Source organism: Vipera ursinii (genome assembly GCF_947247035.1).
Source record: "Vipera ursinii genome assembly, chromosome: 10".
NCBI lineage: Eukaryota > Metazoa > Chordata > Lepidosauria > Squamata > Viperidae > Vipera > Vipera ursinii.
Window position 1 is genome coordinate 2,275,790 of NC_139520.1, and position 125,853 is coordinate 2,401,642.

The 125,853-nt window shown below is 46.4% G+C and overlaps 5 protein-coding genes across 7 annotated transcripts; 1 reads left to right on the forward strand and 4 right to left on the reverse strand.

Moving 5' to 3' along the window:
- Positions 1 to 812: 812 nt before the first annotated feature.
- CIAO2B (cytosolic iron-sulfur assembly component 2B) lies at positions 813 to 3,852 on the reverse strand. The gene is made up of 5 exons (XM_083370361.1): positions 3,601 to 3,852; positions 3,445 to 3,522; positions 3,239 to 3,364; positions 1,735 to 1,780; positions 813 to 1,037 (listed from the first exon to the last, which is right to left on the reverse strand). Exons 1-5 carry the CDS (start codon positions 3,742 to 3,744, stop codon positions 940 to 942), a joined length of 492 nt encoding a protein of 163 aa, XP_083226487.1. The 5' UTR covers positions 3,745 to 3,852; the 3' UTR covers positions 813 to 939.
- Positions 3,853 to 18,438: 14,586 nt separating this feature from the next.
- Positions 18,439 to 70,997, forward strand: CES2 (carboxylesterase 2; the record flags this gene model as incomplete). Its single annotated transcript, XM_083370351.1, has 13 exons — positions 18,439 to 18,502; positions 24,387 to 24,591; positions 27,286 to 27,415; positions 28,081 to 28,214; positions 38,374 to 38,527; positions 42,096 to 42,200; positions 42,811 to 42,918; positions 50,099 to 50,239; positions 62,546 to 62,635; positions 64,515 to 64,662; positions 66,796 to 66,945; positions 70,586 to 70,658; positions 70,743 to 70,997. The coding sequence occupies 13 exons, from the start codon at positions 18,439 to 18,441 to the stop codon at positions 70,927 to 70,929; spliced, it is 1,689 nt and encodes a 562-aa protein (XP_083226477.1). The 3' UTR covers positions 70,930 to 70,997.
- A 12,937-nt stretch (positions 70,998 to 83,934) lies between these two features.
- SLC38A7 (solute carrier family 38 member 7) lies at positions 83,935 to 92,565 on the reverse strand. Of its 2 annotated transcripts, XM_083370621.1 has the most exons (10): positions 91,714 to 92,565; positions 90,981 to 91,179; positions 90,494 to 90,638; positions 88,923 to 89,021; positions 88,745 to 88,802; positions 87,193 to 87,307; positions 86,930 to 87,077; positions 86,660 to 86,859; positions 86,100 to 86,154; positions 83,935 to 86,016 (listed from the first exon to the last, which is right to left on the reverse strand). In XM_083370621.1, exons 1-10 carry the CDS (start codon positions 91,951 to 91,953, stop codon positions 85,914 to 85,916), a joined length of 1,362 nt encoding a protein of 453 aa, XP_083226747.1. In that variant the 5' UTR covers positions 91,954 to 92,565; the 3' UTR covers positions 83,935 to 85,913. The 2 variants fall into 2 exon arrangements, with proteins under 2 accessions (XP_083226747.1, XP_083226748.1); XM_083370622.1 differs by lacking the exon at positions 90,981 to 91,179 and having other exon boundaries at positions 91,714 to 92,276.
- A 340-nt stretch (positions 92,566 to 92,905) lies between these two features.
- GOT2 (glutamic-oxaloacetic transaminase 2) lies at positions 92,906 to 103,072 on the reverse strand. Its single transcript, XM_083370588.1, has 10 exons — positions 102,889 to 103,072; positions 102,223 to 102,379; positions 101,140 to 101,268; positions 100,110 to 100,169; positions 99,852 to 100,013; positions 99,453 to 99,557; positions 97,203 to 97,353; positions 96,234 to 96,399; positions 95,583 to 95,733; positions 92,906 to 94,399 (listed from the first exon to the last, which is right to left on the reverse strand). Exons 1-10 carry the CDS (start codon positions 102,957 to 102,959, stop codon positions 94,277 to 94,279), a joined length of 1,275 nt encoding a protein of 424 aa, XP_083226714.1. The 5' UTR covers positions 102,960 to 103,072; the 3' UTR covers positions 92,906 to 94,276.
- A 7,452-nt stretch (positions 103,073 to 110,524) lies between these two features.
- GPATCH4 (G-patch domain containing 4) lies at positions 110,525 to 116,876 on the reverse strand. 2 transcript variants are annotated; one of them, XM_083370793.1, is made up of 8 exons: positions 116,825 to 116,876; positions 115,980 to 116,174; positions 113,681 to 113,754; positions 113,119 to 113,211; positions 111,747 to 111,851; positions 111,543 to 111,637; positions 111,392 to 111,442; positions 110,525 to 110,985 (listed from the first exon to the last, which is right to left on the reverse strand). In XM_083370793.1, exons 2-8 carry the CDS (start codon positions 116,092 to 116,094, stop codon positions 110,718 to 110,720), a joined length of 801 nt encoding a protein of 266 aa, XP_083226919.1. In that variant the 5' UTR covers positions 116,095 to 116,174; positions 116,825 to 116,876; the 3' UTR covers positions 110,525 to 110,717. The 2 variants fall into 2 exon arrangements, with proteins under 2 accessions (XP_083226919.1, XP_083226920.1); XM_083370794.1 differs by lacking the exon at positions 116,825 to 116,876 and having other exon boundaries at positions 113,681 to 114,082.
- Between the last annotated feature and the right edge of the window lie 8,977 nt (positions 116,877 to 125,853).

A 125,853-nucleotide genomic window follows, 5' to 3' on the forward strand; every position in this document is an offset into this window, starting at 1 on the left:
TTCTGTATGATTGATGGGGGGCCCAGTGGAAGGAGAAGAAAGGAGAGGGTGAGGGGAACCTTACTGGGAAGCAAGTAAGCAGGAGAGAAGATGAAAGGAGGTGATCCCAAGGAAAAAGGAAGCTAAAGCAAGTGCTCAGTGTGCAGATGAACAAGGCTAGAAAGCAGAATAGTTGATCTTTAGCACATTGGGAGATCCAGACTATTGTGTGAAGCTGCACCAGATTTCTTTTGCCAGGGCATGTTATAGTAGCTATGTTTTACAAAGTGTTGTGTGAATTCGGTTACAGGGTGGCTGAATTCTTAACTTTTCCCCCAGTTCTGCTGCTGCTCAAATTCCCTGGGCTGCACATTTCGACAAGCTGTCCTGCAGCCCCAGGATATTTACAGAATCCAGATTGGCCTGCCAGCTCCAAAAGGCTGAAGCCTCCAAGGACACGACAGGCCTTGTGAATAAGAAACATATTCAAGCCACTTTTAACTTGGTAACAGCCTAAATTGCATGATGAATGGTTGAGGGAGATAGGTATGTCTAGCCTATCATACATGATAAGGATTGGGGGCAGATGATAACTGTCTTTTGGTATTGAGGGCCTGTCTCAAGGATGAAATTTACTGACAGTGGGAACAATTAATGGAATAGCTTGTCTCCCAGAGTTGTCGATGCTCCATCACTAGAAGTTTTAAAAAACAGACCTATTTGACTGGAAGGTGTAAGGCTTTTGTTAATTATTACAAGCATCTTCCTCTATTCAAATAGCATATTTTAGAACCACATTTATTACCAACTCAAGTGAAAAAATTCAAATGGCCTTTTTGCTAAGGAACATTTTTTTTACTCCGACGTAGACAGATGACAAGTAAAAGACCTTTTTTCATCAAGAAGTCGGCCTCCACCAGACCTTGAAGATGCTCAGAGAGAGACACACACACAGAGGCACTAAGATCGTCCCGACAAGCACTGGTTCACCACCTGGAGCAAGTGCATGTTCTCTAAGGCAGCCGCTACTCTCTCTTTGTCAGCAAGTTGCTTGTTTACTGTGGAAGAGCAGTCCAAGGATGGTTTTAGTTAGATTGTTGCCATGTTTAGTAGAAGAGGTGGGTCATTTCTCCCACCCTGCCAAGCTAAGGACAACTAGCAAACAAGCAGTTTATGAGATCCCCATTTCCCCCCAAAAGCAGCAAAATGTTTACCGACTTATATTTTAACACTTGAACAATACAAATGTGTGCATTTTGCCTCAGACAGGCTCAAATATATGACTCTTATTTTTGCAAAACAAAGATACAATGTGAAGGTAGAACATGAATGAAAACAGATTCATATTAAAAGGTTTAAAGTAACTAAATGGGCATTTCTAAAGAACCAAGAATCCCAAGAACAAAGCAAAACCGCTTGGAAATGAATCTGCCCCGACAGCAGAGGATGGCAAGACGGTTCCTGTCTGGCAGCTCTTCGGCAACAAGACAAGTTGGGATGTGCAGCTTTTGGACCCGAAGAGCAAAAGCCCTTTCAGAGGAAACCTAGTGCTCCTGCCGCCCATTTTTCCTGCTCTCACACAGAGGGCGGGGGGGGGGGGGGAGACCAGAAAAAGGCACTTTTTACAATGGGCAATAAGTGCATCTGAATTCTCTCTGAAGTACCTTTTCTGTTTTGCATCTGAGCAGCTGAATATCCTCAACTCAACCTTGTCAAGAGGTGTACTGAACAGGAAACATAAAAATAAAACATTACCTGCATGCTCAGAAGCATGCGTCCCAGGTGTTATGTGGACATCCACCTGAAAAGGAGACAGGCAGTTCAAGTTACCCAGAGCACTGATAGTGTTACCTAGTTTGGGTCATGAAACATCTGCAAGAAAACAAGCAAGCCCAGAGAGCACCAAAGGACCTCTCACCAAATTTGTGCATCCTCCTGAAAGGGATGTAACAACCCTTTCATTGCAATAATTCCCTTAGTTTTAATTTTCAGAAAAAAAACATTTCTGATTTTTCAGGTGAAGTATTACCCATGGCTCAGCTTCATTCAGTTCTCCTTGGATGGGAGGGAGAGGCAAGGAAATAGGATAGGGACCTATCTTGACCTTCAATGGCTTTCAATATCATTAGCCATGGTTTCCTTCTGACCTGGCCCCAGTGGTGAGGAGTGGGCTGTACTGTCTTGTGCTGGTTCTTCCTTCCTCCTGGACTGGTTCCAGTTGGTGTGGATAAGAAAGCTTCTGCTCTCAGCCTCTGTTCTGCAAGGTGTCACAGCATCCAGTCCTTTCTGCTGTCTTGTTTAACAGCTACATAAAGCTGCTGGGTGGTTATCCAATGGCACGGGGTAAGTTATCACTACGCTGATGACACAGCTAAGCAATGCTTGGATGTTCTGTCTCAGAGCCTGGAGGCGGTCAGGGTTTGGATGGGGAATAACGGGCTCAGCCCAAGAGTGTTGGGCCCCTGGCTCTTGGGACTTTCCATCTCTTGTTCAAATGGGATCTGGGCACAATCTGGGGGTCCCTCTGGACTCATACTTCTGTTCAAAGAACAGGTGGCAGCAGCCATGGCCTTTGGACAACTGCGTGTCGTGCACCAATTCCATTCATTCCTCAACCTGCTCACAGTAGTCATGCTTTATTCACTCTACAATGGGACTACCTCCGAAAAGGATTTGAGAGCTTCAAAATGCTGTTTGGGCAGTTGTGCATGTTCCACAATCTATACCTCTGCTCCACTAGCTGCACTGGTAGCCATTGGCAGAATAGGCTACTACCTATTTTCTTCTTTTGCTGGATGATGATAGAGCATGAGCACTGAGGAGTTTTCAGAGGCCTTTAACTGCCTTAGTCTACCAACAAAAAGCACCGTTGAGAGATCTACGTGAGATCCAAAAGAAAAAAGGACCCGATTTCTTGCTGATGTACTCTAAACTGTTGAATTAGAGTTTGACAGCAAGCATGAGGTAGGAAAAAAGTGGCAGTAAACCTGGCCGTTTTGAATACCAGCAAGCGGCCCACCGCTCTTTCTGAGAGGACCCGCGGGCCAGAAGTTCCCAGGAGGAAGAGCTTGTGGGTGGGAACGGAGAGGCTGGAACAAAGTTCCCAATCCCACCCACCCCCTCCGGGGCCCGGGTGGGGCTCCAACGGCTGCTGTCCTGCAAGGATCTGCGCGCCGGGGCTCCTCTGTCCCCGCGAAGGCGGCAGGCAGGAAAGTCCGGGGGCTGCCCTGGCCCTCCCTCCCTCCCCGCCGTCGCTCACCTTGAACCTCTCCGGGAGGGACCGGATCAGCTTCACTTTAATGGAGAGGCCGATGAGGGTCGCCATGCTGCAGTGCGGGATCGTGGGCGTGAACTCCACCGACACGGCGCTCTCGGCGTCGCTCACCTGCCAGGGGGCACAAGGGGGGCTGAGAGGCGGCGCCGGGCGGGGGGGCCGCGGACCCCTCACGCGCTCGGCCTCCGCACCTGCACGCGGAGCTGCTCCACCACGTTCAGCTCCTCCAGGGTCAGCGGGTGCTCGGGGTCGTGGATGCCGCGGATGAGATGTGCTCAGTCAAGGAAGGGTGGCGGGCCGGGCGCGCCAGGGACCCCGAGCCCCCCCCCCCGCCTTCGCCAAAGGATATCGAAGATCTCGCGGTCGTCGATGGCGTCGGGCAGCCCCTCATCCTGCTCGCGCGCCGTGGTGGGCCGCTCGCCCTGGCGCCGGTAGACCAGGGGGTTGGCGTTCTCCAAGCCGCCGCCGCCGCCGCCGGGCGGGCCCACCATGAGGACTGCAGGCCGGGCGCCCAGCTGCCGTGAGGACTACTTCCGGCGTAGGAGAGCTCGTGCCGACGCATCGCTTCCGGGAGAGGCCCGAGGGCGCAAAAGCCGGCTCATCTTCCGACGCCTGCGCAGTACTTCTTCCGTGGGCCATCGGCCGCCCGTCCGGAAGTGACGGATTTCTTAGGTAGCGGAAGCAGAAAACTCCGTGCGTTTGGCTCGGCTGGGAGGAAACCGAGCCCCCGTGCTTGGGTTCCGGGTTGCTTCCCGGTAAAGCTCCCAGTCGGGTAGTCCTCCCGCCCGGCGAGGCCGTCTCGGCCGCTTTCCTCGCGCCGAGGGCAAAGGCCGGTCTCAGCCGTGAAAGGCTTTTCCTGCGTCCACGTCTAATTCGTTTATTTCCCCTGCTCGGTAACGCTGAAGCTGGGTCTGAGGTTCTTTCTGGAGGGATTCCGTCCCGAGGAAGCGGCCGCTCTCTTCGCCGCAGAGCAGCGTTCCTCGCGGGACAGCTTTACCCTGCGACTTGGGTCCTCTTGGACGGCCGCTCCTTTCCTCCGGTCGGGAAAGGGCCGCAGGGCCGGGTTTTCTCCTTCCCATCAGGCGGCCTGCAGAAAGAACCGGAGGCCGGCGCCTTCTAAAGCCGCCTGGCCCTTGAACCAGCCTCTTCCTTTGTTGTTGTTGTTGTTGTTAGTTGCGAAGTCGTGTCCGACCCATCGCGACCCTATGGACAATGTTCCTCCAGGCCTTCCTGTCCTCTACCATCTTCTGGAGTCCATTTAAGCTCACGCCTACTGCTTCAGTGACTCCATCCAGCCACCTCATTCTCTGTCGTCCCCTTCTTCTATTGCCCTCAATCTTTCCCAGCATTAGGCTCTTCCCCAGTGAGTCCTTCCTTCTCATCAGGTGGCCAAAGTCTTTGAGTTTTAGCTTCAGGATCTGGCCTTCTAAAGAGCAGTCAGGGTTGATCTCCTCTAGGACTGACCGGTTTGATCGCCTTGCAGTCCAAGGGACTCACAGGAGTCTTCTCCAGCACCATAGTTCAAAGGCTTCAATTCTTTGGCGCTCAGCCTTTTTTATGGTCCAGCTTTCACTGCCATACATTGCAACTGGGAAGACCACAGCCTTGACTATATGCACTTTTGTTGGCAGGGTGATGTCTCTGCTTTTTAGTGTGCTGTCTAGATTTGCCATGGCTTTCCTCCCGAGGAGCAAGCGTCTTTTAATTTCTTGGCTACAGTCCCCGTCTGCAGTGATCTTGGAGCCCAGGAAAATGAAATCTGTCACTACCTCCATTTCTTCCCCATCTATTTGCCAGGAATTGAGAGGGCCGGATGCCATGATCTTGGTTTTCTTAATGTTTAGTTTCAACCCAAGTTTTGCACTCTCCTTCTTCACTCGCAACAAGAGGCTCTTTAGTTCCTCTTCACTTTCTGCCATTAGAGTGGTATCATCTGCATATCTTAGGTTGTTGATGTTTCTTCCGGCAATCCTAATTCCAACTTTTGATTCATCTAGCCCTGCCTTTCTCATGATGTGCTCTGCATATAAGTTAAATAGGCAAGGCGACAGTATACAGCCTTGCCGGACTCCTTTCCCAATTTTGAACCAATCAGTGGTTCCGTGTCCAGTTCTCACTGTTGCTTCTTGGCCCGCATATAGGTTTGTCAAGAGACAAATAAGATGGTCTGGTACTCCCATCTCTTTAAGAACTTGCCACAGTTTGTTATGATCCACACAATCAAAGGCTTTAGCATAGTCAATGAAGCAGAAGTAGATGTTTTTCTGGAACTCTTTAGCTTTCTCCATGATCCAGCGTATGTTGGCAATTTGATCTCTAGTTCCTCTGCCTCTTCGAAATCCTGCCTGTACTTCTGGTAGTTCTCGATCCACATACTGCTGGAGTCTAGTTTGTAGAATTTTAAGCATAACTTTACTAGCATGAGAAATGAGTGCAATGGTGCGATAGTTTGAACATTCTTTGGCACTGCCTTTCTTTGGAATTGGAATGTAAACTGATCTTTTCCAATCCTGTGGCCACTGTTGAGTTTTCCAAATTTGCTGGCAAATTGAGTGTAGCACTTTTACTGCATCGTCTTTTAAGATTTTGAATAGGTCAGCTGGAATACTGTCACCTCCACTAGCTTTGTTGTTGCTCAGCTTTTCTAAGGCCCACTTCACTTCACATTCTAGGATGTCTGGCTCGAGGTCAGTGACCACCTCATTGTGATTATCAGGGACGTTAAGCTCATTCTCATTCTGGAGGAGCCTTGGTGGAGCAGTGGGCTAATGCCTCCTTAAGTAACACCAGCTGCCTGCAATTAGTGCAGGTTCGCATCCCACCAGGCTCAAGGTTGACTCAGCCTTCCATCCTTCCCAGGTAGGTAAAATGAGGACCCAGATTGTTGGGGGCAATTAAGCTGACTTTGTAATAATGCCGCTTGGGGTGTGTGTGAAAGCCCTAATAAGCAGGCATATACATAGAATGAAGGCTACTGCTAAGCTTGTAAGCCGCCCTGAGTCTTCGGAGAAGGGCGGGATATAAATGGAATTAAAATAAAATAAATAAAATAAATAAAATTCTTGTATAGTTCTTCTGTGTAATTTTGCCGCCTCTTCCTTAGAGCCTCCTAAACAAGCCAGGAGTCCCTGCTCTCTCAACCCAAAGCAACCTCTGTACACGTGTGCCTTTCTCTCCGTACGAACCACCCCAAGTACGTCCATTGCATTCCCGGGTGTCTCCGCCACCCCCAGGGTTGGGGAGTTTGGGGGTTCTGCGCAGCTGCTCCTAAGGCTGCCCTTTCGGGAGAGAAGCTGGTAGCTGTTGCTGGGGTCTGTTGAATCCACTCGCTCGGCTTGGGAGCCGCAGCCCCCGGGCCTCCCCTGGGTCCGTTTTGGTCTTGACTTTTTTTTTATCCCATTTATATCCCGCCCTTCTCTGAAGACTCAGGGCGGCTTACAATCTAAGAAGCACAAATCAATGTGCTTAGCAATAGCTTTCATTCTATGTATATGCCTGCTTATTAGGGCTTTCGCCCCCCCCAAGCAGCATTATTACAAATTCAGCTTATTGCCCCCAACAATCTGGGTCCTCATTTTACCTACCTCAGAAGGATGGAAGGCTGAGTCAACCTTGAGCCTGGTGGGGTGCGAACCTGCACTAATTGCAGGCAGCTGGTGTTACTTAAGGAGGCATTAGCCCACTGCTCCACCAAGGCTTTCCACATCCTCCCCAGTTCCTCCTTCAGGTCCTGCTACTTCTCCAGTTTCTTATCCTGCTTCTCCTTGATGTTGCCTCACTTGGCATCACTATGGCCGTTCCATTGCTGACTTCTGGTCCTTGTCTGATGTAGGGTTGACTGGCCGGTAGCTGCCCACTGGTCTGGATCGGGTAGTCCCACAGGATCTTATCTCTCTTTTATTTTCCACAACCTTCAATGGGAACTCCCATTTAAAGCCAGAAGGGTCTAGCCTGTATTCTGTGCAGACGTCTCTATACACAAGGCAGTTACTTGGTTGTCCCTTTCAGTGTCTACTGTTCTTGCCTACATCAAACATGCTGCCTCTATGTGTTGGGCTGTTTCTGAGGCCTCTGCATAGTCTGGCCTTGGGTCCTGCCTTCTCTGGAGGACCTCTGCTTCTCTCGATCTGATGCTTAATACCTGTGTGATAGCAGGTGTGTTACATGTTTCAGATTTTTATGTATATGCAACATATTGCTCTTGAAACATTTTCTTCAACTGCTTTAATTTTGAAGGAAATTTAACCCTGGGGTGCCTTGTTCTCCCATTCTGGATGAGAGAGTTCCCAAAGCTTCTCCTGATCTTCATCCACTCTTCCATAGTGATGTGTTAGACTAGAAGCTTTACAGTTGTTTTTTTTCAGTAGATAGCATAGCTAGGTTTGTCACATCTGGTGTTTCAAGATTACATGACTTTATCTATTTTCTGGGCTGTCAGCCAAGTCTCTTTTAGACAATAACAAGTTGAAGTATCAGGTTTAGCCACAAGATGTTGCCCCTACCATTTGAAGTTTTCCTTTGTTATTTTAATCTTTTCACTTTTGCTTCAATTTTATAAGGAAAAAACCCAGCTCTTCAGTAAAAGTAGAAAATAAAGAATAGAAAATAGAAAATCTTTTAGTCCACAAACTTTAGGACAGGACTTTTCAACCAGTGGTATGGGTACCACCTGTGGTACATTGGCACCTGGCAGGTGGTATGTGACCATCCTAGCAAAGTGGTAGCGGGGGAGGGGAATGAGCTGAACTGGTGGCAGCACTGCACAAGCCAGAATGAGAGACGCTGGAGTTGCAGGGCTGTCAGGGCTCAGCAGAAGCACCAGGATCAGCGCCAGGCTCCAGCTGGAGCTCATCACTGATCCCGGTGCTTCTGCTGAGCCCAGAAGTGCTGATCAGCTGGAATGTTGCAGCATCTCCAGGGTCTTGTGATTTACATTCAGATGCTTGGCAACCTATTCATATTTATGACGGTCACAGTGTCCCAGGGTCATGTGAAGTGACCAAAACCTGCTGCAACCACCCAGCAGACGGGGGGGGGGGATAAAAACCAAACACCCACCCCACCCCCACTGCCAATGCTCAACAGAAATGCTCACAACAATGAAAACCTCGGACAGGAGGAAGAGCGCTGCCGGGCAGGCAGGTGTCTTGCTCAGATATGGCTTGCGGGGCACTTTTTTCAATGCCATTGTAACTTTGAACAGTCACTAAGTGAACTGTTGTAAGTCGAGGACTACCTGTATTTCATCACTTTTTTCTTTTTCTTTTTTTTTTGTGGTCATCACGTTTTTGACACCTTACTAGGCAACTGGTGGTACTCGGATGTTGCCATATCCTAAAAGTGGTACAATGGGTGAAAAGGTTGAAAAGCCCTGCTTTAGGAAATAAAATTCTGATTGAGATACAGTTATTTTTTCAACGTTTTAAAACTCCCCTGGGTAATCATTTGCCGCTCTTTCTAGAGGGAGCGCTAAAATCTCCCTTCCCTCTTCATGGGGAGAAATGCTTTAGCAGCTTATGTAGGTCAAAAAGAATAATTGGGATTTAAGAGAGGTAGATCTCACCCAGTCTCTTCCACGCTGCTTTAAAGTTGCCTGGTGGTAAGTGTGACTTCAGCTGTCCACAGCCTAGTGATGGGCCATCTTGTAATGGCCGGTCTTTCTTCCACCGGTTTGGAAGCTTGTGCCAGCTCTAGCGGGAGAGCTACCGCTCTCCTGCAATCCAGCAGGAGCCCCTCCTTGCCCCTCCCTACAGGGTGACTTTTTACCCTTTTCAGAGTCCCCCAGCAATGCGAAACTAGATGAAGACAGAGCTCGTTTTCCAAGCATCCATGGCGGCTTTGTCGGCCAACCGGAAGTCCCCCAAAGCTTCTCATGCAGAATAACCACCAGTTGTGATTTGTCTACAAAGGTGTTATCTATTGGTAAACATTTTAAAGAGAATATAGCATTAAATAACAGTACAACAACCAACCTTAGAATTGACAGGATATTAAAGTGTTGGATAGTTTCTGCCTTTTAGGATCAATCAACAAAAATAATAAAATTATAAGCAGTGAAGAAATGCACAACAAACTAGCATTAGGTGTATAAGCTATGAAGGAATGGATATTAGATGCCACGATGTATCTATAGCTACAAAAATCAGAATAGGGAAAGCTGTGGTATTCCATGTAACACTATGAAAGGTGGACTTTGCCCTGGATAGCCAAAAAAACCCCAATTGATGGAACAAAGAACAAAACATTTTGGACTTCTCAATTAAGGCACAAATGACCAGGTCAAATTAGCATATTTCAGACATGAGAAAATTCAGCTCTCTAATGATGGCAAAGGTGCAAGGAAAAAGATGGTATGGATGATCAGCAACAATGTAAATGGATTACAGTATAGGAGTCATGAGTGCAGTGAAGATGTGGCAACACGTCCTTCTGGAGCAAATAGATGTCATTGCTAACAGTTGATACCAATTTGATGGCACATAATTGTCAGGCTTGTCCCAATTCAGGTTCTTAGGAAAGAAAGACCCTTGATTCCATTTGGTTGAAGTGATATGTTCTTTTACTAAGGTTAAGTGGTTGCAGTGAAAGAAAGGCTAGATTTGAAGATTCCCATGCAAAAGTTTACTCTTTTCCCCCTTCCCTGCCCTTCGCCCCTTGTGCAGTTCATCACTGTTCAATGGCATGCCATTTAGATGTTTGGGGAACAGATTGGATGTTTGGTGCCACACGATGCAATTTCACATTCCACTCTCAGGCCAGGTATCCCTGAAGACTGGTGTTATCCGGTTCTGGCATCTCTGCTTTCTTTGTCCCCTAGTGATAGCTAGGGTTGCCAGCTGCAAAACCAGAATGACTGGCCTGATGATTTCAGGTTTGGAGCTCTTATATTCTGGCAGCCTGGTAAGAGCATCAATTAAAAAGTTCTTCCCTCCTGTGAGGTACCACAACGCAAAGTTGAATTGGTTAAAATATGGACCCCAGTGGACCTATTAGGGGATAGTTTTCTGGATGTTTTCAGGGCCTCCAGGCTTTGTTTCCCTCTAGGAAGCATCTCTAGATCAAGAGTGCCCAGTGCACTGCATATGCCTCTTTCTTCCACACTGCCCACTGCGTTCTGTCTTAGTGAGATTTTAGAGACGGTGTCAATGCTGCAAACCTTGACATATTTTTGCACTGACAATATAAGAGACAGCCTGTTATGTTAATTGCTTTGCTTTGGGGGGAAATGTCAGCTGGATGTTTTGAGAAGATAAGAACAGCTCGCGTACAGAATGGGAAGTGAAACTTCACATGTAAAACTAATAGGATAATGTGATTTATGACATGTAGATAAGGGTGGGGATGTGTATGTTACAATGGGTTTGGGGGGAGGAGATTTCAGATTTTGGCATCCCTCCATGAGTGCCGATGTTTCATTTCATTATTAAGACTTTCTAGATAAACAATGCCTGCATTTTGTTTGAACTGTCTCATTTATCGGAACCATGACATCATGCCAGAATCTGATTTCTTTCAAACAACCTGCCATTATCTCTGGGCTTGAGAGAAGTTGACAAAGATTCAGGGGACAATTTTTATCATGGGCAAAGAGAATTGGCTTGGAGACAGAGACTTGGCAGCTGCCGACAGTGCAAAGCAAAATTTAACAGCATGCTGTGGGAAGATGAATTTTTGCAGAACTCCCATTTGGGGGCAGAATCCGAGCAGTTAGCAGAGATTAGCTGGTCGTCAGGCTGGAACCACTCCAGTGGAGACTGCACATGCCTTGAGACTGTACTGCCGGAGCCCGGAAAAGCAGAATGGTGGAGAGCTGCCAGACCATCTACCACTGAGAATCTGGGTGAGTGGAAAATCCTATCTGCAGACCAGACTGCCTGCTAGCCCCAGGAGTCCCCTGCCAAGCCCTCCAGACCCATAGAGACAGAGGACCCCAGCCTGGGGCCTCTGCAGCAATGGGAGGTTGGGAAGCCCCCACAAGTGAAAGGCCGACAACCTCTGAGCTTGCCCCAGCTAATAGGAGCCTTGCAACAGCTGGGGGTGGTGCAGAAGCCTGGAGATCAGGAGCTGGTGGGAGGACAACAGCAAGGGTGGCAGCAGCAGGACCCAAACGTGCAACCCCTGAACATACAGCAGGACCAGTGGGGCCAGCAGCAGTGGGGGCTCTGGCAGCCATTAAATCAACAACCAGAGTGGGGCCAGCAGCAACTGGAGACACAACAACAGCAGTGGGGGCCCCAGCAACCATTTAACCAACAGCCAGGGTGGGGCCGCAGCAATGGGGGCCCCAGCAACCAATGATGAGCCCATCCTTCAGAGCAACCTTCGATGGGGACCCAGAGAAACTGATTTTCTTCCTCAACCAAGTATGCTCTCATTTGAATCGCTGGGGTCATCTCTATCTGGACCCAGCTGCTATGGTAAATGTGATTGTGTCCAGCCTAGAGGGAGAAGCATCCGAATGGTTGAACAATTTATATAACAAGTAGACCCCTAAGTTGGAGGACCCCCACCTTTTCCTCCTGGGGCTGAAGGAAAGATTTGAGGACCCTTCCATTGCCCTCAAAGCGGAAGAACAAATCCATAAGATAAAGCAAGCTGGCTGGCCTGCCCTAGAGTACATGCGGGAGTTTTGAAAGATGGCTGGTCAGATAGAGAGATGGCCTGAGCAATCCATAATTCATCTTTTTAGAGAAGGGTTAGATGACTACCTTTCTAAGGCATCTATCTATCGAGCTATGCCTGACCAGCTGCATGAATGATACCAGGCAGTGGTGAAATTAGATGTTCAGCTTGCCTGCTATAAGAAGCCTCTCCTCACTGAAGCCAAACCGAGGTCAGAACAACCTGAATGGCAATCACCCCCACCAAAATCTCCAGCTACTGTGATGGCTGAAAGACCCAGGCCACCTGTAGGCCTGGCATTTAAGTGTTTCTGATGCAGACAGCAGGGTCATCAAGCAGCGAAATGCCCAGTCTCCTTCCCCTGACAGCAGAACAGACCAGGTCCAGTAGTAAGAAAGAAACCTGCACAGCGGCTAATGGGAGAGAAATCCAACTGGATGACGCAGGAACCTGTTGCCCAGGTCACATCCCCCATGCAGGAGGACACCGGAACTCAGGCTGAACCCACCCCTTCTACTCTCTTTTGACAGCAATGACGAAGGAAAGAACGACCCAATGGTGAGCACCCAATGGTGAGCACCTTTCTTGCTACCTGCCAAGCTCATAATCCCTAAGTCAGGTACGCAGGTAGATTTAAAGATGCCAATTGATTCTGGATGCTCCCGATGCATCATTAGCTTGCCATTTGCCATGAAACTGGGCATACGAGCAAAACTGCTCCCCAAACCTGTGAGGTTCGAGCAAGCTGATGCCTCCCTGATGGTAGGGACTTTACTCATGCAATTAATGGAGCCCCTATATCTAGAACTGACCATGGTTTTTAATTTGGTTTTTATTCTGTAAATTGTCCCGTATTTCTTATATTCATTGTTTAATTCTTTTTTAATTTTTATATTTTATGTCTCTTAATTTTTATTGTGAGCTGCCCTGAGTCCTTAGGGAGAAGGGCGGCATATAAATTGAATAAATCCTAATCCTAGAAATAGGTGAGCACTGGGAATTTATTCGCTTCCTGGTGGCTCCAAAAATGACTGAGGCTGTGATTCTAGGATTAGCCTGGTTGGACAAATGGAAACCATTTATCTGGTGGGAGAAAGGATTGTGAGACTACTCATAGGGCCCGATCCCCCCATTGATTCAACAGATGTTACAGGGGATTTTAGCCCACCCAATGAGCAAACACACATGGCTACCTCATGGCCACCAGGCGAGCCACTCATCCCCAGTGAGTACTGGGACCTAGTAGAGGCATTTAGTGAGAAAGAATGCAATACCTTTCCTCCTCACTGGCCCAATGATTGTTCCATTGAACTGTTAGGTAAAGGCAAAGGTTCCCCCGCACATGCGTGCTAGTTGTTTCCGACTCTAGGGGCCGGTGCTCATCTCTGTTTCAAAGCTGAAGAGCCAGCGCTTGTCCGAGGATGTCTTCGTGATCATGTGGCCGGCATATACTGGGGACCAAACTTCCACGACCAAGAATGTACGCTATGTCCCCCCCTTGAAATGGAGGAGATGCAGCGATATGTGGATAAAAACCTAGCGAGGGGATTCACTGAATGGGTCAAGTCTACTGTGGGAGCCCCTGTGTTGTTCAAAGAAAAAAAAGATGGGTCTCTTCGTCTCTGCATAGACTATAAGGGCCTAAATGCTGTGAGTGTGGAAAATAAATGCCCTCTCCCCCTCCTGAAAGAGTTACTAACCCTCCTGGCGAAGGGGAGTATCTTTACCAAGTTAGACCTGAGAGAAGCATATTACTGTGTGAGAATAAAGGAGGGGGATGAGTGGAAAACGGCCTTCAACTGCCCCTTGGGAAGCTACCAATTCAGTCATGCCATTTGGACTGCAGGGGCCCCCAGCCGTATTTATGCAATTGATTAATCAGGTCCTACCTGAACATTTATGCAAAGGGGTTCTGGTGTATCTTGATGACATTCTGATATACAGTACGAATATGACCGACCACATAAAACTGGTCAGAGAAGTGTTAAAGAAACTATTGAATGCCAAACTTTATGTCAAATTGTCGAAATGTGAATTTCACCAAACCTGATTAGATTATCTTGGTTATAGAATTTCCGACGAGGGCATCGAAATAGACCCAGCCAAAGTGAAAGCAATAATTGAATGGCAGCCCCCTAAAACTCACAAACAGCTCCAGAGCTTCCTAGGGTTTGCCAATTTCTACCATCAATTCATTCCATCTTTTGCTGAGATTGCTCTACCCCTTACAGAACTACTCAAAATGGGTAAGGGAGGGGGAAGACCACAACCTGGCCAACCACTAGCATGGACTATGAGTTGTCAGAAAGCTTTTGAGAATTTAAAAAGACTATTTGCAGCTGAACCGGTCCTAAAGCACCCCTGCCCCGGGGAGACCTTTGTAAAATTCAAGCAGATGCCAGCGATGTGGCAGTTGGAGCTGTGTTACTACAAAAGAATAAGAGTGGAGTCCTACAACCTTGTGCCTACACATCTAAGAAATTCACGGAAGGCGAGAGGATATGGACAGTCTGGGAGAAGGAGGCCTTCGCAATTAGGTGGGGGCTACTAAAATGGCGACACTATTTAGAAGGGAGTAAGGTGCCTTTTGAAGTATGGACAGATCACAAAAATTTAGAGGCACTAAAACTCCCCGCAAATTGTCCCCAAAGCAAGTGTGATGTGCTCAGTACTTTAACCATTTTAACTTTAAAGTACATACCAGGAAGGAAAAACTTCCTAGCTGATGCGCTGTCCCAACTGCTACAGTACAAAAGTGAACGTGAAGAGGTCTGTGAGGCAATTATCCCCAGTTCACAACCTGCAACACAACTCACACCTCGCAGAACCCCTAATCCTGATAACCCGGGAGTGAAGAAGATAAAATGAGAGCTCCTTACTGATCAATGGTTCAAAGATAATCAAAACTCCCTAACATGCAGGAATGGTTTGGCATTCAAGGGGGGAAATTGTATCCACCTGAAACCCTCTATCTCAGACATGTCAAACACAAGGCCCGGGGGCCGGATGCGGCCTGCAAAGTGGTTTCATGTGGCCCATGAAGCCATCCTGGAAACAGTGAGGGAACGGCCCCCGCTGCCTTGGCCCTGGCCCAGAGACCCTCCTTCTGCCAGAGACCCTCAGATCTGTCCCACTCCTGCCCAGGCCCCAATAGGCACCCTTGATGCGAACGATGTAGAGTTGGCCATGCCCACCCAGTAGGCCATACGCACTGTAGCCAAGCCCACCCAGTAGGCCATGCCCACCCTGGCCATACCCACCCGGCCCCCTGAGAGCAACTGCAATGCTGATGCGGCCCTCAATGAAATTGAGTTTGACACCCCTGCTCTATCTCAATGCTCTCAGACACAGCCATGATGTAAAACAGGCTGGACACCAGATATTTAAAAACTTTACACCTCATCCGCTGGCAAGTTTGGTAACCGGGACTAAAACGAGATGTGGAAAACTATGTCAAGAGTTGTACAGTATATGCCACCATGAAAAGAATTCCAGGGAAAACCCCTGGGCTACTGCAGTCAGTAGCTGACCCTTCTCAACCATGGGAAGAAATAACTATGGACTTTATTGTAGACCTACCCAACAGTAGAGGAAATACTGTCATCTGGACTGTGATAGATCTGTTTTTGAAGCAGGCTTACTTTATCACCTGTAAAGGACTCCCATATGCACAACAACTGACTAAATTGTTCTTAAAACATATCTACCGACTGCATGGCACCCCTAAGCAAATAATTTCAGATAGAGTAGTGCAGTGCACAGCGAAATTTTGGAGGAATTTCCTTAAATTAATTGGATCATCCCAGGGCTTATCATCTGCTTTTCATCCAGCTACCAATGGGGCTGCAGAATCCACTCACAAATTGGTGGAGCAATACCTTAGATGCTATGTTTCCTACCAACAGACAAACTGGACTGACCTCCTCCCTTTCGCCGAGGTGGCCTACAATAATTCTGTTCACAGCAGCACTGGCTACATGCCTGTCAAGAGTAGCCACAGGAAAAGAGTTCAGCCCGATGCCTGAGTATCCTCAGGTGCCCTCCGCTTCTCAGACACTTGATCAATGGGTGAGGGGGTGGGAAGAGGTTTGGAGAAACACAAAAACGGCATTAAAAAAGACTTCTAAGACTTATTAAAAACAGGCTGATAAAAAGAGGGCTCCCCAGAGAACATTCCAAGTGGGGGAAAAGGTTTATCTGTTAACTAAATATTTACATCTCAAATTATCCAGCAAGAAATTGGGACCGAAATTCTTGGGGCCTTTCCCCATTGTGAAAATCATCAACCCGGTCACAGTAAAATTGAAACTCCCCAGACTTTTGGGAAAAATTCACCTGGTGTTCCATTGTAGCTTACTGAAACCTTTTTGACCCTCCACTTTAAGACCTCCCCCTAAGAAAGCACCTGGACCCCTCATAGTAGCGGGTCAGATCCATTGTGAAGTGAAATGTATTCTTGACTCTAGAATCTTTAAGGGAAAATTGCAGTACCTAGTACAATGGAAACCATTTGGGTGAAATCTACTGATGTGAAATCTGACAGACTTATCAAAAAGTTTTATGAGAAACACCCCAACAAACCAAAAGCCAGCTCCTAACTTGTGTTTGTTTACATTACAGGATCTGTTCTTTTTCTAAGGGGGGCCAGATGTCAATGCTGCAAACATTGACATATTTTTGTACTGACAATATAAGAGACAGCCTGTTACTTTAATTTTATTTTTATTTTTTATTTTAATTCCATTTATATCCCGCCCTTCTCCGAAGACTCAGGGCGGCTTACAAGCTTAGCAGTAGCCTTCATTCTATGTATATGCCTGCTTATTAGGGCTTTCACACACCCCCCCAAGCGGCATTATTACAAAGTCAGCTTAATTGCCCCCAACAATCTGGGTCCTCATTTTACCTACCTCGGAAGGATGGAAGGCTGAGTCAACCTTGAATTGCTTCACTTTGGGGGGAAACATCAGATGTTTTGAGAAGATAAGAAAAGTCTGCATACAGAATGGGAAGTGAAACTTCATATATAAAACTAATTAGATAATGTGATTTATGCCATGTAGATAAGCGCAGGGATTGTGTGTGTTACAATGGGTTTGGGGGAGGAGATTTCAGATTCTGGCATCCCTCCATGAGTGCTGATGTTTCGTTTCATTATTAAGACTTTTTAGATAAACAATGCCTGCATTTTGTTTGAACTGTCTCATTTATTGGAACCATGACCCACGGTTGTAGAACCCTTTGCTTGTTTTTCTGTAACAGTATGACCCCCTTGGCTACATCGCTAGCGTCCACCTGAATAATGAAAGAAGCACTCGGATTGGGGTGTTTTAACACTGCCTTGGCCACAAACAAGCATTTAAGTTTTTCAAATCCCTTGAAGGGGATTACCTGAAAGTGAAAGCATCCCAAAGGGCAGTTAAAGCCAGTTTTCCACTCGTCCCCTTCCTTGAACCCCAGTTGTTGGGGGGTCTCCATGAAACTTCACCCTGAAAGGTGGGGTCTGCCAACTCTTCCCTCTGGTCGGGGGAGCCCCATCTGGGGCAGCAGCTCTGATAGTCCTCTTGGTGCTGCTCCTGTGGCTGTGGTAGTGGCGGCTTTCAGCGATGCTCTCCCATCATCCTCTACCTGGCCCTGCCGGGCCTTCCTGGCAGTGGTTTTGGCAAAGGACTCGTGTTCCTTGATGGTTTGGAGAGCTTCCATCATGAATCTCATGACTTGCTCCATTATCAGGTCACCATGGCTGGGTTCTCCGCCTGCTTTCTCGTCATCCTTGAGCTCTTCCAGCTCCGGTTGTCACTCCTGTCAACAGGCTCCGCAGCTACCACAGGTGAGGGTCACCCCTTTGGCCCTTCCTTCCCAGTCCTTCCTCCCGAAGCCTGTGGACCACCTGGGTCTCAGTGAGTCACAAGCTTCATCCATTCCGAGAGGTCCAGCCTGGGAGAAGCCCTGGATGAGGCTTCCCTCCAGCATTCGGCTTCCTTCTTGAGCCGAGATTGTGTGCACGATGATACCTCAGCCTAGCAGTGGAGGTTGTCTGATTGTGTCTAGGATAGGTATTGAAAATAAAAGTATTCCATTTAAGCACACTTTTAAAGAATACAAGCAAGGAAGGAAGGACTGGCGCAGCAAGGGAGAATAAGCAGTGCTTCCTTTATGACATTTGGACAGCTGGGCTTTCTAGAGTTTAAAGGGCATTTAGGAGGAGCTGTGACTATTGCCATGTTTTATCTTCCATTCCACTGGGTCCAATGGGTGGCATTCTGGGGTTCACATAGCATTCAGGAGCAAATTTGAAATTGTCAGTTCAGCCAGGTGTATCAGTTGGTGTGGCTTCAATATCTTCAGATTAGGTCAGAGCATCAGCATCAATCCAGTTGAATAAAAAATGAGGCTCTGAACTCTTGCTTAGTTGGCAGACCTGGACAGCTTCCTGATGCTTTTTTCACGTTGGGAAAGTGTGGGTCGCAGGTTTTTTCCCCTTTTTAAACACACCCTTTGCTGGCACTTTCTTCAGAGACCTTTGTGCTTTTGAAGAGAGAAGCGAGTGGATTTCAGCAGAGATGAAGTGCTGGCTGTTTGGAATCGTGATTGAAAGTTTGTTGGTTGCTGGAATAACAACTGAGGGTAAATGGAGCTTCTTTTGCTGATTAGGAATAAATTTAGAAAAGTCCCTTTCGGGGAATGTAAAAGAGCGCAAGGAGTTTGGTTTCATGACTTTATTCTTTTTCTCTTTTGAAACTTCTGGCACGACATATCTAATATTTGTTGCTTGTCTGATCACAGCTTTGCACTGAAGAGTCCTTTATTTCCAACTTTCATTTTTTAAGACATGCCTTCTCTAAAAATTGTAGATTTTAATGCAACATTTGCTTCCTGTATAGCCTGAGTCCATCTTGTGAATTTACGCACAGTTGCCAATAATAACCAATCTCATTAAATAAAAGTTGAACAAAATTAATAGGCTCATTCCGCTATTAGTAGATACTTATTCTTGTTGATAACCTTTTGAAGGACAAAATGTATGAAATATTTGCTTATAAAGCAAATTTATAGGCTGTCTGACTCTTAGCAAAATATTTTGGTATATTGTGTTGCAAGTGTAGATTTGTATTTCTAGGATCAACCAAGATAGGGGAAGCCCGTAAGTCACTATTTGTTGTTAGTATTTATTGGTGTGTGTGTGTGTGTGTGTGTGTGTCAGACTTTCTGAACATAGAACCTTGCTGAAGGTTCTGTTTATCCCTTGTTATTATATTGGTAAGCTTTCCCTCTATGAATTTGCTTTAAATTTTTTTTAAAAGTTTGGAAACATCACCTCACAGGTAGACTATCTGAAGCAGGAACAACATTTCTGAGAAAAATGGAAAGGCATATCATCATGTTTACAATATGAATTACTTATTTATGGGGAGGTGGACTTATCTGGCTGAACAAAAAGTGGGTGTTGAAAACAGAATTTTTTCACAATTATAAATTCTATCACAATTTATATTTGTTGCTTCTTTTCATAAGGAATTTTTGATATGCTGAAGGCAGTATCAACCTCCTTACAATCAAAAGTTCAGTCCTGCCTCCCAAATATTCAGAGAAGAACCAGCATCTCTGGAGGAGGAGCTGGGACCACCATCTGCTTGTTGACGTGTGGTTCATTCTGACTAGTTAAAGATGAGGCTTTGCTTGTGGCCAGTTGAGTGCAGCCATTTGCCCAGGGTCTTCTCCTATCCTGCAACCACTTGAATCACGGGTCTTGGCATCCGTGCTTGGCCTGACCCCTCAGCATCCCCCAGTGACCAGAGGAGTGGCTCTCTCACCCCACCACTAAAGGGAGCTTCTGCACCATGACAGCTTCCCATTTGAAGAGGCTGCATACATGGTGGACCTGTCACTAGAAGTGGCTTTGGTGCTTTCGCTATATTTAGTCTGGGCTTCCGGTTCTGGTTTTTGGCACGGGATGAGGGAATGCTCCCCACGTCGTCTGGATTTCTTCATTGAGGTACCCCTGTAAAGGGGTCGAAAGTCGCCCTAGAGGGGTGACGAGTGGGGGAGAGGTCTCTCCAGTTGGCGGTAGAAGGGCGGTGGCCCTCCCATCATCTTGGAGCAACTCTCCAAACTGATGAGAAAGGATCGGCCACTCCCATGGCCCATTGTTTCAGCTGTTTCCTGCCGAAGCCAAAATTACAACAAAGCATTTGAAAGCACTTGAAAACTGCCTTCTTCCTTTCCTAATTGTCTACTTTTTCCTGCCAAAAGCTCCTTGAATTTGCTTCCCCCAGCGAGGAGAGAGGGAAGGGAGCTTTTTTCCCCCCACCCTCCTTAAGGACAGCTTTTGATCACGCCGGGAGAAAAAAGGAAACCTTGAACAGAATAATACTATTTAATTCAACTTACTTCCTTTCTATTTTTGGTGACCCAAAACTCCTATCCTTACAGAAACTGGCTATTTTGTCTATTTGATTAAAAAAAGGGAGAAAAGAGAGAAAAGAACTACTTAAAAGTTACTTAAAAGTACTCAAAACTGATAAATTTACTCTGTCTGAAAAAGATTTTAAGTATGCTGGGGACATCTTGTGGCCTTTTTGGCAAATAAACCTGTTTATTTTGGAACTGCCCTTGACATTATTAGCTAAAGATAAAAACCTGAAACAGCTGGAGGTGAACTCAAGGCTTGTGGAGGTGAACATTTACTGAGTTTTGTTTAAAAATTAGCCTCCACTAAGGACTATTTACCACTACTTCAAAATGGAGACTGATCAGCCACAAACCTCACTTGATTATAAGCTCATATTAGAAATAATCCATAAAGTTTCTGAGATGTTTATCTCTAGGCTGGAAAATTTAGGTGCCAACTCCAATTTACAAGCTGTAACCCAGACTTCAACTAAAGAATTTACAACTCAGAATATAACAAAACTGGAACAAATTACTACTGAAACAGAGAAACACAAGGTACAACAAGATATTGAAAAAAACTAATACAAAAAAATTGACTCTATCCAAAGAATCGACAACTCTAAAAGTACAAGGAAATATCACTATGGCAAATAACCTTAAGGACCAACAACAAACTATGGGAAAACTTAATACTCAACTTTTGATTCCATCAAAAGAGCCTATAACTTTAGAAGTATACTATGTGCAAGATAGTGGTGCTAACATAGAGGATGTGGAAGAAGAACAAAGACAGTTTCCTGAAAGCCTGGATAGCTAAGCACTAATTACAAAACTGGATAAGACTCTCTACTTAAAGCAGATGAACCCAGATGGAAGAGGAATCCAGACCGAACTGAAGATAAAGTTTTTAGAGCAAATACAGAGACTAGAACTAACAGGGCAACAACATAATGATTACAAATGGTTTGGTTTTTGTGGATCACTGATGGCTAGATGGCCTCCTTCGATTCAAATAATATGTATTGGAGCGAAGGGAGACCTATCTGGCAATTCAAAGGCCTTGGTCTGAAAACCTGATTGGCAAAAAAAGAAAGCCAGAGTTAGATTTAAAAGGCTATCCTTTTAGTAATCAGTGATCTATCAGGATCTAAAATAGAAAATGTTTATGAGATAGAACTAGAATGTGTTTATGTATCTATTAGGCTTATCTTAGACATTATAATTTGTGCACTGACATAATAGAAATTTGGTTTACAGATCCCACGTTTGATGTTAAAAGATGTTTGATTATTCTGTTTAAGAATTAAGAATTAGCTAAAATTTAAAACAGAATCTGGTTGTGTATAAATAGTTGTAGATTGATGAACATAGGCTGTGGTCCTGTCAGTAACGTGTGATGTATTAGGATGTGAAACAGACAATATTAGGTAGAACATAGCTACTCAGCCACTGTGTACATGTTAGATGCTATAGTTTTTGCTGTAATGAAATAAAAGAAATTTGGGTTGTGAATATTATTTGGGATGTTAAAGGCTAAATTTAAATATAACTAAAATCAAAATTAGGTAAAATTTAATAACAGGACATAGATATATTTCAGTGAAATTGAATTGACAATTTTTTTTAACTGACCATGCTATTTCTAGAAATTTATTAAGTTTAAACTGGTTGTATGAAATGTTAAGGGAAATTAAGAAGGATGTTTTGATAATGTAACCTGAATTATGTACTGAAAACACTTTACTGAATCTCTGATTACCCAGTCACCATGATGCTTTCTAAATACATAGATTTTAACTGAAAAACCAATAAAACTTGTGTTTTTTTAAAAGAGATTTAGTCTGGTAATACTAAGAGGGAAACACAATCTCCTGTGACATCTGCACAGCCAGACTTTAGTGAGGGCCTCACTATATCAGGCAGCTCAGACAACAAGAATAGCTATCTCACAGCTTGGGGGGAGCAAACAGGCCTTCTGAGTCTGCTTGGAGCCATTTCTCGGCCACCAGCCAAGATGGCTACTAGACCGGATCTCTCCCCCCTTTCTTCCTGTATTGCTTCCTCCTCTGACGGCTGTTCATGCCAAAACCGAGCCAAGCACCCAGCCTGGGACCTCTCTGTGCTTCCCAGATGTAGTGAAAGGGAAAAGGAGGAGATTCTTATCAAAGTGCACAAGGAAAAATAGGAAAGAAAGTGGTACCAGCAGGTCAGGCTGGGACCTAAGTGCCGTGATGGTTTGCCATTAAATGCATCAATGCAGAATGCCCAGATGACCACAAAGTTCTGCGTTACTCAACACAGGGTGCAATGTTGGCCTCCAGATCCTGGCACTTGCCAAGACAAATTTATACAATAAAGGAAATCTAGAATTCTGATAGTATTTATGGCTCCAACCAATAGAGAGCAGCCAGTTGAGCGAGGATTCCAGTCAGCCATCCTATAACGGGAGTGGGTGAGGCTACATTCCACATTTGATCCAGGTTGGTGAGAAGATGAGTAGAAGGTCATCTAGTGAAGCTCCTGCTCAGGGCAGAATCTAATGCAGCATTTCCAACCCCAAAGATTGGGAATTGGCAATAGGAATCCCAATACAGGAACACTTAAAAGTGAACCGTTTTGAATTTTCACTATTTCTCCATAAAAATGACCTAAAATGGGATCTATTCTCCACACAAGTTCAAAAACTAAAGGAACCCAATTAAACAAATGAGTAAAAAAAAACCATTAGACTTGTTCATTTAGTTATTGAAGAAAATGATACTAAGTTACTTAATTTTGTGTGGCAAAAGTTGTGGCCCAAAATTTATTCAAGGCTAAAACCCTTGTCCAAATTTTATACAGAGCACAAGCAAGACTTATAAATAAAGAAAAATGCTCTGTGTCTATGCAAACAATAGGTTTACGATCCATACCTATAGCCCCAAGGGACTATTCCAAAATTAGGTTTAAGACAAGAATGCCTGAAATAGACATGGTGGTTGGGCATGACATATTGGTTGAAGATGACCTTCTTCCCTAATGGCCTGTTCTGCTAATTCTGAAGGACAGTCTCCTTCCCCATGGATATTTACGGTAAATTGAAGATTCAGGGCTCTAGGCTCATCATAGCCTGGCTTCTGGCTTCTGGTTTTACCAGACACAAAGAAAGTGTCCTTTGGAATCTGAATCATCTGGAACACCAGATTGAAGTTACTACAGGCTAACAGCAGAACTCTAACAGTGAAAAAACTTAGCAACCTGGATAATCCAAGCTGTGTGCATGGATTACCTTCACCCAGGTTGAAGAAGGATTTATTTTCAGCCAGGCATAATGAACTCTCAACAGCATAATTACAGGGCAGATTCCCCCAAACCCCAAAACATCTCCTCCAGTGGCTCTAGAGAAATAGGAGTTGTCTGTAGATAGTTTTATTGCAGTGTCGGCAATGGGGGACCTAAGCAGAGATTACAGCTGCTGCAGCAATTTATCTCCCAGAAAAATATGCTCATCTTTTCAGCAAATCTCGTTCAGCTTCTGGAGGGCCTAATAGAGGCATCACTCCAGCTGTGGGAACTATAGCTATGTGTGAATAAAGAAATGAAGTACAGTTTGAGGCTGATACACAGGTCCCCAAATGGGCCCTTATACACCTAGAATGATTCACTGATTAATTGTTCTCACTGTTAGGAAATTTCTTCTTAGTTCTTAGTCGGTTCTCTCCTTGATTAGCTTCCATCCGTTGGTTCTTGCCCTCCTTCAGATGTTTCAAAAATTAAGCCATGGAAGAGATGTCACACATTTAAAAACTAAGAAACCCCAACAGCAAAAAGCCATCCTGGAGGAAGTGGTTGTCCCCCTCTGCCTTGCTGGCTTGCATCTACACCTCATCTCCCAGTCTGTCCCCACACGAAGGGCAGCCCCTGGCCACCATCTTTCTCCAATTTTGAGGAAAAGAAGGCTAGAGGAAGATGGCCTTGTTGCAATAGCTGTAGTAAAATGATGCTAAGTGAGGAAGTCACTCTGATCTTGCAGTTCAGCTTATTGCTGAGCAAATTAAAACATAGAAGGAACTAGGAAGGTCATCCATTTATACGTATTTAATGCTTCTTGTCCTTATATCTGGGCTTGAATTTTTAGGTGAAAGACAGGACCACCCGGAGGTAATTACCAAGTATGGACATCTGAGAGGCAAACTGGCTGTCGTGGAGGGCATGGACCAGCTTGTGAAGAGCTTTCTTGGGATCCCATTTGCTAAACCCCCAACTGGATCCCTGAGATTCTCCCCACCACAACCAGCTGAACCCTGGAGCCATGTGAGAGACTCCACATCCCACCCCCCACTGTAAGGTCTTCCTTCAATGGTTGAATGATGAAATTAATCAGAACTGCTCAATCTGTACCTCAGATAGATTGCACTGCATTTTCGTATTTTAACATAACGCTTTAAATTAATTTAAGTTATCAGGAATGTGCTGAGCCCAGTTGGCATATCAGGGGTATCTGATGCACATAATGGTGGCAATCCTGTGGTCCTAGATGTTTCTCTCAGTTTTAAGCAGTGATTCTTAATCTTTCCAACAACAGAATACATTAAGTTATTTACAACTATTTACAATGAGATATGGGAAAGATACAATCTCCGTTACTCTTCATTATTCACTCATAGTTTACTTTTATTTTTTCTTCAAGTTTTTTCCCTTATGTTTAATGAAAAACAAGGGGAAAACTTGTAATTCAGTGTCTCCTCCAAGGATGGAGAGAGGATGCCACTGTTGAAGGATGAAGTCCATCCCTGTATTTGTCCTTCAACTTCCCTGGGCTCTAACCCTAACCCCTGGAGCATCTGGAGTTGAAACAATGGAAAAACAGAACAGCTGTACACATTTCAAAAATATCTGTTTATAAAAATGTTTCAATTGATCACCAGAATAGCAGAATAACAGAGTTGGAAGGGACCTTGGAGGTCTTCTGGTCCAACCCCTCCACAAGCCAGAGACCCTATACCATTCCAAACAAGTGGCTGTCCAATCTCTTCTTAAAATCCTCCAGTGATGGAGCAGCTACAACTTTTGGAGGGAAGCCATTAATTGTTCTCACTGTCAGGAAAATTCTCCTAGGTTGCTTCTCTCCTTGATTAGTTTCCATCCATTGCTTCTTGTCCTGCCTTCTGGTGCTTTGGAGAATAACAGAACGATAGAGTTAGAACGGACCTTAGAGGTCATCTAATCCAATAGGTTGACCCCCTCCTCTTTGTGGCAGCCCCTCAAATACTGGAATACTGCTATCATGTCCCACCCCCACCAGTCCTTTTCTCTAGACTAACCAAACCCAAATCTTGCAACTGTTTTTCATATGTTTTAGTCTCTAGGTCCTTAATCATCTTAGTTGCTCTTCTCTGCTCTCTTTCCAAAGTCTCAATACCATTTTTATATTCTGGTGACCAAAACTGGATGCAGTTTTTTTTCCGTTTAAACTCTGTTTAATAAATAATTTGTATGCATACATCCAATGCAGTTGCATATATTTTATACGTACATTATGTACACCAATGCAGTTCATATTCCCTCTGATAAAATTTAACTTTTGTTAGCAAGGGGGAAAAAAAACTAGGGAGGTGAATTCTGTCACAGGAACATGGCTAAAATTCAAAAGGCTGGACATTCCAGCCCGATTTGGTCTCACAAGGAGGCATCCACAGCTCCACATGGGAAAAACGATGCAGTTTTGATCACCACAGTGTAAAACTCTGAACACAATAAAGCAACTAAGCTGAGATTTTTTCCCAACCACCTTGTTTAAAAATAATCATTGGCTGCAGTAAACTTTCAAAAATAAGGGCCTGGAGGAAGCTTTGTGTACTGGTTCCTTGTCATTGACATGTTCAAGTGCAATCCACCAGCCTTTGATCCAGTAAAACTGCATCAAATTGCATCACACTAAATTGCTGCTTTGGGCAGAAAAATGTGACTTCCTCCCTGGGACCATGAAGGATAACTTTAAACTGCTCCAGGGGTGGGTGGGATGAGATGGACATCATGAGTCTACCCAAGAAGAGAGATGTGCCTGGCTGGATGCCAATGGCGAGAAGTCTTAGGAAACAATCTTATGCACGACCTGATCTTTAATTCACAATGGCAGCAAAAGGCAAGCTCCTCCTGTGCAAGTGGGGAAAGAGGGTGGAATACCAAGTCAGTCTCTTTTGACAATTCTATCAAAGTTAATCCATGCCGGACAAGTGTTAAGGAAATTGGAGGGAGCGGGTGGGGGGAAAAAACATGGTGTATTTCAAATATTGCAAACTGAATGGAAAAATGACTGTGATGACAACATATAAAAAGAAGTGTATAGTAGCTACTCTCGTTCTACTGGTTCCCAAGAAAGCCAGCCAAGTCTTCTAGAGATGTTGTGCCCTTCACAACATACCTTACAAGAGATGTATTGCGGTATCGGTGGATCACCATCCAGGCAGGCAGTGGCCTCTGCTCTTTTGCATATAAATGCATTCCTGTGCATCTCAAAATAGGGCTGGGTGGGGCTGGAATGGTCTCTCTCAATAAAAGCCAAGCCTTGTTTAAATGGATGGAAAGAATGGCTGAGCTATGAAGTTGAGTAATTGCCTGGCTGGGGTAGGGGCTGCCATCCAAAACCAGCTTTTCCAGTTCAGTCACTGGAAGTAGCACCAGAGCCTAGGTCAGGGGTCGGCAACCTTGGCTCTTTTATGACTCGCGGACTTCAACTCCCAGAATTCCCGAGCCAGCATAGCTGGCTCGGGAATTCTGGGAGTTGAAGTCCGCGAGTCATAAAAGAGCCAAGGTTGCCGACCCCTGGCCTAGGTGAATGGTGGGAGAGACAGGGATTGTATTGTCAAGACAACACCCCCCCTGTAGAGATGCCTGCTTCTTGCTAGCAAAGTGGCTGAATATTCTCCCTTCAGAAGTGATGCTGGGGGGAGGGTGGCAATTGCCCAAGTTAACCCTTGAGACCCCAAAGCGCTCCTGATGCCGACAGGCACATTTCTGTATTGTGTATTCTCAAGGTGCCTGCAAGACCTGGGATGGGTGGATGTTTTAAAGAAGATCATGAATGTAACGCTGCCCAACCTGATGGTATCTGAAGATTGCCTCTACCTGAACATTTTCACCCCAGACATGGAGGCTAAATTGCCTGTAGGTAAAATTCAGTTTCCTTTGTCTTTTACTTAGTTTTTCTTGCATGCCACACATTCCCTGAGGCATCTAACCCCGACTAAATAGGAAGATCCAATCTGGGTTGGTCACCAGGACCAGAGGTTTAGTCTTCCAAGCTTTGGATTCGTGCTGGAGCCTATCCTCAGGGAACTTCTTTCTAGCAGTGTGTGTGCTGTTCTGTGTGCACTATTGTACACAGGGCCTGTTGTAAGTGGCTATTTAGATGTTGAGTGGGCTGTGATGATGGAGGCTTTTAAGTCATTAGCTGTCCTTTACTTGTGCTACCCAGCCCTGGCCTTTTAAGTACTTGATAGGCTGGTAGTAAATCAGCCTGTTGACTGATGAGGGGTCTGTTTCCCAGGCTTCAGTCACTTCCCTTCAGTCACTTCCCAGCCATTTTTGTGCCTGCTCGACCAACAATTTTAGTAGCTGCAAAATTGAATGTGTGTCCTTGTTCATTGCAGTTTGAGGCTACCAATGAGTTCGGGTCTCCTGACCACAGTGTGGTGGTTAGCTTCTTCCCAGTGTGTCCTACATAGTCACAGATTAATTAACCAATTAAATGTTGGCACAGAGATGAAACAATTAAAATTTTGCCAAATCAATAGCTTCAGCAATGGTCAATTTTCCAATCTATTTTCTAGGTGATGGTTTGGCTTCCTGGAGGTGGCCTGGTTGTTGGCGGGGCTTCATTGTACGACGGATCAGCCTTGTCTGCTTATGGAAATGTGGTGGTGGTCGTGGTTCAGTATCGGCTGGGGATTCTTGGATTCTTCAGGTAAAATAAGTTGTAAGACCTAAGAAAACATTCCAAACTGCATCCAGTTATCCCCTTTCCTCCACGCAGGCACAGACAGCTGAGCTGACTTTTGTAGTTTGCAAATGCCTGCAGAATAAAGCTTGTAGACGTAGCTCTAAAGCTTTCCATCATTAATCTACTTATAACAAAGACAGTTTTCAGAAAAACTGAAAGATTGGCGCCTGGGAACTTTCTTAAAAATTGCTGAAAGCAGAGTGGTTGTTTAGAGCTTGGAAAATAGCTATTTGGAACTTGGAACATTTGCATACCCCGTTTACCTGTTTTATTTTGATGTATTTTTATACCACTGTGGTTTTCCTATATGAAATTTACTGCATGAATGATTTTGTGGTCTCTAATATTTTAGTCATTTTTATTTAAGTCATCCTGATCATGAAGAGCATAAATCTATGTAAATAAAAAAACTGTGAAAATTAAAAGAACGAACACCAGGAGTGGTTTTCATAGAGGAGCTTTGTGAACAGAAAAGTGTGAGGAGGAAATAGAGAATCTAACAGTCGGGAATCCATGTTCAGAAGGGAAAGCAGAATGATAGAATGAGGACTACATTTAGAAACAAGATAAGAAAAAGGAAAGACAGCTTTGTTCTGAAGGCATTCACTATATTTCTGTAGAAAAGCTTCCCCAACATTCAGAATTTCTGGCAGTGTCTTTTTCAATTAACATATTTTATTGAAAAGCCTGTGCTTTTTTACTGCTCAGAATAGTTCATGCCTTTTAACAAAATATGTTAGAAAAGGTGCTTGTCAGGGGCATCTCTACCCAATTCCTAGGGGAAAAAATAACCTCTTGGCTCCATAGAATTAGAAAAAAGGTACTTTTACTAGGAAAGAAGTGAATACAGTTAAGTTAGCCAAGATATGGCTGTCAGCAGTTTGGCAGTTCAAATCTCACTGGCTCAAGCCTTCCATCCTTCTGAGGTCAGTGAAATGAGGATCCAGATTGTTGGGGGCAAAACGCTGACTCTGTAAACCAATTAGAGAGGGCTGTAAAGCACTATGAAGCGGTATATAAGTCTAAGTGCTATTGCTATTGCTATCCGAAGCAAAAACGTGCGAAGCATCAAATTGAAACTCTCCCTAGAATCCACCCCACTTGTAGCTAGGCAACCAGAGTTCAGTCATTGGCAGATGTTTTGGGGAAGTCTCTGATTCAGGTGCACTGTCTCTCCTTTCTGCATACCGAAGCTAGGAGAATTGGCCTTGAAGATGATAACATCCAGGTGGGCAGTTGCAAAGTTTCATGAAAAATTTCCACTGTCTCCTCCTGCATGCTTCCCTCCCCAAGTACCCATCACACACACGCACACCGCCAAGCAAAGATGCAGGCTGACATTCGGCCCTCCCATAACAGAAGCTTTAGCCATAGAACAAGAAAACAAAAGATACACAGGTAAAACAAAGCTACACATCTCCAAAGAAAAACATTGATTCATTCAGGATTTGTCACAGTATTTTCTGTGAAAGGTCTGAAGGAGTTTAGGTGTCCAGACATGTTTAGGATTGCAAAGGGGGAAAGTGTTTCCACACAATGAGGTATTGGATCGTCCCTCTGTGTTTCCTCAAATCCAGAACTTTATTGATTTCAAAATGCTGCTCTCCTTCAGTTAAAATGGGTATAGGTGGGGTGTCAAATGTAGGGCGAAGAGGTGACACAGTTTCAGGTTTCAATAAACTGCAGTGAAACACAGGGTAAATATGTTTAAGATTCTTAGGCAACTCCATTTGTATAGTGACTGGGTTAATTAACAATGGGAAATAGGCCCACATATTTAGGACCCAGCTTCTTTGACTCTTGGGTGGACTGTAAATATTTTGTGGAGAGGTAACTGTATCACCCACTTTAAAATCTTTGGCTTCGCACATTTTTTGTTGGCTTGTTTCTTATGTGCCTGACATGTATCTTCCAGTGCCTTACGGGCCAAGTGTTTTGGAATTGTGCTATCCATTCCATTAAGGAGGGTATTTGAGGTTTGTCTTGAGGCAGCTGTGGCATAGCTACAAAGTTCTGACCAAGGGGTGAACCCTGTACTACTATGCACAGAATTGTTATATGCAATCTCTGCAAAAGGCAAAAGGTCAGCCAATTGTCCTGTTGGTAATTAATGTAACACCTGAAGTACTGTTCCAAGACCAAATTAGTCCTCTCACATGCCCCATTAGTTTGGGGATGATGGGAGGAACCCAAGCCCTGGGCGGTTCCTAACAGCTTCAAATAATTCCTGCCAAAATTGTGATGTGAACTGCACTCCTCTATCTGAAATAATATTTTCAGGGACACTGTGCAACCTATACATAAGTTGCATGAAAAGTTTAGCTAACATTTCTGGAGAGGGAATTTGGGTTCAAGAAACAAAATGCACCTATTTTGAAAAAAGATCAGTAATAACCCAAATAACAGTGTTCCTCCCACTTTCAGATAGTTCTACAATAAAGTCCATAGATATTTCTTTCCACTATGCCTGGGGGCTGGCCACAGTCTGCAAAAGCCCCATAGGCTTCCCAGGTGGTCTCTTTGCTAGAGCACAGACTGGACAGCTGGCCACATAGCTTTCAATGTCTTTTTTCAAAGAGGGTCACCAAAACTGTCTCTTAACCAAGTAGAGGGTTTTTACAAATCCAAAGTGTCCTGTTGACTTAGAGTCATGAACACCTTTTAAAACAGTGCTTCTCAAGCTTCAGGGTACATACAGTTTGGCTCCATCCCAAGCCACTACATCACACGTGGTGCAGTCACTCTTATGGGCAGCAAGGCATTCATCAAGCTTAATTGCTTCTTTAAGCTTCTCACACAGTTCAGTTGGAATGTCAGGCTCTCTCTTCCTTTGGGCCCTAGTAGTTACTGGGGCTGCTGGCTGCTATGAGAGGATGACTGGCCAAACCACTTCAGCCTTAATACTATTGTATTGAAGCAACAATAAAGTTTTTTCCTCCTAGACTATAGCACAGGCTAAAATTGAACTGATTAAAGTATTGAGCCCAATGAGCTTGTTTAGGTGATAACTTGTATGGAGTTTTCAGGGATTCCAGATTCTTATGGTCAGTCCACATTTTGAACGGGGTTTTTGCCCCTTCTAGGAAGTACCTCCAAGTATGCAGAGCCCACTGCACTGCATTTGCCTCCTTAGAGGTGTATGCGCATGGTTGTAGCAAGCTCTGGCTTCTTTTGCAATAACACAGCCCCCACGGCTATGTCACTCGCGTCTGCCTGAATCACAAATGGAGCAGCTGAGTCAGGGTGCTTCAGCACAGGCTCCGCAGCAAACAGCCATTTGAGTTTTTCTAACGCTGCCGGGCACTCCATGGTCCACTTAAGTGGCTGACTCAGCTTTGGTTTGCTCTCATGTTTAGTTTTTTAAATGCTGGTGATCAGCAATGCGATCCTTGCAAATGAGTGGATGAATTGCTGGTAAAAATTGGCAAAGCCTAGGAAGCTCTGCAACTGCTTCCTAGTGCAGGGAGGGGCCCACTTGAGTACTGCCTTCATCTTTTCTAGGTCCATTTCCACCCCTTCATTTGATATGCAGTATCTTGGTGAAATTCACATTTAGAAAGTTTTGCGTACAGATCGGTGGCTTGGAGCTTTTTAGGACCAATTTCACATGCTCCTCCATAGTTTCAATATATATTATTAATATGTCATCCAAATACACCAACTTTCCTCTGTATAAATAATCATGCAGCACCTCATTGATCAGTTGCATGAACACCATTTGGGCCCCCTGCAGACGAAAAGGGAGCTCCCAGAATTGGAAACATCCCAGAAGGTTTCCCATTGGTCGCCCTCCTTGATTTGAATTCAGTAGTAAGCCTCCTGCAAGTCTAACTTAGTGAAGATTTTGCCTTTGGCTAAATGTGCCAACATATCCTTCAGCAGAGGTAGTGGGAGACATTTTCTGTGCACACCGCATTTAGGCCTCTATAGTCAGTGTACAGACGAAAAGTGCCATCTTTCTTTACTCAGAACAAGGCCTCGCGGCTTCCCCAGTTGAATAAATCCATGTTTTAGGTTTTTGTCTGTGAAAGCATTAAGTTCTAGCTCACGTGGAGTCATCAAATAAAGTTTAGTTTTTTGGAGTTTAGCCCTGGGAAAGATTTCAAACCTACAGTCTGTGGGGCAATGGTGCGGGAGCGTGTCAGAGCCTTTCACACTAAACACATCCTGTAGATCCCAGTACTCTTTCAGCATCCTGGGCTCGCTTTTTGGGTGCTTATGCTCTGCTGCCCCCAACTCTCTTTGACTTTCCTGTCCCTGGGCTTCAGAATCTTTTCCTCTTTTTTGGCCACTTTATGCTGAATCTTTAAAAGCCCTTTCCTCCAATTCATATAAGGGTTCTATTTCTGGAGCCAAGACAGTTTAAATAGGTGGGGTTCTTCCATCTCTGGTGCCATTATGAAACTCAGGGTCTCTTTTTGCCTTCCCATTCTCATCTTCACTGGCTCAGTTATAAATGAGCTACTCTACCACAGCTACGGTCCCATCCAGCTGGCAGTTCTATGGACACCTTCAACGTTAGAGTCTCAGCCCCAGCTTTTCAGGGCTAACCACACACCTAATGCAGCCCAAGTCCAATAAAGCTAGCATTTATTTATTTTTATTTTTATTCCATTTATATCCCACCCTTCTACGAAGACTCAGCATCTTCCCATGGGTCCCTCAGAATGGCACCACTAGTTCCACAGGAATGGTTATGGGGATTGACTTACCCAGGGGTCATTTTCATAGTCGCTTTCACTCTCACCCAAGTTGGTCAGAGCTCCCAGCCCTTCAGAGCCAGGAGGGGCAAATTCTATGACCTCCACATCTTTCAGCAATGTCTTTCAGATCCTCAGAGCTGGCTTCTCTGCCTTCTGCCCTGGAGTTGTTGCGGCTTTGAGGTTAAGCTTGGATCGGCATTTCACAGCTTGGTGCCTCTCCCTTGCTTGAAGTATACTGTGGACCTTGGTCTAGGTCCAAAGTTACTGTTTGATGACCTTGGGGCTTCTTTACATGTAGGAGGGGAGTGTTGGTCCCAGGTAAGCTTGATCTCTCCCTCATCTGCCAACACATACCAGTGTTGTAGAGTGCATGGAGCCCCATCCAAAATACAGGTGTGGTAGATGTCGTTGAGGCCACCTTTGAAGCAGTTGATCAGGATGTCTTCAGGCCATGTGGCTAGCCAGCATGTCAACTCTTGGAACTCCTGGGCATATGTGGCTACCAACCACCACACTAGGGTGATGGTCTTCATCTGAGTGTCAGGATCTCCATTGTCAGCCTAGCGCCTACCTGGGCTCCTGCCATTAAAGGGGAAGCGGGGAGGCATTTGGGGCAATCCATACCTGTGTATCAAATGGTGGGAAATAGGGAGGTGGGTGGGTGGAGAATGGCAATGGAAGAAGACCAGATCACCAGACTGGCTTGTACCAGGATCTTCAAGGCCGTTTGCCCTAAGAATGGAATGTTAGCAGTTTCACACCTCAGTTTCTCAAAACATCATATGGCACCACATTAGCTGATGGGGGGAGGACTGGCCGTAGGGAGAGGGATTGGGAATTGGAAAAAATAGCTTTGTATTTTGCACGGGAACACCAAATTCCGCCTAACTTTATTGCAACCAGTTTCTTTCAGTAAAAGTTCCTTTGCTTCAGTTAAATGAAGTCACGAGTCCTACTTTCCTGAGAAAACAAACTGGGGCAGGTCTGACATTAGAGGATTCCATCTCTACCATGAGGACCATGTATATGATGTTGACTCAAGGGAGCAACCAGGAAGATATTGAAACCTGGGGAGGGGCATATATAAGACCTCCTCCAGGAGGACTGCATCTGTCCGGGTGGCTGGAGGAGGATGACCCACCAAGCCTCCGATGGTCCCTAGGGGTTGGGAGAAAAGAGGAGTAAGAGGCAGCTGCCGACACGGAGAGAGAGCCGAGCTAGAAGGGCTGGAGGAAGAAAGAGATGAGTGTGGAGAGAGCGACCGGGCAGACTGGATGATGAAACAAGCCATAAAATTCATGTGGGGGGCTTTCGAGAACCTCAAAGTGCATGAAACCCTGGCTCAGGTGGGGCAACCTGATGCGCATCCACCCCCTTTTCCATGGCAGGTGGCTGCAAGCTGGCAAGCAAGCGAAGATGCAGGCTGACATTGCTCCTCTTCATTCTTCAACCAGAAACGATAGTAATGATGATGATGGTGTCATCTGATTCATTGACATTGCAATACTGTTTGATACACAAATTGAAGAGAAACAGCTGGAAAAAATAAGAAAATATTGTGATTTGCAAATTGAAATGAGCGATTGTGGAGGAAGAAATCAATGGTTGTGCCAATAGTAATAGGAGCCCTTGGAGCACTACCGAAAGGGCTGCCTAGATCCATGGGAATTTTGAACTTATCAGACCTGAATATCTGGACTTGGGGGGAAAAACAAAACTGCTTTCTCAGAACTGTCTATATACTCAGGCATTATCAGCTTTTAGGCCCTTGGTTAGGACTTCAACTGTTACATTTTTACCAGTCCCAGTGAATCAAATTGAAGATTAAATCAATAAAGATAATAAAGTTGGAAGGGACCTTGGAGGTCATCTAGTTCAACCCCCTGCTCAGGCAGGAAACCCTATACCATTACAGACAAATGGCTGTCCAGTCTCTTCTTAAAAACTTCCAGTGTTGGAGCATTCACAGCTTCTAGAGGCAAGCCGTTCCACTGGTTCTAACGAAAGTTTCTCCTTAGTTCTAGATTGCTTCTCTCCTTGACTAGTTTCCATCTGTTCCTTCTTGTCCTGCTTTCAGGTGCTTTGGAGAACAGTTTGACTCCCTCTTCTTTGGGGCAGCCCCTGAGATATTGGAACGCTGCTATCCTGTCACCCCTCGTCCTTCTCTTCATTAAACTAGAAATACCCAATTCCAGTAACCGTTCCTTATATGTTTTAGCTTCCAGTCCCCTAATCATTTTTGTTGCTCTTCTCTGTACTCTTTCTAGAGTCTCAACATCTTTTTTAAATCGTGGTGACCAAAACCTGACGCAGTATTCCATGTGTTGCCTTACCAAGGCATTGTAAAGTGGAATTAACACTCCATGTGGTCTTGATTCTATCCCTCTGTTAATGCAGCCTAGCTTGTGTTGGCTTTTTTGGCAGCTGCAGCACACTGCTGGCTCATATTTAAGTGATTGTCCACTAGGACTCCAAGATCCCTCTCACAGTTACTACTATTGAGCAACGAACCACCTACTATACCTGTATGTTTGGGGGTTTTTTGCCTAAATGTAGAACCTTACTTTTTTCACCATTGAATTTTATTTTGTTAGATAGTGCCCAATGTTCAAGTCTGTCAAGATCCTCCAGTATCTTAAGCCTGTCTTCTGGAGTGTTGGCTATTCCTGCCAGCTTGGTGTCGTCTGCAAATTTGATGAATTCCCCATATATCCCCTCGTCCAAATCGTTGATGAAGATGTTGAAGAGCACTGGGCCCAGAACAGAGCCCTGGGGCACCCCACCGCTCACTTCCCTCCATGTAGATGCAGTTCCATTGAGGACTACATGCTAAGTACGGCCGGTCAGTCAGCTATGAATCCATCTGGTGGTGATGCTGTCTAACCCACATTTTTCTATCTTATCAAGTAGTAGGTTGTGTGGCTTTCGGTTCCGGATCCCGGTGCAGCCAGACGTATGAGGGAATTGTTCCTCGCGTCGCCTGGATTTCTTCATTGGGGGCCCCCTGTAAAGGGGTCTAAAGTTGCCCTGGATGGGGGAGAGGTCTCTCCAGTTGGCAGTAGAAGGGCGGTGGCCCTCCTGTCGGCTTGGAGCTACTCTCCGAACCGAAGAAGAAAGGATCAGCCACTCCCATGGCCCATCGTTTAGCTGTCTCCTGCCAAAGCCAAAATCACAACAAAGCACTTGAAAGCCCTTGAAAACTGGGTGAGAATTGCCTTCTTCTTTTCCTAATTGTCTACTCTTCCTGTCAAAGCTTTCCAAATTTGTTTCCCCTTGTGAGGAGAGAGGAAAGGGATTTTTTCCCCCACCCTCCTTAATATCAGCCTTTGTCTACATTGGGAGAGAAAAGAAAAAGCCTTGAACTACATGATACTGATTAATTGGACTTACTGCCTTTCTACCTTTGGCCCAAAATTCCTATATTAATAGAAAGGGACTACTCTATCTATCAATCTAAAAAAGGAGACAAAAAGAAAAATCTGTTACAGCAAGTGAATACCATTGGCAAACAAGCTTGCTTACACTTTGGACTGACCTTGGCATTAAGATAAAAACCTGAAACAGCTGGGTATGAATTTGGCTTAGACTTGTGGAGGTGGACACTTACTGATTTTTGTTTGAAAAATAGCCTCCACTAAGGACTATTTATAATTACAACAAAATGGAGAAGGATCAGCCACAAACCTCGCTTGACTATATAATCTTATATTTGAAACAATCTATAGAGTCACTGAGATGTCTATCTCCAGATTAAATAATTTACATGCCAACTTTAATTTACAAACTGAAACCCAGACTGCAACTAAAGAATTTACACTTCAGAATATAACAAACTTGGAAGATACTACTATTGAGATAGAGGAATATAAGCAACAACAACAAAGTACTGAAAAAACTATTATCCAAAACCTGACTTTACTCAAAGAAGCTACAATTATTAAAATACAAGAACTACTACTATGACAGACAATCCTAAAGATCAACAACAAACTAGGGAAAAACTTAATACTCAACTTTTGACCCTTTCTAAAAAGTCTATGACTTCAGAAGTACACTACAGGCAAGATAATGATGCCAACATAGAGGATGCTGAAGATCAACTAAGACAACCTGTGGAATGCCTAGACAATCAACTACTAACTACAATACTGGATAAGATTTTCTCCTTAAAACAGATCAACCTAGATGGAAGAAGAATCCAGACCGAACTGCAGACAGAGATGTCAGAGCAAATACAGAGAATGGAATTAACATGGCAACAATATAATAACTATAAATGGTTCAACCTTTGAATATCGCTGATGGTTGGATGGCCTCTTCTGGTGCAAATAATATGCATGCGAGCAAAGGAAGACCTACTTGGCAATTTAAAGCCCTTGGTCTGGAAACCCGACTGGCAAAGAAAGAAACCTAGAGTTAGATTTAAAAAAATGAATTCCTAGAGAACTATTATAGGTCATTTTGTTAGTAATTAGTGACTTACCATAGTAGGATCTGAAATAGAAAATATTTGTGAAATAGTATTAAAATGTGTTTAAGTACTTATTAGGCTTATTCCAAATATTATAAATTTATATATTGACATAATGGAAAATTGGCTTATGAATCCTATCTTTGATGTTAAAATTTTGGTTATGTAGAAGTAAAAGTAGATTGATAAATATAGGCTCTCTGATTGATAACTTGTGATATATCAGGATATGAAACAAACAATGTTTATTAGGTAGAAGTTAGCTATTTAATTATTGGGTGTATGTTAGATGATACAATCTTTGGTGTGATAAAATAAGGAAATTTTGGGTTCTGAATACTATTTGGGATGTTAAAGGTTAAACTTGGATACTACAATTAACATCAAAATTAGATAAAATCTAATAACACGATATAGATATACTTCATTGAAATTGGACTGACAAAATCTTTTTAATTGACCATGCTATTCTTGTAATCTGTTATTTTAAAATGTTGTATTGAACGTTGAGGGAAATAGAGATGGATGCTATGATAATGTAACCCGAACTATGTATTGAAAACTTTGTTATCCAATTGATGACTACCCAGGTACCATGATGCTTTCTAGATATATAGGTTGTAAATTGAAAAACTAATAAAAATTGTTGTTTTTTTTAAAAAGTAGTAGGTTGTGATCTACTTTATCAAATGCCTTACTGAAGTCCAAGTAAATTATATCCACAGCATTCCTCTGGTCCACTAAGTTTGTCACTTGGTCAAAGAATGCAGTAAGATTTGTCTGGCATAATCTGTTTTTGACAAACCCATGTTGGCTTTTAGTAATGACTTTATTTGCATCTAGGTGTTATAATACTCTTCCTCAGTATTATAACTGGTTGAGAAATACCCAGAACAATCTCAACACCATCCTTTTCTTGATTGGCTTCACTGAGCTGTTCTCCTTTCAGCACTGGCTCCCAAGAAGCTCCTGGAAACTGGGGACTCCTGGACCAAGTAGCAGCCCTCCAATGGGTTCAGGAAAATATCGAGGCTTTCGGAGGAGACCCTTCCTGCGTGACCATATTTGGAGAGTCTGCCGGAGGATTCAGCGTAGGGGCTCAGGTGGGTATGTGGTGTTATGAGCAGCTGAAAGACCTTTGACAGAGTGTGTCCCACCCCATCCCTTGTTTTGGGCCATGGACATTCATAATTAGTTTGAAAGCTAATAATAATAATAATAATAATAATAATAATAATAATAATAATAATAATAATAATAATAATATCATCTAAAGGACAATGATGAAGATGCACTGAAATTAGTATATCAGGAAGGCTTACTGACTACTGGAGAGACCAAACTGGCCTACAGGAAAGACCAAATGAAGAACAGAATAGTGGCATGGGAAGACAAAGCACTACATGGCCAGTACATTAAAAAAATAGCTGGGAAAGCAGATAATAACAAGACCTGGCAATGGCTAAGAGCAGGAAAGTTGAAGAAAGAGACTGAGGGACTAATTCTGGCTGCACAAGACCAAGGCTTAAGGACAAATGCATACAAAGTCAAAATTGAGAAGACAGCAACAGACAGTAAGTGCCACCTATGCAAAGAAGCTGAAGAAACAGTGGACCACCTGGTAAGCTGCTGCAAGAAGATCGCACAGACTGACTTCAAGCAGCAGCATGACAAAGTAGCAGCAATGATGCATTGGAAGATCTGCAAGAAATATCATTTGCCTGTAAGCAAGAACTGGTGGGATCATAAAATAGAGAAAGTCATAGAAAATGATAAAGTTAAACTGCTCTGGGACTTCAGAATTGAAACAGACAAGCACCTGCAACATAACACCCCAGACTTAACAATTGTCGATAAGAAAGACAAAAAAGTCTGGATAGTGGACGTGGCAGTACCTGGAGACAGCAGAATAGACAAGAAAGAACCAGAGAAGATAACAAAATACAAAGACCTACAAATAGAAATAGAAAGACTGTGGCAAAGGCAAGCAAGGGTAGTACCAATAGTAATAGGCGCCTTGGGTGCAATCCCAAAACAACGGGAGCACCACTTGAACACCATTGGCATTGACAAATTCGCCATTAGTCAATTGCAAAAGGCGGCCTTACTAGGAACTGCTTCCATCCTGCAAAAATATCTGTAATACCATCAAACATCCATATCTGCCTATCCCAGGTCCTTGGTAAGGACTCGATAGGTAGATAAAAATGCCAAATCCAGTCTGAACATCTGGCTGACTGTGCAATGATTAATAATAATAATAACAACAATACAACAACAACAACAACAATAAAGTTGGAAGGGACCTTGAAGGTCATCTAGTCCAATCCCCTGCTCAGGCAGGAGACCCTGTACCATTTCAGACAAATGGCTGTCCAGTCTCTTCTTAAAAACTTCCAGTGTTGGAGCATTCACAGCTTCTGGAGGGAGGTTGTTCCACTGATTAATTGTTCTAACTGTCAGGAAGTTTCTCCTTAGTTCTAGGTTGCTTCTCTCCTTGACTAGTTTCCATCTGTTGCTTCTAGTCCTGCCTTCAGGTGCTTTGGAGAATAACTTGACTCCCTCCTCTTTGGGGCAGCCCCTGAGATATTGGAACACCGCTATCCTGTCACACCTCATCCTTCTCTTCATCAAATGCAGGGGGTTACATTTCTAGTAAGAGACTATCCTCCAGACATGCTTATCTAACCAGAAGCTCTCTCTCTAATTTTCTTGTGTCCTTCACAGCTTGGTCTTTACTTCTTCAGCTTCCTTTGCTCCTTCTTTTAAAGCTTTTTGTCTCTCTTGGGTAAGGTCTGCCTCTAATGCTTTCTTTTCAGATTAATAATCTGTATAGATACAGATTATTATTAATAATCAGATTAATAAACTGTACAGGTACAAATTAGCAGTAACTGTGAGAGGGATCTTGCAGTCATAGTGGACAATCACTTAAATATGAGCCAACAGTATGAGGCAGTAACCAAAAAAGTTAATGCAATCCTCGGTTGCACTAACAGAGGGATAGAATAAAGATCACGTGAATTATTAGTACTGTTTTTAAAAAACTTAATAAGACCGCACATGGAATACTGCATCCAGTTTTGGTCACCATATTATAAAAAAGATGTTGAGACTGGAAATTGGGCAGAGAAGAGCAACAAAGACAATTAGGGTTCTGGAGGCTAAAACATATGAAGAACATTTGCAGGAATTGGGTATGTCTAGTCTAGTGAAAAGGAGGACCAGGAGTGACAGGCTAGCAGTCTTCAAAAAATTGAGGGGCTGTGACAAAGACCAGGGAGTCAACCTGTTCTCCAAAGCATGATAAGAAGTAATGGCTGGAAGATCATTAAAGAAAGATCCAGCCTAGAATTAAGGAGAAACTTCTTTGGTGAGAACAATTAACCAGTGGAACCACTTGCCTTCAGAAGTTGTGGGCGCTCCATCACAGGAGGATTTTAAGAAGAGACTGGACAGCCATTTGTCCAGAAGTGGGTTGGACTAAAAGACCTCCAAAGATCCTTCCAACTCAGTTATTCTGTTCTATTAAGTTTATTTTAAGATTTTACCAGTTTTATTTATTTATGCCTCCACCCTATGAGATGGATTCTAGTACATGAATTAATAAACACCAATAAGTGTTCAGGCTTGCTGGGTTTACACAACATAAATGACTTGAGTGCGAAACTATGCAGAACTCTACTTTAACCACAGGCAATAGGCTAAACCACAAAAACCATAAGCAGGGTTAAAACTAAACACAGTTGGGATGCTGAGTATGCAGCTGCTTCTTTGTTGACTAAGCCCATTATGCAAATTGGAGTTACCAGAGAAAACTTTGGCTGTAAAAACCCTGGGGAGGGACTGGAGGGTATGAGGTTTCTTGCTTTCTGCCTGATTTGTGGCACTTTCTGCAGACAACTCTGATCAGCCGGAAGCAACCCAGGCACTGAACTGGTGGTTTGGCAAACTCTAAAGACAAGGAGCCTTGGTGGAGCAGTGGGCTAATGCCTCCTTAAGTGACACCAGCTGCCTGCAATTAGTGCAGGTTCGAGTCCCACCAGGCTCAAGGTTGGCTCAGCCTTCCATCCTTCCGAGGTAGGTAAAATGAGGACCCAGATTGTTGGGGGGCAATAAGCTGACTTTGTAATAATGCCGCTTGTGGGGTGTGTGAAAGCCCCTAATAAGCAGGCATATACATAGAATGAAGGCTACTGCTAAGCTTGTAAGCCGCCCTGAGTCTTCGGAGAAGGGCGGGATATAAATGGAATTAAAATAAAAATAATAAATAAAAAAGCCTTTTCGGAAATCTGAATATTCAGGCAGTTATTGAAATGCTCTTGAATGACAGACTCTTGTGGCATATGAAAGTGTGCCTTGTTTTATCGAAGCAACTCTGCTGTTTAAGCCAAGTCTGGTCAAACCTCAGGATTAAAGTTTAGGAGAATTTCTCTCCCCCCTTTAACTGGCTTTATTCTGGGTAATAACAGAGCATTTTTTAAAAGCACACCACCACACAGACTTCCATGCCCAATTCCATCGGCCCATAGGCACCACGGTTCCAGAGATGATCTGCCTTTTTAATGTTCTCCAAGTTCCTTGTTCAAGAGAAGCTTGATATATTGTTATTAAGGCCCTTTCAAAAGTTGATGGAATATTATTTCCTGTTCTGCCTGTCTGTGCGGGTAGATTTTATCTCCCTTGTCCAAGGGTTTGTTTCACAGAGCGATCTCTGAGAGTGGAAGTGTCCAACTCCCTGGCTTCTTCCTCCAGCATCCAGAAGTCCTTGCGAAAGTAAGTAACCATTGACTGAGAACTGCACTCTGATATCCCAATAATCACCTGGCTTTTTTTACTGAAAATAAAAGCAAGCTATGGAACTGTTAAAACTGGGGAAGAGATACAGATCAGGCATATGTCAAATAGTCATCAAAATGGTTTGGGTTCAAGGAGTAAATGGTCCAAAAATGGACGAATTCAGACCATACTCACATAGCCTGTGTCTATAACCCCCCTGCATTTTGATTGCTGCCCAGCTGCCAGCCGCTGGGGGGGCCTCAACCTCTCCCCCGTGTCCCTAGAAGCAGAGGGACATTTCCTGCTCACATGAGGCCCAGCAGTGATTAGAGGTACCTGGGGCGGCTCTAAGGGTACGTGTGTGTGTAGGGGTGGTGGTGATGTTGCTTTTTCTGAATAGCCTCTTCCCCTGGAATACCCTCCTATATACAATCAAGGAGGTCAGGTCCTGCTTTTGTAGAAGTCCAAGCTCCTGGATGTGGAAGTTCAGAAAAGGCAAAATCAGCACTGTGCCTTGAATTCTGCAAGCAGGGCCACACCCTTGTATCCCTATTTGATAAATGTAGATTGTACCTCATTTAAACTGCATATTTTTTCCATCTTGAAGAAAGTGGCATCTGCTGCCGACTGTGAGACCACCAGTCCTGCCATGCTGCTCTGCTTAAGGAACAAGACAGAAGGAGAACTACTTTTGCTGTTTTCCAGATTACCTCTGGTAAGAAATGGAAGGTATACAATTGTGAATCCTCAATTTTGCTGACAGGGTGTTTATCCACTAAAAGTCAGAAGCTGCAAATTGAAAGCAGCCATTAAGATCATTGAGTGCAGCCTCCAGAATCTGTTAACAAAGTTGCTTGCTTGCTTGACCCTGAACCATTACGTTTGTCTTAACTCTTAACAGCTGCGTGGATACCACTGAACTTCTGGGTGATCTTCCCAATGTGGCCCTTCTGATCCTCCAACGGTTCGCCCCTCACTGCTGTAAATAAATCCAATCTATCATCCTCTTCTCTTTCCTTCCATCACGTCAGCATTATGGACATCTCTGGAAAGCCAGGGTTTTACTTCGTGTCCAGAACATGGTAATCTGAGTGTGCTGCCACCATGTGGTTATTTTGGGGAAATTACAGCATGCAAAATTGGTCATCCAGTCCCTCCCTATTCTGTCCCTATTTTTTGACGTATTTCCTCCGTCTCCTTACCATGTGCCTTTACACCCCTCCCCTTTCTGGGATGGACTTCCTCTTTCTTCTCCCTGGGTGATTCTCTTCCTTCATAACCGGCAGATACACATGAAGACACTGTGGGCCGTTACTGTCTTTTGACCTTGAAAATACCGTCTATGCATCATCTACCTCACCTTCTCTGCTGTAATCTTCTCTGCATGCAAATAAAGGTACTTCTGGATGATAAAGGTACTTTCACGAGTTCTGCTATCTGGCAAGGGCTGTTAACAGTGATAATATCCTCCTATACAGGCCAAGCACAGGGTTCTTAGCAAGGGGATAAATCATTAAATGACAGTCTGATCCAGAATAGTCAAAAGACAGTTTGAATTCCTACTGCCTGCAATCCATATCTGTGTGTGTTATCTGCAAGCAAGCTCAGTGCAATCCACCGTCTTGTAAAAGCACATGGTCGCACAAGCTTAATAGCATTTCCTGTGCAAAGCTGAAAACTGTTTGTACACTGAACCTTGTTATAAACCCTATATAAACTACAGTTCGTCTGCTTAAAGAGACAGTACCTATTTTTTTGCAAAACTTGAAAAATGTCTAGAAAAGACTCATAACGCTCTTTTAGCATTGAATCAACACAGATGCAGTGTGATTCTGACCACACGGACATTCAGGGAGCTGAGTGTGCTGATTCTGATGTAAAATCCAAGCGTACAGTAAGATCAACCCAGAAACTCCGGGAAAACTATGAGGCAACTAGAGATGAATTTTCCAGTAATCTGTCAGACTTATGGGACAAAACTGCGCACTGCATGTCAATTTTGCAGAGCCTTAATGATAATCCTGTTGAATTAAGAGACTCTATAGGTCGTCTATCTGCAGCTTATGAACATTACCAGCTGCTGTCTGCAAAACACACAGCCTTTATGAAAGACTCTAATACAGGTAACTCCTCAGCAGTACTAACCATGATGGATGCAATAAACCAGCAAAGAGATTTCCTAGTGCTAGATGCAAAGGATAAGGCAGAAATCTGTATTGCTGAACTGCAGGAGACCAGATCCCATAGATCCACATCAACTAAAGTCACAGTACGTTCTGCTAGATCCTCTCGCTCCAGGGCTTCAACGATAAGTGACAAGTTGGTAGAGGCCCGTGCACATCTAGAAGCAAAGAAAGTACATGTTTCCTTTGCCAGAAAGGAAGCTGAAATAGAAGCTCAGAGCAAAGCCCGCCAAGCAGAGTCAGAATCCAAAATAAAGATTCTGCTAATGGAAAGGGAGGAGGCAGCTGCCTGAGCAAAGCTGAAGGCCTATGAACAGGCAATGAAGGAAGGCACCGATCCAGATTGTTTCATCCCAACAGAAGTGGAGGATCCGATGGAACGCACCAGTCAATATGTGCTAAAGCATAATGTTTGCAACAATGCAGAGCCATCTTCTGTACTTCCTACGAACAACGCCTTCCTGACTCACCACACAGAGACCCCAGAACTGCAAAAGCCTACACCTCTTCAACACCACAACACAAGTGCGCCAACACTTCAAACTGCATCACCTCTTGCCAATTACAAAGTAACTTCCAGCAATAAACAACGGTTTAATCGACAGCCAGCACAAGCCTTAGGGACTACACCACAGCTAAATGCTGGTCTTTGAAAACAGCCTACTGCAATCTGAATAACCATCCTCCCCCCCCCTCTGAGAGATGGCAGAATCCCCAGAATAAGCACAATATTCTAACCATACATTTATGAAATGTGATATAAATGGATTCTGACAATGCTCTTGCAACATCATTCTATCCTGGTATATCTAACCCTTATTCACCAGAGAACTTTCACACCCAAGGGGTCCCACAAGTTTATTTGGCATCAAGGAGTGAGAGATCAGACCATTCTGACTATGCCAGATACATGATTCGTTGAGAGCTCATCAACACTAGCCTCTCAAAGTTTGATGACTGTCCAGAGAACTACAGATCCTGGAGATCAACCTTCAAAGCTGCTATTGCTGATCTCAACCTTACCACTAAGGAGGAACTTGATCTACTCATAAAGTGGCTGGGGCCAGAATCTGCAGATAGTGTTAAAAGACTGAGATCAGTGCATGTTGACTCTCCAGACGCAGGTCTTGCTGCTGCGTGGGCAAGACTTGAACAAGCCTACAGAAGCCCAGAAGCATTAGAGAATGCTCTATTTAAAAGACTACAAAACTTTCTGAAGATAGGCAACAAAGACAACCACAAACTCCAAGAACTAAGTGATCTCCTCATGGAGATAGAATTGGCGAAAACAGACCCACGTCTACCTGGTCTAAGCTACCTGGACACCTCCCATGGTGTCAATCCAGTGGTGTCAAAACTGCCATACAGCCTGCAGGAGAAATGGACACAGCAAGGCTCAGACTACAAAAGACGCTATGGTGTTTCCTTTCCCCCATTCTTATATTTTTGCAGGTTCATCAGCGACCAAGCCTGGACAAGAAATGATCCCAGCTTCAACTTCGTTGAATCCAGTGTGCCTGCTCCATCATCATCACCAAGGTATGATAACACAGCAGCTAGACACACAGACTCACATGGAGCTGTGTTTACAAAAAAGACAGACATCTCACCTCCTGTACCATCTCCTGCTCAGCGGAGAGGTTCAGGTGGTGGAGATGAAGATCCTAATAGTCAGTGTCCTATTCACAAAAAACCTCACCCTCTTAGGAAATGTTGGGAGCTTAGAGCTAAGACTATACAAGAGCGGAAAGAGGTTCTCCAAAAACTTCACATATGCTACAGGTGTTGTGCTTCATATGACCATTTTGCTAAAGACTGTAAAGCCTTTGTCAAGTGCACAGAACGCAATAGTGACAAGCACGTTACAGCTATGCATCCCGATCCACTTCCAGGCAATCCACAGCAACCACCTGCATCCAACCCTGCTTCAGATCATGGAGGGGAGCAGCAGAGTCATGCTCCAGTCACAAATGTCTCATCTTCATGTACTGAAGTGTGTGGGAGAGATTTCAGTCACAAATGCTGTGCCAAGATATGTCTAGTCAAAATATATCCAGAAGGTCAGCCTGAAAAAGCTACCAAGATGTATGCCATAATAGATGAGCAGAGTAACAAATCCCTGGTCAAACCCAAATTCTTTGATATCTTTGGCATACAGGGACATGCAACACCATATACGCTCAACACCTGTTCTGGTCGTGTAGAGACCTCTGGCAGAAGAGCTAATGGGTTCATGATCTCTCATATCAAAGCAAAGAAGGGCATACCATTGCCATCATTGGTTGAGTGTGACCAAATACCAGACAACAGGGAAGAGATTCCCACTCCAGAAGCTGCATATCACCATCCCCACTTAAGGCACCTGGCTACTGAGATTCCTCCAATGGACATGGATGCTGACATCTTAGTCTTGCTGGGAAGAGAGATTCTCAGAGTTCATAAAGTACGTCAGCATTGCAATGGACCTGATGATGCCCCATATGCACAAAGACTTGACCTAGGCTGGATAATAGTGGGAGATATATGCGTGAATAGAACATGCACACCATCGGAGATCAACTCCTTCAAAACTCATGTGTTGAGGAATGGGAGTGTATCTCACTTCAGACAATACCCTCACCACCATGAAGAAAAGGAGAAGCCTCTTGACATCATCCAGGTATCTGATGTTATTCCCATCGCCTGTGATGATAACTTAGGCAACACAGATACTACACATGATGACAACAAAACAGCCATGTCAGTTGACGACAAAGAATTCATCAACATAATGGATACTGAATTCTCCAAAGATAAATCTAACAGCTGGATTGCACCATTACCTCAGGAGAAAGCACAGCTGAGGTCTTCAATCTTCAAGATCCTGACAACAATCCAGAGATTCAACCTGAAGTCAAGACCCTTCTCACCAGATCTGAGCAGAGAGCCATCACGGACTGTCAACACTTTGAATGGTTCTCCAAGTGGACAAGGCTTGTACGCATCACTGCAAGATTAGTCCATATTGCACAATGCTATCACACGAAATCTAGTGACACTGAATGTCAAGGCTGGCACGTATGCCAAAAACCTCTCTCTGCAAAAGACAATTGTTTCTGGAATCAATGGAAGATGGAGTATCTTTCTCTTTTGCAAGGTCGCAGAAAATGGCAACATGAGAACCCTAATCTCCAAGTTGGAGACCTTGTTCTGCTCAAGGACCAACAAGCTCAAAGAATTGACTGGCCCAAGGGTCTCATTGTGAAAACCATTCCCAGTGATGATGGGAAGGTACATAAGGTGGAAGTAAAGGTTGCAAAGCAAGGCACCATAAAAACTTACATCAGACCCATCACAGAACTTGTCTTGCTTTTGCCCCTTGAGGACTGAACTCATCGCCTTTCCTGGTTGAGTGTCACAGGAAATACCCTTGCCTGAACAATTCTGATCTTTGTAGATAAAATCTCATCCTGACATCCTAATATCTTTTCCAAAGCATTCATTGCTATCCTACCAAGTGCTAGTCTGTTGCATAAAATAAATAAGGTGATTTTGCTGGAGATATGCAGGATCCAATGCCAAGGTGACAAGGAGTAAAACATGTTGAGTCCAGAACATCCAGATGATATTTGCAAGTGGCTCAGACAGACACCTCTCTAATTCCCTAACTAGATGAAGGGGAGATCTACAACGCAATGAGACCTGCAAGATTCTGTTGTTGCAGCCGACCTCAGTAAAAGTAGTTTTAGCCTTTCTTGCCTACCTAGTGGGACAGAATGGTGTATCTTTTTAACTGCTGTTTCCTTTCTATTGATGGTTGATCCTAAAGGAAAAAAATCCACCAATATCTTCACATTGTCAGTTCTAAGTGTCACACCTGCCCCAACTTGGGCTCCTAGGAGAGAAAGACCCTTGACTCCATTTCTGCGAAAGGTATACTTTTATTAAAAGCCAAGTGGTTACAGTACAGCAAAGCCACAAATAAAGCATTGTGCAGGAAGGTTCCCTAATTAACTTGCCTTTTTCCATTTCTCCCCCTGTTCTCTCCCTATTGTCCAGTTACATTGGAAGGAATTGTTTTGGTAACAGTCCCTGCATTGGTGGGCTGAAGAGTGAGCCCTGACCTTCCATTCTGAGGCCTCTGGCCTTGGGAGGGTGAACCAATGGGGGGGGCAGGATTAGGAGTTTCTGTTTCCTCCTCCCACAGCTCCCCCCCCCTTAGTCTGTGGCCAGCTGGCATCCAGCGAAGCCAGGCTGAAGCGCAGGAGGATGGCAGTCCAGACACTAAGGTTGGTCGCCAAACCTGTCATTAGTTTGTTCTTAGTTTAATGTTTAATCCTAGTTCCATTTTTCCCCAGTGTGCTCTTTGACTTTTAGTACTAAGGCTTGCAGATCCTCTCGATTTGGGGCTATCAGAGCAGTGTTATGAGCTCCGTGCAGGTTGCTGATCTTTCTTCCTCCAATTTTACAAACCAGACGCATCTTCTTCCGACCCAGTTTCTCTTCATAGATATTCAGCAGGCAGTTAAATAAAAGACTGCAGTCAACTGCAGTCAAAATCTTTATGATTTGCTTTTCTCAGGCATCAAATGTCTATGAATTCCTGGAATTTCTTGGATATTTGTGCCATTTCAGTCCCTTGACTCCTTCTGATTTTCTGGGATTTCTCAAAGATTCTGCCAGGTGATCAGGACCTGGTGATCAACTGCCAACTCAGATGATTTAAACTCAATCAAAGGAGGTCCTCCAGACCCTGTTTCTAACAAACAAACTGCTCTTCACAGTTTTCCGGTGGAACATATCATTTTACTGTATTTTGGAGAAAACTGAATCAAAATAGAAGATAAGTTGCATTCTCTTTTCTTGTTAGCTCAAATTAAGGGATGAAAAAAACCCTTTTTCTTAACACCCTTTGCAAGCAGCTCATTCTGAAAGCTTTCCTGACCCCAGCAATAAAGTTCTAAGCTACCTGTAGACACGTCTCCTCTTTGTCTCGTGTGCATGCTCTTTTTGTGGTTTCTCATCTTGTGGTTTCTCGTAATATTATGAAACCATCCAGGCTTCTGCTGTCTTCTTCCACTTTCTCCTACATTGAAACCCTGCTTACGCGGTTTGTTTTTTGTTTTTGGTATCTTCTGTTTTCTCTTTACCATTCGCTCTAGCTTCTTCCAGGGGTCGGTGTGATATGGGTTGGTCTACAGCATTCAGAGCCTGCTGATCGCTCTATAATAATCATTCCCAAAACCTTTAGGCTGCCCAGTTCTTAATGACTCCGATCACGATCAAAGACCTTAAATGAAATCAATAAAAATAAAGATAAAACATGTGAAGGATAATGAAGTCACGGTCTCCCTGCCCCTTGCTGAAGAAAGAAGCGCCCTCTCTTTCAACATTTGGGTCCTAGAAGATTGTGCCACATCTGCAATGTGGGGATAAAGTCCTTCTGACCCCTTGAGAGAGCAGGACGGGTGCAAAGCTCAAAGGTCACGTAATACCTGGGAAGAGATCTTTGGGCTCAGACCGCAGCTCTGCAGCTTTGGGCCAGGTTGCTTTAAGTTTAACCTATACAGAGGCAGGTAGGCAGACACTGATTGATTGAGTGACTTCTCCTGTTTCTTAATCACCCATCTCCCTCAGGGACAGCAGAAGTTTAAGTTTCTTAATTTTTAGTAAGCCTCAAAGTGAACATCTCTGTACCTTTCCAGTTTTGCATTATTGTAACATTTTTTTCAGGAACTTCACCTTATCCCTGCAGTCGTTGATGGAGAATTCATTCTAAAAGCACCAGAGGAACTATTGGCCTCCAAGGAGCTTCATGCTGTCCCATATTTAATTGGGGTGAATAATAATGAATATGGATGGATGCTCTATGGAGTAAGTTTTTGTGATTTACAGTATACTTTACTCCCCAATAAGTAACTCTAAGAGTTTGGGAATATTTTGAAAATAGCCCAGCAACATTGTCTTTCCTACTTTCGGCACTTCTTAAACAAATCTTGAGTTGAGTAGGAAAGAGCTGCTGTGTGTGTGTGTGTGTTTGTTTGTTTAATGCATCCCCCTATGAAAAAAGGAGAATGTGGTTTCCCTCGTGGGAAAAGTATGACGGTGATGCTGCAGGAATGAAGTCGAGGCTACTTGCAGCCTAATTGCCACTGAGATGCTGGGCAAACTCTCTTCAGGGCACTGTGGGAAAATTAAGTCACAACTGGTTTTGTTGGAGTGATGAAATTTCCATTTAACTCAGAAAAGATATCCATGATCACTCGTGTAGGCTACTGATATTTGCAGCATATTTTAATGACAATTCATTTAGGTTTATAAAGCCACTCAGTTCCACACTTGTCTCTAAGCAGCATTTACAGTTGCAAGAAAAAGTATGTGAACCCTTTGGGATTACGTGGAGTTTTGCATGAATTGGCCATAAAATGCGCTCTAAACGTCATGTAAGTCACAACAATAGAAAAACACAGTCTGCTTAAAATAATACTACACAAACATTAGCTGTTGTCGTGTTTTAAGTTTAAGTTAAAGTTTTATTTAATTTGTATACCGCCCTTCTCCTTGGTAGGGACTCAGGGCGGTTCACAGGGCATATATAAAAAAGACAATACAAAAATTAAAAAAGATTAAACCCATGCCCAGTTAAAAACAGTAATACAAATCTAAAACAACAAATTAAAACCCATAATCCCCCGTCAGGCCAGACCAGCCATTTCAAATAGGTGGGTCTTCAGGCCACGACGGAAAGTTCGGAGGTCTGATGCCGTCCGGAGCTCCACCGGCAGTTGGTTCCATAATGCCGGAGCGCCCACAGAGAAGGCCCTCCCCCTGGGGGCCACCAGTCGTCATTCCTTGACTGGCGGCACCCTGAGGAGGCCCTCTCTGTGGGAACGCACAGGGCGGAGGGGAGTTGATGCCGGCAGCAGGTGGTCCCTGAGGTATCCTGGACCCATGCCATGTAAGGACTTAAAGATCGTAACCAAAACCTTGAACCTCACCCGAAAGACAACTGGTAACCAATGAAGCTCGCGGAGCAAAGGTGTAACATGGGAGTACCGGGAAACTCCCAAGACAATTCTCGCGGCCGCATTCTGTACCAGTTGGAGCCTCCGAGTGGTCTTCAAGGGAAGCCCCATGTAGAGAGCATTACAGTAGTCAAGGCGAGAGGTCACGAGCGCATGAGTGACCGTACACAGGGCATCCCGGTTCAGATAGGGCCGCAACTGGCGCACCAGGCGAACCTGGGCGAAAGCCCCCCTAGTCACGGCCACTATATGATCTTCCAGGGTAAGCCGTGAATCTAGGAGGACTCCCAAGTTGCGAGCCCTATCCACGGGGGGTAAGAGCTCACCCCCCATAGAAAGAGATGGAACATTTTGAATGTCCCGGGATGCCGGAATGCACAGCCACTCAGTCTTGTCAGGGTTGAGCTGAAGTCTGTTCCTCCCCATCCAGACCCGAACCGCCTCCAGGCAATGGGACATCACAGCGAGGGCATCACTGGGGTGGTTTGGGGTCGAAATAAAAAGTTGGGTATCATCGGCATATTGATGATACCCAACTCCAAAACCACGAATGATCTCACCCAGCGGTTTCATATAGATATTGAACAGGAGGGGCGAGAGGACCGATCCCTGAGGAACTCCACAAGCGAGAGTCCTAGGGGTCGACCTCTGCCCCCCTGCCAACACCGACTGCGAGCGTCCCAGGAGATAGGAGGAGAACCACTGAAAAACTGTGCCTCCCACTCCCAATCCCCTGAGACGCCGCAGCAAGATACCATGGTCGATGGTATCGAAAGCCGCCGAGAGGTCTAATAGGACTAGGACAGAGGAATATCCCCTATCCCGAGCCCTCCAGAGATCATTCACCAGAGCGACCAATGCCGTCTCCGTGCTGTGCCCGGGCCTGAAACCCGATTGGTAAGGGTCCAGATAATCCGCTTCATCCAGGACCAGAGGGAGCTGATGCGCCACCACACTCTCAACAACCTTCGCAAGAAAGCGAAGGTTGGAGACTGGACGAAAGTTGTTCAGTACAGCTGGGTCCAAGGCAGGCTTCTTGAGGAGAGGTCTCACCACCGCCTCCTTCAAGATGGTGGGGAAATAACCCTCACTCAAAGAAGCAGATATAACCGCCTGGAGCCAGCCTCGTGTCCTCTCCCTAGCTGCATAAACCAGCCAAGAAGGGCACGGATCCAATAAACATGTGGTGGAACTCAGCTTCCCCATAATCCTGTCCACTTCATCAGGGGTCACAGAATCAAACTCCTCCCAGATAACATTGACAGGACCGCCCGTGTCCTGATCGCCAGACTCTGCCCAGCTGGAGTCCAAACCGGTCCGAATCCAAGCGATTTTATCCGTCAGATGTTGACTAAATTCCTCGGCACGACCCTGCAAGGGATCCTCCCTCACCTCCTGATTAAGAAGTGAGTGAGTCACCCTGAACAAGGCGGCCGGGCGGTTATCTGCGGACGCAATGAGGGTGGAGAAGTAATTGCACCTCGCCACCCTCATCGCTGCGAGATAAGACCTAATATAGGTTCTTAACCGCAACCGGTCGGGTTCGGATCGGCTAGACCTCCAGCAGCTCTCTAGGCCCCATTTCCGACGCTTCATCTCCCGGAGCTCCGCGGAAAACCATGGAGCTCGCTGGGATCTGCGCCGGGTCAGGGGCCGCAAGGGTACAACCCGGTCAAGTGCCTCAGTGGCTGCCCTTTCCCAGGCTTCCACTAGGGCATCCGCCGAGCTGTGAGCAATGGAGGCAGGTGGGGACCCCAGCGCCGCTTGGAATCTATCAGGATCCATTAAGCGTCTGGGGCGGTACCATCTAATTGGCTCCGTACCCCCACGGCAAAACGGAAGACCAGCCGCAGGAGATGATGATCGGTCCATGACAGGGGCATAATAAATGGAGAGCCCCCACCAAGATCATCCAACCACCGTCCAGATAAAAAAATCAGGTCAAGGGTGTGGCCTCCCTCATGAGTTGGCTCTGAAATTACTTGCGTCAGGTCCATGGCCGCCATGGAAGCCATGAACTCCCGAGCTAGCTCAGATGAACCTCCCAGGGATGGTAGATTGAAGTCTCCCAAAACTATAAGTTTGGGAAACTCAACCACCAAGCCCGAGAGGATATCGAGCAGCTCGGGCAGGGCTGCCGCTGTGCGACTAGGCGAAATGTACACCAGCAGCAAGCCCAACTGCGCCCCAGGACCAAATCTCATAAAGAGAGACTCACACCCGACTATCTGAGAAACGGTGGTCTCCCACGGACATAAGGTCTCCCTAATGGTAACCGCCACTCCCCCACCCCTACCATGAGCTCGTGGCCGGTGTAGCACCCGGAAGCCTGGTGGGCAGAGGTCAACCAAAGGGACCCCACCCTCTGGGCCCAGCCAAGTCTCCGTGATGCAAGCCAGGTCCGCATGCTCACCCTCAACTAAATCCCTAACGAGGGGAGCTTTATTAACCACGGACCTGGCATTCAGGTACACCAGCCGGAGCTCAGGAGGCTGCACATCCTCGCTCCCGGGATCTCGGGGAAGAAGCAGAGGGTCAGAGCGCCTCACCGCTTGCAAATAGCGGGGACGGCCCTCCCGGTAGCGATACGGCCCCCTGTCTATCCGCCTGCTGCCATTCCCCGTCGTGGGAATTGATAATCCCACGACCCGCTCATGAGCCCCGGCGACAACGCCACCCCGTTCTCCCCCCGTGCTATCAGACCCAAGGCTGGTCTGAACCATGGTAGATCGGCCACCCCCCATAGCCAAACCGTCTAGATAAAAAAATCAGGTCAAGGGTGTGGCCTTTAATTGAACATAAGATGGAAACATTCACAGTGCAGGGTGGAAAAAGTATGTGAACCCCTAGCCTAATGACTTCTCCAAGAGCTAATTGGAGCCAGGAGTGAGCCAACCTTGACTCCAACCAGTGTGATGATATTGGATGTGTTGCTGACAGCTGTCCTGCCCTTTAAAAACACACATCTGTTTTGGGTTTACTGGTCTCAAGAAGCACTGTCTGATGTGAACCATGCCTTGCAGAAAAGAGCTCTCAGAAGACCTACGATCAAGAATTGTTGACTTGCATGAAGCTGGAAAGGGCTACAAAAGTATCTCCAAAAGCCTTGATGTTCATGTGTCCATGGTAAGACAGACTGTATACAAATGAAAAAAGTTTAGCACTGTTGCTACTCTCCCTAGGCGTGGTCGTCCTGTAAAAATGACTGCAAGAGCACAGCGCATAATGCTTAATGAGGTAAAGAAGAATCCTAGAGTGTCAGCTAAAGACCTACAGAAATCTCTGGCACATGCTAACATTTTTGTTGAAAACATTTAACAAGAATGGAATACATGGGAGGACACCACGGAGGAAGCCATTGCTGTCCAAAAAAAAATATTGCAGCACGTTTGAAGTTTGCAAAAGAGCACCTGGATGTTCCACAGCACTACTAGCAAAATATACTGTGGACAGATGAAACCAAAATTGAGTTGTTTGGGAAAAACACACAACACTATGTGTGGAGAAAAAAAGGCACAGCACACCAACATCAAAACCTCATCCCCACTGTAAAACATGGCGGAGGGAGCATCATGGTTTGGGGCTGCTTTGCTGCCTCAGGGCCTGGACAGATTGTTGTCATTGATGGGAAAATGAATTCCAGAGTTTATCAGGACATTTTGCAGGAAAACGTACGACCATCTGTCCACCAACTGAAGCTCCACAGAAGATGGGTGATGCAACAGGACAATGACCCAAAGCATACAATTAATTCAACAAAACAATGGCTTCAACAGAACAGAATACACCTTCTGGAGTGGCCCAGTCAGAGTCCTGACCTCAACCCGATTGAAATGTTGTGGCATGACCTTAAGAGAGCGATTCACACCAGACATCCCAAGAATATTGCTACACTGAAACAGTTTTGTGAAGAGGAGTGGTCCAAAATTACTCCAGATCATTGTGCAGGTCTGATCTGCAACTACAGGAAACGTTTGGTTGAGGTTATTGCTGCCAAAGGAGGGTCAACCAGTTATTAAGTCCAAAGGTTCACATACTTTTTCCACCCTGCACTGTGAATTTTTCCATCTTATGTTCAATTAAAACGTGACAACAGCTAATGTTTGTGTAGTATTATTTTAAGCAGACTGTGTTTTTCTATTGTTGTGACTTACATGACGTTTAGAGCGCATTTTATGGCCAATTCATGCAAAACTCCACGTAATCCCAAAGGGTTCACATACTTTTTCTTGCAACTGTAGATTAAAAGAAATATCTAGAAATAAGCCAATAAAGCAATTAATTGAATATAATGGGGGAATTATTTATTAGGTGCTTTAATTCTAATATTACCAGTACAATAGTTGCTAAGCCTCAGATGCCTGTTTTCCCAGACTACCTGCAGATGCCAACTATCCAAAAATTCTGTCCGATTTGTTCTCCCTTGACAAGATCAGAAAAAAAGTTTTAACTCTAATGACCCAGGCCAGACTGACTAGGAAGGTGCCTAGAATGGCTGAAGGAGCTTCAGAGACTTTTGATGACTCAAGCATAGAATTATAGACTTGGATGGGACCTCAGAGGTGTGAGAATGTTAGGTTAAATAGGGGAATTGAAACAAATGTTATATATGTTTGGTGCCAGGAAAAAATGATGAAAGGAAGTAATAAATTCTGAAAAATATTGAAAAATAACAAGATGCTGGTGTAGCTGAATATTATTTACTTCTGGATTGCCTGTCCAGTTTGTATACAAATTGGGCAGAAGCTGTTATAAGAGAATAGAACAGAGCTGGAAGGGACCTTGGAGGTCTTCTAGTCCAGCCCCATGCTCAAGCAGGAGAACCTATACCTGTAGTGGCAAACTTATAGCACGTGTGCCAAAGATGGCACGCAGAGCCCTCTCTGTGGGCATGCGCACCATCGCCCCAGTCCTAGGCCTTCATCTGGGTTTTATAAAACCTTTTCGCTTTAGGCCTCCGCTGCCGTGTGCAAAAAAAAAGTTTCAATCAATCAATTTCATCTTCTCGCGGGGGAAAAAAAGATCTCGCAAAGTTGGAATTGATTGATTGAACTTTTTAGTCCCGCCCAGTCTGCCATTACCACCACAGCCATACCCATCCAATGGGCCACACCCACCCAATGGGCCATGCCCACCTGGCATCCGATGATACATAAGCAGGTTTTGAATTGCAGTTTGGGCACTTGGTCTCTAAAAGGTTTGCCATCACTTACCTATACTATCTCAGACAGGTGATTGTCTAGTCTCTTTTTAAAAATCTCCAGTGATTTCTGGAGGTAAGCTGTTCCACTGGTTAATTGTCGTCACTGTCAGGAAGTTTCTCCTTAATTCCAGGTTGCTTCTGTCTTTGATCATTTCCCAACCATTGTTTTTTGTCCTGCCCTCTGGTGCTTTGGTGAATAACATGACCCCCTATTCTTTGTGGTAGCCCCTCAGATACTGGAATACTGCTATCATGTCTCCCCTATTTCTTCTTTTCTTTAGACTAGCCAAAACCAGGTTCTGCAGCCGTTCTTCGTACATTTTTGTCTCCAGGCCTTTGATCATCTTAGTTGCTCTTCTCTGAATTTTTTTCCAGACTCTCTGTGCTGCCACCACGTGGCTGTGTGGAGAAATCACAATGTGGGCAGTCAGACCCTCCTACCCTTTTCCTTCCCCTTTCTGGGATGGACTTCCTCCTCCTTTGTCCCTAAAGAATCTCATTCTCCATTACCTGCAAACATGGGGTAACTTTGGAGAGGTGTGCGCGCACCTCCACCTGAACGGGCGGCGGTGCCACCCATTTGCACACCTGCTGCTGCCGGTTTGGAAAGCTGCCACGGCCCATTTGCAGAGCTACCACCTTTGGAGGAAGGCGGCAGCTCTGCAAACTGGCCGCGGCAGCTTTCCAAAAGGGCAGTGCCACCGCCCGTTCCGAGAGGTGCGCGCGCAGCTCTCCAAACCTTTGGAGAGGTGCACACGCACCTCCGCCCGAACAGGCGGTGGTGCCACCCGTTTGTACACCTGCTGCTGCCGGTTTGGAAAGCTGCCACAGCCCGTTTGCAGAGCTACCACCTTGAAGGCAGCAGCTCTGCAAACGGGCCACAGCAGCTTTCCAAACATGCGGCGCCACTCTCTGTTTGGAGAGGTGCGTGCACACCACTGCCCGTTCGGAGAGGTGCACGTGCACCAGGTGACTAGGAGCTGCAGGAGATGGCTTAAAGAGCCGCATACGGCTCCGGAGCCGCGGGTTGCCGACCTGTGTCCTAGTGCAAGATGCAAAGAATAAGGCAAAAATCTGTATTGTTGAACCGCAGGAGACCAGATCCCATAGAACCACATCAACTAAAGTCACAGTACACTCTACTAGATCCTCTTGCTCCAGGACTTCAACAATAAGTAACAAGTTGGCAGAGGCACGTGCACACCTAGAAGCAAAGAAAGTACATGCTTCCTTTGCCAAACAGGAAGCAAAGATGGAAGCACAGGAGAAAGCCCGTTGAGCAAAGATGGAAGCACAGGAGAAAGCCCATCGAGCGGAGATGGAAGCCCAGAGAAAAGTCCGTCAAGCAAAGGAGGAAGCCCAAATGAAAATTCTGCAAATAGAAAAGGAACGAGCAGCTGCCCTGGCAAAGCTGAAGGTCCATGAACAGGCAGCGAAGAAAAACACCGATGTGGAGTGTTCCATCCCAATAGTACTGGAAGATCCGATGGAATACACCAGTCAATACGTGTTAAAGCATAATGTTTGCAATGATGCAGAGCCATCTTACACACTGTCTACAAACATCACAGGGACCCCAGAACTGCAAATGCCTGCACTCCTTCAGCATCACAACACAAGTGCATTCTCTGCACTTCCCAATCACCACTCAGAGACCACAGAACTGCAAGGGCCTACACCCTTTCAACAACGCAACACAGGTGCATCAGCTGTGCTTTCTCCAGACAGCACAGAAGCCCCAAGCCTGCCAAGGCCAGCACCTCTTCAACGCCCAGAAGCAGGTGCATCAGCTGTGCTTCCTACAGACAGCACACAGACCCTGAGCCTGCAAAAGCCTGCACCTCTTCAACGCCCAGAAGCAGGTGCACCAACACTTCAAACTGCACCACCTCTTGCCAACGACGTAACTTACAGCAATGATCAATGGTTGAATCAACAGCCAGCACAAGCTTTAGAGAATACACCACAGCTGAATGCTTTTACAACATTACTCTATCCTGGTGTACCTCATCCTTATTCACCAGAGAATCTCCACAACCAAGGGGCCCAACAAGTTTCCTTGGCATCAAGGAGTGAGGGGTCAGACCATTCTGACCATGCCAGGTTCATCAGTCACCATGCCTGGACGAACAATGACCCCAGCTTCAACTACCCTGAATCCAGTGTGCCTGCTCCATCACCATCACCAAGGTATGTTAACACAGCAGCTCAACTCACGTGGAGCTGTGTCTACAAGAAAGACGGACATCTCACCTCCTGTATCATCTCCTCCTCAATGGAGTGATTCAGGTGGTGGCAACTCACATCCTGTACCATCTCCTCCTAAATGGACTGATTCAGGTGGTGGGGATGAAGATCCCAATCATCACTGTCCTATTCACAAACTGTTTCACCCTCTTAGAAAATGTCATCAGCTTAGAGCAATGACTATACAAGAGCGGAAAGAGGTCCTCCAAAAACTTGGAATATGCTACAGGTGCTATGCTTTATATGGTCATTTATATGGTCATTTTGCTAAAAATTGTAAAGCCTTTGTCAAGTGCACAGAATGTGATAGCGACAAACACGATACAGCTACGCATCCTGATCTACTTCCAGGCAATCCACAGCAACCACCTGTATCCAACCCTGCTTCAAATTATGGTGGGGAGCAGCATGGTGGGGAGCAACAAAGTCACGCTCCAGTCACCAATGTTTCACCGTTACCCTATCTTCAAGTTAGAGACCTTGTTCTGTTTAAGGACCAACGACCTCAAGAATCGAAGGGCACCAAAAACTTTCATCAGACCATCGCACAACTTGTCCTGCTTTTGCCCTTGAAGACTGAACTCGTCGCTTTTCCTTGTTGAATCCTGACTTCAAGAAGAAAAGTGATACAGACTATTGAGGCCTGAAAAGGCAATTGTTATTGTTGCAATATATATGCATGTTCTTTTATATCTTTCAGGTCTTGAACACAACTAGCAAACCCTCAGCCTGAAATGGCAGTTTTTATTATTGCACTATGTATGTATGTTTACTTATATATCTCAGGAGTTATGTCCTATATAGATGTATGTTTATTTCTTATATTTCTCAGGTTTTATACCTCATATATCTCATGCTGATATTTATATCTTTCAGGTTTTATACCTCATATGTATGCATGTTTATTTTATATTTCTCAGGTTTTTATGTCTATCTTAGGTTTATTACTTATATCTTAGGTGTTTTATGACAACAGCAATCACAAACGTGTATTTGCATTTTTATAACTACCGTTATACGTCTTTATATGGTGGTATTATGTAATACCAAACGGGGAGTGTGCTGCCACCACGTGGCCGAGTGGAGAAATCACAATGTGGGCAGTCAGACCCTCCTACCCTATGATGTATTTCCTTTTCCCTCCTCTTTCTGGGATGGACTTCATCCTCCTTTGTCCCTAGAGAATCTCATTCTCCATTACCTGCAAACATGGGGTAACTTGCAGACTCAATATGCAGTTCCTGGGAATACTACCATTTTCTAACCTTAGAGATACCTTGGAAATATCTTGGAAATGCTGTACAAAGGTCATCTGAATGCATCCACCTACTGTATTCAACTCTACATGCAATAAGGGTATTTCTATATGATAAAAGGTGTCTCTACGAGTTCAAAACTATCTGGAGAGATATGTTAATGTTAATGATATCTGTTTATACAGACCATAGAAGTCTTAACAAGAGATTAATTAAAGTGCAACAGCCTCAATCCAGAATACTCTCAACATCTTTTTTATGATATAGTGACCAAAATTGGCTGCAGTATTCCAGGTGTGGTCTTACTAGGGCTTTATAAAGTGGTACTAATACTTCATGTGATCTTGATTCTATGCCTCTGTTTATACAACCCAGGAGTGTATTAGGTTTTTTGGTTGCTGCTGCACGCTGCTGGCTCATAGTCAGGTGATCGACCACTAGGACTCCAAGGTCCCTCTCACAGTTGCTGTTTTTAAGCCAGGTCTCACCCAATCTGTGCTTGTACCTTTGGTTTTTCCTGCCTAAATGTAAAACTTTGCTTTTACATTGTTCAAGTTTGTCTAGATCTTTTTGGATCCTGAGTTTATCTTCTGGGATGCTGGCTACTCCTGTCACTTTGGTGCCAGTTTGGCAAATTTGATGAGTTCTCCTTTAATTCCCTCATCTAAGTCATTTTATGCAGATATTGAAGAGTACTGGGCCTAAGACGGAACCTTGTGGTACCCCACTGCTTACTTCTCTCCATGTGGATATAGTGCCATTGAGGAGTACTCATTGAGTACGGTTTGTCAGCCAGATACAGATCCATCTGGTGGTGATGTTATTTATTCCACCTTTTTCTAGTTTATCAAGGAGTAGGTTGTGATCTACTTTATCAAATGCCTTACTATACTATACTGTACTGTACTGTACTGTACTGTACTGTACTGTACTGTACTACACTACACTACACTACACTACACTACACTACACTACGTCCACAGCATTTCACTTGTCTACTAGTTTAGTCACTTTATCAAAGAATGAAATCAGATTTGTTTGGCATGATGTGTTTTAACAAACCCATGCTGGCTACTAGTTATAACTTTGTTTTGCTTCTGGTTGTTCGCAGATCTGCGTTTTGATTATCTTTTCTAGGATCTTCCAGGTATTGATGTTAAACTGATTGGTCTGTAGTTTCCTGGGTCTGTTTTTTTTTCCTTTCCCTTCTTGAACATGGGAACCACATCAGCCCTTTTCCAATCCTCAGGTAATTCCCTGGTGTTTTTTTGAAAGGTATGGTGCAATGGTTCTGAGATAACATCTTCCAGCTCCTTTAGAACTCTGGGATGTAATCTGTCAGGTCCCAATGATTTATATTTATCAAGATCAGATAGGTGTTCTCTGACCATTTTCTTGCTTATTTTAATTTTTGTTTCTAGTATGTCTTTTGCAGTGGGTTTTTTTTTGTATGTTGGGCTATAGGTTTTTTTTTTTGTGTGAAGACAGAAAGGGAAAGATGCAAAGCCTCATGAGAAGGGTTTGGCCAAGGGTCCAAGAGGTGACAGTGAGCAACATCAAGAAAGGATAAGTCAGCTCTTTGACGTCCAGCACAGGGTGTCCAGACCAGAGGCTGACCAATCGATTGATTTGGATTTACAAAGTTCAAAGATGACTTGATAGAAGTAGAATCCAAATGAAAAAAGTCAGCATGTCAGGCTCCAAAACCAAGACAGACACACTGCGATTCTTCTAAGCTGTTTCCTTTATTGTTTCTTACCCATAGACAGAAATCTTGCTGAACTAAAGCAGATGGTTTGCACTATTAAACTTATATTCTGGGAACCACCAGGCAGGAGCTGTTGTCACCCTCTTTCTCACACTCAGGCTGCATGATCCAAACTGCCTTGTCTCTCTGTCTCTCCCTCCCCCCTCCCTTCCCCCGGAATCTGCACAATCTTCCAACAACACCATGCCTTAAAAACAAAAACAAAGGGAAGCCAAATAGTGAACACAGTGGGGTGGGGGAAGGAACTACACAGTACACGCGCCAGGCGGACAGGGGCACACCATGGAATGGTTTTGAGGCCAGCAGAGGTGGGGCAGGGTGACTGGGTGTGTGTGTGGCAATTCCAGGGGCCATGCTTCATGGAGGGGGCGCAAAGCCTGCTTGTGGGGCAGGCAGGGGCAGCCTCAGAGGGCAAGGCGCTCGCCGTTGGGTGGATGCATTGCACTTTAGTAATGTCATGCCAGGATTCTTTTATTAGCTTGTTTTACTTAAAAAACATTCATTTTTTGAGAATCATCCTCAAGCTTGTTTATAAACTGTTTTTATATGAATGATTTTAAGTGCTTATTGCACTGTGTCTACTTACAGTTTTACCAAATAGTAGCTCAGTTTTTATAATTTTTATAATTTGTGCTTCCTTAAGTTCAACTGATACTCTGAAACGTCTTTTTTGGATTTCAGTCTCCATTGGTAAAAAATTCTTCAGATATCGTAGAAGGCATGGATCGGGAAAGGATTGCAGCAGCGTTCCAGCCATTGGCCTCTATCTGGGTATCAGACAAACCATTTCCTACCTTCTTCATAAAGCTCACTTCGTGTGAATGCTAGTTGGTGCCTTGTGCATGGCTTGATCCTTCAGCCAGCCCTGAGGGCCTGGCCAGCCGTTCTCCTGGCCACGGCCACTGGAAGCTTTTCAACTACTGCTGACAGATTTAGCCTGGCCAGCCTTCTTCTGCTTTGCTGTTGTTAGTTTTGTTATTTATTACTTCTTTTTAAATTGTGTTGAATAGAATGGCTTGGCAAGATGGGAAGCCATGTAAGTCTAATTAATTAAAATCTGTCCTGAGTGAGCTGGATTTTGTGGGATGAAGATAAATTGACTATAATGAAGGATCTAAAGAGGGGATTGCAGACCAGCTGTGTGTTTCAGCCATGATATCTATTTTGTATATTTTTTTGTTAATCACTTGATGTTTTGGGATATTTTTATTCCAATTGGATAATTAAAGTCTGCATTATCACTAACAATAAAAGATTTTAATAGCTCGGTACTTCAACATCCTATCAGCAATTTTTAAAAATATTTTTAATTGCTGCCATCAGGATTTGCTCCCCAAATGCCCTTGATGGAATTGAGGGCTCCTGAAGGACACCCCCCCAAGGAAATCCAGGGAGAAAATGGCTGAACAAGGCCAAGCCAAGCCAAGCCTAGCCTCAGGACAGCAGCAAGTCTCTCTTTGGGATTCTCACCCAGAGCAGAGGTGGGATGTGATGGCCCACTCCAGCAGTCAAGGGTGGCTGAATTATTAATGTTTTACATTGCCTAATAAGATTACAGAGCTGCTAGCATATTTTAAATTAGAAGCAGGCTGCAATATATTACAATAATTTGGTCTAAAAAGGCAGACAATTGGGAGAATGGTGCAGGCTGCTCACAAGAAGCTACAAAAATTCAAAGAAACTTCAGCAATTTTCCCAATCCTTGTGTCATTCCTGTGGACACCTGAAGACTTTATATACTCTGCCTATTATTGGTATCAGGAACTTTGTCTCTGTTTTTATTTACCTACTTCCAATATTGGTGTCAAATGTCCAGCTAGCAAATCGAAGAAAAGAACTCCTGGGACATTCCCAAAAGTAACACTTGTATTGAATAAACTACATTGGCACAAAAGAAGTAAAACCAGCTCTGGATTTCCCACACAAAATCCCCATAATTAAACTTGAATTCCCCTTTGGCTGTTCCCCCAGTCCATTGCGTTGCCCAATTGATTACGCTACTGTTGTTATGGGAACTGCCTGGATCGGTCAGGCACCTGTACAGCGTGGCCTTGAAGGGGGGAGCAGGGTCTCACAGCGTGCGGATGGAGTCTTGGCATTCCATTCCCACCCCAGACATTACAACCAACCCCCTCCCGATTGTTGTCAAGTTGAGAGTGGAGAAGAAACCAGGTGAAAGAGCGAATCACTCTTGACAATTGGTAAGCAGCCAATCAGATCCATCCTGGGCTGCATTCAGCACAACTGACTGTCTCTAATAATCAAGGGACACAATATTTTCAAGAATTCTACCTTCATCTTCTGTCCTGGAAACCAACATTTATACATTTTCTCATTCATATGTACATTTCCTCAGAAGGTGGCTAACCACATTATGTGTCACTAATTAGCTTTCCATTCTTTTTAATTGGAGCTTAAGAAATGCTTAGCTTTAAGAATAAAAATTAGAAATCAAAATAAAATCATGCTGTGATATTGCATGGCAACAAAGCTGGTCACTAAGCTCTAAGCTAAGTGGAAAATAATGTGACTGCAAAAGGCTTATGACCCCACCTGCCATTTGACTGTTACGTGAGACATCCGGGGATCGTGATTGTTCCAAGGCAAAATAGTGGTCAGTTTCTCAAGAGCTCTATTTGTTTCTTGGCAGAATTACCCACCTGAGGTTATGCAGATGATATTGGATAAGTATTTGGAAGCCACTGAAGACCGTATAAAATTACGCAATCGGTTTCAAAAAATGATGGAAGATGCCATCTTTGTCATACCTTCTCTTCAAACAGCAAGATACCACAGAGGTGAGTTAATGTACAAAGCCATGGGTTTTCCTAAAATAGAAATAGAGCAGAAATAGGGCAAAAGTGAAAGGATTTGTATAAAGCCCCATTGGGCTCAGTACTACATTTTTCCACTAGATATTGGAAAACCAAGGAATGGTCCATTCTTGGTCTGCCAATTATAAAATCGGCCTCTTCATCTGTAAAGGTATTTTGGGTCACCGGTCAGTCCCAAAGTGCTCAGGTATATTTTGCTGATTATATGCAACAAACCAATAGGATATTAATTTCCCAGGTTGATCATGGAGCCTTTTTTATAAATAGCCATAATAATTGATAAAGCCTAACTTGTTGAAATTACCAAAGAGGAATCTGCTATGGTCACAGCAAGGGCTGCGTGAATTGGTGTCCATCAATCAGTGTTAGTTTTAGATACTTTGGAAGTGTGGAGCCCTCTCTTCCTCTTTTATGGTTTTTATCTGTACTCCTAATTGGGTATTTTTCCCCCTGTGATTGCGACTGGTAACCAGGAGGCTCAGTTCAGAATTTCTATCTGCTTTTTGTGGCAAAATAACTTAAAAATTAACTAACTTGAAGGTTACAAAAAATAGATTGTTTTTGTCATTTTTATCACTTTAACCATCTTTTGAGAAGCATTTTGTCAGAGATTAGAAGTAGTTTGGACCCTGACCCTTTTCAGCACTCAGTCGGTGGCATTTTTTCTGTTGTAATAAATCAGGAGGGAAAAACCACCGTTCTGCACCTGGAGGGACATGAGCTGAGCTAGTAAGGAGGTTTTGGTGCCTGGCATTCTTTCTCAAACCAGAAGAAATTCCAAATCAAGGAGGCACAATGGGCACTGAGTCCTTGATAAACTAATCTGCTTTTGCAGATTTCTCTGGAAAAAAAATCAACTGGAAGCTGTGGATGCACTTCTGGCAGTGAATGCCTCTCTCCGTGCAGAAAAATGCTTTGGCCATCAAAATACCACTTAAAACAAATATTCTTTTTAATAAGATGAATCAACCCTGGTCATAGTTGAATAAATCAAAGCAAAGCCAAAGTTCTAAAGCACTTTGTGTGGAGACAGTGTGGGAAAATGGAAAAGAGAATCGATTCCGCCTTAGCCAGATCCACCTGAGTTGCTTTTTTTTTTAAATCCCATTTATATCCCACCCTTCTCCAAAGACTCAGGGCGGCTTACAATTTAAAGCACAAATCAATGTGCTTAGCAATAGCCTTCATTCTATGTATATGCCTGCTTATTAGGGCTTTCACACACCCCCAAGCAGCATTATTACAAAGTCTGCTTATTGCCCCCAACAATCTGGGTCCTCATTTTACCTACCTGGGAAGGATGGAAGGCTTGAGTCAACCTTGAGCCTGGTGGGACGCGAACCTGCACTAATTGCAGGCAGCTGGTGTTACTTAAGGAGGTATTAGCCCACTGCTCCACCAAGGCTCATTTTTTGACTAATTTGGAAGTCTAAATAGTCCAGAATAGACTAGTCCTCCTTTAGGACTTCTCTTGCTTAGTTTAGAGACTGTAGACATAAAGATTTAGAAGAACTGCTCAAACTGGGGAAAAAGTCCTTTTGCTGTGCATCATCACAAAGTACAAAGCAGTGACGATCATACAGACCAGGGCAATATCACCTTCTACCCGGCCCAGTGAGGGTAGCAGAGCATGTTCAGACCTGGGCTTCCTAAAATCCTTTCCGGTCAGGCATCCATTTTTTTGACTGCTGGAAAATTCTTCCAAGGCAACACTAGTTGCTTGATACTCTCATCTGAGTGGAGTATTTTTATATATAATCGTTTAATTTAATTTATATAACATTATATAAAATGAGGACCCAGATTGTTGGGGGCAGTTAAGCTGACTTTGTAATAATGCCGCTTGGGGGGGCGAAAGCCCTAATAAGCAGGCATATACATAGAATGAAGGCTACTGCTAAGCTTGTAAGCCGCCCTGAGTCTTCGGAGAAGGGCGGGATATCAATGGAATTAAAAAAAAATAAAAAACTACTATCATGCCTGTTAATGCACGTCTGCTGATTACAGCTGTCATGTTCCTTGTCTCCCTCTGAACACACGTCCCATGGTTCCTGTGTCTGCATAGCCATAATGCTTTCTCTGCTTCTCATGTTTTAGATTCGGGTGCTCCAGTCTACTTTTATGAGTTCCAGCATCGTCCCACAGCATTCAAAGATACAAAGCCAGATTTTGTAAAGGCAGACCACGGTGATGAAGTCGGCTTTGTATTTGGAGGACCATTCCAAAGAGGCCACTCATCCCTACTTAGTAAGCACTGAATCAGCTGAACGGAAAGGGAGAGAGAGGCCGGGGCAGCCAAGTCTGTGGAAAACTTTGCCTGGGAAGAAATCATATCCAGACCAGTTCATTTACTAGGGGTTTGAAGATCAGCCTTAGTTTGATTCTATTCCAATCAGTGATTCACAGTTTAACTACAGCTTGTTAAGAAGCCATTTAGCCCCAGATATTTATTGCTGGCATGTTTGAAAAAGAACTAGGACAGTGATGGTGAACCTTTTAGAGACCGAGTGCTGTAACCCCAAACCCACTTATGTATTGCCGGGGGGCATGGCCCACTGGGTGGGCCTGGCCAGCTCAAAGTCGGAGAGGGATGCCTGTGGGGGCCGGGCAGGGTTGGGGGAGATCCAGGGGGTCTCTGGTAGGTGGGGCAGTGGGCAGGAAAGCGTCTTGCTGCTGGGGGGAAAGAGGACAGCTACACCCCCTCCCAAATGCTGCCGTCTCACGAAAGAAGGATGAAAACTCGAAAAACTGACAAGGAAAAAAAGTTAAAACAGAAGAGTGTCTCGCAATGTTTTTTTTTCCCTGGGGGGGTTGGGGGGCATGGGGGAAGGCTCCTGAGCCCTGCAGCTCTTCTGACGGGGGGAGGAGAAGAGTGGGGAGGGGCTGTGCTGGGATTGGGGCTCCTCATGCCTTCCGCTGCCCGCCTGCACTCTTCTGCCACAGATGCCGCCTCTCCACTTGCCTGGCAGGGCGGGGGTACGCTTGAGCTCAGGGATGCAAGTGGGGCTGCTGCCTCGCTTGCTGTGCTGGGGCTAGGCTGGACTGGGCTGGGCACGGAGCCTCCTCGCCACTTCTTCCTTTGCAGACATTGGGAGCGCCCACCCCACTTACCGCTCGTCCTGGGGCAGCTGCCACTGTCCTGCACTCTCCAGCCTGTTGCCGGCCAACTGGGCGCACCCGGCCAGACCGCGGCTTAACAAGCCAAGCGGCGCCTTGCCCTGCATGCGTCCTCAGGCGGAGGAGCCAGGCAGCCATGGATCTCACTCCCTCCAGCCTCCATCTGCCTGGGGCCCGAGCTTGGCTCGCCGGGCCGGCCAGCGATGGGCTGGAGAGCAAGGGATGGCAGCAGCTGCCCCAGGATGAGGGGTAGGTGGGGTGGGTGCTCCCAATGTCCGCAGGGGACGAAGCAGCATGGAGGCTCCGCACCCAATCCAGCCCAGTCCCAGAATGGCACAGAAAGCAAGGCAAGGGTTGAACCCAACCCTTGTAGAGCGCTCTTCTCCCACCACCCCAACCTGTTTCCGCAGGCAGCGGCATTGGGCAGGAGGCAGCAAACGGGGGTTGCTGAGGATCAAGCCATGTTTGCCGCCGCCGCCACTCTCAGAGCCAGCAATCACAGCAGTACTCAGGGGTGCGGGGTCCAGCCCCACGAATCCCACCTTCTCATCCAAGCTGCCTGGATTCATGCCCCCATTGCACGATTTCTGCACCATCCTGCGGTGGTGACAGCAGTGGCACGGAGACCGATCGTGGGCTCAGAGCGGGTGTGAACGGAGCAGCCGCTCAGGCAGAGGCACTGCCTGGGGCCAGAGCAGAGCTGAGCAGGACTGCGGCGGTGGTGGTGGTGCGGAGACTAATCACGGGTGTGAGTGAGGCAGCCGTGCAGGGCAGAGGCACTGCTCAGGGCCAGAGTGGAACCAGGTGGGACTGTGGTGGCGGTGGCAGCAGGGAGGCCAATCACGGGCGTGAGCAAGGTAGTCACCCAGGCCAGAGCTGGGCAGAACTGCAGCGGCAGCAGGGATAGCTGGGTCGCTTTGGCTAAAGAAGCAGCAGCAGCAGTGGCAGGAACAGCGCGGAGGTGAGCGGTGCCCACAATCTGCCCAGCCTCCCCTCCGCCTGCTTTGTGCAGCTGCTCTTGTGCCCCCTATGCCCACTGTTAACCCTCTTCCCACATGCAGAGTAAGATTGCCACCCCCGCCCAGATGCCTTCGCCTCCCCCCAGTGCTTTTTAATAACCTGCCTTTGAGCTGCATTTTTGTGGGACTATCAGTAAAAAAAAGTTTCATCAGACTTTCTAAATTCTTGCGAGAACTCAAGAAGTTAGAAAGACTGATGGAACTTTTTTTTTTACCGATAGTCCCACAAGCACGTGGCGAAGGCTGAGAAGTGAATGGAGAAACGGAATGCAGCTGAAAGGCAGGTTAGTAAAAAAAACAACACTTGGGGGAGGCGAGGGCATCAGGGTGGGGGCAGGGGTGGCAACCTTACCCTGCGCTGCTTCGGCAAGTGTCTGGCAGGGAGAGGGAAGCAACTGGTCTACTACCATGCTAGCGCCGCCATGTTGCTTCTCCTCCCCATGCACTGGCCCCACCCCACCCCTTGCATGGAGCGCCCTGCTTCCACTGCTCCACTCCACCCCACACGGTACCTTCTTTCCAGCTCCAATGTGTCACTTCTTCCGCCACTGTGTGGGACTAAAAATAAAGTTCAATCAACCAATTCCAACTTTGCGAGATCTTTTTTTCCCCGGCAAGAAATTAAAATTGATTGATTGAACCTTTTCTCTTTTTTGCACACGGTGGTGGAGGCCTAAAGCGAAAATGTTTTCTAAAACCCAGGTGAAGGCCTAGGACTCGGGCGATGGCGTGCATGCCCACAGAAAAGGCTCTGCGTGCCACCTGTGTCAAGCGTGCCATAGGTTCGCCCCCACAGAACTAGGAGAACCTTGGACTGATTTAGCAAGATTCTGTTTTAACTGTTCAGATTGCACAGATCAATGATCCTGGTGGACCCTTAAGATTCTCCTTTTGTATGACAAGGCTGTCAGCACAAAAATAACATCCCATTGGATGAGACTCCACATCAGAGACTCCACTTTCTCAGGGTCTTGCGGAAGAACAAAACAACGGCTGGCTAATGACCTTCTTTTATCGGTCTACTGTAGAGAGCGTCCTCTCGTACGGTATTGTGGTTTGGTATGCTGGTCTGATAGCCGCGGACAGGAAAGTATTACAGAGGGTGGTGAGCACAGCACAAGACATTGTGGGCTGTCCCCTGACACCACTGGATGACATCGCCAGGGCTCGCTGCCTTGGAAGAGTGAGGAAAATTCTCAGGGATGACACACCCTGGACAGTATCTCTGTACTCTCCTACCATCGGGTAGGAGATACAGGAGTATAGCCAGCCGTACCAAACAGGCTGAAGAACAGCTTCTATCCATGGGCTCTCAGGCTCCTGAACGGGAAATAACTCTATGTATGATTGACTTGCGAGGCCGGTGTGTTGTGCAATTAGCTCCCATGGTGTAACAAGATGGTGGGTTGGTTGTCACTGTGAGTTGTGGTGGTGGGAGCACAAAGGGAGGCTCAGCCAATCTCAATGTGTATGTGTAGTACTTTGATAATAAAGGTTCATTCATCAGGCCAAGTGACATATCCCATCCTGCAGAATAGTTCCTAACTGGGGTAGCTTGTCAGTGTCCCCAGAATCTGACATCTAAAATCTCAAGTTCACTTTATGGGAAATCAGTTTAGCTATCATTGCAGATAGATGGGAGTTGCTGGTAAACTTTATCCATAATAGGTGGAAATCCTGTTAAAGACTTTTAATTCTAATTAGATTATGCATAGAATGACTAAGTCTTTTCTCTTGTGTGCTCTGCACAGGTAAAGTTACAGAGGAGGAGAAACAGCTTAGCAGAACAATCATGAAATACTGGAGCAACTTTGCCCGTAATGGGTGAGAGTTTGGCTATTTTGAAACACTGAATTTTGACGGCAGTATGCTGAATTTAAACTGAATTCTTGGCTCTGCTATTTCCAGGAATCCGAATGGCGAAGGTTTGGTGGAATGGCCATCTTATGGTCTCAATGAAGAATATCTCAAATTAAACTTGGAACAAAGGAAATCAGAGAAATTGAGAAACACCTTTGTGGACTTTTGGTTAAAGGCCCTGCCTGAAAAAATGAAAAGGATAATTGAAGAAGAGAAAACATACCCGGAGCTGTAAAATGCTGTTTTTTATTTCTCTTGCAGCAGAACAGATTTGAGATCTGTACAGCACCAGTTTTGTCTGAACTGCATAGTAAAGCTGATTAAACAAACATATTGTTCAGACAGAAATGAGTGTTATTTGTAACAATTTAATAAATCTAAGTAATATTAGAGGCTAATGGCATTCAAAGCAGTCAAATAATAATTGTCATATTCAGTCAGCCTCAAACAGATCTTCAACAGTGCAGATGAATACAAATTTTCCTTTAATCCATACGATCCCTGATTCCTTGTGGCTACTTCCTGGATGGAGCTCTGTAGCTGAGGGATGCTGAGGGGTGTTTGGTGGAGGTCCGAACACAATCTTCGGCCTTGTGGAGGACCAGAAGTTGTGCAGGGGGAAGAGAGCAGGAAGGTTCCAGAAGGAAAGAAGGGCAACACCTTATGCACAGTTCTTATTGTCCCCTTAGATATTCTTTTCATAACTGATTTTTGAATTTTTCTAATTCATCTTTTAGCAATCAACAAACAACTTATCTTGGAAATGACCCATCTTTTGTTTTGTTTACAATTTTGCCAATTGTTAGTTTCAAAATATAAATAGATTAAAACTTTAACCCATCTTAACCATCCCATTTTTGACCAATAACAGGCTGGACTTTATTTATTTAAATACACTTATAACCAGTGTTTTTTTTTTGTAAAAGAAAAAGGTACCAGAACTTAACCTACCCTACAAGGTTCCATCCAAAAAAGGTGCCGGAACTCCGTTCTGAGCGTTCTATGACAAAATTCTGGGTGACTTAGTCATAAAAAGATATCCACATTTATTTGATTGTTTGTTTATAAACTTTGCTTATTTACTGCCCATCTGATCATAGGGTAACTGGGCAGCTTACAGTTACATCTAAGTTAAAACATAAAATGTTAAAATCAAACCTTAAATCCAAAGAGACATGGGGAGGGCAGGGATGGGGGGGCAGGTGGGATCTGTTATTAACTACCCCCACTACCTCCAGTGGGGCAGCAAGCTGATTGGCACAGCCAGGTCTTTGGGCCCTTACAAAAGGATAGGAGGGTTGGGGGCCAACCTCACATGGGGGGGCAAGATGTTCCAGAAAAGACCCTCATCCTAGACCCTTTGGGCTGACGGGACCCAAGCATGCCTCCTCTGCCGGCAGGAGTGGGAGAGGCCAACAACAGAGGGTGAGACGGTCCCTCAGGTGTCCTGGGCCCGGGCCACGAAGGGCCTTGAAGGGGATCCCCAACACCTTGAACTGCACCCAGAAGCAGGCTGGCAGCCGATGCAGCTGCTCGTGGAGCAGTGGGCCTACAGGATGGAACCTCCAAAATTACCCTCGCTGCTGCACTCTGCACAGCTGTGGCCTCCGAATGCTCTTCAGAGGCAACCCCACGTAGAGCACATTACAGTAGTCCAGCCATGAGATAACTAGGAACTGAACAAATGAGCTCAGGGAATTCTGGTCCAGGAAAGGCCACAACTGGTGCACAATGTGAAGTTGTGCAAGGACTCATATACATATATTGTTATGTATATACTAGGTTAATTATTTAAAGACTGAAGTGCAACATAACTAGATTCTAAATAATCTATTTTTCAAAACACACAACAGTCCAAACAGTAAAAGTTAAGTCCAAATTAAGAATATTTCATTCTTAAGAATTTTTTAGATTCAAAATAGTTTTCAAGAGTGTACAAAAGATACTATTTTTTTCTAGAATCAGCTAAATTAGACATATTACATTGAGAAAAATGTTTCTCATTTCTTTCCTGTTATCTTTGATTTCATTGCAGAGATGTTAACATAAGAAATAGATTATTTTGTTATCTAATTTTACTTTCCAAAAGACAGAAGCAGATGAAAAATGTGAGGTTCTTTCCTGTTGGCTTTTCTGAATTAGCTGTTTTAGATTCTAAAAGTTTAGTTCCTAAAGAAGTAATCCTGTAAATAATTTTATTGTCCTCCTCTGGTGCAGGCTCTTTTATGACTCAAGGACTTCAACTTCCAGAATTCCTGAGCCAGCATGGCTCAGCTTGGAAACCTCTCCCTTTCCCCTCAGCATAGCTGGCTCAGGATTTCTGAGAGTTGAAGTCCATGAGTCATAAAAAAGAGCCAAGATTGCTAGCCCTGCAATAGACTTAGGAAAACCAATAAGGGAGCTGGGTTGTTTGGTTGTTTGTTTGTTTGTTTTTGCAAAAAAAAAAGTTTCAGAACACCGTTCTGAGCGTTCTATGAGAAAAAAAGCCCTGACCATCGCTATTGCACTCTACACCAGCTGTAGTGTCCAAATGCTCTTCAAGGGCAGTCCCATGTAAAGTGCATTACAGTAGTCTAACCATGAATGACTGACCACAGGGAGTCCTGATCCAAAAAAGGCTGCCACTGGCACACCACACAAAGCTGTGCAAAGGCTTTCCTAGCTGCAATGGCCACTGGTCCTCGAGAAGGAGTTGTGATTCCAGGAGAACCCTGTTATTAGCTGAGTGCATACAACATGCTTAAATTCCAAATTTGGGTTAACTAAGGGCAGGGGTTTTCTGTGTTCCTTTGACACGCTATACCCGAGTGGGCACCACCAACCCCTGGTGGGGGTCATGCTGGGGCTAAAGAAAGGCAAGAGAGGGTCTGTGACAAAAGGATTGAAGACCCACCTTTTTGTTACATGCCTTTGCATGCAGATTGTGTTTTATTTTTTTATGTACAGATTGTATCCCATCTGCATGTAAATTACAATTTGGATTTTAAAAAAACAAAGGCAGGACTTTGATCCTGCCATTACAGTTGCCAGTTTGACTCTCTGACCTCTCTCTCTCTCTGCAAGATATCCTTCTGTGGGATTTGTTGTCTAGTTGAAATAAACAATCACCAGCCAAAACTTCCAATAGAAAACAATGGTAATTTATTTGTACTCCTTTGCAAAGAGGGTATTTCATGTACATGCAGGCACAGTAGACACACCTTAAATCATTAATATTCTCTCTTTATATTCCCCATTGCTGTTACAAATTTACCTTTTCCTCATTGGCTGAGTACTCATGCCCTCACAATCTACCCATTATCTTCACCCCTGATTACATCTCCCACTACTCTAATTCTATCACCCCCTTTCCTTATTTACAAATTACCTTTTATGGCTACCAGTTCTTAGGGGTTGTCCCTGAAGTAATATCATATCAGCAAATTCTGGTTAAGACTGGTTTCTAGCACAGCTTCAGCTAGCTCATGAGATTAAAATGTATACAATATATTTCTTCACAAACTAGCATGTCTTCTTACAGTTCTGAAAAAACAACAACCTCTTTTTCCCACACTTGGGTGCCATGAGTATATTTTGAACAAATCCTTCTTGGGAACAGAGGCTTTACAAATATTGAGGAAATTTTTGTAGATTGTCAGGTACCATAAGTTAGGACCATAAGTTAGGTTGCAGTTCCAAATGATTTATTGCTCAGCCTATAGACAAGAATCTAGATGACTAACAGTCAATACAAAATTGGTGCTAGAGAAGAGTTAATGGAATTGGGGGAGGGGGGAGTTTGTGGCAAATGACTTCAAAGTGATCACTCTCTGAACTCCACTCCCTGCCTTTTCTTCTATTACAAGAACAGTCATTTTGCATCAGGTACTTATTGCGTACTCCCAAACTGGTGTCACATGTTATTTGACTATCATAGCTTTTATCCGTGGGCTGTTATGTTAGATGTTTTATGCCAGCCATGGCAGTTCCCCAAAAAGGTCATCAGATGGGAGCAAAGAGGCTTCTTTGCTTCCACTGATGGGTCAGGGGTCCCTGGCCCCTGCAGCCCCATTGGCGAGAGAGTTTTATGGTTAGGGAGGGGCTGAGACCCCCCATAAATACCTCTGCTTGAGGGGCTGCTCTTCTCTCTACTCTAGTTCTGTTCTTTTGTTCTCTCTCTCACGCAGGCATGGATGTCTCCATGCCAAGTAATTCTTTCTCTCTAATCTATCGTTAAATAAAGCTTTGAATGATCGCATTCTTGCGTGATGCCTTTCACTTGGAAGCACCTTAACGATCCATCGACCTCGTGAGACCATTTCACAAGTTGGTAGCAGAGGATGGTTTAAGGCAACGCTTCCAAGCCAGCGGCTACTGCAAGATGTCCCCGATTGTGACACGAAATCTTCAATCAAAGACTGCAGCCTTGCATCCACCCCCTGATGCAAACTCCGCTCCAGGTGAGAGCACAGATGACCTCCATTCCCCCAGAGGATCCAGCGGAGCGCCAGGAATTCCTTCGCATGCCTCCCTACAGCTGTAAGCCCCAGAGGGAAGCATGGAAGGCTTGCAGTCCGCCCAAGACTGCCCAGATGCAGCAGAAGTGGCCCGGGCCCAAGACAGGCACCGCGTGGACCAAATGACTGAACAAGAATGCAAGGAGCTGCTTCTAAAGTTCCTTGCAACACAAAGGACGCCACAAGCCTCTCCACGGGGGATACCAGCGCAGAGGGACTCTGGACGCCTGGTAAGTCCTCCCCCAGCACCCACGAGGCCCCCCAACATGGCACTGGCCACCCTGAGTGACCCCGGGACCCCAGAGCTTTTGGCGCAAAATTTCCCGCCAAACTGACCTACAGCTTCCTGGGGCAACCGGAAGCAAGATGACGGCCCCCAGGGCACCCACATGGCCTGATACTGGAAACAAGATGGCGGCCCCCAATACACCCACATGGTCTAATAAAGATAGGCCTCAACCAAGCCTGGAGGCCCAGCAATCTGTAGCATCCAGCCGAAGTGGCACGGAAACTGCCTGGTCTTCCCCACCAGAAAGCCTTAAGGCCTATGAGGGCAATGAAGCCTGCCCAGCCATGCCTACTGCAGCAGAGATTGGAGCAACTATCCGGACCCTGGTTGCAGCTCTGGAGGCTAAGACAACTTCAGCCTCAACATCGGGGGTAGCCAGCCTCCCTCACCACCCAAGGCCTCCTGTCCTCTCCCTGGGGCCTAACTGCCGGGAGGCGTCCAGCCTGGAGCCTCCCAACTACGTCCTGCACCCCAGAGGGCCCCTAGTGAACCCCCGGGACCCCCAGCCTACTTTTTGCCGCCGCCCAGTTGCCCTGCTTGCCAGATGGTCTTCGGGGGGGCTTCGGAAGAGCCCCCCCCTCCAAATCCGTCTTCAGCCGCCCCCAGGTTCTTCAGGACCAGCGATGGGCTTCTCAAGGCAATCCGAGCAATCCATGTGCCATCCAGCCTCCATCTTGCAATCCTCACCCCCCCGGTGAGTATTCCAGTGCCGGGGGGGGCTTCAGGAGGAATCTTTGGAGCTTTTGCGGCCCCCCCAAATTCGGGCCTACAGATCTAGGGCTGAGCCTAGTATAGAAGCAGGAAGCGCTCCCTCTGAAAAACACCTCCAACTCCAAGCATGCTCAGTCGGAGCTATCCAAAAATCAGAGAAAAATACCACCACCTGCCAGCAGAGGGATCCCTCTTCCATTCACATCAATGGAAAGTTCACAGATCTATAACAATACATATAGATCTATGAAAGATTCCCCTCTATCTGCCCCTGCTTTCTCAAATAATTTTCAAAAACTGCAACTTGGAGGGGGAAATTTCAGCAGATGGAATAAAGAAGTGCAGGTATATCTATTAGAGCAAGGGACTCTAGAGATGGTTCTCGACCCTCCACCTCTTCCCTGGGGACCCCAAGAAGAGTGGTATCACAAGAAAGCATATACCACTCTACTGAGTTCACTGGATACTAACTTGTACTCCAGCATTCCAGATGGACTCACAGCTGGTGAACTTTGGCGGTTATTATACAATTTATTCAACAGCGACACCATTGGTTCGATCACCAGACTCACAACTGAGTTTTACACCACCAGACTGAAGTTTGGGACTAGCATGCCTGAACATCTGGGAAAGTTGAAGACACTCAGGGCAGAACTGGTGTCCAGAGACCACCCTGTAACTGATGCAAACATGGTCGCTGTCATACTGGCTTCCCTGGACAGAAGTTGGAGCAGCTTCATTGTTTCACTGGAGGGGACAGCGAAGGAAGCCATGACTCTATCCTACCTCACAGGCAGCCTCATTGAGGAAGATAAGAGGCAAAGAGATGCAGGAGAATACGCCAGAGTCACCACTCAGAGTCACCACTCAGCAAGCCAGAAGGGGGCGCCACAACTCAGAGCAGGTTAATGCTCTACTTAAGTGTTTCATCTGCGGCTCTGAGGGACATCTGAAGAAAGACTGCCCCCATCACCAACAAGGCCCCAATCAAGGAAGGGGCAAGGGGCAAGGAAGGGGGCGTGGTGGGGGCAGAGGTAGTGCCAAGGGCAACTTTTTGCATACTTGTTCCCTCACCCCCACCACAAAAGCTGACAGCCCCACTGACTTATGGTTACTGGACTCTGGAGCTTCATCTCACATTACCAATATGAGTCAAGGGTTTAAAAGGTTAAAGAAAATTAACTCATCTGTCAAGGTGGCCAATGGTGATAGCGCTTCAGTTGTTGGGGAGGGCACTGTTTCTGTACCCGGGCTGGGAAAAGTTGAAGGGGTATTGCATGCTCCCTCCATTGCCAACAACCTATTAAGCATTACCAAATTATGTGACGATGACAAGGTGGAAGTTTTATTTCGCAAAGGAGGAGGTCATGTCACCCGGAACCAGAGGGTCATTGGAAGTATTGCCATCATAAATGGTTTGCCATACTTCTCCCCTGAGAACCCATCCACCTCAGAAGGGGCCCCACAGCCAGCCCCAAGGTTGTTTAAGGAGCGCAAGGCCGAAGCGGTTGCACCCAAGCCCCCTCAGCCAGCCCCAAGGCTGTTTAAAGGCAGTGTGGACAAGAAACCCGAACCTCAGCAGTCACCTACAGTACCGCTCAAGGCAACCAGAGCCAAGAGGGTGTCAGTGGGGAAGCCGCTCCACAATAAGTGTGCCCATCTCTTACACCGAAGATTAGGTCATGCGAGCTTCCCTGTAGTTAAAAAGATGGGAGAATTTGCTGAGGGAGTCCAGCTCAAGGATTGTGAGGTGTTCCTGGACTGTGCCATTTGCAAGAAGACAAAGAGGAAGGCTGCCCCCATCCCTAAAGTGTCACTGCGTAAGGCCCAATACCCGTACCAACTAGTACATGTTGATTTGGTTGGGCCTTTCACACCATCTCTAGGGAAAAGTCAGTATTTTGTCACTGCCGTTGACAATTTTTCACGGTACGGCCACATGTATACCCTCACAGAAAAATCCGAAGCCTTTGACACCATAAAGTCACTGTACAACTTTGTAGAGACCCAGTATAAGACCAAGATTGCACAACTGCAGAGCGACTGCGGGGCTGAGTTCATGTCCCGAAAATTCCAGGACTGGGTAAGGCGTAAGGGCATCCGCCATTTTCTTACTGCACCATTCACCCCTGCTCAAAATGGCGTAGCAGAGAAAAGAAATGGAATCCTGCAAACTATGGTGCGTAGTCTGATTGCGGACGCTGGGGTCGCAGAATCATACTGGGCAGAGGCGGTGAAATACGCCAATTACACCTTAAACCGCACCTGGAGCAGTGTTGTGAACCAGACCCCATATTTCCTAGTCCACGGTAGGAAACCAAGTCTGGGACATTTGCGTGTGTTTGGTTCCTACGCGTGGGTGCACATCCCCAAGCAGCTGCGGAAGAAGGGGAGATCTGTCTCCCAGAGACTGAGGTTCTTGGGCTATGCTCCTGGCTCCAAGGCCTACCGCTTCCTGGGAGAAGGGGTCAGGATTGTGACTTCCCAATCTGCCTCCTTCGAAGAGGACTCCAATTGGACTCAGATCCACTCAAATGATCTGAGCCCATATATCAACCGACCCAGCAAGGACACACCGACCACGACATCACCTGAGACGACCACCTACCCTGCCACCGACGAAAGTGAGGAACAAGACGAAGATGTCATCCTACCTGGATCAGATGGGGAGGATGAGCCGTCCAGTCCCAAGGGGGAAGTCTTCACCCCCAGTGACGCCTCAGAGACCCGCGGAAGAAAAGGGCGGTGAGGGGCAGAAGGTAAGGAGGTCAAAGCGATCCAACAATGGGATCCCGCCAAAGAGAATAGACATTGGGCACATCACGTCTGTCAACAGCGTTGTGGTCACCCCAAAATCCTTCTCTGACATCCAGGAGCTGCCCATCGAAGAACAGGAGAAATGGCAGCTCGCGATGGAGAAGGAAATGGACAGCCTAAGAAGACTCAAGGTCTTCACCCCCCAGCAACCACCAAAGGAGAAGAAAGTCATTGGCACAAGGTGGGTTTACAAGGCCAAACCACTTGCCAATGGCCTCTACCTGTATAAGGCCCGTTTGGTAGCTCAGGGGTTCGCTCAGCGCTACATGGAGGACTATGGGGAGACCTACTCTCCAACCATCCGGGCAGAGAGCGTCAAGGCCGCCCTCGTAACTGCAGCCGCTCTGGGGGAGGAAGTCTTCCAATTCAACATCCAGACAGCTTACCTCCATGCCAACTTGGACCGGCATATCTACGTGAGGGCCCCTCCTGGCTACCAGCAGGAAAGGGGAAATACATGGTTGCTCCACAAAGGGTTATATGGCCTCAAGCAGTCGGGGAAACTATGGTATGACTGCCTTAGAAAAAGCTTAGAACGAGTTGGTTTCACTGCATCCCATGCAGATGAATGTGTTTTCACACGCAACTCCAAGGGTACCACAGAACGGGTGTTAGTTTATGTGGACGACCTACTATATGTAGGGCCTGACAAGGAAGGGTGTGATGAATTTGCCAAGGCCCTGGAAGAAAAGTTTACTCTGAAGTCTTTGGGGCGGGTTGACAAGTACTTGGGTGTGCACATCTTGGCCACTAAGGGGGGGTTCGCTCTATCTCAAAAAGAAAAGATAGAGGAGTTATTGGCCAAATGCAAAATGACAGAATCTAACCCAACGCATGGCCCGATGCAAAGTGACTATTACAATCAAACTCACAAGGACGGTCCTGAGTTCACAGATAACACGCTTTACAGATCTGTGATTGGCTCCTTGCTATACATCAGCAATAGGAGCAGGCCTGACATAGCTTTAGCTGTGAATCTATTGTCCAGGCATGTGGAACACCCAAAGGAATTCCACTGGACTGCTGTTAAAAGGGTACTTAGGTACCTCAGGGACACGGCTGATGCCCTCCTTGTGCTGGAACCAGAGAAGGGGAAGACGGCCCAGCTCTCCGCTTACTCAGACGCAGACTGGGCTGGCGACACCAAGAGTAGACGGAGCACCTCTGGTTTCCTCATATTGCTAAATGGCTAAATGGCTAAATGGCTAACATTCATTGGCATGTTAGGCAGCAAAAATTTGTTTCTTGCTCCACAGCCGAGGCTGAATATGCCAGCCTGTCAGACACGGCCAATGATTTGATTTGGTTCAATGCTCTGATAACGAGCATCTGGGCATCTCCTCCTCTGCCCATCCAAATTCAAGAGGACAACACAGCCGCAATTGCAATCTCGGGGGCATATGCGGTGGGCTCTAGGTCCCACCACATAGACATATGCTATAAAAATGTCAGGCAGCTTGCCAAAGAGGGTTTTATACATGTTGAGCATTGTAACACAACTGACCAGATAGCTGATCTGTTCACCAAACCTGTTCCCATTGACCGGCAAAACCTTCTGTGTAAGCGTTTGTGTTTGGTCTTCTGAATGTTTTTATACATGTCTATGACACCTGCTCGCCCCCCTCACACACATTCACTGGTCCCTGTCATTGGCTGGCAAGAAGGGGAATTATTAGATGTTTTGTGCCAGCCCATGGCAGTTCCCTAAATAGGTCATCAGATGGAGCAAAGAGGCTTCTTTGCTCCCACTGGTGGGTCAGGGGTCCCCGGCCCCTGCAGCCCCATTGGCGAGAGTTTTATGGTTAGGGAGGGGCTGAGACCCCCCATAAATACCTCTGCTCGAGGGGCTGCTCTTCTCTCTACTCTAGTTCTGTTCTTTTGTTCTCTCTCTCACGCAGGCATGGATGTCTCCACGCCAAGTAATTCTTTCTCTCTAATCTATCGTTAAATAAAGCTTTGAATGATCGCATTCTTGCGTGATGCCTTTCACTTGGAAGCACCTTAACGATCCATTGACCTCGTGAGACCATTTCACATGTTAGGCTTTTAAATGGGACATAATCTTATGCAGAATTGACTTGGGAGGCCGGTGTGTGGTGTAGTTGGCTCACATAGTGTGGTGGGATGGAGGGTTTGTTGTCACTGTGTGTTGGGGGGAGAGAGCACGGGGGGGGGGGGAGGCTCAGCTAATCTCAATGTACACATGTTGTATTTTGACAATAAAGGTTTATTTATTTATTTATTATTATTATTAATTTATCCCTATATCCCGTATTTCATTGATTATTCAGCAAAAGCTGGTGTTTGTCCTTTGCCAGGCTACCAAAAATCAACTGGGGCCCTGCTAGTCCCCTTCCCAGACTTTGCACAAGTAGGACTTAAAGATCAGTGTGAGCAGCTGATGTCCAGCTGTGGCATTAGCATCACCTTTTTTTGTCTGGTATTCAGAAGTGTACGTGACATTTAGCTGTGCAGTTGTCTTAGACCTCAGCCAAGAAAGAGACCCACTCAAGATGTGTTTGCCACTGTCTGCACACTTATGGGTCAAGGTTAAATATTGGACATTTTGCTGCAAACCACACCAAACCAAACCCAGCTTCTACTATCAAAGACTCAGGTAACTTGAGAAGGAGAAAAGGATGAGGAGTGGGGAGGGCAAGGGATTAGCCCACTGGGGTCTTCAGCCATGAGTTTCCCTTTGGCAATAAAAGGGGAGAAGGACCCTGGTTAGGGCATAGAGGCAGAGCCATCAATCCTAATGGAATATATTCAGAACTTATACAGTGTAAACTCAGATGTTAAAGAAAAAGAGAAAACACACTACCATTTTCTTACAAGTAACACTGAATTAGAAATGACATAAAATTATTTCTGAATTTAACCCTTTAACACTTTTACAATCAAATCAGAAATTGACAGCCCCAGTGAAGATGATAGGATCATTAATTGAATTCATAATGATATAATAATTAATAACATTTATTAATCTAGAGCAGTACATTTATGGTAAGAAAGAATCTAATGCTTCCAAATGTTACATTAAAAGAAACCAAGGGAACTTTCTAGTCCAACCCCCTCCACAGGCAAGACCCCCACTACCATCCTGGACAAATGGCTGTCCGGTGTCTTATCAAAATCCTCCTGTGATGGAGCACCCACAACTTCAGAAGGCAAGCCGTTCCACTGGTTATTGGTTCTCACTGTCGTGAAATTTCTCCTTAGTTCTAGCTTGCTTTTCTCTTTGATTAGTTTCCATCTATTCTTCTTGTACTGCTATTTTGGAGAATAGCTCGACTGCCTCTTCTTTGTGGCAGCCCCTTAGATATTGGAACACTGCTGTCATGTCCCTCCTAGTCCTACTTTTCACTAGACTTGACATACCCAATTCCTGCAAGCATTCTTCATATGTTTTAGCCTCCAGCACCCTAATCATTTTGGTTGCTGTTCTCTGCACCTAAGGTACTTATCAAAGCTAGACAACATGAGATGTGAGGACTTCTACTGGTCATCAGATCACCTTCTTTGACGACTTCAGAGGTCCCTCCCACCGAATGCTAAATCTTAGGCTGCTCTACTTTATCTCAAGAAGGACTTTCTTTCGTGTGGAGGCAATGCCGTTTGCCTCATGGAGGGAGAGCAGGGGCTGCCTCCAGCTGATCGGTTCCCTTCTGAGGCCTCCTCTGGCTGCTCTTTCAGCAACTGGTGGTCCCAGAGGGGAACCCACAAGTTATGTGGCAAAGGTGGGTCATATGGCAGTACCCCTGAGAAGCTGGGGTGGGAGATCAGCACTGCTTCACAAAGAACCTAGAAACGTGATCTCTCAACGTGCATGATTTGGCATCATGGTGGTGATTGGCACACTTTCTGGTTTCTAAAGATTACCCATTCCTGCTTCATTGCTTTCTTGTGCTGATTAGGGCCTCATCTGGATAGGTGACCAGAGCGCTGCGGAAAAGCCAGCCGGCAGGTGTGCATTTTCCTCCCTATTACAGCCAAAGGAGAAAGGGCCCTCTGCATTTGGCACACGCATCCCCGTCTCAAAATCACCGCTCGTCGCTTCTCTTCGCTCTGTCCAGCGGTTCCAAAACTTGCCCACTAGGAGAGCTCCAAGTCCTCTCTTGCCACCCACTATCCTAGCCTGAACGCTGCGTCACCCTTCCCAAAGGAGGCGTTCTTGCTGCCAAAGGTTCCAGCCACTACGCGCTCGGGGCCAGGATACCTGCCGGATACTCTGCTGCCTGGGGCTCCTTCCGAAGAGGGCAGCCTTCTCAGTGATTGGATCTCTGAGGTTTTGAACAGATCTGGCTGATTCTTCTTCACTTATTTGTAGTTACAAAATTACCCAAAGAGCAGGAAAGGTGAAGGGATTTCTTTCCTTTCCCCTTCTCGTTGTCCTCCCCCTCCCTTTCCCCTCCTTGTTCTCTACAGCGTCCCTTTCCTGTTTCACTTTCCCTTCCTCTCTCCTTTGCTCTTCCCCATCCTCTTCCTCATTGCTCTCTTTCCCCTTTCCCTTTCCAGTCGGTTGACACAGATTTAATGTAAATTCCTCAGTCATTAGGATTACCTCCATTTTGTTGTTGGACAGATCACACAGATGGGATACTTTTTTATGACTTAAAAGATGGACACTGATCTGCTATATGACGTCCCCGGGCAGGTTAATGCATAATAGTAAAATAGAAAACTGAGCAAATTATAGCAAGCACAAACAGTACACCATTATGGTGTTTGCAAAACCATTCTCCCCACACACCACAACCTTGAGCCTGGTGGGACTCGAACCTGCACTAATTGCAGGCAGCTGGTGTTACTTAAGGAGGCATTAGCCCATTGCTCCACCAAGGCTCTTATTGAATAAGCTTTTAACTGCAAATAATTTGAAATATAAATTGATTAGAAAAGAGGTTTTAAATTGATGTTATTTGCATAATACTAGAAAATATTATTTATTGAATTTCTATACCGCCCTTCTCCCAAAGGACTCAGGGCGGTGTACAGGGAATTAAACACAACATACAAAAGTTAAAAGTAAAATTAAATTAATTTAGCCCTAACAATAAATAGTTAAAAATAAACCCAACCCCTTAGTCCAGGCCGGCCTGTTCAAACAACCAGGTTTTCAGATCACGGCGGAAAGAGCAAAGGTCGGGAGCCATCCGGAGCTCAACAGGCAATTGATTCCAAAGGGCTGGCGCGCCCACAGAGAATGCTCTCCCCTTGGGGGCCGCCAGTCGGCAGTCCCTGACCGACGGCACCCTGAGGAGGCCCTCTCTGTGGGAGTGCACAGGACGAAGGGAAGTTGACGCCGGCAGCAGGTACTCCCGTAAGTAATCTGGACCCATGCCATTTAGGGCTTTATAGGTCATCACCAGCACCTTGAATCTCACCCGGAGGGCAACCGGAAGCCAATGCAGCTCACGGAGAAGAGGTGTTACATGGGAGAATCGGGAAACCCCCCATCACAACTCGCGTGGCCGCATTCTGCACCAGCTGAAGCCTCCGAGTGGTCCTCAAGGGCAGCCCCATGTAGAGAGCATTGCAGTAGTCTATCCAAGAGGTCATGAGCGCATGGGTGACTGTACGCAGGGCATCCCAGTCCAGATAGGGCCGCAACTGGCGCACCAGGCGATGTTTATATTGAATTTTGTATGTATTAATAGTAGCAAGAAATGTACTTGCATAGGGAAAATGAAAACAATTTGGACAAAAGGATCAGGGATTGTGCAGTACTGAACTGATTGATATTGAAGCAGTGTTAAATATGTGAACCCAGACAACAAACACATTGTTTACTAAGCACTAAAGATTGTAATTGTTAAAAAATAATCATTTTTTTTAAAAAAGGAATCACAAGCGAGTACATCTTCCAATTCATTTCCTCAAAAATCTTTCTGACGAAGAAAATAAGAATTGTAAGCTTGGATGCTGAAACTGGGAGTCAGAGGGGAAAAAAGGGTATTGTGTGAATCTACACACAGGGAACTCCTCTCAAGTAAATTCCAAATCTCTAGTCGGGGAAAGTATCCATTTCTAGTCAAGTTTTCTTTCTCCCTTTTTTGTTGTTGTTGCAAGATTCGGTTTCAGATAAAAAAAGCAAAGGCAGCTTAATGTGAATAAGACGGTCCATTTTCCCACTAAAACTGCTCAATGCGCTTGTCAAGATTGAATTGCTAAGACGCCTGCTAGCTTCTATCGCTAATCAACTTGCCATATAAAAGGGGGGAGGGGTGGAAAACATAGGGAGGAAATAGGATTCCATGAAGCCGTTCACAGCCTGTGAGAGCCTGCAATGGCAAGGTCACTAACACAGATGTCCGGCGGAGAAGTGGACCGTTCCCACAGCAAACCAAAGATAGATGATTGGGTAACATGAAGACCCGGTGAGTGAGGGTTAAGGGAAGCTATTATTAACTAGGCAAAATTCCACGTGGAAAAACTAGAGCTGGTTTTGCTTCTTCAGTTCCAAGATGTATATTCAATAAAGTTTTATCTTTTATGGTGCTCCAAAACCTTGAAGATTCCTTAATTTTGAGTTTGCTAGTCAGACAGCTGACAGCACTTTTCACCTGCTGATTTGCAAGCAACCATTCCTTTACATATTTCTTGTCACAATAATTATAATCAAATACATTCACTTTATTCCATCCTTGGTCCAAACAGAAAAGCTGAGCTTCTAAACGAAGAGACGTCCTCCTCAACTGCTGAAGTCCATGGGCCTCTTTTGGGTGAGGGGCGCACAGGCCAACAGCCTTACTCCAAACAACTGGAAACCAGAGAAGGGAGTTGACCAGACAAACAAAAGGAGGCTCATGTTTCGTTAATGCCAAGGTCTCCCCCAAACTGGGGTTTCAATTTGGCTACTTAAAAGTCCACGGGGGACTATCTAGATCCAATGGAGTTGGTGGATCACTTCCTGAGATCCATGGAGATGGCATTAGCTGTTGTCTGTCCAAAGATGAAAGTGCCAAGGACAACCATGAATATCCCATAGCTGACCACCATCCACCAGCTGAGATGAAGAGACGAAAACACAGTCAGGCAGCAAGGAGAGCAGGGAGGGGAAGATGGGCCAGGGCCAAGTACCTCTCTTACCTCGCTCCTCCAGCTCCCTGAACTTCAGAAAGTTTGGTCTGGATGAGGCAGAGTCCTGGCAAGGAAAAAACACGAGCAGCAGAATTTGGCAGCCTACCAATGGTCTCACAGTGGCCAGAGATTGAGTCTACTCGATCCCAGTGAGCACCTTCTGGCTGAGAGGAAGCACTTTTACATTTCTCATCCATGACCTCCTGCTGCACAGGGCAAGTTTCTTAGCCAGGCGGGAATCAACTCCCTTCAGGGGTCGGCCCTGGGCAGCTGCCACGCGGCAACCAGAAGGCCAGACGGGGATTCCCATCCCATCCCGAGTGCAGAAGACACCCTGCCTGTCCTCTGCCAGCTCTTCCTGCCCCTCCCCGGCCTCGTCTTCTGCTCCAGGGAACATGAGGTGGCTCTTCAGGGGCAGCCACGGCCGCCTTTCTCTCCAACTCCCTCCCCAAGGCCAGAGCTAAGATGAGCTGGCTGCAGCCTGGACCAGCAGGCCATCCAAGCACCTGCAGTGGGGAACCCAAACAGAAGCCATGTTGCACCTGCCAGCCAGGAAACCTTTTCCCTACCTGGGAACACAAAGATGAAGCAGGCGGCCAGCCCCCCAATGACCGAGATGACTCTGCCGATGTCCGGAATGAACAAGGCCAGGAGGAGGGTGAGAAGGAACCAGCAGAAGGTCTGCAACAGGCGTCGGCGTCTCTCCTGAGCCACGTCTTCATCCACAGTTTCCCCTTTGTAGCGCAACCATAGACCTTCCAGGACAGTTCTAGGAGGAAGAGCTCGGAAGGGTCAGCAGACACCCCTTCCCACATCCCCCAGCCGGCCAGCCTGCTCACCTGCCACAGAAGTGCAAGATTGGGTAAGAGGTCAGGACAGAAAGAATGATGAAGGCCCGCGCGATGGCTACTGGGATGTCATCTGAGGGGTAGGAGAGCAGCACGTCCTGCTGCACGCTCTCGCCAAAGGTCAGGAAGCCACAAACCCCTAGCCAAGACAGAGGAAGGCCATGGGAACAAGAGGTGCTGCTTCTGCCAGGCCTCGGCCAAAGCAGAAGCAACTGGACAGAACAAGCAGCTAGGATTCAGGATCTGCTCCCTACCTGTGCCCATGTAGACAAAGAGGGCGATGACCATGGCTGCCGTCACGACGACTCCCCAGGACCTTACCTGCGGGCACTTCATGCTGTTGAAGATGGGCACGCTGCTGACGTGGCACTACAAAAGGGGAGGAGAAGGCTTGGTAGCTGTCCTGGCTGGGGGGGGGGGGCAGCAAAGCTGCTTTGGGGCAACAGGACCCGGGCCCCCACCCCCAACCAGAACTCTGGAGTCTGCTGCACCAGGTCCCTAAGTCCTTTCTCCATTCAGGTGAACATTATGGTAGTTAAGGATGTCCACTGCAGATGGACATCCATTTTGGTTCTGATTTGGAAACACCTATATTCACAACTAGGAATCCAAAATTCCTGGAAAAACATCCTCCTTAACCAAATGATCAGGTAGCTGAGAATAATTTTAACTGCCATTACCCTTCTTAACTTAGCCTGGCAGCTCTTCCTTGACATAATCAAATATTAATCTCCTTAAAACTCCCAAATTCCATTGCAGCCTTTTCCACAGTAGGTGGACAACTTCCTCAATGGGAAATCCAACACTGTTGCTCAGCTGTTCTTCCTCCAGATCTCCCAAGTGAAACCACAGAAGCCTAAAGCTAACCTAGGGGCTCCTCCAACTTTTAGGCAAGCTCAGACACACACAGGAAGCGTAACCCTCCATGTCCTTGGAGGATCCTGTTCTCCCCTGAACCCCTCCCCCCTTCACAGGCAAACCCAGGCACCAAAGCCAGAGGGGGCTTCTCAAGGGATCAGGAGGGCTAGGGGACGTGCCATGATCAAGTCTGGCATGGCAGAGGCGTTGCCCCCCAGCTGCAGAACTTTAGAGCTTGGACTAAGGATCATGCATGGCCACTTACAAGCCCTCTTTGTCATAAGGGAAATTCTTCCATCTTCTTCACTCCCGGAGAACACCCACGCAGGGCAGACGCCTGCAGGCCGCCCTGCGCCCTCTCAGGATCTCCAACTGCCCTTTCTTTTCAGACGCAACCATGTCGGTTTTCATCTGTCTCCTTCCCTAAATCACTGCTCAGGAAGTGGTCAGCTCAAGTAGGAGCCACAACCCTCCCTTCCTCTATAAGCCATAAGAAAACCTCACAGGCTGAAGTAATAAGAATGGCGATTTCCTCCTTTGCGTTTCCTCTTGTGCTCAGCTAGGAACTTTCTCTGACACAAAATGACTCCCATCACTCACTTCTGGCCCTTTGGAAAACCACTGATCCAAAAACCTTTAAAACTGGTGTTGTAGCTACGAAAGACACTCATTCAGCTGTAATACCCAGCACGTCACATCACTAATTTGCAATCGTGCAAAAGAAAAAAATCTGATCCAATTCAGAGGACTGAAAAGCCACTCCAGTTACGTGCGTGCCCCAACCAGCCCGGAACCCATTTCACTGGCTGTTTGACACACAGAAAAGATGCAGAGGGACTAAAGGGTGCCTCAAAATCCTGAGGAGCAACTACCTCCCCCTCCAACAAGGATCATGCAAAGAGACTCATTCAAACCACCAGCAAGGGGAGGTAGCTGCTTGAGCGTTACCTGGAAGCCAAAGCAAATGGTGGGCATGGCGTTGAAGACAGACACCCAGGAAGCAGGGCTGTGGGACGAAGAGGAGCTGGTTAGCTGGGCCCGGATCCTTCCTCCCACAAGCTCCTGATCAGAAGAGAGTGCAGCAGATGTCTCAGCCAAGAGCTCCCCCACCATCGGCCAGATGTACCTGGTGGTGATTTCCTCTGGGGAGATCACCTGATCAGGCCAAAAGTACTTTATGATGACGACAATTGTGACGTACCAGGTCCCGATCACACTCAAGCAGCTGAAAGTGAGCAAAATTTAGGGATGTGGTGATCAACAAGAAATATTTCATATGTACTTTATTTCAATGCCCAAAATTTCAAAAATGTATATTGCAATCAGAAACAGGGAGATCCTATTGATTTAAAGAATGATTTAAAGAAAGCTTGAGATGTGCATCTCGGTGATCCCATACAGGAGATAAATTGACAAAAGTTATGAAAACCGGGTTGATTGACTTCAGCTTCAATGCAAGATTACGTATTCCTGTTAGATTGGCACAAATATAACAAAATTATTCTTCCAAACGCTCAAGAGGTTGTCAAGACAAAAGGGCCAGTCTTTTATTTGTGGTGGTCATGCAATAAAATTATACTCTAAAATCTTTGGGGAGGTAAGTGCTATCACTCATCCGAGAACTGAATGCTCCCCAGAGCCTGGCTTGCCGAATGTATTTACTGGACCAAACCACTGAGCATTATTTACTTATCAGCCAAAATAATAATTGCCCAACACTGGAAAGCGCAGGATAACATAACAGAGTTGTGAATTAACTAGGTGCCTCTTAACTGCTACAAAAGAAATCACAAAATTAAAATTAATGAAACATCAGACAGGACACACGTTTATCAAATTTGGACAGTTCTTATAGTTTATTTCAGTGGCAACCGGTTCTCCTCTGCTACACTTCAGACAGACGGCAAATGTTTGTGACAGTACCTGTCTAGGCTCATTGCAGTAGATCTCTTGTATCTCCTATTTTTTCTTTTTTTCTATTCTCTACGGATTTATGTTAATACACTTAACTGATATTGTTTAATAAAAATATTTTTAAAAATAACAGCTTCTTTATGCAACTTCTCTCATCTTTAAGTTTATTTGTATCCTACCTTTATTACTTTTAAATAACTCAAGGTGATGGACATATACAAATACCTTCCTCCTCCTCCTTGTCCTACAACAACAACCCCCCCATGAGGAACCAGCTAATCTTCATAACTACAGCGGGACTAGAACTCAGTCTCCCCCTTTCTAGCCTGATGCCTTAACCACTAGGCAAAACTGGCTCCTTTTTAGGTTAAATGTGATTTTAACTTAGCACAGGGAGGGGTTGCCAGCCTGGAGAAAAACAAGCCTGTGGGAAGCATTCAGGGTGAACGTGTAGGATTTTCCCTCCTGGGATCCAGACTTTTGCTGCTATGAAAGAAAGCCCCCCCCAATTGGAGTTTGTCTTATAAAGCAGAACTGAAAGCAAGTTTGTGGGTGGGGGTGGAGAGAAAGGGGTGAACACAGGAAGACAGGCGACTTCCAAGCCAAAGGCAAGCAGCAGCAGCAACTGGCAGAGAGAAAACCAGAATTCTTGCACCTGGCAGAGTTGCTAAGAGGCAGAGCTGAGAGGGGGCAGAAAAAAGCCCACCATCTGTGTGGGTTGGCCCTTTGGGGGATATGGACACCAGCAGCAGACCCCCACCCCACCCCCTAACCGGCAGCTACCTGGCGTATTTCTGGAACCCAATTTCTTTGGGAATGGACAGTGGAAGGATGAAGAGGATGGCCGTGATGCTGATAGTGAATTTGCGATCTATGAACCAGCAGCTCCTCCCTTCTTTGGCGCAGCTCTTCATCAGGACTGGAATGACTTCCGGAGACACAAAAAGAGAAGTTGGCATCCAAGGGCCCAGGCCAGAGAGCAAGTCCTTATTAGCAGGATGAGTCTGCCGAGAAAAGTGCTTGTGCCAACACCAGGGAACTGAAAGACGGCAACTACGCTCCCTTAGAGAAACCGTGGACAAATTCTAACTGTGGAAGACGAGAAGCGCTGAGGAGGCCACCAGCCTCAGAGGAGGTTCGGAAGGTGAAAAATGGGGGTCAGCCTGCTTGATTACGTCTGGAGTTCAAAGCCCAAAGAAAGATGCCGCCCAAGATGGGACCAGGGAGAAGTCCAGGGAAAACACCCCCTGGGGTCCACTGCCACACTCACTCTTGTCCTGCTGATCCCCAATGATAATGAGGAAGGCAATGCAGGTGCCAAAAGTGTAGATCACGATGGCCACCTCACACAGCACACCCAGGACTCGGCCACAAACAGCCCATACCACTTCCTGGTAGGTGCGTTCATTGCTGGCCTGGGAGCAGTAGGCCAGGATGACCAGTCCGCCAATAATGAAGAGCAGCAGCCCCTGCAAGGGAGGCAAAGAAGGGCAGGGCTAGCTGGGAAGGAGGGAGGGTCACCTAGGCAGAACAGCCCTCGCAAGACACAGACACACAGTTTGCAGTGAAGGGGGGGGCAAGGCAACCCACTCCCCACAGGACAAGCTTCCCGGCCTACGAATGGATGCTGCACGCAGGATCTCAGGCCAGGCCCTTGGGACCCCAGAGGGCCTTCGTGGAGGGAGTCAGCAGCGCCCCGCTGGTGCTCGCGTCTGCCTAAGAGAGCCGTCCTCCTCTTGCTCCTCGGGAGCCCTCGGCCTGGCAATAAGCCCTGCCCAGCAAGGGAAGGCAGCGGAAGGCCCTGGGCCAGCCCCAGCGAAGTTCGCTCTGCTCCCCAGTTTTGCTCCACGGAGGGCAGCCAGAGCGGCCGCCGGGGAGCCTGCAGGGCCGGTCCGACAAGCCCCTCCGAGGGCACGTCCCTTTCGAGGTGCGGGGAGAGCAGCCTTCCCCAGCCCGGCCCGTGACGCTGTCTGCGGGCCGGCAGCGCCGAGAAGGACCCTCACCATCTGCATGGCGATTCCAGCGGCCACTCCGCCGGCCATCCCGAAGGCCGCCGGGAAGTTGAGCAGGCCTGCGCCGAGCGCGGCGTTCACCACGATGAAGACGGCGCCCAGCACGGAGGTGGAGGCGGCCCGGGGCTCCTCCGCGCCGGGGCTCTGCAGCAGCCGGGCCCGCTCGCTGCTTTCGGCGCGCCACTCCAGGTCGCCGTCGTCCCTGTTGATGCCCACGTGGCTCCGAGCCATCTTCTCCTGCCGGCTGGTCGGAGGGTCCCGCGGGCCACGAGTCTGGGGAGAGAAGCCGGGCGCCGCGCTCAGCCTCCCCGTCCGGCCCCCGGCGCCTCCCACCCATCGCTCGCGGGGCCCCGAAGCCCGCTGCCGTGAACCGAGCGGCCACTCGGGGCAGGCGCAAGCGGCGGACGAGGCGAGGCGCGGCTCCCCAGCAGGGAAGGGCGGCTCTCCGGCCTCTGCCGCGGGGCGGGTGGGCCCGGCCGAGCCCTTGGCGGCCCGGGCTTTACGGCCACGTTCACGCGGCCCGACTTTTCCCGACCGCGACGGCCCGGGAAGGAGCGCCTGCGTGGGCGGCCAGGCTCCCGCCCGCCAAAGGCGACCCCGCCAGCCCCGCCAGCCCCGCCTCTCACCGCGCCGCAGCCTCGCGCTCAAAAGAGCCGCGGGGGAGGCGGCCGGACCCCCCGGCGCGGGGCGAAGTCCGGCTCCCGCCCGAGCGCTCACCCTGCGCGGCGGCGCCTCCCGGCCGCGACCCCCTGCGCGCGGGAGGCTGGGAAACGGAAGCCCCTCCGCCCGCCCGCCCCGAAAGCCAGGCGGCCTTGGGGTGGGCTGGATGATCTCCGCGCCCCCTTTTCTGCCCTTCGCCTCTGAAACGAGGCCCCGCTTTGGGAGGAGACCCCGCTAACCCAGGGACTTGGGGCAACTCGCTAAAGCAGGAGCAGGGAAGCGCTTCAGCACAAGCGGCGCCCAGGGAGCCCCCAGCCTGGGCCCCTGGAGCCTTGAGGACGGCCAGCCAGGGAAGTTGAGGCGAGGCAAAGGCCAGCCCAGGCGCCATTCCACGGCTTCCCTGCCGGAGCCATCTTCTCGGTGTCCAAGACGAGCGTGGCTCCTGTCGGTGCCCACAACCACCTGCCTCCCTGTGCAGCGTCCCAAGAAAGAAGAGGCCTGAAGAGAATCCCAGACCACAGGGCCAGGTGTACAGCAGCTTTATTAGAGGGAGAGGGAGGGCAGGCAGAGGCTTCGGAGCCCAGCAGCTCCACAAGAGGCAGGCTGCCCACCTCTCAGGTCCCGGGTGGGCTGGGGGAACCGGGCCGCTGTGCTCGTCTTCCAGAGGGGTTTTTCAGCAGCCGCACAACTACCATGTCTCTCTGCGGCTTGGCTCTCAATATGGAGGTGTTAACTGTTCCACTGATTCATTTGAAGAGAGGAGTCACGGGGCGGACGGGCCACGGGAGGCGTTTGATCTCTGTAGCTGTGCAGGCCACCCGTTTCCCAGAATGCCTCTCCCCGCTTGGGGTTCTGAAGGGACAATCACAGTCCGGCTGGGGAGGCAGATGCTCTGGCTGGTGTGAACCAGGCACAGGATGGGTGCGCAACTAGTAAAGCTCCTTGGCTGATAAGTTGAGGGCTGCTTTCTCCTGCCCTCTGCTTTCAGATGGGGGGGAGCATTTAGCAGTTCTTAAGACACACGAGAAAATTCAGGGCTCCATCATACAAGTGTTCGCAATGTAGAGGGGTTGCGGTGTGAATATTTGCACTGGGGAACCATTTTGTAACTTTTCTTACTTGACACATTTCTTAAGACGCAATGTTCCATTTCTCTGGATGTTCTCCCACATACCTTTGAGCAACTAACTCTACTAGAACTGAAGCAGCACTAAACATAATTTTTAAATAGGAGAAAGAATATTTCCTTGGTCAGGTGAGCAGCTGAGAAAAAAATAACACTGGCAAATTTTGTTTTCTAAGAGCCTTTGCCAGCTTTGCAAAGTAGCTTTACTCCCATCACCCAGGAAGAAGGATTTCCACGCAAGCATCCCTTCCGGGACATGGACATACGAGGGTTTCCCAAAGGAAAGGAAAGGCAATTTAAGGTGTTATTGAGAATTAAGTGTCAGTAATTTAAAATATTATTGTGCTAACTCCTTTCTATTGGGCAATGGAAAAAAATGCCATATATACCTTTTGTAGGAACAATGACAAAAAGCCACTTGTCCTTCAAGAGCTTGCTTTGAATACCTGGGCATAGAGCTTGGAAAAAGGATGTCCAAGCAGGCAGACTGAAGAGGGTGCATGTGAAGTTAGGCTGGCTATTTATGGGAGCTGCAGTCCTGGGGATGGTTACACTCACAAAGAGTCTGAGGGTCTCCCAACCCAGCTCAGAGGATGCCAGAACATTTGCACACAGGACCAGAAGACATCTCAAATGATAAGGGGGAGGGCACACACAGCCAAGTGATGGATGGTGAAAAATAAGGGAAATGATTGGGCTACTTGCTGCTGCTCCTACTCTCCGCCCAGCCTAGCCAGAGTACGAAGCCATTCGGACAATCCTCCCTGTTCACTTGGACACCTGGTGGATGGCGTGAGCTAGGTAAGCCACGTTGCCCGAGGTGACGCCTGCAACGGAGATGCGGCCATCCTTGGTCATGTAGATGGAGAATTCTTTGGTTAACCGCTCCACCTGGGAAACAAAAGGTTCCGTTCAGGGCGAGGCCTTCCTGAGGGACCTGGCTGGCCAGCCAAGCAGCAGAGACCCCCTGAAGTGCTTCCTTCTTTGCTGCAGCAAGGGCAGCATCAACATGGGGGGGGGGGGAAATCCCTGTTACCCTGCAGTTTCTGGGCATCACCAGCTACGTTCATTATTTTGATTTTTCACTAATTTATATGCTACACTGCAGCAGAAAAGTTATTTCAATACAACACAATGGAAGCTAAAAGCCCAGGTGATTCACCATGACCAAGGCTGAGGGCATTTTAGCAAGGAGTTCAAGGAGCACAGCAAGAACATGAGAAGCCCTCCCCCCTCTCTGTCCTCTTGAGCCCCTCTGGCCAGACCAGACCCTCAATTCTCACTGATTTTATTCTCCCCCCCCCCCAACTGACACGACTGAACCTGGCTGAGAAGCAGGTAGACAGCCTGCACAGTTGTTTCAACTGTGAGAAACACAAACAGGGATTATCTTTTACTCTGGAACTACATACACAAAAAAACCCAGCTTGTACCTTAATAAATTTTAAAATTAAATATCCGGCTTTCCCGTTAAGACTTGATTGAGTCTTGAAAACCAGAAAGGACATTTTCTTTTAATCTGTTTCAAGAATCTAGAGCAATAGAGAGCCAGTTTGCTGTAATGGTTAAGGTGCTGGCCCAGAAATCTGGAAACTCTGAATTCTAGTCCCAACTGAGCCGTGAAAGGCAGCTGGGTGATTCTGGGCCTATTGCCAGGAGGTGGCGAGTTTTAGTCCTGCCTTAGGCATGAGAGTTGGCTGAGTGGCTTTGGCCTAGTCACCCTTTCTCAGCCCAACTCACCTCATAGGGGCTTTGTGAATAAAATAGGGTGTGTTGGATATGTTTGCCACCTTGAGTTATACATATATAAAAATAATAAAGGCATCCTATGAATGAATGAAAGAATGAAAGAAAATTGGGCAGCCTCTTAATTTACAAACTAACCTAAGATCCCCATTTTAGCCCCTTTATCAAAGCATCTGGAATTGGGTAGAGATGAAAATAAGGGTCCCTTTAAGAGGCCATCTTGGAAGCCCCCCAGGGGCAAGCGGTGAAGCTCCTCTCCTGAATGCAGCCCAACGAGGCTTGAGGCAGCCCAAGGGCTCCGGACACCAAGCACACCCGCTCTTCTTACCTGTTCTGGCTTCAGTCCCGTAAAGCAGAACATGCCGATCTGATCAGTGATGTGCTGCCAGTTATGAGAAGAACCCTCCTTCTTGAGATTGGCCACGAGTTGGGTGCGCATGCCGATAATGCGGTCGGCCATTCCCTTCACCTCCACTAGCCTGCCCAGAGAAGCCAGAAGGTGCTCAGCAGCAGGCAGAGAAGATCCAGCCCTCCTCCTCCTCCTCCTCCTCCACCACCACCTGGGTGTTCCCCATTCTGCTCTCCAGCCCCCCCCCTCCATCTCGGAACCCAGGAGGAGAAGCAAGCTGACTTGGAAAGAGGTTCTTCCCACCTCCAAAGCCCTGTTTCAAAGTTGAGGCATTTCCGTAAGGACAAAACACTTGGTCCAGAAATCAGAGTCAGACAGTTCCTTTCCCAGGGCGAAGGAGATTCAAAAGGTACCCTAGGATGGTCCCTGTTACTTGACAAGGCCACCCCACCACTGGCGCATCCAGGGACTCCTTTCAAACCCTTCACAGCTGTGCCAGGAGCAGCCCAGCACTCGGTCCTGACAGGATCTCCCCCTTGGCCCACCTCTCCAAAGGCTTCTGGCTCCAAAGCAGAGCAAAGCCGCAGCTTTGTCAGAGGTGGCCTCTGCTCCACCTCCCAGGAGACTTACCATTCCTTTCGCAGATCAGGGCTGTTTAGGATAATGGAAGCTATCCGAGCCCCATTGATGGGGGGGTTGGAATACAGGGGGCGGATCAGGATCTTGATCTGGGACTCCACTCTCTTGGCTTCATCCAAGTCCTTGCAAACGACAGTGAAGGCACCCACACGCTCCCCTAGAGACAAAAGCCAAGTCCTGCTCCAGCAACGCCACCCAGTGCCCCTTTGCAGCCCCTCTGGCCTCCTTCCCGGGCCCCGTTGACCAGAGAAACCCCTGGCACAGCCCCATCCTGAAGATGATCCATCATCCTCAGATTCATTTCAAGACAGAGGGTTCAACTCTGCATACCCACAGAAGAGTGCCAAACCCTTCCTTTTGCTGCCCCCCCAAACAGCGGGAGGCCTTATGTGTAGAGAGGAGCACGGATGTGCAACTCTCTTTCCTGCCCTCCTCCTTGCAAGGAGGAGACGGGAGGACAGGGCAGCTGGTTCAAGGTCCGGGCTCACAGGCGCACCCCCCTCCCCCCCATGCCTGAGTGGCCCAGAGGCCTGGGCACTGCAGCCAAGGCAGAAGCAGGCCCTGCCAGATGAAAGCCTCGGCCATCTTTTCCCACGGAGACATCTGCTGCAGCCAGGCTAGAGAGAGTGGGCAACTTCATTTAGCTGCATCCCAGCCAGTTTGGTTAGACCCAATTTAGCAGGTGGAGAGAACCCCAATGTGGCTCTTGACTGGCTGCATGGGTGCTGCTGTATCCAGATGGTATGAATCGCCCAGCAGACGGACACAAAGCCCCTGCGCCCTCTGTCCAGCAGGTAGGCTCTTGCTAGCTACCTGTTTCTGGGAACGACCCTCAGAGAGGTGGTGTAGTCACAGCATCCCCATTTCTCCTGGGGACACCTAAGGAACACCCGTCTAGCCTTTCCTTCCACTCTGAAAGAGGAAGTGCTGAGCTGTCCTGGGGGGAACAGACAGGCTTACCGTAGAGGCCCATGTTCTTGGCGTACGACTGGGAGAGCACAATGTTAATGCCTTGCTCAATGAAGTGACGGACGGCCCACGAATCTCGGTCTATATCCCCACTGGCAAAACCTTGATAGGCCATGTCAAAGAAGGTGAAGAGATTCCTTTTCTGAAAAAGAGTTTCCAAGGGCAGCCGCTAAAGCAGAACACCCAACTGCTGGCCCTCCATTTGTATAAGAGCTCAACAAACCACCTGAGGTTTTCATGCAACACCCCCCACCCCCCAAAAAATCCACACTCCAATGCCCTGAAATGAGTAACACACAAGCATCCTATGCATGCAATTCAGGAACGCCCCACCCCCACCCCCGCAGCCTGTCTCTTGCTGACTCCTTTTGGAGAATTAGTCCCCACTGCTGCCACTGGCACATCAGCCACCGCTGGACATAGCTTCCACCTGTGGTTCAACCAAGATCTCCCCCTTTCAGCAGAGCCAAACCCAGCGCAACAGCTCTTGCCTCTCACGGGCTTATTCTAAGTGGGTTTCTTCCCATTCGCTCCTTCACAGCTTCTAGCTACAAGCTCAGCACCTCCACAGTATCCTGAACCAGAGTAAAGATTTAAGGCATCATTAGCTTACTGATGATAACTCCTCGGGAACCAACAGGTGACCTCTCCCAGCAGAGGGAGAGGATTGAGACTTGCAATTGCCCACACTGGCACCCCAGTTGCTTGGCTACTCTTCCCCAAACAACTGCCTAGAACAGGCAATCCAGGAGGACACTGAGGTCTTCGCCATACTCAAACAGCACCGAGAGGTCCCAACAGGACCAAGAAAAGTGTGATCACTCATCCAACAGATGGCAAAAATCATCCTCCAGAGCTACCAACATAATTTTGATCCCAAGCCTGCTCCGAATCCTGATTAAAGGGATCCAGACAATCTGCATATGCTCAAGGCTCCTCTGCAGCTGATTCCTTATCATATTTCAGTAATTTTCCTCCAAACACGGAAGTTAGACACTACACAGAAACTGGATGTCATGGTTCCGACTAACGAAACACTTCAAAGAACTTTCAGGATGTTTTTGCTTTGACACCGAGCAGAGGTACACACACTATATAGGCCCAAACATGGGTACATATATGGGCTCCACTACATTCATATCTGGGTCTCTGCATCATTACTCTAGCTGCCTCTTTACTCCCACCGTTCCTGTAGTTCCAGTGAAAATCAGGGAGCTGGCCAGGACCAGTGGCTCCAGAGTCTCACCTGTGCCCTTTCCCTAGGACAGGGGTAGGCAACCTCGGCTCTTTTATGACTCATGGACTTCAACTCCCAGAATTCCTGAGTCAGCTGACTCAGGAATTCTGGGAGTTGAAGTCCATGAGTCATAAAAGAGCCAAGGTTGCCTACCCCTGCCCTAGGAGGTCAACCTGGTTGAGCTATTCAGCAATGCAACCAAACAGTTGGGAGTTCGCCAATCAGAGGTCCTTGGAACTTGTTCTGAAAGCACCATACATTGAACGAAACAGGTTGTTCCCCCCCCAACAGCCTTCCTTCTATCGTCAGAGGCCTGTGAAACACAAGTGGGTCAATGGCAAGTCACCCTTGGCCCAGGATGCTCCCATCTCAAAGGCTTTCCACCCACCACTGCCCTTCCCCACCCACCCAGCCCTTCCCCACCCACCCAGCCCCCTCTTCCCTCCTTCAGCTGCTAAAAGACCTCAGCTTCTGTCTCTTCCTGAAGGGGGAAAGGATTCTGTTTCATAGCCAGCTCTAAAAGGTAAATGTCTGCCATTTTTTGATTAAGATAGAAAACAACCAATCAACCGTAATACCATCCTCCCAAAAGCAGTTCTGTTAGCAGCATGAGCTGCAAACCTTGGTCTCAGGTCAAAGCACCCTTTCAAGGTTGTACTTTAAAAAATCTTCCAACTGTAAAATAAAGTATTAAGAATAACATGAGAAATAAATACAAACATAAAAGAAAAGCCATTTTAGCTACAAAAAGAAAATTAAATTGTAAAGTAAAAATCAAGAAGCCCTGCCCTTCATTTGAGTGTGACCCTCCAGGGCAGCCAGTGGGAGCAGCTGTAGTGTTCTCAACACAGCCAACTACAGCTTTAAAAAAACCAAATCCCAACATAATTAAATCAAATGAAGTGCATTAGCCCTGCCCCCTACAGGTCCCAGAGGAGAACCCAGGAGCACAGCCAAACTCCCCAAGGGCCGAAGGGAGACCCCTGCCTGGCCCTGCCGCTCACCTTCACCGCTGCCGCCAGCTCCTTCCATTGCTCCGGACGAGGGTCCACTCCAGTGGGGTTGTGAGCACAGGCATGGAACAGAATAATGCTCTTTTCTGGAATTTTCTTTTAAAAAGAGAAGGCGGGGGAAAGGCATGGATCACGATCCCTTTAAATGAGAAGAGTAATTTCCCCTATCACAAAACATGGACAGACCCCTCTTCTCATTGTTGCAGTTTCATGCATTGGATAAGAGAGTCCCCGCTGACGGAATGCACCTCCCACACACCGTCTTGGCTTTTTTAAAGTGGCTGCAGGACTTCAGCTTCAGTTGGCCTTGCCTCACGCTGGGGCTTTGGAGGCTACATTTTTCCACTCGTGTGACTCTCCCATCCTATATACCCATAAGTGTGAACTTACAGAAATGTCCTCCAAAGCTCCGGTGAAGTCAAAGCCACACGTTTTGGGGTCATAGTATCGATAGCTTTGTAGCTGCATTCCGGCATCTCTGAAAATGGGGGTGTGATTCCCCCAGGAAGGCTTGGGGAGGAACACGTCACGGCTGGAGCTGAAGAATCGTTGCTAAACAGGAAGAAAAGAGAGGGAGCTGAGTCAGAGCTTCTAGATGGCTCAAGGAGTCCTGTTCTCTCCATTTAAAGACCTCAAATCAGAACTCACCAAGAAGTTGGCTCCAACCCTTAAAGACCCGGTTCCAGAAATTGTCTGCACGGTGACATACTGAAAAGATGCAGACGAGGTACATGAGACATCCAGATACCAACAAGGAAAAAAAGAGATTGTTGTGGTTTAGCAGGCACCGAGCTGCTCTCTATTTCGCAGCCGAAAACCTTAAAGAAGCAGGAAAGGGAGGCTAGAATCCACCTTCCCCGAGTTAATAGTTACAAAGTTGGAGAAGGGAAGTTCCAGAAAATCCACAGGGCCACAAGTTGTAGACCTCTGCTTTGAGGGCAGTCATGCTCAACCAAGTACAAAGAACCACTGCAATTCTCAACTGCTTTTATGAAACTAGAGAATATCAATTGAACTTGAGTGGAGTGAAGCTACTCACCACAAAGTTTCAAGGCTAGACAGCCCTTGCTTGGGGTGATTTAATTTGTGCAATGGGTGGGATTGCATGGTCTCAGCGGGGAATGTGGAAACTGAAACCATTCTTGCGATACAAACAGCTCCAAACGGTCCACTTTTGACTTTGGGAGAGCTAAGGGTTAGTTAATCTCCTAGTTGGTTTCTCAGATACAGCTAACCTGTCTTTTTATGGACACAAGTCACTGTGAGTATGTTTTGAGGAGAGATCAAGATATCACATTAAACTGTAGGATTGATTTGTGGTGGCACATCCAAGCTAAATGTAAGGAAAATGTGGAGTTTCAGCATTTTCAGACAAAACTGCATTTACATGTCCCACCTCTTCCAACAAATGGAATGAAAGGAGATGGTTCACCTGTTGAAATGCTGACTCTCTCCGACCTAGACCCTCCAAGTGCTTTCAAAATTAGGTGCACTGTCACCAGTGGGTTATACAGTTGCTTTCACCTTTTCCAACAGAGCTAATGGGGATAATAGATTTCAAAGGCTCAGCTAAGTTCTCTACAGAAGTCAACTCTTCATCCACAAATGATCCAAATCTTGCACAGCAAAGACAGCGCTGTCAGAATGCACTTGATAAATATTTCATTTGGCTCCTTACCCGGCCGCTTTGTATAACCTCATTTGTTTCTCCCAAAGCCAGTTCAGCTGATGCCTTGTTGAAGTCTGCTAACCCAGATATGGGCAAATATTCCTTGTCCATCTTCTTAGCAGCTATCTGGGCTTCCGCCTAGACCATAAAGACATTCAATTTACTTACTGATTTCTCCCACCTGTCAACTGGATATATTCACCCAATACTTAATTCTAAATAAAGCAGGGTTGCAACGGGGAGGAAAGGGGAGTTTGTAGAATTATGAATACAATGTAAAGAATTAGCCAAATAGCTAAGTAGTAACCACTTTTCTAGCTCAGGCCCATTCTGCTACACCCATTTCTCATTCCCTTGGCTAGGTTTGTCTTCTGAACTCTTTGAGTTGGGCAATCGTCTCCCAAGTAGCCAATGCCCATCTGTGGTTGCTTTCCTGACACTTTCAGTGCAGAAAAGCCAAACACTTAAATTCAGATTGTCCTGCCCCCTTCTCACATCTGCAAATTTGTCCTCTGAACTTTGTTAATCTGGCAGCAAGATCTCTCAGAAAAGTTGTATTATCACTTATTCAGTGCAAAGCCTGCACCCCATTCATACTTTACTCACTTAAATTTTCATTTCAGCTACTGCAACTTATAAACTACTTCACCAAACCCTTGGTGATGCGTCAGCGATTTCTTACAGGCAGATTGAGCATTTAATCAAGCCATTCCACCAGTCTAATTCAGGCTTCTATAGCTCTTATGCGAGAGAATTCATGGTGCTAAGACAGCTACTGTGACTCTGGTCAAGATGGAGCAGGCCACTCCCGGTCTCTGGATTAGGTTCCACCAGTAAAGGCTATAATCCTCCCCCATTTGTCTCTGCCTGACCCGCGCACCAGTTCAGCCGCCGTGTTTAACTCATTCGGCAGCGCAAGGCAAGAGAGAACTTAAGAAGAGCTCCTGAAGCCTGGCGCTCATTCAGAGCCCAGCCATGCAGCTGGAAGGGGCCGACGGTCTGCCTTTGGCCGCTGGGAAACGGGGGCCAAGTTGGAAACCCTTCAAATGCAGCCGAACCGCCCCCATCAGACGGTGGGGGAAAGCCGCTTACTTTGCGCACGCAGCTGAGGACGAAGGGCTTCCCGTTGTCATCCCGGTAAGCCCCGACGCCGAGGTTCATCTTCTTGGGGCTGGTGTCCCTCTTGAAGGCCTCCGTCACCCCCAGAATAGGGTCGGGGGGGCCCATCTCCACCTGAGCCCACCAGGAGCTGCAGCGTCCGGAAAGGAGAGGTCGGGCCTTCGCAAGCGCCGCCTGAGAACGGGCAGCCAGCGCGCTCGCCCGAAAGGCGCCGCCGGCAGGAGCGACAGGCTTCAGCCCACCCACCCGAGCCCCTCCAGGCGCGCGCGGAACAGAGCGGCGCTCGGGCTGCCGATGGCACGGAGGGCCGCCCGCCCAAGGGCAGGCAGCCGGGCAGGCCCAGGCGCCGGGGTCGGGCTGGCCATTGGCCGCGGCGCGCCAGGGACGCTGCGGGCGGAGCAGCGGGGAGCCCGTCCCCCCCCCACGCGCCTCCGCTCCAAGGGCACAGGGGCCGCCCGCGAGGCCGCCAATCGGAGGCCGCTGAGGCGCTCCCGCCCCCCGAACCGCCCAATCGCGACCCTCCGTCTCGCCGCGGTCCCGCCACGGGCTCCGCCGAAGGACAAAAAAGGGTCGCCTGGCTTCGCCCCTCCGCGGCCTGCCGGCTCCTCTGGGCCGCGTTCCGAGATGCCGGAGCCTTACCTGGCTCGGGCCGCGAGGGCGGCCACGCGGGGAAGCAGGAGCGAGCGGCCTCCGGAGCAGAGGAGCGCCATGGCAGCGGAGGGGGCGACGCGATCCTGCCAGCCTCCCGCTTCCCGGAGGCGGAAGGGGCGGGACTCGATGTGCTCGGGCGGGCGGAAGTCTCGCAGTCACCCTCTTCTTTTCGAGACGCATCCCGACGCTCCGCGCACGCGCCGCTCCTTCCGCTGGCATTGAGGGTTGCTGCCGCTGCCGGCGGCTCCTCGTTTCGCCGATGAATTCCGGGGCTGCCGGCGGGTCTGGCGCACCCGGGTCGAAAGGAGCGCGCGCGAGCGCCGAAGGGCAGAAAGAAAACTCGAGGAAGCAGCCGCGCTTCTCTCAACAACCCTGCACTCGGCGACGACTAGCGGAGAGAAACCCGCGGCGGCTCCTTTGCTCGGCTTAAGGCAACTCCGACCCTGTATCGAAAGAGCAGGGAGGAGGATCGTTTGGGGCTCTCCCGCCGGCCCTGACGCGCTGCTTCCCGGGTTTCATTGATGATTTGGGACACCGAATCTTCTCCAGAGTTCCTGCCACAGAAACATTTTACTGGAGAACTTGGCTACTTTTGCCTGACTGCTTCGTTTCCTCCCGTTCTGCCCCTGCCTGGTTTCCCCCGAGAGGCAGACAAAGGGCAGCCCGCATGAGACAGAGACGGACGCAAGCGGGACTGCGGCTGGGCCACCTGGCAGCCTGTCCCCTCAAAAGATCCTCCCTCGGCAGCTACTGGCTGGCCCTCTGGGGGAGCCCTGGGACCAACCGCATCTCAGCAGGTCTTGCTCCAAAACCCTACGAAAGGCCTAACTTTCCTCCCCCCCCCATGCCAGAAATTGATTGCATGTGGGGAGAGAGGACAGGATCTATTCTAGGAAGGGATCCACCATGAGGGATCATTGGACAGAAAAGCCTTGGGGGGGGGAGCAATCACAAACACATGGGGAACCAACTTGCTGGGAGTAAAGAACCCTTCTCTTTATCTCGCCATCTTTTATCCTGTTGCAGACCCATCAGCCAAAGGACTGTGGGTGCCTGGCAGGAAGAAGCTTCCCCTTCCCCCCCCCAGTGGAATATTTCCCACTCCCCAAAATGAGGCATTGCCCCCATCTGGACTTTTGAAAATATCTCAAGAACTGCCTTTGCCATTTCGCTTGGAGGGGGTGGGGGGTCATGGAGAAGCTGGTTAGTGACCCCAAAGCCCTCCCCCTGCCTTTTCATTAACGTTTACTGTCAAATTTTAAGTATAGACAGAGTGCCTGAAGAACTATGGAAAGAGGTTCGTGACATTGTACAACAGGTAGCAACCAAAACCATCCCAAAGAAAAAGAAATGCAAGAAAGCAAAATGGCTGTCTGAGGAAGCTTTGCAAATAGCTGAGGAAAGGAGGGAAGCGAAAGGCAAGGGAGAAAAAGAAAGATACACCCAATTGAATGCAGAATTCCAGAGAATAGCTAGAAGAGATAAGAATGCCTTCTTAAATGAACAGTGCAAAGAAATAGAAGAAAACAATAGAATAGGGAGGACCAGAGATCTTTTCAAGAAAATTGGAGAAATGAAGGGAACGTTTAATGCAAAAATGGGCATGATAAAGGACCAAAATGGCAGGGACCTAACAGAGGCAGAAGAGATTAAGAAGAGGTGGCAAAATTACACAGAAGAACTATACAAGAATGAGCTTAACGTCCCTGATAATCACAATGAGGTGGTCACTGACCTCGAGCCAGACATCCTAGAATGTGAAGTGAAGTGGGCCTTAGAAAAGCTGAGCAACAACAAAGCTAGTGGAGGTGACAGTATTCCAGCTGAGCTATTCAAAATCTTAAAAGACAATGCAGTAAAAGTGCTACACTCAATTTGCCAGCAAATTTGGAAAACTCAACAGTGGCCACAGGATTGGAAAAGATCAGTTTACATTCCAATTCCAAAGAAAGGCAGTGCCAAAGAATGTTCAAACTATCGCACCATTGCACTCATTTCTCATGCTAGTAAAGTCATGCTTAAAATCCTACAAGCTAGACTTCAGCAGTATGTGGATCGAGAACTACCAGAAGTGCAGGCAGGATTTCGAAGAGGCAGAGGAACTAGAGATCAAATTGCCAACATACGCTGGATCATGGAGAAAGCTAGGGAGTTCCAGAAAAACATCTACTTCTGCTTCATTGACTATGCTAAAGCCTTTGATTGTGTGGATCATAACAAACTGTGGCAAGTTCTTAAAGAGATGGGAGTACCAGACCATCTTATTGGTCTCTTGAGAAACCTATATGCGGGTCAAGAAGCAACAGTGAGAACTGGACACGGAACCACTGATTGGTTCAAAATTGGGAAAGGAGTCCGGCAAGGCTGTATACTGTCGCCCTGCCTATTTAACTTATATGCAGAGCACATCATGAGAAAGGCAGGGCTAGATGAATCAAAAGTTGGAATTAAGATTGCCGGAAGAAATATTAACAACCTAAGATACGCAGATGATACCACTCTAATGGCAGAAAGTGAAGAAGAACTAAAGAGCCTCTTGTTGCAGGTGAAAAGGAGAGTGCAAAACTTGGGTTGAAACTTAACATTAAGAAAACCAAGATCATGGCATCTGGCCCTCTCAATTCCTGGCAAATAGATGGGGAAGAAATGGAGGTAGTGACAGATTTTATTTTCCTGGGCTCCAAGATCACTGCAGATGGGAACTGTAGCCAAGAAATTAAAAAACACTTGCTCCTGGGGAGGAAAGCCATGGCAAATCTAGACAGCACACTAAAAAGCAGAGACATCACCCTGTCAACAAAAGTGCGTATAGTCAAGGCTATGGTCTTTCCAGTTGCAATGTATGGTAGTGAAAGTTGGACCATAAGAAAGGCTGAGCGCCAAAGAATTGAGGCCTTTGAACTGTGGTGCTGGAGAAGACTCCTGCGAGTCCCTTGGACTGCAAGGCGATCAAACCGGTCAGTCCTAGAGGAGATCAATCCTGACTGCTCTTTAGAAGGCCAGATCCTGAAGCTAAAACTCAAGTACTTTGGCCACCTAATGAGAAGGAAGGACTCCCTGGAGAAGAGCCTAATGCTGGGGAAGATCGAGGGCAATAGAAGAAGGGGACGACAGAGAATGAGGTGGCTGGATGGAGTCACTGAAGCAGTAGGCGTGAGCTTAAATGGACTCCAGAAGATGGTAGAGGACAGGAAGGCCTGGAGGAATGTTGTCCATAGGGTCGCGATGGGTCGGACACGACTTCGCAGCTAACAACAACAACAACCTTCATTTTAAATTTTAATATTATTTTTCAAAATCTGATACTTCAATCTATTTTTTCCGGGAACAAGAGATGCTGTCAGAGAGACACACAAGCACACACACACCCCTTGCAGTATGAACAAGAAATCTATAGGCAAAGGAGGCCTCTGACTTCCAAGCCTTTAAGGAAAATTAAGCAATATTGTGTAGATGTATTTTCTATTTATGTAAAAATAATTTATCTGTACAATTTTCAACATAACACACTCCTTAGTGAAGATGAGCCAGTCCTTTGTTGGACAAGGGCCGGAGGTTGAAAATACAAGTGCAGCTCGAGCAAGGCTGAAGCTCCCAGCCGTTCTGCTCCTCTGGCTGCCACGCTTGGCCTGCCGTCTCCCTAGGGCCCATTCAACTCCTTGCCATTCTTCTTCCTGGGCTTGGCCTTGAGGCAGTCCCCCCCCCCACCTGGTTCTTCTCTGTAGCAGCCCGTGTTTTGATTCTTTTGCATTTCTTATGAGGCTGCTGTCTTGTCAGCGATAAGTGACTGGTTTAATTTAACACAAGGGAGATTATTAAATCTTGAGGGTCATGATTTGTTATTTGGTTGGCATGCATATTTATTTTATGATAAGGTGGATAAGGTGTTTTAAGATACATATTTTAAGGTATGCTCTGTTGCGAGTTTGGAAAAAGTATAGACATAAGTTAAATTATAAGATACCCATTTGGGCAATACCTAAAAACGCAATAGAAAATATAAATGTGGGATTTAAACATGATGAGACTACATATAAGTAAATCTTAAGTTTAGAGAGGAATGTATGGCAAATAAAGCCATATAATATTTTAAAAGAAGAAAACATTGTACAAACTTGGTTTCAGTATGGACAATTACAGGCTAGATGGAAAGAGGACCAGAAAGTTGGTTTTTCGATGACTGATGAAAATTTGGTAAAACAAATTAGAGATCAAGGTCAAGCACATATAAAAAGGGTATATAATGCATTGATAGAAATTGATTCAGAAACAGAACTTGTTAGACTGTATGATAAAGTGGGCTCAGAATTTTCAAGAAGTTATAACAATGGACACTTATTTATTTATTTATTTAGTTACATTTATATACCGCCCTATTCCCTGAGGACTCAGGGCGGTTTACAGGGAATTAAAAATCCAACATACAAAAGTTAAAAAACCAAATTAAATAATATTAAATTGACCCTGTACTCAATTAAAAAAAAACCCAATTAAAAATTTCTCCTCAGCCTGGGCCCGAGAGCTCGAAGAGCCAGGTCTTCAGGCCCCGGCGGAATGATCGGAGGTCGGGGGCAGTTCTCAGTTCCACCGGCAGCTGGTTCCAGAGGGCAGGCGCTCCCACCGAGAAGGCCCTATCCCTGGGTGTCACCCGCCGGCAATCTCTTACCGGCGGAACCCTGAGCAGACCCTCCCTGTGGGAGCGCACTGGGCGAAGGGCGTTTGATGCCGGCAGCAGGTGTTCCCTCAGATATCCCGGACCCAGGCCATGTAGGGCTTTATAGGTGATAACCAGCACCTTGAATTTCACCCGGAGGGCAACCGGAAGCCAATGCAGCTCACGGAGTAGAGGTGTTACATGGGAGTATCGGGAAACCCCCATTACAACTCGCGCGGCCGCATTCTGCACCAGTTGAAGCCTCCGAGTGGTCTTCAAGGGCAGCCCCATGTAGAGAGCGTTACAGTAGTCCAAACGGGAGGTCACAAGCGCGCGAGTAACTGTGCGTAGGGCGTCTCGGTCCAGATAGGGACGCAACTGGCGCACCAGGCGAACCTGAGCAAAAGCCCCCCTGGTCACGGCTCCTATATGGTCTTCAAAATTGAACCGTGAATCCAGGAGGACGCCCAAGTTGCGAGCCCTATCGACGGGGGGTAACACCTCACCCCCCATCATTAAGGATGGAATAACTTGGTTAACCCGAGATGCCAATATGCACAGCCACTCAGTCTTGGCGGGATTGAGACGAAGCCTGTTTCTCCCCATCCAGACCTGAACCGCCTCCAGGCACCGGGACATCACGGAGAGGGCACCACTGGGTTGGTTCGGGTGGAAAGAAAAAGTTGGGTATCATCAGCGTACTGATGATACCCCACCCCAAAACCACGAATGATCTCGCCCAGCGGCTTCATATAGATGTTGAACAGGAGAGGCGAGAGAACCGACCCCTGAGGAACTCCACAAATGAGAGACCTCGGGGCGGATCTCTGCCCTCCTGTCAACACCGACTGCGAGCAGCCCTGGAGGTAGGAGGAGAACCACCGTAAAACGGTGCCTCCCACTCCCAGCCCCCTGAGACGCCGCAGTAGGATACCATGGTCGATGGTATTGAACGCCGCTGAGAGATCTAATAGGACCAGGACAGAGGAGCAACCCCTGTCCCTAGCCCTCCAGAGATCATTCACCAGCGCGACCAATGCCGTCTCCGTGCTGTGTCCGGGCCTGAAGCCCGATTGGTACGGGTCCAGATAATCAGTTTCCTCCAGGAACAGAGGGAGCTGATGCGCCACCACGCTCCCAACAACCTTCACCAGAAAGCGAAGGTTGGAGACTGGACGGTAGTTGTTTAAAACAGCTGGGTCCAAAGCAGGCTTCTTGAGAAGGGGTCTCACCACCGCCTCCTTCAAAGCGGCAGGAAAGACACCCTCCTTCAAGGAAGCAGTTATTACTGCATGGAACCAGCCTCGTGTTCCTTCCCAAGCCGCATAAGCTAGCCAGGAGGGGCACGGATCCAACAAACAGGTGGTGGTGCTCAGTCTCCCCATGATCCTGTCCACATCATCAGGGGAAACAGGGTCGAACTCATTCCAGATAACGTGCTCAAGACCGCCTGATTCCTCCACATTAGACTCTGCCCAGTCAGAGTCCAAGCCGGTCCGGATCCGAGCGATTTTGTCCGCCAGATGATGACTAAACTCCTCGGCTCGTCCCTGCAAGGGATCCTCTCTCACCTCCTGATTAAGGAGGGAGCGAGTCACCCTAAACAGGGCGGCCGGGCGATTATCTGCGGACGCGATAAGGGCGGCAAAGTAGTTAGACTTCGCCGTCCTTATCGCCGCAAGATAAGACTTGGGAAAAGATCTGGGTTAGAAATGTAAAATTTACACAGGCCCAAAATTTAAGAGAGAATTTTTATAAAATGTTTTAAAGGTGGCACTTAGATCCGAAAAAATTAGCAAGTATGTATCCGAACTGCCAGCCCAAATGTTGGAGGTGTGGTTGTGAGGATGCAACGTATTTTCATATATGGTGGACTTGTAAAAAGGTCAAAGCTTTTTGGATTAAAATTTGGTGGAATATGCAAAAGATATTTAAGAAAAGGATAAAGTTTTCTCCGCAATTGTTTTTATTGGGTATTATTACAGATACTACTGTTATAGATACTAAGTTGATGTTGAATTTAATTACGGCAGCAAGACTTTTAGTAGCGCAATATTGGAAGAAGGAAGAACTGCCGACTATAGAAGAGTGGACTTTAAAAGTTTCTAACTTGGCGGAAATGGCAAAGATTTCAGCGTATTTGAAAGACCAATCGCAACAGAGATACATTGTGGAATGGAGGAGATGGATTGAATATATTCAGCATAAATATGGGACTAAAAAGTTTCATTTAGCATTTGAATAAGTACTGGATCTATGATGTATAACTAGTTAGTAGGTATTTTATTAATATTTTGACGATGAAGAGTTAAAGTGCGATAGAATTTAATGTCTTATTGTTGTTAGCATATTTTAGATTATGCTTGTTTGTATTTTTATACCCTGTATTCAGCTCTGGGAAGTTGGGGAGGGGGGAGGGGAGGGAGGGGTTGGGGAGAGGGGAGGGGGAGGAGTTTTTTGTATTTAAAAGTGTATTGTAAAACTTTTCAATAAAAAAAAAGAACTTCTCTTTATCTCGCCATCTTTTATCCTGTTGCAGACCCATCAGCCAAAGGACTGTGGGTGCCTGGCAGGAAGAAGCTTCCCCTTCCCCCCCCCAGTGGAATATTCCCCACTCCCCAAAATGAGGCATTGCCCCCATCTGGACTTTTGAAAATATCTCAAGAACTGCCTTTGCCATTTCGCTTGGAGGGGGTGGGGGGTCATGGAGAAGCTGGTTAGTGACCCCAAAGCCCTCCCCCTGCCTTTTCATTAACGTTTACTGTCAAATTTTAAGTATCCTTACCTTCATTTTAAATTTTAATATTATTTTTCAAAATCTGATACTTCAATCTATTTTTTCCGGGAGCAAGAGATGCTGTCAGAGAGACACACACGCACACACACACCCCTTGCAGTATGAACAAGAAATCTATAGGCAAAGGAAGCCTCTGACTTCCAAGCCTTTAAGGAAAATTAAGCAATATTGTGTAGATGTATTTTCTATTTATGTAAAAATAATTTATCTGTACAATTTTCAACATAACACACTCCTTAGTGAAGGAGATGAGCCAGTCCTTTGTTGGACAAGGGCCGGAGGTTGAACATACAAGTGCAGCTCGAGCAAGGCTGAAGCTCCCAGCCGTTCTGCTCCTCTGGCTGCCACGCTTGGCCTGCCGTCTCCCTAGGGCCCATTCAACTCCTTGCCATTCTTCTTCTTCTTCTTCTTCTTCTTCCTGGGCTTGGCCTTGAGGCAGTCCCCCCCCACCTGGTTCTTCTCTGTAGCAGCCCGTGTTTTGATTCTTTTGCATTTCTTGGCTTGCGGGTCAGGGCAGCTGCTGGGGGCCGTCCCTAGCCCGTCCTTCCACTGGGCAGAGCTAGCCAAGAAAGCCTTTTCCTGCTCTTCCAGCCGGGCAAGCTTTGCCCTCATCGTGATGCCATGCCGAGCACCCCTGGAGAAGCAGCAAAGGCGAGACATGAGACCGAGACATGAGACTGAGCCTGCCTTGATGTTCGCGGGATTGGAAGGCAGGAGCTGCTGGCCTAGCTTGGCAACAGCACAGGAGGGGCCGGGATAAAGGAAGACCCACATGGGCAGGGGGACTCAGCTGCCCTCTCCTGCCCTTTCTGTGAGGGAACTTCAGTGGGGGCCCTGCAGTAGCCAGGCCAGCATGACAGCCAAACCCAATGGGTAAACCCCAGCCCTGGTAAGCCCTGTGTGACTGGGACAAAGGCCTGCTCCATCGGTTCAGAGGGTCTGCCTTTACTTGTAGCACCCCAACCCATCCAGCACTGCCTGGCACTGGGTCTTCCCCCCAAAAAAAACCTGTGTCTAGGTCCATCCTCCCGCTTGCTCACTTGTGGACTGTTCTTCCCCCACAGGCCTGGAACAGTTCCTGGTCAGTCAGCCTGCAAGAGACAGAAGGGGAGGGGGAACCAACCTGGTCAGCATTTGCATGGCTTGGGTGGGACAAGAGCCAGAATTCTCCAGACCCCTCCTCAGCCTTACCTCCTTGCTGTGGCGAGGTCTAGTTTCTCCTCTTCCTGCTCTACGGAGGACACGGGGTTCATAGGCTCCTCTGTGCCAGATATCAGGGTAGCTGCCTGCAAGGAGGGCAAATCAGACAAGTCTCTGGCACTCTGCCCAGTACCTAGGAAAAGCCCCATCCCAAGGGTCTCCCAGGCATTGGTACTCCACCACAGTCCCTGTCACCTTCACAAAGCGGTTGTAGAGCATGTTCCTCTCCTCGGCTCGCCATGGCTTTGTACTTGTGACTGGCCCCTCTCGCTCAGATTTTTTTCTCACCTGGACCCCATCCTGGTGAAGGAATGAAAGTTCAGAGGTGCAGCTACACCCAAACAAGCCTTTCACGTCCTGTCATTTGTGAAATGGACTGGAGGTTATTTACCTGCACAGATGATATTGGTGGAAAGCCCAAGGACTTCTGTACATATTGGCTTGCTTCACAGAAAAAATAAACTGTACACAATGGTCAACCAATGTGACAGCTGTGTTCAATTGCTGTGTATTATGTTCAATTCAATAAATCTATTTTTACCTCAACAACCAAAGCTTGTAGAAAAAGATGTGCCCAGGGAGGGATCCCTGAAGTGTTTTCCCCTGGCTATAGCCTTTTCAACTACCAACAGAAGGAAACAGCATTCCTTATGACTCTCCTGACTAGGGAAGGTCCTAGAACAGGAGTCCTCAAACTACGGCCCGCCTTGTCTTTTTATCTGGCCTGCTGCTCTAGTGCAGCACAGGACTCGCAGGAGGAGGGAACGAGCTAAAGCGGCGCAGCGCAGGACTTGCCCTGAGAGAGTCCTCAGGAGCTGCTGGGGCCAGACAAAGGCACCAGGATCGGCACTTCCGGCACACCCGGAAGAGAAAGGAGGAGGGGGGCAGAGGCTATGGGAGGCTATATTTTTTGTTTTTTACTCTTGCTCTCCTTTCTTTTCATTGTTTTATCTATTCCTTAAGAAATGTACAAGTGTGAGATGGTTCATATGGAAAAATACGAGTTAAATTTTTAAGTGTAATTAATTTTTGAGAAAATCTTAACCAGTAAGAATACCTAGAATTTGAACAAATTAAAATAAGGACTGTAACAGGATCTACGATAAGGCAACCAGAATGACTGGATAGAAAAGAAATAATATTGATGTGATTATTATTTTTAGGAATATTGGGAAAAATTATATATTTCATTGTTATCTATCAAAACAATAAGAACTGTATTAACTCAATGTTTGCAAAAGAGGATATTTTGGGAAAAGAGGAAATCAACTTATTATGTGGATTATGGATTATAGAAATCAATTGTTAAAGATTGTTTTACAAATGTAATCCAGACAACACACAGTTCACCAATTATTGTGATTTATGTTTTTAAAAAAATCAAAATATATTACAAAAAAAAGAGAAAAAATAATAAATTCATAAACCTTTGGATGTTGATCCCGTTCTCAAATTAGCACCTGTCTTGTTGACACAGGACCACTCTATGGCTTAAGATTTACAGCTTCAGTGGCAAACTGCCAAACCGAAGCTATCACTATGTCAAGACCAGCCAGTGCCCCCTTACCTGCCCAGCTTCTACTGTAATGTTGGCAGCAGATGAGTTGAACAGATGGTCCCACCAGTGGAAGGTGAACTCCTTAGCTGAGTCGTGCCCCACCTGGGTCAGGAGGAGGCAGGGTCACAGATCTTGCCTACAAGCTTCAAATTCTCCAGTCATTAAGAACTTTCCAAACTTGGAAGGAACCCTAAAACAAGAAAGTAACTGTCCCCCACCCACCTGATTCTCTAGTGTGCCTCCAGTTAGTCCCCACTCATCTAACCAGGAGCTCCATGCTAAACGTAGATAATTCTCTACAGACTTTACATAAAATCTGAACTATGGTCCAGTAAGCAAGTGCAAAACCATTTTATAACTCATGAAACTACTGATCCTCAAGGCTGGACTGGCAGGCAAGAACATGCTTAGGAATAGTCAAAGTGAGCCCTGAATGCAACATAGGACAAAAGGCTGGCTTTGCTCGAAAGAGGAGAGGTGACTTTTGAAACGCTGCCTTCAGTTTCACTGTCTCTCTGAGACCCCCCCCGCCTCCTCCCACTGGTTGGCTCAAAGTCTAACCCTTCCTTACCCCGGCTGTGTTGCATTTCATTTTGACTTTTAGGGCTTCAGCGATCCCATTTTCTTGCTTTCCAAGTCCTTTACCTAAAAGAAAAGAAAACATTCCTTCCTCTTTTTCATTAACATATTGGAATAAACCTAAGAACAAACCTGCAGCATCTTCTTCAAGGAACCAACTCTGAGTATGATTTCTGAGCCAGACCTACAACTGAAGGTGGTCCTCAACTTTTGATCGTAATTGGGACTGGCATTTCCATTGCTGTGTGAGGCAAGTCGGGCCTGATTCTATGATTTTTTGCTGCAGTTAAGTGAATCATAAGTTGTTAAGTGAAATCAGCTTTCCCCACGGACTTTGTTGTTAGAAGCTGGCTGGGAAGGTCACAGATGGCCATCACTTCATGAATCTTGACCGCTGCAAGGGTAGCAAGTGTGAGGACCGGAGCTGAGTCATTTTGTTCAGCATCAGTGTAACTTTGAAGGGTTGTAAATCAAGGTCTAGCAATATCCTGTCATCCAATCCACACTTGAGAACATTATTATTCAGAACAAACTGTCAAATGCTTTGCTAAAATCAATCAATATTCGCTTTCAGCACCACACTTTCACTTTAATAATGCCTGTGTCATTCCAAGGAGTTGGAATTACTGGACTGTAATTCAGAATTACTCTAGCTAGGATGATCATTGTCGGGCAGACTGGTATGTATTTTCATTTTGAATGACAGAAACAGTTAATCCTTAGGTCCAAAAAGAGGATTTTGTTTGAATCATATTTAATGAATTAAAATCCAGAAATCTGCACCTGATATGCCACAGTGGACAGTGGGTTTGAGGTACTTTCCTGTGGCTTTGGGGCCTTCCAACTCAGCAAAATTCGCAACAGTAAATTATATGAAAAATTCAGTTATCTAATCCAGAAAATTGTTTTAACCGTAGATCCTTATTTACTTAACTATCACATTTGTATCAGACTTTTCCATGTTATATGGCAAATCTGGCCCAGAATTTCTATAAGCCATAGAAAAGTATGACATTCAAGTTAAATTTAGAGATACTCCACAAGGAACACAGAACTTAGAAACTTTTTTCAAATTCTAATTTTCTGTTTTTAAAGGGCATAAACATGTAAACACCAACTATTAATTCCATTTGGTTCATTACTGTCGTGCTTAGATGCTCCATTGCCGAGTTTATTTTTATTTTTATTCCATCTTCACTAGGATTTGTATCTTTTTAAAAAAGCTGCGGATGGCCCCTGACCTTCGATCCTTCCGCCATGACCTGAAGACATGATTGTTCTAACAAGCGGGCCTGGACTGATCATGGTTTTTTAAATTTGTTTTTTATCGGCTTAAATTGTCCTTTATTTCTTTGTTGTTTAATTCTTTTTTAATCTTTGTATTCTATGTTTTTTAATTTTTTATTGTTGTGAGCCGCCCTGAGTCCTTAGGGAGAAGGGCGGCATATAAATTTAATAAATAATAATAATAATAATAATAATAATAATAATAATAATAATAATAATAATAATAATAATAATCTGTAGATCACATTGTGACAGCTGAAAGCTGAGGGCATCCACCAGGCCTCGTGTCTGATTTCTTTTAATCCAAACGACACTGCCCTTCGGTGGTTAGATGGCCCAGGCATTGATATTTGAACAGAAATCTTTTTAACATTTGTATTTTATTGGGGTATGAAATGTTAATATATATTTCTAGTCCATGTATGACATGCTTAAATAAATAAATACTGACTCATGGGTTGCCAATCAGCAAGCCTGCAAGCCAAGTGCTGCTGTGTGACATGGTGAGCTTCCATCATTTGCTCCTAACAGTTCAAAAGCGAGCAAATGCAAGTAGATAAATAGGTACCACTTCAGTCAGAAGGTAACAGCGTTCCGTGTACCTCAGCTTATATTCATGACTATGGAAAGTGTCTTTGGACAATATTGGCTCCCTAGGCTAAAAAATGGAGATGAGCACTGTTGCCTAGATTTGGGCACGACTGGACAGGGGAATTCGTAGCACTTAGGTGGGCTTATAAATGGGGACGTGAAAGGAGTACCCAACTGGAGTACCCTTGGGTAATGATGGTGTTACCAACTAATTCTTTTAACCCGGAAGTGTCTTGGTACTTCCGACATGAATGCAAGCGAACCATTTGTTGGGTGTTGCCCAGAGTTGCTTTTGCTGAGCTGGGCAGCTATATAAATTTGATTAATAAAGAAAATAAATACATTTCTGCTCTGCTTAAGTGCGCAGAGCCGAACCCAAGAGAGGCAAACTTAAAACAGGTGAAGCCCTGCACCTTTTTTCCATCCATGCTTCTCCAACTGCTTCCTTGCAAATTTCAGCCCTTTGCTTGTCGTCACTGCCATCCTCTTCTTTTTCTTCTTCTCCTCTTTCAGAAAATCACTCTTCATGATTGAATTGGCTAAGCACCCAATGAAAATCTCTAGTTCTAAAGGCAGATCAATCCTTATTCTGCCTCCACGATCACCAGCTGTTGGAAAGAGAAACACATCCCGTTAGGGAGAGGCACTCAATTCTAGAGTTGTAACATGCAGCCACGTATTATGGAATCTTAAGCCAGAAAGCCTGAGCAACATAAAGTCTCTTCATCCCAAGAATGCAACAGCAACACCAGGGACTGGGCTTTATCTCATGGGCACAACTGTAAAATACAGTGTATCCTCCACTCATTTAGAAGGCAGAGGTTGACGGTTCCCGGTTTAAAGAAAAGTTGTCCTGTACAACTCTAGGAGAAAAGATTTGCACTTTTTCTGTTGCTCAGTTTCCGAGCAAAGCAAATGGCAAGAATGAACCGTGCAGTCTCCCGTTATCCTCTTTCACGGACACAAGCCAGCCCGCCTGCATTTTTCGCTGGACTTAAGGCAGCGCACGGAGGGCGAGGGAGAAAGAGAGACGGAGACCCAAGGGAGGAGAGGACGCAACATCAACATCCGGGCCACCCGTGGCGGGTTCAGCCGGCATCTCTGCGCTGCCGGGAGAACCAGGCCCGCGTCCTGCGACGGATGCCAGGCATCCATCCTTCCCAGCCAGCAAGTGGCCTCCGGCGGCGGATGGCACCTGAGTCCTGCCCGGACCTCCCACCGCCGACCCCGGCGCCCGGCCACAGCGGACCCGGCTTACCCGCGCCTCTCCCCGCCGCGTGCTCCCCCACTGGCGCTGAGGCTTCCCGGAAGGGCGGGCCGGGACTGCGGAGCCGCCTTCTGATTGGACTGTCACAAGGATTCTGCCAGAAACGAGACTTCGGATTGGCTCGAAGGACTGGAAGATGCGATAGGCCCGAGAGAAACCTTCTCATTGGCCGGACACCCCAGCACGCCCGAAATAAGCTCGCCTATTGGTCACATGCTGCGCGGAGAAGTGGCGAGGAGGGCGGTCCCTGAAGGATCGCGTGATTGGAGCCGCGATAAGTGGCGGCCTTGGCTCGAGGGGTGCTACGCCGGGAAAAGGCTCGCCTGGCCGGCCCTCCCCCGCCAGCCTGCTTTCCCACGGACACAGAACTCGGGTTGGTGCGTAGAAATAACGTCCTTCCCTTCCTGCGACTGCAACTTCCAGCTGCGCCTGCCTCGTGACCTACCCGAGAAATATTCCCGAGGCCCCCCAGTAGGCCAAGGTCAGGCAGGGATCTCGGCCTCCCTCCTCACGTCGGGGCCGCAGCTGAGACCCCCAGCAGCAGACTCGCCGCCCATTTCGGAGGAAAGCGAAGAAAGGGCGACCTGTTGCCCCCCCCCCTCAATAATTGGACTTGCGCACTGAAGGAGCCCCTCAAGAAAAATCATGTCTCTGGATTCATTTGATTAGTTTTAAGCCTGGTTTTTGTCTGTTTAGATATGTTCCACAGTCACATGAGTGTGTCAGATTTAAAAGCTCCTAAATTCAGAGGTTGAGGATGCTATGTGCTTTTCATCAATTGGAAATATAATCCAACAGTCTTTATAATGCAATATAAGGAATGAAAGATAAAACTGCTCTGGAACACCCCGATTCCCTTTCCTAAGAGGACAACAGATGGGTGTTTTCACCCATAGAAACACAAAACTCTCACAAAAATACCCTATTTTCCATTTTGTTGCCAAAGAGGACTAGCTCTTTGGATGTAAACTTCTGTCAGGCTCAAAAAAACCCAGAAACCCAGGTTGTTCAAATGAGTACAAATTTATTCCATGTTACCTCTAAACAAGAATCTGAACTATTAATGGTCAAAGAAAATTGGCAGTAGATAAAAGTAGGGAAAAGCACTAGGCCACTCAGGTATGAATTAAATCATATCCCTGTTGAATATACAGTAGAGGTGACAAATAGATTTAAGGAATTAGATCTGATAGACAGAGTGCCTGAAGAACTATGGACAGAGGTTTGTGACATTGTACAACAGGTAGCAACCAAAACCATCCCAAAGAAAAAGAAATGCAAGAAAGCAAAATGGCTGTCTGAGGAAGCTTTGCAAATAGCTGAGGAAAGGAGGGAAGCGAAAGGCAAGGGAGAAAAACATAGATATGCCCAATTGAATGCAGAATTCCAGAGAATAGCTAGAAGAGATAAGAATGCCTTCTTAAATGAACAGTGCAAAGAAATAGAAGAAAACAATAGAATAGGGAGGACCAGAGATCTTTTCAAGAAAATTGGAGAGATGAAGGGAATGTTTAATGAAAAAATGGGCATGATAAAGGACCAAAATGGCAGGGACCTAACAGAGGCAGAAGAGATTAAGAAGAGGTGGCAAAATTACACAGAAGAACTATACAAGAATGAGCTTAACGTCCCTGATAATCACAATGAGGTGGTCACTGACCTCGAGCCAGACATCCTAGAATGTGAAGTGAAGTGGGCCTTAGAAAAGCTGAGCAACAACAAAGCTAGTGGAGGTGACAGTATTCCAGCTGAGCTATTCAAAATCTTAAAAGACAGTGCAGTAAAAGTGCTACACTCAATTTGCCAGCAAATTTGGAAAACTCAACAGTGGCCACAGGATTGGAAAAGATCAGTTTACATTCCAATTCCAAAGAAAGGCAGTGCTAAAGAATGTTCAAACTATCGCACCATTGCACTCATTTCTCATGCTAGTAAAGTCATGCTTAAAATCCTACAAGCTACACTTCAGCAGTATGTGGATCGAGAACTACCAGAAGTACAGGCAGGATTTCGAAGAGGCAGAGGAACTAGAGATCAAATTGCCAACATACGCTGGATCATGGAGAAAGCTAGGGAGTTCCAGAAAAACATCTACTTCTGCTTCATTGACTATGCTAAAGCCTTTGATTGTGTGGATCATAACAAACTGTGGCAAGTTCTTAAAGAGATGGGAGTACCAGACCATCTTATTGGTCTCTTGAGAAACCTATATGCGGGTCAAGAAGCAACAGTGAGAACTGGACACGGAACCACTGATTGGTTCAAAATTGGGAAAGGAGTCCGGCAAGGCTGTATACTGTCGCCCTGCCTATTTAACTTATATGCAGAGCACATCATGAGAAAGGCAGGGCTAGATGAATCAAAAGTTGGAATTATGATTGCCGGAAGAAATATCAACAACCTAAGATACGCAGATGATACCACTCTAATGGAAGAAAGTGAAGAAGAACTAAAGAGCCTCTTGTTGCGGGTGAAGAAGGAGAGTGCAAAACTTGGGTTGAAACTTAACATTAAGAAAACCAAGATCATGGCATCTGGCCCTCTCAATTCCTGGCAAATAGATGGGGAAGAAATGGAGGTAGTGACAGATTTTATTTTCCTGGGCTCCAAGATCACTGCAGATGGGGACTGTAGCCAAGAAATTAAAAGACGCTTGATCCTGGGGAGGAAAGCCATGGCAAATCTAGACAGCACACTAAAAAGCAGAGACATCACCCTGTCAACAAAAGTGCGTATAGTCAAGGCTATGGTCTTCCCAGTTGCAATGTATGGCAGTGAAAGTTGGACCATAAGAAAGGCTGAGCGCCAAAGAATTGAAGCCTTTGAACTATGGTGCTGGAGAAGACTCCTGTAAGTCCCTTGGACTGCAAGGCGATCAAACCGGTCAGTCCTAGAGGAGATCAATCCTGACTGCTCTTTAGAAGGCCAGATCCTGAAGCTAAAACTCAAATACTTTGGCCACCTAATGAGAAGGAAGGACTCACTGGAGAAAAGCCTAATGCTGGGAAAGATTGAGGGCAATAGAAGAAGGGGACGACAGAGAATGAGGTGGCTGGATGGAGTCACTGAAGCAGTAGGCGTGAGCTTAAATGGACTCCAGAAGATGGTAGAGGGCAGGAAGGCCTGGAGGAATGTTGTCCATAGGGTCGCGATGGGTCGGACATGACTTCGCAGCTAACAACAACAAAAGTCAATGGAGGGCTGGATTTAGATCTCTTGTGGGTGTGAAGGGACTCCAAACTGCTGACATGCTCAAATCATGGTCTAAATTTGCCTGTGTGAATTAAAGATCTCTGGCAAAGAACTGAGGAGGTTTCCAGAAGGCTCCTATAGAAGGCAGAAAATCTCCAGAGAAGGCCAAGTGGTCAGAGGAGCTTTGTTCCTTCTGTTGAAATCTCTGTGAAGGAGCCCAATCCTGCAGACATTCCTTGCCTGCCTTACCCCTCTTGGTTCACCCATCCCAGGGAAAGGATCTTCTCACCACGATGCTCCACAATGCTTTTGGGAGCCCAATAACAAGAATTTTTTCCTCTCTCCTTTCTGTGTACAGTGACAGGTATCCTGTTTTAGCTGTGTTGCTCCCTCTGGGCATCTCAACATCAGTTTACAGAAGTCTTCTACAACCAGCTCCTCCCCCCACATTACCCCCCCCCCCCGAAAAAACAGGAAAAACCATTGAGGAAAGTGCTAGGCCAGAGAGGGAGAAGACTCTGGCAATAAACAAAATGGGGGGAAAACATGCCAAATTCGTGGCAAATGTGTGATTCCAGTAAATTAAAAATGATCAACTAAATAATTAAGAAAGTAAGGAACTAGGTGTTCTCTGGAGCTCATCTTTTCCCTGCTTCCCTTTCCTAAGAAAAGGCCAAAGAATGCTCCACTGAAGTTGCTTCCAAAAAGAGGGAAGGTTCCCCAGAGTCCAGGAATCCTTCTGAAGACCAACCTACCTCTAGGAAGACATCTTCACTCTTGAGAACTGATAATTGACAGCAACCGATACTTTAGCCTGCAGGAATGAAGTCATCAAAGCCATTGGAATTAGCCCTCTATTCAGCAGCTTATTTTTCATCTATTTTAATTGACAGCTTTTTTTTTAATCCCATTTATATCCCGCCCTTCTCCGAAGACTCAGGGCAGCTTACAATCTAAGAAGCACAAACCAATGTGCTTAGCAATAGCCTTCATTCTATGTATATGCCTGCTGCTTATTAGGGCTTTCGGGAGCCCCCAAGCGGCATTTTTACAAAGTCAGCTTATTGCCCCCAACAATCTGGGTCCTCATTTTACCTACCCCAGAAGGATGGAAGGCTGAGTCAACCTTGAGCCTGCTGGGACTCGAACCTGCACTAATTGCAGGCAGCTGGTGTTACTTAAGGAGGCATTAGCCCACTGCTCCACCAATGTTCTATTTTGCATGTAAGATTAATGAATGCTCGGCCTGAGGGTTCTAAGTGCTCTGTAGCCTGCTCCTTCATACAGAGGGGCTAGGCAAAAAACAGCACCCAGGCCTGTAGTCTCATGCGGATACCTAGTAGTATTTATCTTGAATGAAGCATGTGCTGATCCCCCGGCCTGCAGCTCCTCTTATGGGAATCCCACATGGATGGAGGGCATTGACCCAGAGCTGCTCCTGGGAAAAATTACTCTCCTTTGGTAAAATTGGCTCATCCAAGCATAAGAACCTTTTCTAAGCCCCTCCCCCCACACACACTTTTTTGGCTCTGAAAGTGAGGAGCTTTCCATTGATCTTTGTTAAGTCTCATTCTGTTACTTTCTGTCCACTTCTGTTACTTTCTGTCTTTTAGAGTTTAGCTGTATCAAGAGTGTGGGAACGGCCAGAATTTGGCTTCCCAAGAATTTGGTTTCTCAGCCTTCAGCTTTCTCAACCCCCCTTAATTTACCTCCACTCGGAGTTACAGTGAAAGCAAACTCTCCTGGCTCACGGGCAGGCAGGCATGTGGGAGGTTTGGGAAACGCTATGATAAAGCTTTCACATATAGTATCTTGTTTTTGTATGATCTCATAGGCACCTGAGAAATTCTATGTATCCAATTATCTATGTATCCTATGTTGTATGAGATTGATGGAGTTTTTGTAATGTTGGAGGGGAATAAAAGTTCAGCGGGCAGTGCTCAAGGAGGCTTTTTTCTGTGGAGACGAGGCTGCCTGGCTGGTTCAAAGCTCTCTATCGACCCAGGTCTGAATTCCTTTCCCTTCATCTGAATTTCTTTCCCCTTCGAAGAGAACCTTGAATTCTACTTCTGGTTTGATATCAACAGGAAAGTTGAGAAGCAGGCCCTCCACTTTTTCACCCAAGTTCTTAATAAAAAAAGTGGCTGCACATCCAGTTTTGGACTCGAAGGGGAAACCCTCCACTTTTTCACCCAAGTTCTTAATAAAAAAAAGTGGCTGCACATCCAGTTTTGGACTCGAAGGGGAAACCAGGCTTTGGAGCATCTGCCAGGAGTACCGAGGTCTCTTAGGATCATGTTGAAGAGACAAGAGACTATTAAGCCTTGTGGCTCCCCACTCAACGGTCTTTCCAGGCAGCTGAGGAGCCATTCAGCAGCCCTCTTGAATTTCAGTTTTCAAAACATTTTTATAACCCTTTCATTATCCTATACTTGCTGGCCTGATCATTCTGCCTACTTGGCAGAAGTACTTGGGGTTCTTAGAGTATACAGTTGATTGCCTTAATGTCCTAGAGTAGACTGTAGAATAGCCATGAACTTTGGCTCAAATTCTTGACCCATCAAACCAAACAGGAAGTATTTCTGTGCTACAAACTTCATCAATTGGTCTTCTTGTCACAATAGTTCTCACAAATATCTGGCCATGCCAATAACAACAAAAAAAATTATAGTTTCACACATGCAGATTCTTTGTGGATACTTCATGACACAAGTGACATTTTCTGGAAATGGAACAGCTGAAAAGGGTTTCAGAAAGCTTGAGAAAATGAGACTGAGCAAATAAAGTGCTTGAATATGAGTGTTTTCAAATACTGCATGTGATTAGAATGTATTGAGTAATATTCTAATTGTGGAAATAAGGCTTTCAGCATGTTTAGAAATACCACCAGAATACAATAAAAATGATGTCAACTTTCAAACAATTCTGTCTGCAGCCATCTTCACTTTGTTTTCAGTTGCCACAGCAGTGGAAGGGGAGAGATGTATTATTCTAGTTTAGTCATAATAACTTTCCTGTGGGAACCAAGGTCAAACTACCTAAGTTTTAGTGGGCTGGAGCTTCCGTTAGAAAGCCCGCCAAAGTAGTTAAATGGGGATTGTGATTTACTGTATGACATTACAGGGGTGGAAAATTCAACTTGTTACATTGTAACCTTGGGGGTTACAGTCTTTGCTCATGCCAATACTATGTAGCCATTAAATGTGTTCTTTGAGGAAAGCAATTGCCTCAAGAGTTCTTATTTCTACTGGTCTCATCTATCGGAACCATGACAAATGAAACAGACTGATTATATTGTAATGCCATTTTAAAAATAAGGCATTACAATATAGCAAAAGCCAGACAACGCTTTCAGTTTGCTCATATAATTAAATATGAGCCTATGATTGTGATCTTTCAAAAAAAGGAAATCCAAGATGGTCTTTTTGAAATATGATTTTCTAGAATTTCCAAACTACAAATCCAAGAGCTATCCCAACCTTTCACATAGAATGTAAGCCCCAGCCCTCATCCTGAACTACACCATTTTAGTAGGAACATTCAAAGACCCTACTTTTCATCCGTTAAAATTTCAAATTAGCCACCAGTTGCATTTGCAACTGAAATCTATATATTCTTTCTAAGAAAATTTCTTGTGAGTGCAACTTTTGGGTTTCCAAGAAGCTGTGGGAGGCAGAAGACTGTGGCATATGGGGGACGAACAGGCTTTTCTGCTGGGTTTTGGTGGCTGCAGCGTGGGGACATGTTGCTCAATTCTAAGCAGCAGAGTTATTTCCATTGGATCACCTTAACTGTCTAGGACAGGGGTGTCAAACTGGTGGTCCACAGGCCGGATGCATCATGCACAGGCCACACCCACCCTGGCTCTGCAAAGGCAAAAACGTCATATGTCACGTGACATGGTTGCGTTTGACACTTGTGCTCTAGAACTTTAAAGCATACGCTATAGTTTCCTCTAAGTCCAGAAAATGTTTACGTTAGTATTTGATCAATCTTTCTGTTTGACAAACTTGCTGCCTTAGGAACAGTTCAGTTGCTTTGTTGTAAGATATATCTTTTCATTTTTGTTTCACTGTTTATTACAGTGTTTTCATAGTATTTTCATTTTCTTTCATTTAGGAAAAAAAAGTGATGCTTGTTCAACTTTGGTGTCGTTCCAAATTCCAGCAAGACAAGGAGAAATCTGCCAGGAAGTTTCAATACTCTGATTCTGTTGAATGATACTCTAATTACATTGCAAAAGGCAAATAATTTTAAGAATGTTTCGTTGTTATAGTAATGTTGAGGCCAAGCTAGCTATAACTCAGGCAACCTGGAAAAGGTTCTTGTAGGAAGCCCAGCTCTGGTACCAGATGAGCCAGGAGCTCCTCGTGTTTGTTGATACCTCATTAAACTTAATGCTGGTGAGCAGCTGGAGAAACCGAATGGCATTTCTGCCCTGCCATCTTTCCTTAGCAACTGGTTGCCATCGTGACCTCATTGACGCAGCAAGTTCTCATCCATTTCGATCATACCCAGCATAGCTCCAAAACACCCTTCTTGCCATCTTTTGCCCAGGGGCAGCTGCTGCACCATTCTCATCATTTTGGCTGCTCTCTTCCAGCTCTATAACCATCTGCTATTTCTCTGGTGAAGGACAAAACGCACAGCGTTCTTCAACAGCAGTCAAACCACAGGGCCATACAAGGGCTTTCCTAGGTAGGAGTTCCTAACGATTCCTGGCATAAAATTACTTGAGCTGACATTTTCATCAAATGATACACAATGATTTCCAAAACCCCATTACTTTTGATGCACCAAATATGCTATGTCCAGGTTCTTTGCAGCTTTATACTGCATAACATTATGGAAGAATTTCAGCAATCTGAATATTCATAAATGTTTTAGCATGGGGTTCCTGAAGATTGCAAGGTATATAAAGCACAGTAAATGTAGCAGTAAATGTAGCAAGGAAGTGGGCTTTAAAGGGAAGTAGTTTTCACATTGTATAGACCAGGGGTGTCAAACTTGCAATGTCACATGATGTGTCGCAACTTATTGTGACTTTTTTCCATTGCCGGCAATGGGGTGGGCGTGGTTTCGGCATGACGCATTTGACCTGCAGGCCGGCAGTTTGACGCCCCTGGTATAGACTGTCAGAGTTAATTGTAAAAGGAACAGGTTAGAAAGATCGTTAGAGGCAGTGGAAAGTTGCTGCATAGCACAAGTCTGACCCACTTATTTTTGTCTTTGGGGTTTCTCTGTAATTGGCTATATTCTTACACATTTATGGTTTCTTGTTGCTTAATTATAAATTCAGCATTTTGTATTTTGCTTCAGATTTTGTCTCAAAGTGGTTTTTCAGGAAGAGATTGGACAGCCATTTGTCTGGAATGGTATAGGACAGGGGCAGGGAGCCTTGGCTCTTTTATGACTGGTGGACTTCAACTCCCAGAATTCCTGAGCCAGCCATGCTGAGGGGAAAGGGAGAGGTTTCCAAGCTGAGCCATGCTGGCTCAGGAATTCTGGGAGTTGAAGTCCACAAGTCATGAGGGGGGCCATAGTTCCCCCATGCTGGCTCAGGAATTCTGGAAGTTAAAGTCCATGAGTCATGAAGGCGCCATAGTTCCCCCATGCTGGCTCAGGAATTCTGGGAGTTGAAGTCCATGAGTCGTAAAAGAACCAAGTTTGCCTACCCCTGGGGTAGGGTCTTCTGCTTGAGCAGGGGGTTGGACTAGAAGACATCCAAGTTCCTTTCTAACCCTGTTATCCTTTGTTTTCAAAGTCCTGCCCATGGAGTGTTACTAACAATGTCCACATGTGTTTGATCTGGTGTCACAAACTCATAA

Bases quoted from the DNA above. Each gene is read 5' to 3' on its own strand.
- CIAO2B (XM_083370361.1), bottom strand. From the start codon at position 3,744: ATGGTGGGCCCGCCCGGCGGCGGCGGCGGCGGCTTGGAGAACGCCAAC. The intron at 3,523-3,600 runs ATCCTTTGGCGA...GACTGAGCACAT, and splicing joins ACGACCGCGAGATCTTCGAT to CTCATCCGCGGCATCCACGA. The intron at 1,038-1,734 runs GTAATGTTTTAT...GCTCTTCCACAG, and splicing joins GCATGCTTCTGAGCATGCAG to TAAACAAGCAACTTGCTGAC.
- SLC38A7 (XM_083370621.1), bottom strand. From the start codon at position 91,953: ATGGCTCGGAGCCACGTGGGCATCAACAGGGACGACGGCGACCTGGAG. The intron at 91,180-91,713 runs GTGAGGGTCCTT...CCTCCCTTGCAG, and splicing joins CTGGAATCGCCATGCAGATG to GGGCTGCTGCTCTTCATTAT. The intron at 86,017-86,099 runs GTAAGAGAGGTA...TCTTCATCTCAG, and splicing joins CAGGGAGCTGGAGGAGCGAG to CTGGTGGATGGTGGTCAGCT.
- GOT2 (XM_083370588.1), bottom strand. From the start codon at position 102,959: ATGGCGCTCCTCTGCTCCGGAGGCCGCTCGCTCCTGCTTCCCCGCGTG. The intron at 102,380-102,888 runs GTAAGGCTCCGG...CGGACGCTGCAG, and splicing joins GCCCTCGCGGCCCGAGCCAG to CTCCTGGTGGGCTCAGGTGG. The intron at 99,558-99,851 runs GTAAGTTCACAC...TCTTTTTAAAAG, and splicing joins GAGCTTTGGAGGACATTTCT to AAAATTCCAGAAAAGAGCAT.
- GPATCH4 (XM_083370793.1), bottom strand. From the start codon at position 116,094: ATGAAGAGTGATTTTCTGAAAGAGGAGAAGAAGAAAAAGAAGAGGATG. The intron at 113,755-115,979 runs GTGCAGGGCTTC...CTTTTCTTTTAG, and splicing joins GAAGCATGGATGGAAAAAAG to GTAAAGGACTTGGAAAGCAA. The intron at 113,212-113,680 runs GTAAGGAAGGGT...CTCCTGACCCAG, and splicing joins TGAAATGCAACACAGCCGGG to GTGGGGCACGACTCAGCTAA.